Here is a 144,179-nt window from a genome sequence, read left to right on the forward strand (position 1 = left end):
CAAGCTCTTGACCAGATGAGATGTCATCTCAGCCCTGGGCCCTTTTTGATACAGCAGTCATTCTAGCTGAGTACATTAATGTTTGAAACTGGGACCTTTCCTTCCTCCATAAAACTATGCTCCCAAGATACTTGGAGAAATAACAACCCTCTAATTCTTTCTCATAGCTCAGATTTAATGTAAACATTTCCTCGTTTCTCTCCCCTACTAAACCCACAGCTTCAAACCAAGTATTGCATTTATGATTTAGCTTGTTGGTCCCAAGTCATGGAGTAACCTTTGTTCATTTTCAAATATTAGTATCACAACATGAAAGGATACAAGGAGCAGATGTTTAAGGAAACTAAGGTTGGGTTTACTAGTACTACTAATGTTGGAAAGAAACACCTGAGATCAGCGTGGGGCATCTCAGAAAGAACTTGAGCTGGGGAGGTAGCTGAGTTACTAAGGCATTTTCCATGAAAAACTGGGGACCTCTCATTGGATCCCCAGCATCCATAGAAGAAGCCTAATGATGCAAGTCCTGTAATCCCAGCACTAGGGAAGAGGGAGATCCTGGGGTTTGCTTGCCAGTAAGTCTAGCCACATTCATAAGCTCTTGGTGAAGAGAAAGACTCTGTCTCTGAAAACTATGTGGAGAATGAGAGAGGAAGACACTTGACATCAACATCTGGCTTCTACATATACACATGCACTGGTACACATGCATGCACAGACAAACACAAAACAATCCTTTTTTGTACTTTATTTTATATGTATTTTCTTTTTTATTAGATATTTTCTTTATTTACATTTCAAATGGTATCCCATTTCCTGGTTTCCCCTCTGAAAACCCCCTATCGCCTCCTGTCTCCTCTGCTCACCAACACACACTCCTGTTTCTTGTTCTTGGCATTTCCCTCCACTGGGGCACAGAGCCTTCCCAGGAACAAGGGCCTCTCCTCCCATTGGTGACTGACAAGACAATCCTCTGCTACAAATGGGGGCTGGAGTTCCATGTGTACTCTTTGGTTGTTGGTTTAGTCCCTGGGAGCCCCGGGGATACAGGTTGATTCATATTGTTGTTCCTCCTGTGAGGTTGCAAACCCCTTTAGCTCCTTCAGTCCTTTCTCTAACTCCTTGATTAGGAACCCTGTGCTCAGTCCAATGGTCACCTGAGAGCATGTACTTCTGTATTTGTCAGGTACTGTTAGAGCCTTTGTCAGCAAGCACTTGTTGGCATCCACAGTAGTGTCTGGTTTTGGTGACTGTATTTGGGATGGATGCCAGGAGGGGCAGTCTCTGAATGGCTTTTCCTTCAATCTCTGTTCTACACTTTGTCTCTGTAACTCCTCCTATGGGTATTTTGTTCCCCCTTCTAAGAACTTTTATATTACTTCTTCTTGAGCTTCATGTGGTCTGTGAATTGTATCTTGGTTATTTTGAGCTTCTGGGCTAATATCCACTTATCAGTGAGTGCATACTATGTGTGTTCGTTTGTGATTGAATTATCTCACTTAGGATGATATTTTCTAGTTCTAATCATTTTCCTTAGAATTTCATAAATTCATTGTTTTTAATAGCTGAGTAGTCCTCCACTGTGTTAATGTACCACTTTTTCTCTATCCATTCCTTTATTGAGGGACATCTGGGTTCTTTCCAGCTTCTGGCTATTATAATTAAGGCTGTTATGAAAATAGTGGAATATGTGTCCTAGTTATATGTTGGAGCATCTTTTGGGTATATGCCCAGTAGTGGTATAGCTGGGTCCTTACATAATACTATTTCCAGTTTTCTGAGAAACTTCCAGAGTGAGTTTCAGAGTGGTTGTACCAGTTTGAAATCCCACTAGCAATGGAGGAGTGTTCCTCTCTCTCTACATCCTCACCAGCATCTGCTGTCACCTGAATTTTGATCTTTGCTGTTCTGTGTGGTGTGAGAATCTCAGGGTTGTTTTGATTTGCATTTACCTGATGACTAAGGATGTTGAACTTTTCTCTAGGTGCTTCTCAGCCATTCGGTATTCCTCAGTTGAGAATTCTTTGTTTAGCTCTGTACCCCACTTTTAATAGGGTTATTTGGTTCTCTGACATATAACTTCTTGAGTTCTGTCTATATATTGAAGCCCTCTATCAGATGTAGAGTTGGTAAAGATCTTTTCCCAATCTATTGGTTGCTGTTTTGTCCTATTGACAGTGTCATTTGCCTTACAAAAGCTTCGCAATTGTATGAGGTCCCAATTGTCAATTTCTAATCTTAAAGCATAAGCTATGGATGTTCTGTTCAAAAATGTTCCCATGTTCCCATGTGCTCGAGGCTCTTCCCTACTTCTTTTCTATCTGTTTCAGTGTATCTAGTTTTATGAGGAGGTCCTTGATCCACTTGGAATTGAGCTTCGTAGCAGTAGATAAGAATGCATTGATTTTCTTTCTTCTACATGCTAACTGCCAGTTGAGCCAGCACCATTTGTTGAAAATGCTGTATTTTCCACGGGATGGTCTAGCTCCTTTTTCAAAAATCGTGTGACCATAGGTGTGTGGGTTCATTTCTGGGTCTTCAATTCTATTCTATTGATCTATCTTCCTGTCAATGTACCAATACCTTGCTGTTTTTTTTTTTTTATCACAATTGCTGTGTAGTGCAGCTTGAGGTCAGAGATGTTGATTCCCAAATAAGTTCTCTTATTGTTGAGAATAGTTTTTGCCATCCTAGGTTTTTGTTATTATAGATGAATTTGCAAATTGCTCTTTCTAACTTGATGAAGAATTGAGTTGGAATTTTGATGGGTATGCATTGAATTTATAGATTGCTTTTGGCAAGATGTTCATTTTTACTATATTAATCCTGACCATGATCCAGTTCATGATCATGGGAGAAATTTCCATCTCCTGAGATCTTTGATTTTTTTCTTCAGAGACTTGAAGTTCTTGTCATACAGATCTTTCACTTGCCTAGTTAGAGTCACACCAAGTTATTTTATATTTTGTGACTATTATGAAAGGGTGTTGTTTCTCAACTTTCTTTCTCAGCCTGTTTATCCTTGGAATAGAGAAAGGCCACTGATTTGTTTGAGCTAATTTTATATCCAGGCACTTTGCTGAAGTTTTATATCAGGTTTAGAAGCTCTGTGGTGGAATTCTTGGGGTTAATTAAGTACACTCTCATATCATCTGCAAATAGTGATAGTTTGACTTCTTCCTTTACAATTTGCATCACTTTGACCTCCTTTTGTTGTCTAATTGACCTGGCAAGGACTTCAAGTACTATATTGAATAGGTAAGGAGAGAGAGGGGACCCTTGTCTCATCTATGATTTCAGTAGGATTGCTTGAAGTCTCTCACCATTTAGTTTAATGTTGTCTACTGGTTTGCTGTATATTGCTTTTACTATGTTTAGATACGGGCCTTGAATTCCTGATCTTTCTAAGACTTTTATCATGAAGGGGTGTTGGAGTTTGTCAAATCCTTTCTTGGCATCTAATGAAATGATCATGTGTATTTTTTTCCTTTGAGTTTGTTTATATAGTGGATTACATTGATGGGTTTCCATAAATGAACCATCCCTGCATCCCTGTGATGAAGTCTACTTGATCCTGATGTTTGATGATTTTGAATTGTTTTTGGATTAGTTTTTTGAGAATTTTATTGGGTAGTTTTTGTGTCAATATTCCTAAGGAACATTGGCCTGAATTTCTATTTCTTTGTTGGTTCTTTGTGTGGTTTAAATATGAAAATAATTGTGGCTCTATGGAACAAATTGGGTAGTGTTCCTTCTGTTTCTATTTTTAGGACTACTTTAAGGAGTATTGGTATTAGGTCTTCTTTGAAGGTCTGATAGAACTCTGCACCAAATCCATCTCATCCTGGGCTTTTTTAAGGTGGAAGACAATTAATGGCTGCTTCTATTTCTTTAGGGAATTGAACTGTATAAGATCCTGATTTAACTTTGGTACTTGGTATCTGTCTAGAAAATTGTCCATTTCATCCAGATTTGCCAGTTTTGTTGAGTATAGGTTTTTATTTTTTTAAAGTAAGACATAATGGTTTTTTGTTTTGTTTTGTTTTGTTTTGTTTTGTTTTGTTTTGTTTTTTTAGGATTTCTTCAGTTTCAGTTGTTATGTCTCCCTTTTCATTTCTGATTTTGTTAATTAGGGTACTGTCTCTGTGCCCTCTAGTTAGTCTGGATAAGTGTTTATGTATCATCTTGTTTTCTCAAGGAACCAACTCTAGGTTTGGTTGACTCTTTGACTAGTTCTTTTTGTTTCTACTTGTTTGATTTTAGCCCTGAGTTTGATTATTTCCTGCTGTCTTCTCTCTTGTGTGTATTTGCTTCTTTTTGTTCTAGATCTTTCAGATGTACTGTCAAGCTGGAAGTGTATGCTCTCTCCAGTTTCTTTTTAGAGGCACTCAGAGCTATGAGTTTACCTCGTAGGGTAGGACTGCTTTCATTGTGTCCCATAAGTTTGGTTATGTTGTGGCTTCATTTTCATTAAACCTAAAAATCTCTAATTTCTTTCTTTGTTTCTTCCATGACCAAGTTATCATTGAATAGAGTGTTGGTCAGCTTCCATGTGTGTGTATGCTTTCCATTGTTGATGTTGGTATTTAAGACCAGCCTTAGTACATGGTGATCTGATAGGATGGATAGGATTATTTCAATCTTCTTGTAGATGTTGAGGCCTGTTATTTGACTGGTTATATGGTTAGATTTGGAGAAGGTACTGTGAGGTGTTGAGAAGAAGGTATAATCTTTAGCTTTAGGATAAAATGATCAACAGATATATGTTAAATCAATTTGTTTTATAACATCTGTTAGTTTTACTGTGTCACTGTCTAGTTTCTGTTTCCAGGATCTGTCCATGATGAGAGTGGGGTATTAAAGTCTCCCACTATTATTGTGTGAGTTGCAATGTGTGCTTTGAGCTTTAGTAAAGTTTCTTTTATGAATGTGGGTGGCCTTGCATTAGGATCATAAAAGTTCAGAATTGGGACTTTTCTTGGTAGATTTTTTTTCTTTGATGAATCTGAAGTGTCCTTCCTTATCTTTTTTGATAACTTTAGGATGAAAGTCAATTTTATTTGATATCAGAATGGCTACTCCAACTTGTTTTTTTTTTTGGGACCATTTGCTTGAAGAATTGTTTTCTAGCCTTTTACTCTGAGGAAGTGTCTGTGTTTGTCACTGATATGTGTTTTCTGTATGGTGCAAAATGTTTGGTCCTTTTTAAATATCCAGTCTGTTAGTCTATGTCTTTTTATTGGGGGAATTGAGTCCATTGATATTAAGATATATTAAGGAATAGTAACTGTTGCTTCATGTTATTTTTGTTGTTAGAGTTGGAATTATGTTAAGATGGCCTTCTAATTTTTGGTTTGTTAAAAGATTACTGTCTTGAGTTTTCTAGGGTTTAGTTTCACTCCTTTTGTTGCAGTTTTACATTTATTATCCTTTGGTGAGCTGGTTTTCTTGAAAGATACTGTGTAAATTTTTTTTTTTATATCATGGAATATATTGGTCTCTCTGAGGTAATTGAGTATTTTGCTGGGCATAGAAGCCTGGGCTGGCATTTGTGTTTTCTTAGGGTCTGTATGATATATTTCCAGGATCTTCTGGCTCTTATACTCTCTGGTGAGAAGTCTGGTGAAATGCTGAATGGTCTGACTTCATGTGGTACTTGACCTTTTTCCCTTACTGCTTTTAATATTCTTTCTTTGTTTTGTGCATTAGGTGTTTAGATTATTATATGACAGGAGGAATTTCTTTTCTGGTCTAATCTATTTGGTGTTCTCTCTGCTTCCTGTGTGTTCATGGGCCTCTTTTTTTTTTATTATTTTAGGTCAGGAATGTTTTCTTTTCTAATTTTGTTGAAAATACTTACTGGCCCTTTAAGTTGGGAATTTTTGCTCTTTTCTATACCTGTTATCCTTAGGTTTGTTCTTCTCATTGTGTTCTGGATTGCTTGGATGTTTTGAGTTAGGAAGTTTTTGCATTTTGCACTTTCTTTGACTGTTGTGTCAATGTTTTCTATGGTATCTTCTGTACATGAAAGTCTCTCTTCTATTTCTTGTATTCTTTTGGTGATGCTTGAATCTATGACTTCTGATCTCTTTCCTAGGATTTATATCTCTGAAGTTTTCTCCCATTGTGATTTCTTTATTCTTTCTACTTCCATTTTTAGATCCTGGATAGTTTTGTTCAATTCCTTCACCTGTTTGGTTGTGTTTTCTTGTAATTTTTTTAATGGATTTTTGTGTTTTCTCTTTAAAACTTTCTCCCTTTTAAATCTGTTCTCCTGTATTTTTTCAAGGGGGTTATTAATATCTTTCTTAAAATCTTCTATCAGCATCATGAGATGTGATTTTAAATCCAAAACTTGCTTTTCTAGGTGTTGGGGGTATCAAGGACTTGCGGTGGTGGGATAACTGGATTCTGATGATGCCAAGTATCATTGGTTACTGTATGTAAGGTTCTTGCCCCTGCCCTTTGCCATCTGGTTACCTCTGGTGTTAAATGGCCTTGTAGTCTCTGGCTCGAGCTTGTCCCTTCTGTGCCTCTGTAAGCCTGTGCCTATACCCCTTGGAGAACGCTCTATCCTGGCTGAACTTGTGTACAGAGGGCTGTGGAACAGCCCAAGCTCTGGGAGTAGATGGTGACTGAAGGGATCCTGTCCCAGCTGCTCCACTGTTTCTGTGCCCTGCACACCCTTGCTGGTCATTCCCTGGAGTGTTAATGGAGAGAAAGTGTCTACTTCACCTCCCAGCCCTTGAGTGAAAGCACTCCTGGGAGAACAGTTCTTTCCTGTGCTGGCCTTTGCACAGCTGATAATCTTTATAAAAGGAATGAAATAAGGAACTCCTATAGGGTTAAGGAATGTCTCAATAAGCTCTAGGTTGGGTGTAATTGGGAAATTACACTTCAGTGATTAAATAGCCCATTATATCCTATTTATAATAAGTGGACACAAACATAAAGCTAACTCTGCTATTGGTAAAGAAGTAGCTGTCACTGATTTTAGCCAGAGGACAGACACCATTTTAGATGGCACAATTATCTTGTGTTTCCAATCTCAGGAGGATGGTGCCTAATGTTGATATTTTGTGAGGTTATTTATTCCTGATAAGACATTTGGGCCAACCATGAGCATCAAGCCAGCTTTTGCAAGTTGAAACTCCTAGATCTAGCAGTCAGACCAGTCCTTAGGTGTCAACAGCTGCTTTGATATTTAGAATGGTTGGTCCTGTCACAGCAGCTACAGGTATTTGTGTTCTTTCTGTATGTCATGTAAGGTTGGGCATCTGTCTTCAAATTCACCCTGCTTCAGCCCTTGTTATCTGAGGGTACATGCTCATGTGGCATCCTTGGGCTTTTGTGACAGTTTTCCCCAACCCTCTATGTTCCCTTAGCTGTAATGTATTCCCAGATCACAAAGAATTGTACAGTTCTACTGTGTCAACCATCACTTCTTCCCTGTCTTCTTACTTTACAAAGGGATTGCTTGGTCTGAGATTTTGAATTCCTTCCTTGACTTTGAATGTTTTCACTATTTCAAATCTTATTTCTACAAAGTGTTTGGTGTTGAAAGCGAGAGGATTTAGCTTGAACATAACCTGCAGTGTTGGTATGGAATAACCAAAATTTTTTGTACCTTTCTCTGGGTTGTGTTCTTTTGAAGTATGGTAGCATGGTCAAGCTTGTTTTTGTCCTCTTCAGAGTCTTGGATTGGAACTGCTTCTTAACTATATAAGGATTCCCATTGATAGCTTATTTTGTGAACACTTTTTTTGTCGATTAATTTTTTGTCAATTCTAAAAATGAAAAGCTAGGCATGGAAGTCCATGGATGCAGCTGAAGCCACTTAGGAGGCTTTGATCAGAGCATGATTTGGACCCACAAATCAGGGCAATGGTGGGGCGGGAGGAATTTCATCATAATTGCTTAGGTTTCTCAATAGTGTTTTGCCATCTTTTAGCAAACTACAGGAAGAACTCCTTTCATGTGTCCTGAGTTGAACCAATTTAATCTATTGATCTAGGGTCCAGAGTATTCTATGGAAAGCTAGAAACCTTTTTCTTTTTATCCAATGTTACTCTAATTACCAAACCTCCCCCCTCACTATGTCCTGAAAGTTATTGAGCAGGCATAGCCTTAGAAATATGTGTCTCTCCTTTGCTGTGTTGAAAGAGAAACTATGGATGTAGGAGTCATACAGCAAGTGTCATGCTCCCGAGGTCCTCATAAATCACTAAATCAGGAGAGCTAAAGAGCAGGCAGTACACATCAGGGCTTGGGATTTCTGCAGGGGAGCCAAAATCCAGAAACTCAGGTTACATTTGGGATCCAAAGGAAGGATCTTGGTTACAGGACACAGGAGGTCCCCTCATTCACTCACTATCAGCCCCACATTTTTTCTGGACACAAAGACATATATTTAAGTGCAAGGGTAATCATTTATTGAACAGGAAGAGGAAGAAATTCATGAAAAATTTTCATGGGTGTATCAAAGAGAAATTTAAAGAAGTCTTTGATTCTTGATGAGGTATCCTAGGTAACATGTGGATAGACTGGAATTGGACTTCTCAGTGAGACAGGATGGAATGCAGATCACAGAATTTATACTGGGGATGCTGTATGGATAGGAAGGGATGATGGTGGAGTCCTGGTGAGAAGTCTCCACTCAACACTGTAAGCCAGGAAGAAAGAATACAGAAACTCATTAAACACTTCTTGGGTTGACTTCGGGACAGTGAGACATTCTATTATATAGAACAAAGGGGATGAAGAAATGGATCTTCCCTTGCAATCTAACTGGAATTATTGGCCAGAACACAGGGATGAAAGTCAGAATAAATGACCGTAATGGAAGATCTGAGGCTTGTTTCCACAACCTTTGCTATAAGAAGCTCTGAAGAATGTTAGGTAAATTGTAGAATAATGATAAAAGCCTTGGCTACTTTTAAAGACTTCACACATTATATGAGTGATGTCTTGTACTATGTGAGAAAGGAGGGCCATAGCAATTTGCTCTCCAACCTGGTTGAGAAGTAGTGATCAGGGACCTCCACTGCCAGGTAAGAAGCCAAGGTTGTACAGAGTTCAGATTAAGATGTTATTATCTCGAGTGGGATGGGGGGTTTCCACAGACACTAAAGAACAGTTATACCACAACCTGCCATTCTGTCTGTTAATGATATTGAACCCATCGCTGAGCCATTTTTATACAACCATACATCAACTATGTAAAACTCAAATCCTTATTTTCTTGGCTAAGTCTTGGGTCACATTACTTCCAAGCTCAAAGTAGGACTAGATCACAAATCCAGACAATTCAAAGCCAATTATCAAGCTTTCCTAGAAGATTCTTTATCGAACTATTTTTTAATGTAATTTGGGTGCACAACATTAATACATTGGGAAGGGCCTCTCCATGAACACCAACCCACTCCTTGCTCTCTTTGGATATTGCCCACCTGGAGGCTCAGGCCATTCTTCATTCTCGGGCCTGGAGGCAGCGATCTGTAGTGTGAGAACAAGAACATGTTCAGGTACCAGGTCCACTTTATTTCCCCAAGAATAAGGATAGGACTCTCCAGCATTCAAAAATGACTGGTAGCCAACTAGGTTTGTTTCCTCTATGATAAAATATTCAGGATGAGAAAAATAACTGAATCCTGACTTACTGGCATTGGATAGGTCAATGATATTTTCTCTAAGGATTCCATGCTTCTCACATAGTTGTGCAAACCTTTCCTTGATGTCTGAACTCAAATCTGGTTCTCGGCCTGTGAGAAGAGCAATAGTGAGTGTAGCAGCTATATTGTGTGCATTGACCACAGCCTGAGTGAGGGGACAGGGACTTCCCCATAAGGATGGGAATATTTTTTGCCAACACAATTGACAGGCATTGGTATGATCTATCCTGGATTTGGCATCCATAGAATATCTTTCAGTCACACTGAGAGATTTCAGTATGCTTCCATTACTATGCTCAAGGGTTGATGGGGAGAGCATCAATCTTCAGGAGGTTACAAAGAGGTAAGCCCAAGCTGGGAAGACCATATTAAAGCTAGAGGTTCTTCGTTCTTTTCCCATCCGAGGATCAGTTTCTGTGTGAAAATACTTTACCATAGAGCCCCATCAGCTGGAAGGTTTCCCCATCCTTTTCGTTAATGAGATGAGCCATAAGAAAGTTATCATAGTCTGTCTTAGGTATAGTAAATGTATTGAATCCATCATCTGTGGAAGAAATGGAACACAGCTCAGAAATTTTTTGTTCTGCAGGAAATTTTGGATACCCTTTTCTTGTTTTACCCCAACATAAAATCAGTAAAATACATATCGTGGAAGAGATGGGTGAAGTGTCTGAGCCTTTCTGTCTTTAGTTTTCTGAACTTCAAGAAGTAAATGCTAAGAAAAGGGACTCTGAGAGGTCCACACCACTAGTAAACAGTCAGCCACAGCAGCACCACTCTCTGATCATCTCCTAGGCTTACCTCCCTCCCTCAGCAGCTTCAAGCAACATGTTTCTATCTTTTATAAGTTTGTTGTATCAAACATCCACTGCTACACCCTAAGCGATTAACACCAGTGCTAGCCTCCAGGCAGTATCAGATAGATTCCATCTCTCCCTACTTATCCTACTTTCCTGCCACAGGGTGTTAGTTATAAGATGGCACCAATTTTACTAGTAGGTGCAAGTTCCTGAGTTCAAACTGCAGCAAAACTCACACAACAATAACAACAACAACAACAACAACAACAACAACAACAACAAAAACAACACACACACACACAAACACACACACTAAAGGTATTAAGGTTTACTAATCATCTTGTGGATAGATATATAGATTTTATATACTCACACGTCACAGAATATTCACCAGCCTTTTCTGTTTTGTCAGCAACCATAGATAATTCCGAGCACTCTTCATCTCTTCTGTAAAACAGAGTGAGCTGGTTCGTAAGGGATTTTGATCTGGATGGATTCTGGACCCTGTACTCTGTACCTATCTCCAGTTTCTGATTCCATTTAACTTTTGACTGTTTTTGTAAAATTAGCAAAAGGCGTTTATTTACATTAATTCCTTTATATTTCATGCTTTAGCAATCACAAATTTGCCTAGTATTTAAAAAAAAAGAAAACAACAATCACTTCTCATCCTTATTACAACTGCAACTACTTCCAAGTTTCACCAGTGCCGGGCTTCAGCCAGCGGTGTAGATTATCAGCCAGATTTCCACCATCTGCCTCAAATTAGCACTCTGTAATGTTGCCTGATGTGGTTCCCAGTACCACAGAGGAGAATTATTATTATCGCCTTTACTGCAGGAAAACGGAAGTACAAAGGGGTGGATTTATTTGGCTAACAACTAGAAAGAAAAATTTGATTCATGATCACATAATCTTAACTTGTGATAAACTGGCTCAATAATGTGGTTTCAGAAGTGTCTCTGACCTTTCCTTAAGGAACTCCTAGTGAATTAATTCCTGTCACCAACTCTTGTCTCTGACTTTTGAAAAATCCCTGGTTATGAGATCTTGGTTCAGTGTCAGATGGAGCGTTCTGGTTTAGGATACAGACTTAGTATGTGTGTACAAATGTACATACTGAGAGGCATCTCTTCCCCCAGTCCCGAGTGTTTGTAGGCGTGAGACCATACCAGGTTTCATTTCCTCTTTCTCAGCTAAGAGCATCTCACTTACACAGTATGGAATTTAAGAACTAAGGAATTCTCCAAGACATGGATTTGCTCCAGAAAAAGTCTAAAGTTGCCATTATCTTCTATCTTTTCTCTTTTGTCAGAGGCCAGGATAATAGTATGCCATTCCCCATTAATCTGTAATAGATAAGCAAATGGTTAAGGGAGAAGAAGCAGGGATACCACATGCACATGTGTCCACTTGAACTCCATCCTATGGGTTAGGGCCTGAGCATACACAAGGGTAGATCTCATGCCAGTTGTCACAATACTTAGCATACTGTCCCTGCCTCTCAGTGAGACTAGAGGTCCCCCAACATTTTCAGTTATGAAGAGCTGGTCTTACTTCAAGGTCTGGATCCATTCATTTGTCTAAGAGATTGGGGCACTATACCCATCCCCTCAAAGGACCTACTTGGCTTCAAGAGTTCCCCAAAGCACATTCTGAGTCAGAAGCTACTATTCAGTGATCATACCTTTTGTACATTAAAGTTCCTTCCCGTAGAACTAGCTTCTTCTGCATGGACACAGACTAGGGTCAGTCCCAAACACAGCAGCAACAGCATCTTCATTTTGGTAGGGAATAGGATTGTCTGTCTGTCAGGACCACGTCTTTCTTGTGATCGTGGCTACACTCCACTCCCCAGCCCCTTTGCTTGTCCTTATATACTCTCTGGGTTCAGCGGGTTTTTTTGTTGTTGTTGTTTGTTTTGTTTTTTTTTTTCCCTCTTCCCGTATGGGTCTCCTCTACCTCTGTCAGGCTTTGTGGAATGTTTTCTCATTTATTGATTAGAGGCCAAGAATTGTTCCTTGCCCTTTGCAAACTTGGCAATTTCATAACCTATGGATTGATTTAGTAATCTTATGTTACTCAAAACATATTCCCAATAAAACAGTGGGTGTTCAAGAGAACTGCCAACTGGAACCAGATGCAACTTTGGATCTGGTTTGGAATCAGAAAGCCAGTTTTGGAGGGAGTACAGACTGAACTGGAAGGACAAGTATGCATAGAATCTTTGCTTTAAGATGAGTATGGAAGAACTTGAGTTACCCAATTTTTGCAAAAGATTCATTTATATTTCATGTGTATGAGCACTGGTTTTTCATGTGTATCTGAGTACCATGTCCAGGCCTGGTGCAGCGGAGGTCAGATGAAGGAGTCAGATTCTTTGAAACTTGTTTTTACTGAGAACCCAGCTTCAATTACCAGCACTCCCATGGCATCCCAAAACACACTCTAACTTCAAGAACAGGAAATCACATACTTTCAACCCTTGTGACCTCCTCTACAAATGTGGTGCATACAAACTCATTCAGTCACATGCAAATAAAATAGTAAATCTTAATTTAAAAAATTATCAAGAAAAGTCTTCCAAGGCTAAGCTGATAGCTGCCTGAAAGGCTTCAACCTTTGTACAGATAGCACTGACCTCAGAATCCAAAGTGGTGTCAGTAGCCAGGTTTCATCAACTGTTTACTTTCGAGAACATTGGACTTCACCTGACAAGACATAATAAAATAAAAATAAAAGACTTCAAGAAGGAGGCAAGTATGTGATATGCTTTGTTTCAACTTTGCTTCAGCTTTATATGGTATGTACTATTTTATTCTTCGTACCATAGTATTAGTTAAGACTCACAAAGATGATGTAACTGTATAATGTCATTTAGTCAATTGACGTGAGAACTTAGATTTATTTCAAGACTCTCTAACTCAGGAGCCTTTTTTCTTATTGACTCTACTACACAGGTCACAATGATTTTACCATGAATGGGGAATGGTTAAACAGTCAAAGGAGGAATAAACAGTGTTGGAGAGTTATAAACAAGTCAGACTGGCAAGTAGTAGCAAAGAAAGTGCACATGTGTTTCTTTAAAATATGGAGGAGTTGGTGTGGACCGAGAATGAATGAGGTATGACAACTGACTCTCTCTAGGTCTACAAGTGTTTGGAGGAAACTCTTCTAGGGGATTATCACATTTTTCCTTCCTCCTCCTCCTCCTCCTCCCCACCCTCATCTACCTCCTCCTTCTATTCCCACATTCTTCTTTTTGGTTGATTATGGTGTCTGCACACATGTGCACATGCTTGTACCTTTGCTAGTATATGCAGAAGTCAGCACAGGACACCAGTCGTCTCCCTTTATGTCTTTTTACTTCATCCCCTTGAGACAGGGTCTCCCTCTGAATCTGCAATTAGTGTATTTCAGATAGGCTGGCTGGCCACTAAGTCCCAGCAATCCTCAATTCTCAGCCATCTACCCACTTCTGGGGTTAAAAGCAGCCATGACCAGCTTTTTAATGTGAGCTCTGTGCTGGACTTGAGCTTACACTGAGGGTCTGAATGGTCTTAGATCTTTGACTTTCCTCCTGCTCCAGCTTCCTGAACTCTGGGATTATGGGTTGTAGCACCTCATTTGGCTATGGACTATTGTTTTTCTAGTAATGAACTAGAAGTTGCTTCTACAGCAGAAAGCAACAATGAGTTCACCCAACTCCCGGCTTCATCTCAGGCACATTCCCTGTCACTAAGCATGTTAACACTCCTTAGCTTGTGTAGACTGTTTATGTGACTGAAAACCTGAAGTAGTCAAGAAATGACTAGACAAAGTATGTGGGTAAGGGGTTTAAGGACTTTACGTGAAACCAACTTACATCCCAGTTGTAACTAGCTAGCATTTCTGAAACTAATAGGAAAATGATTAATCACTTTGACCTTTGTTTCACCCTCAAGTAATTGAACAAATAACTCTTTCAGAAAGCTTGTGGACACATACAAGCCACTTATATGATGCCAGGGTATATTTGTGGCCAAAAATAACATCAATAAAAACAGGCTTATTTGATTCATGTCCCAGAGAGGAAATATTCTGTTGTCTCTCTAGCAGCCAAAGTGATAGTGCATACAGCTGACCCTGGCTCAACATCAGTTCTGGAACACCTGCTGTGTCAGTGTCAGAGTGATCCCCACTAACCCCCAGCCTTGAGCTGGCTGAACAAGTTTGCAATACTGGAGTCTCCTGTCTTGCTTTAATACAATTATATCATCTGTCAGACAACTGAGAACTGCCAAACCTCAGAGCTGCTGAAGAGCCTACTTTGCAACTCAATCCAAATGAAACAAGCAACAGAACTCAGCTGAAACAAAGGGATGGGACTTTGGGTTTTCCCATATATATCCAGTGCCATACATTAAAGATTGAGCCTTAATTAGAGAACTTTGTCTTGGCTTGTTATTTCTCTTGCTGTCCTTCCCATCCATCCCCAGTTTTCCTTTCAGGAACCCAGTAACCTGTGTCTGCTGTTGGCCACAGGTGACACTGGATTCAGAGACCTGAATATGGAAAAACCGACTGAGGGAAACTGCCGTGGTGGAGCACTACAAAAAATGGAAGATGGTATCCTGCATGGTAAGCAACATACAGCATTAATGTTAGTGCTATAAGTTTTATCTTTTGAAGGCTGTTGATTGCAAGGGTGTAAAAAGGATACAGGCTAGACTGAGTAAGATTGGACCCAACAGTGATATCAGTTAGGGGTTGACAGTGGAAAATGGGTCTGAAAAATTCTAAAAAGGCATTTTTCACAGTCAAGAACTGCATCAGAGAAGAGGAGTAGGCTAAAAATAATAAAATAACATAAAATAAAAGTTGAAAAAACTATACACACAAAAAAGAGAAATGCTAGATATGCAAATGACATGAGAGAGAGACAGAGAGAGAGAGAGAGAGAGAGAGAGAGAGAGAGAGAGAGAAGGAAAATGGATTTTAGAACTCTCCCAGGGACAGAAGGACATCAGGAGATGTCCTACAGGAGACATCCTTAGTTCTGGTTATACCAAGTTTTCTATCCTCTCTGTATTTTCTGTGTTTCTTCCAACAATCTCTCCACATGTCAACTCATGACTGCTTTTGTTTTGTTGTCTGAATGACTGTTGTTCTTTTGTTTTTTTTGTTTGTTTGTTTGTTTGTTTTTTCAAGACAGGGTTTTCTTGTATAGTCCTGGCTGTCCTGGAACTCACTTTGTAGACCAGAGTGGCCCCGAACTTAGAAATCTGCCTGCCTTGCCTCCCGAATGCATGACTGTTGTTCTATGTTTTCTGTTGGAAGGAAAAAAATGGTTTAAACTTTATCTGCTGGATCTCTATCTCTTGATTCAGTTTCAGTTTGCACAGTGGTGTCTGATTTAAGTTGCCAGGAGTCAAGTGCAGCAGGAGAAGCCCTGCTGGAAAGCTTTTTTTTAGAGGGGCCAGCAGCTTCTTAGTTCTAAGGCAAAGAAGCTGATAGGTTTTTTCCCCCAGAAAAATCTCTGCAATTATGATTACTTGGCTCAGCAGATGACAATGTGCTTTTTCTCTTGAAATTATTCCAAGAAATGTAAAAATTCTTTGATTGGTACAAATGTATAAGATTCAAGAAGCTGCTTCATTTGTTTTCTGATTGGTCTTAATGGTATAAATATACTCTGCATGTCTTGGTTATAGAGTATTGGCTTATAAGTTATTGGGTATGATTTAAAAAGTGTAACACTGGTAACAAGAAAGTTAGCTTAAAACTGGTAACTCAGGGTTGTAGTCATTTTAAACAACATGTGGCATGAACCAGCCCAGGAAATCAGGCCTCTTAAGATACTTCTAAATTGGGATAATATTTTATGTAACTCTTATCCAAGAAACTAGACTCATAAGAGATAAGATTTAAAACAATGTCTCTTCAAAGAAGTATTAAAAGTTGAAATGTCATGCATTCATATATAAGAATTGTTAGCCAAACTTTGTAACATGAAAGTAATCCTTTTGGTATTAATTTTAAGGAGAATGGATTGCTTCTAGTTGGGGTTTGCTTTCCAAAATTAATGGTTATGCTCTAATATTGAAAAGAACTTAAAAAATTATGGTATAATTGCCAGTGTTCTATTGGCTGCACTTTGCAGTTTGATTGGAAGCTGAGGATTCTTAACTCACCCATATTTTTTAATTAGGATTGATGCAAGAGTAATAAAAGTTAAAAACAGCTGTGGCCAGTATGAACCTGCTGCTCCTTTTACACAGCTTTATTGGATACAGTGGTAGAAGCAAAATTTAAGTCCCCAAGATTGGAAAGGAGATGTAAGTGATAATTTATTTGGTATCAAACAGGTTCCTGATTAACATTTTCATGATTTTGTGGATATGTTACTAAAAACAGCTAGCAGGATTTTTAGAGAGTCTCAATTCAAGCAGGGGTTCCTTTTTTTCTTCTTCTTCTCACAATTGTCTTATGAGAATGCTAATGCAGCTCTCTGTGGATATTCAGCCACATGAAACAAAGACAGACTTATCTGGATATATTTTTCCTTGTACAGAAAATTGGAGCTTCATATCATCAGTGTTTGCTTATTATTGTTGTCTTGCAGGGGATTATAGTACTTACAAGCAATGTTTTCACAACACTAAGATTATAAGGAATGTTTTAAGTATAAATCATCTTAGGAAAGACTGTCCAAAACTTTGAAGCACAAACAGACAGTAGAATTGCTCCCCTGGAATCTTTTGCTGCAGGAGGGGTAGTCATTGGGCCAGACCTCAGGAAAAAGGCTCAGATTAAGAAATATTTTCATTTGAGTTAATGAAAATCTCAGAGCAGCCTTAGTGAGGATTGTGTGGCCTTTCTTTTCCTTCTTTCTTTCTTTCTTTCTTTCTTTCTTTCTTTCTTTCTTTCTTTCTTTCTTTCTTTCTTTCTTTCTCTCTCTCTCTCTCTCTCTCTCTCTCTCTCTCTCTCTCTCTCTCTCTCTCTCTCTCTCTCTCTCTCTTTCTCTTTTTGCAAACCCTCCCCAGGGAAGTTGTTGGGGCCTCACCTCTCCTTGCCTTTAGGGAATGATTATTAAACCTAAAGGGCATCATTACAGGCCTATCCAGGTGTTATTCAAAATAAAGTTTAAACTTAAGATTTATAAAAGGTTAATGAGGCTGTGGAACTACTAAGGGCATTACAATCTGCATTGCCTACTCCATATAGTATTATTATGGTTTTGGAAGTTTGTGTTTTCCTTGCAACCTGATGATTTTAAAGGATTTGCTTCTAGTGAGCTTGTGATCATTGGAAAGTTTTGCCTCTAGGTATGCCTAATAGCCTTACATTATGTAAATTAAAAAATAATAAATTTTTTGTCTCTGGTTCAATACAAGAAGCTAGGACTTTAAATCTTTGAGTTTATATTGTTTATTATGTGGAGAGTATTATATTAACTATTCCATCTTAAGGGAAATTTACTGTAAACCTTTGCTATTACACAATGAGCTTGAAAAATTTTGGAGTAGTTGTCACTCCAGAAAAGATTCAAAAGGCAATATCTTTTTCAATATTTGGGCTCTCAGTTATATCCTAGAAAACTATGGTAGAGAAAATTCAAGAAAGAAAAGATGATTTGCTTCCTTCAAATTATTTTCAAAAGGTACCAGGAGATGTTAATTTGCTAAGACCTCACTTTAGGCTTACCACAGGAGGACTTAAGACTTTGTTGGATGTTATCAAGGGAGATGCAAATTAACTGGTGATAAAAAAAAAAAGCTATTCAGAAAATAGAGGAAGCTTTTGTAATCAATTGTAATTAACTGTAATCAATGGTAGTCGAATGATAACTGCTTATTTTAGTTATTGTTACTCAATGAGCCCACAGCAATTCTTTGGAAATGAAGTATTAATGTGAAATCATCTTTCTTCATCTCCAAGTATTGTTTTAACATCCTGTAATGAAGCTGTCATGGTATTAATAAAATATTGTAGGATAGAATCATGAAGGTAGTTTAGAAAAAAAAATCTTAAAAACCTGACAAGACATCTATAACTTGTTTCAAATAGCAATTAAATTGTTTTTGCAGAATATTGATATTTGGCCTATTGCATAGTAAACTTTTGCGTAAATTGATAAACATTATCCAAAGACAAGTTAAAATTTACTTCTATGCATGCCTTTGTATTTCCTGTAAATTGATGTATGCATCCCATAAAGAAAACACCTACTGTATTTATGAACTGTCCATCTATGGGAGAGAAGTATATGTGATTGGATCACATGTTTATTCTTTTGAAGTTCCTCCTGCTTCAGGACAGATAATTGAATGTGTGCTGTAGCCAGCGTTTTGAAATGTTGGAAAAAAAAACCCAAGCAGATAGTCTTTTCCTAAGAGGTCTTGAGTCCTCTCCTCAATAGGTATCTATCATAGGGACATTGCAATACAAAGTTATTTAACTTAGGGTAATCTGTCATCTGAGGTCAAGAACAATGTTTACACGAAAGGTCAGCACAGGGCAGGCACAGAGTTAGCAATCAGTCACTACACGTTGAACAAGGGAAAGCAGGATGACAACAGAGAGGGAGAGGCTGGAGAGATGACTCCTGGATAAGAGCACTTGCCTGTTCTTTCAGAGGTCCTGGGTTAAATATCAACCACTGACATGGTAGCTCACAGGAATCCATAACTCTACTATCAGGGGTTCTGACACCCTAGGTGTGCACTGCAGGCATGTGATGCACAGACAGATGTGCAAGCAAAACACTCACAAACATGAAATAATCTATTAAAATATGAAAGCATTAACCAGACCACCAGGAAGTAGGCAGAGGGCTATCTAGGGCATGGAGAGTGTCCACACATGCAAAGGCCATGACAAATAGGAGCACAAGTAGTTCAGAGAGCCAAAGGAAACCTTGCAGGAGCACAGCAAGCATAGAAGTTATGAAGTGAGTCAAGGCTAGAAAGGGGGTTGTGTCAGTTTGCAGGGTGTGACTTTACGAAATCATGCAGTATGGGTGACTTCAACAGCAAGAATTGAACTCTCTCATTTCTGGCAGCTAGAACTCTGAGAGCAAGGTGTTCAATGGGGCTAGACCCCTATCCCCAAACTTAGATTCTTCTACTGAAGTTATTTTATATAGTCTGAGCTCTTTCTCCATAGGAAGCTGTTCTTGGTCCTTTTGTGTTTGACAGTTGTTCTCAGCTTATATGGCATCACATATTTTTCCTATTTTAGTTCCTTTCTAAATGCCTTCATTACTTTTTACCCAATCCAAATCAAATGTAAATGCCTCTGTGGTATTGTGTTAGGTGGGGTTTTTTTAGAGGAATAAAACCTACAGCATGTATGTGATTTGTTTGTTAGAATGGCTTACAGACTGTGTAGTTCAGCTAACCTACTAACAGAAATTCCAGGGATTCCTTAATTGTTCATTCCTCAAGGTTGGATGTCTTAGCTTTTTTTCAGCCACCTCCATGAACAGCCAGGGCCACACAGACAGGCAGACAGACAGACAGGCCTGTGTAGCCAGGCCTGAAGCACAAGGAGCCACCTCCATGCACAGCCAGGGCCACAGAGACAGACAGCCAGACAGCCAGACACTGAGATCTTAAATAAAGACAGTTAAAGCTCCTAGGATGCTTTGCTGGCTGTGTGTGTGTGTGTGTGTGTGTGTGTGTGTGTGTGTGTGTGTGTGTGTGTGTCTGTGTGCAGAGACAGAGGCATAGAGATGTCTGAGTTCTAGCACAGCCTGGGTCACACAGTGAGCTCCAGGACAGACAGACAGACAGACAGACAGACAGACAGACAGACAGACAGACAGACAGCACTGTGTAGCCAGGCTTGGAGTTCAAGGAGCCACAGCCATGCACAACCAGGGCCATAAAGACAGCCAGCCAGCCAGCCAAACAGCCAGACAGCCAGACAGCCAGGCTCATGTAGCCAGGCCTGGAACATAAGGAGCCATCTCCATGCACAGCCAGGGCTACACAGACAGACAGATAGACACTGAGATCTGAAATAAATACATTTAAAGCTCCCAAGATGCTTTTCTGGCTCTGTGTTTGTGTGTGTGTGTGTGTCTGTGTGTGTGTGTGTGTGTGTGTGTGTCTGTGTGCAGAGGCAGAGGCAGAGGCAGAGGCAGAGGCAGAGGCAGAGGCAGAGGCAGAGGCAGAGGCAGGGGCAGGGGCAGGGGCAGGGGCAGGGGCAGAGGCAGAGGCAGAGGCAGAGGCAGAGGCAGAGGCAGAGGCAGAGGCAGAGGCAGAGGCAGAGGCAGAGGCAGAGGCAGAGGCAGAGGCAGAGGCAGAGGCAGAGGCAGAGGCAGAGGCAGAGGCAGAGGCAGAGGCAGAGGCAGAGGCAGGGCGATTTCTTAGTTCAGAGCCAGCATGGTGCACACAGTGAGGGTCACAGGAAGTGTTTATGGGGGGAGGGGTTTCATGGCTCTAGTGTGTTGTGTGAAACAGCTACACGAATCTTATAAATTTATACCAATTAAAGAATTTTTACTTTTCTAGGTATAATTTCAAGAGAAAAAGCAATTTGTCATTTGCTGAACCCAGTAATCATAATTGCAGAGTTTTTTTTGTTTTTTTTTTTTTTTTTTTTAGGAAAAAAAACCAAACCTATCAGCTTATTTGCCTTAGAACTAAGAAGCAGCTGGCCCCTCTAAAAAACAGCTTTCAGCAGGGCCTCTCCTGCTGCACTTGACTCCTGGCTAAGGGTGCTGGGCAACTTAAATCAGTCACCACTGTGCAACTGAGACTGAATCAAGGATGGATAGCCAGCATATAAAGTTTTAACCATGTTTTTCTTTTCAACATGAAACACAGAACGACAGTCATTCAGACAACAAAACAAAAACAGACATGAGTTGACATGTGGACAGATTGGTGCACCAAACACAGACAATACAGAGAGGGTAGAAAACTTGATGTAACCAGAACTAAGGATGTCTACTCTAGGGACCAGAAAGCAGAAGCAGGACATCTGTTGATGTCCTTCTATCCCTGGGAGAGCTTAAAATCCATTTTCCTTCTCTCTCTCTCTCTCTCTCTCTCTCTCTCTCTCTCTCTCTCTCTCTCTCTCTCTCTCTCTGTCTGTCTCTCTCATGTCATTTGTATATCTTGCATCTCCCTTTTGTTTGTATTCAGTATTTATTTTATTTTATTTGTTTTAATTAGGTTTTATTTTATTTTATTATTTTAAGCCCTACTCCTCTTCCCTGATGTAGGTTTTGACTGTGGACAAATGTCTGTTTAGACATTTCCAGTCACATTTTCCACTGTCAACCCCTAACTGATATCAGTGTTGGGACAACTCTTACTCAGTCTAGCCTATATCCTTTTTGCAACCTTGCAGTCAACAGCCTTCAAAAGATAATACTTATAGCACTAACATTAATGCTGTATGTTGCTTCCCATGCAGGATACCATCTTCCATTTTCTGTGCAGCCCCAACAAGTCTGTGTCCCTCAATCAGTCTTTCCATATTTAGGTCCCTTGTTCAGGCGCCAACTGCACTGACAACAGTCACAGGTTACTGGGTGCCTGAAAGGAAAACTTGTGGTAGATTGGAAGTTCAGTGAGAGAAATAACAAGCCAAGACAAAGTTCTCTGATCAAGGATCAATCTTTAATGTAGGGCACTGAATATATATGTGAAAACCCAAGGACCTATCCCTTTGTTTAGGCTGGGTTCTGTTGCTTGTTTCAGTCAGATTGAGTTGCAAAGTAGCTCTTCAGCAGCTCAGCGGTTGGGCAGTTTTCAGTTGTCTGACAGGAAGATATAATTGTAGCAAAGCAAGACATGTAGCTCCAGTGTCAGAGACTAGTTCAGCCAGCTCAATGCTGGGGGTAGGGGATGGCAGGGGTCAGACACTGACACTGACACAGCAGGTGTTTCAGAACTGTTGTTGAGCCAGGGTCAGCAGTATGAACTCTCACTCTGGCTGCTAGAGAGACTACAGAATATTATCTCTCTGGGACAGGAATCAAATAAGCCTGCTTTCATAGATGTTCTTTTTGGCCCCAAATATACCCTGGCATCATATAAGTGGCTTGAATGTGTCCATAGGCTTTCTGAATGAGCTATTTGTTCAATTAGTTGAGGGTAAGACACAGGTTAAAGTGATTAAATCATTTTCCTATTGGTCAGTTTCAGAAATGCTAGCTAGTTACAACTGGGATGTATGTTGGTTACATGTAAAGTCCTTAAACCCCTTACCCACACACTTTTTCTAGTCATTTCTTGACTACTTCAGGTTTTCAGTCAAGAGTGTTAACATGCTTAGTGACAGGGTAGGTGCCTGAGCTGAAATTGGGAGTGGAGGGAACTCATTGTTGCCTTCTGCTGTAGAAGCAAGTTCTAGTTCATTACTAGAAAAACAATAGTCCATAGCCAGATGAGGTGCTACAACCCATAATCCCAGAGTGCAGGAGGGTGGAGCAGAAGGATAGCCAGAGATAAAAGACCATTCAAATCTCAGTGTAAGCTCCAAGCCCACCTCAGCTCACATTAAAAAGCTGGTCATGTCTGCTTTTAACCCCAACACTAGGTAGATGGCAGAGACTGGAGCATTGCTGAGACCTAGTGGATAGGCAGCCTATCTGAAACACACTAATTCCCAGATTGAGAGGGAGACCCTGTCTCAAGGGGATGAAGTAAAAAGAGATAGAGGGATATATTGGTTTACTGTTCTGACTTCTGCATATACTAGCAAAGGCATAAGCATGTGAACAGGTGGGCAGACAACATAATCAACAACAACCAAAAAAAGAATGAGGGAAAGAAGAGAAGAAGGAGGAGAAAATGGTAAGGAAAAGAAGGAGGAGGAGAAGGAGGAGAAGTAAGAGGAGGGGAGATCCTGATATTCCCCTAGTATCCACCAAACACTTGTAGACCAAGAGAGAGACAGTTGTCATGCCTCATTCAGTCTTGGACCACACCAACGCCTCCATATTTTAAAGAAACACATGTGCAGTTTCTTTGCTAGTACCAGCCAGTCCAAAATGTCTGAAGCTGTACAGCAGTGTTTATTCTTTCTCCTATTAATCATCCCCCTTTCATGGTAAAAACATCCAGATCTGTATAGTGGCATCAATAAGAACAAAGGCTCCTGAGTTAGAGAGTCTTGGGTTTAAATCTAAGTTCTCACATTAACTGACTATATAACCTTATACAGTTACTTAATCTTTCTGAGTCTTAACTAATACTATGGTAAGAAAAATAAAATAGTACATACCATATAAAGCTGATGTAAAGTTGAAATGAAGCGTATCGAGTACTTGCCTCCTTCTTGAATTATTTATATTCCCACATCAAACATTAGTTTATGTTTCTAGTTCCAGGGTAAATGAAATGTCTACTGATACAAAATATGTTCCCATTGTAAGTGTATGTTTTTGGAAATATGATTTTTGGCATGATTTCTACTTGGACATCCATCAGCAAATATGACTTTGAACAATACTTGTATTTTTCATTAATGGTGAGATTATGTCTTGTCAGTTGAAGTCCAATGTTCTCAAAAGTAAACAGTTGATGAAACCTGGCTACTGATACCACTTTGGATTCTGAGGTCAGTGCTATCTGTACAAAGGTTGAAGCCTTTTTGGCAGCTATCCCCATAGCCTTGGAAGACTTTTCTTGATAAGTTTTTTAAGTTAACATTTACTGTTTTTATGTGTATGTGCCTGAATGAGTTTATATGCACCACTTGTGTACAGGAGGCAACAGGGATCAAAAGAAAGTGTATGGTTTCCTGTTACTGAAGATAGAGTCAGTTTTAGGATGCCAGGTAAGTGAGGTAACTGAACCTGTGTCCTCAGCAAAAACAAGTTTCAAAGAATCTGATTCCTTCTTTGACCTCCACTGCACCAGGCCTGTGCATGGTACTCAGGTACACATGCAAAACCAATGCTCATACACATGAAATATAAATGAATCTTTTGCAAAAGTTGAGTCACTCAACTTCTTCCATACTCACCTTAAAGCAAATATTCTATACATACTTGTCCTTCCAGTTCATTTCCCATCCCCTCCAAAACTGTCTTTCTGATTCCAAGCCAGATCCAAAGGTGCCTCTAGTTCCAGATCACAGTTCCCTTGAACACCCACTGTTTTCTTGGGAATATGTTTTGAGAAATGTAAGACTACTAAATCAATCCATAGGTGATGATATTGCCAAGTTTGAAAATGGCAGGAACAATCCTTGGCCTCTCATCAATAAATGAGAAAATATTCCACAAAGCCTGACAGAGGTAGAGTTGACCCATACAGGAAGAAAAAAAAAAAAAACCCCACTGAACCCAGAGAGTATATAAGGACAAGCAAGGGAGCTGGTGAGTAGAGTGTAGGCAACATCACCAGAAAGGCGTGGTCCTGACACACAGATAATTCTATTTCAGACCAAATGCAGCTGCTGCTGCTGCTGCTGCTGTGTTTGGGACTAACCCTAGTCTGTGTCCATGCAGAAGAAGCTAGGTCTATGTGAAGGAACTTTAATATAGAAAAAGTACGATCAGTGAATTGTATGTACGATCAGAATGTGCTTTGGGGAAATGTTTTAGCTTAGTGGGTCCTTTGAGGGAATGGTTATAGTTCCACAATCTATTAGACAAATGAATGGCTCCAGACCTTGAAGTAAGACCAGCTACTCAGATCTAACAATGTTTGGGGACCTCTGTTCTCACTGAGAGGTAGGGACAGTATGCTAAGCATTGTGGCAACTGGCATGAGATATACCCCTGTGTATGCTCAGACCCTAATGCATAGGCTGGAGTTCAAGTGGAAACATGCATGTGGTATCCCTGCTTCTTCTTCCTTAACCATTTGCTTATCTACTACAGATTAATGGGGTACATGGTACACTATTATCCTGGCTTCTGACAAAAGAGAAAAGATAGAAGAACATGGCAGCATGAGATTTTTGTGGAGCACATTCATGTCTTGGAGAATTCCTTAGCTTTTAAACTCCATACTGTGTAAGTGAGATGCTCCTAGCTGAGAAACATGAAAGGAAAACCTGGTATGGTCTCATGCCTACAAACACTTGGGATTGGGGGAAGAGATGCCTCTCAGTATGCACATGTGTACACACATACTAAGTCTGTATCCAAATCTAGAATGCTTCATGTGACACTGATCCAGGATCTCATAACAGGTTGTTTTTCAAAAGTCAGAGACAGGAGTTGGTGACAGGAATTAATTCACTAAGAGTTCTATAATGGGAGATCAGAGATACTTCTGAAGCCACATTAATGAGACAGTACATCACAAGTTAAGATTATGTGATTATGAATTAAGTTTTTATTAGTAGTTGTTAGCCAAATAAATCCACCCCTTTGTACTTCCATTTTCCTGCAGTAAAGGCTATAATAATAATTCTCCTGTGTGGTACTGGGAACCATATCAGGCTCCGTTACAGAGTGCTAATTTGAGGCAGATGGTGGAAATCTGGCTGGTAATCTAGACCACTGGCTGAAGTTCAGCATTGGTGAAACTTAGAAGTAGTTGCAGTTGTTCTAAGGATGAGAAGTGATTGTCGTTTTCTAGTTTTAAAATAATAGGCAATTTGTGATTGCTAAAGCATCAGATATAAAGGAAATAATGTAAATAAAATCCTTTAGCTAATTTTTCCAAAATAGTCAAAAGTTAAATGGGATCAGAAACTGGAGATATGTATAGTGTAGTGGGGCATGAAGCCAGCCAGTTCAAAATACCTTACTCACCAGTTCACTCTGTTTTATAGTATAGATTAAGAGTGCTCCAAAGTATTTTTAGTTGGTGACAATACAGAAAAGGCTGGTAATATTCTGTGACATGTGTGTATATAAAATGTCTATCCACAAGATGATTAGTAAACCTTAATACCTTTAGTGTGTGTGTGTGTTGCTTTAGTCTGAACTCAGGAACTTGAACCTACTAGTCAAATTAGCACCATCTAATAGCTAACACCCTGTGGCCTGCAAGTGGGATAAGTAGGGGGATATAGAATCTATTTGATACTGCCTGGTGGCTAGCACTGTTACGCATCGCTCAGGGTTTAGCAGCAGATAATTTGTTAAAACAAACTTACGAAAGATAGAAACATGTTGCTTGAAGCTGCTGAGGGAGGTAGGTAAGCCTAGGAGAGGATGAGAGAGTGGTGCTCCTGTGGCTTACTGTTCACTAGTGGTCTGGACTTCTCAGAGTCCCTTTTCTTAGATATTACTTCTTGAAGTTCAGAAAGCTAAACACAGAAAGGCACAGACAGTTTACCAATCTCTTCTAGGATATGTATTTTAATGATTTTGTGTTTGGGGTAGAACAAGAAGAGTGTATCCATTAATTCCTGCAGAACAAAGAATTTCTGAGCCATGTCCCATTTTCTCCACAGATGATGGATTCAATACATTTACTCTACTGAAGACAGAATATGATAATTATATTATGTTTCATCTCATTAATGAAATGAATGGGGAAACCTTCCAGCTGATGTTGCTTTATGGTAAAGTATTTTCACACAGACACTGATCTTGGAGTGGAAAAGAAGAAAGAACCTCTAGCTTTAATATGGTCTTCCCAGCTTGGTCCTGCCTCTTTCTCATGTCCTTAAGATTGATGCTCACCTCAATCATCCCTCAAGCATAGTGATGGAAGCACTCTGAAATCTCTCAGTGGGACAGAAGGATATTCTATGGATACCAAATACAGGATAGATCATACCAATGCCTGTCAATCATGTTGCCAACCATTTCCACATCCTTACGGAAAGTCCCTGTCCCCTCACTCAGGCTGTGGTCAATGCACAAAATACAGCTGCTACACTCACTATTGCTCTTTTCACAGACCTAGAACTGGATTTGAGTTCAGACATCAAGGAAGAGTTTGAAAAACTATGTGAGGAGCATGGAATCGTTAGAGAAAATAGCATTGACTTATCTAATGCCAGTAAGTCAGGATTCATTTATTTTTCTCATCGTGAATATTTTATCATAGAGGAAACAAACTCAGTTTGCTACCAGACATTTTTGAAAGCTGAAGAGTCCTATCCTTTCTCTTGGGGAAATAAAGTGGACCTGGTACCTGAACATGTTCTTGTTCTCACACTACAGATCACTGTCTCCAGGCCCTAGAATGAAGATTGGCCTGAGCCTCCAGGTGGGCAATATCCAATGAGAGCAAGGAGGGGGTTGGTGGTCATAGTGAGGCCCTTCCAAAAGTATTAGCATTGTGCACTCAAATTACAATAAAAATAGTTTGATAAGGAAACATTGAAGAAAGCTTGTAAATTGGCTTTGAATTGTCTGGATTTGTGTCCTAGTCCTCCTTTGAGCTTTGAAGTAAAGTGACTCTAGCACTTAGGCAAGAAAAGAAGGATTTGAGTTTTGCATGTTTGATGTATGCTTGTTTTAAACAGGCTCAGCAATGGGTTCAATATCATTAAAAGACAGAGTAGCCCGATGTGGTATAGCTGCTCTTCAGTGGTCCTCCTCCATCCCACTCGAGATAATAACATCTTAATCTGAACTCCATACAACCTTGGCTTCTTACCTGGGACTGGATGTACCTGATCACCACTTCTCAACCAGTCTGGAGAGCAGACTCCTCTGGCCCTCCCTTCTCATCTAGTCCAAGACTTCACTCATATAATGTGTGAAGTCTTTAATGTAGCTAAGGCTTTTATCATTATTCCACAATTTACCTAACCTTCTTCAGAGCTTCTTATGACAAAGGTTGTGGAAATAAGCCTCTGATTCCATTATGGTCATTTATTCTGACTTTCATCCCTGTGTTCTGGCAAATAATTCCAGTTAGATTGCAAGGGAAGATCCATTTCTTCATCCCCTTTTTCCTATATAATAGAATGTCTCTCTGTCCAGAGGTCAATCTAAAAAGTACTTAATGAGTTTCTGTATTATTTCTTCCTTGATTACACAGTGTTGAGTGGAGACTTCTCACCAGGACTCCAGCATCATCCCTTCCTATCCATACAGCATCCCGTGACAAGTTCTGTGATCTGCTTTCAATCATGTCTCACAGAGAATTGCAATCCCTGTCTCTCCAGCATGCTCCTAGGATTACTCATCAAGAATCAAAGTCTTTCTTTAAATTTCTCTTTGATACACCCATGACAATTATTCTTGAATTTCTTCTTCTTCCTGATCAAAAAATGATTACACTTGCATTTAAATATATGTCTCTGTGTCCAGAAAAAATGTATGGCTGACAATGAGTGAATATGTGGACCTCCTGAGTTCTGATCCTTCCTTCTGGTCCAGAATGTAACCTGAGTTTCAGGATTTTGCCTCCAGTGCAACAATTCCATGCCCTGATGAGTACTGCCTGCTTTTTAGTTCTCCTGCTTTAGTTCTGTCTGAGGACCACAGAAGCATGACACTTCCTGCATGATTCTTCCAAGCATAGTCTTTTTTCTAACAGAGCTTAGGAGAGACATGGATTTCTAAGGCTATGCCTGCTAAGTATGTTTCATGACATGGTGAGTGGGTGTGCTACAGTGGGAGAGGTTTGGTAATTACAGTCCCATTGGATTCAGAGAAAAAGCATACTCTGGCCCCTAGATCAAGAGATTAAATTGGTTCAACTCAGGACACATGAAAGGAGTTCTTGCTGTAGTTTGCTAAAAGATGGCAAAACACTATTGAGAAACCTAGGCTTTTATGATGAAATACCTCCCTTCCCCCAAATGCCCTGACTTTGGGTCCAAGTCATTCTTTGACCAAAGCCTCCTAAGTGGCTTCAAGTACATCTATGGACTACCATGCCCAGATTTCATTTTTAGTCTTGGTAAAAATTTGAGACAAAAAAAAATTGTTCGCAAACTAAGCTATCATTGGAAATCCTTATATAATTAAGTAACAGTTCCAAACAAAGACTCTGTTGAATACATAAAAGGCTTGACAATGCTACCATACCTCAAAAGACAACAACCCAGAGAAAGGTACAGAAACTATTTAGTTATTACCCGGTCAACATGAGAGCTTGAGGTCACCCTAAATCCTCTCCCTTTCAACACCCAACTCTTTGTAGAAATGAGACTTGAATTAGTGAAAACATTCAAAGCCAAGGAAGAAATTTGCAACCTCAGACAGAGCAATCCTATTGTAAAGGAAGAAGACAGGGAAGAGGTGAGGGTTGATACAGTAGAACTTTACAATGCTTTGTGATCTGGGAGTAGATTACAGCTAAGGGAACATAGAGGGTTGGGGACAACTGTTACAAAGGTAAAAGAATGCCACTTTAGCATGTACACTAAGAGGAACAAGGGCTGAAGCACAGTGATTATGTAAGGAAAGATCCCCACCGTTACATGACATCTACCAAGAAGACAACTATCTGTACCTGCAGAAGTGACACGACCAACCATTCTAAAGTTCAAAGAAGCTGGTGACATGTAAGGACTGGCCTGACTGGTAGATCTAGGAGTTTTCACTTGCAAAAGCTGGCTTGATGCTCATGGTTGGCCCTAATGTCTTATCAGGAATAAATAACCTCACAAAATATCAACATTAGTCACCATCCTCTTGAGATTGCAAACACAGGATCATTTTGCCATCTAACATGGTGTCTCTCTTCTGGCTAAAATCAGTGACAGGTACTTCTTTACAAATTTCAGAGTTAGGTTTATGTTTCTGTCCACATATTATAGATAGGATATAATGGGCTATTTAATCACTGAGGTGTAATTCCCCAGCTGCACCCAACTTAGAGCTTCCTGAGACATCCCTGAACCCTATAGGAGTTCCTTGCTTCATTCCTTTTATAAAGAGTGTCAGGTGTGCACAGGCCCAGACAGCAAAGAGCTGTTCTCTCAGAAGTGCTTTTACTCCTGGGCTGGGAGGTGAGAAGAGAGAATTTCAGGTACAGAGATACCATAGAAAACATTGACACAATAGTCAAAGGACATGCTAAATGCAAAAGATTCTAACTCAAAACATCCAGGAAATCCAAGACAGAATGAAAAGACCAAAACTATGAATAATAAGATTGGAAGAGAGCAAAAATTACCAACTTAAAGGGCCAGTAAATATTTTCAAGAAAATTATAAAAGAAGACTTCCCTAACCCAAAAAATAAAAAGATGCCCATGAATAAACAGGAAGCAGACAGAACACCTAATAGATTAGATCAGAAAAGAAATTCCTCCTGTCACATAATAATCAAAACAGCAAATGCACAAAACAAAGAAAGAATATTAAAATAGTAAGGGAAAAAGGTCAAGTACCACATGAAGGCAGACCTATCAGAATTACAGCAGGCTATGAGAATTACACCAGACTTCTCACCAGAGACTATAAAAGCCTGAAGATCCTGGTAAGACATAATACAGATCCTAAGAGAACACAAATGCCAACCCAGGCTACTATGCCCAGCAAAACTCCCAATTACCACAGATAGAGAGACCAAGATATTCCATGATAAAAACAAATTTACACAATATCTTTCAACAAATCCAGCTCTTCAAAGGATAAATAAGTGGAAAACTAAAACAAAAAAGCAAACGATACCCTAGAAACATCAAGAAAGGAATCTTTTAACAAACCAGAAGGAAGCTAGCCATCTTAACATAATTACACCTCTAACAACAAAAATAACAGTAATAATAGTCTTTATTACCTCTTAATATCAATGGACTAAATTTCTCAATAAAAAGATATAGACTAACAGACTGGATACTTATAAAGGACCCAACATTTTGCTGCATAGAGAAAAATCCCACATCAGTGACAAACACAGACACTATCTCAGAGTAAAAGGCTGGAAAACAATTCTCCAAGCAAATGGTCCCAAAAAGAAAAAGCTGGAGTAGCCATTCTAACATCAAATAGAATTGGCTTTCTTCCTAAAGTTATCAAAAAAGATAAGGAAGGACATTTCATATTCATCAAAGAAAAAATCTGCCAAGAAACGTCTCAATTCTGAACATCTATGCTCCTAATGCAACGCCACCCACATTCATAAAAGAAACTTTACTAAACCTCAAAGCACACATTGCAACTCACATAATAAGAGTGGGAGACTTTAACGCCCCACTCTCTTCAATGGACAGATCTTGGAAATAGATACTAAAGAGAGACACAGTGAAACTAACAGAAGTGATAAACCGAATTGATTTAACATATATCTGTTAAACATTTCATTCTAAAGCTAAAGAATATACCTTCTTCTCAGCACTTCATTGTACCTTCTCCAAAACTGACTATATAATGCATCAAATAACAGGCCTCAACAGCTACAAGAAAACTGAAATAATCCCATTCATCCTATCAGATCACCATGGACTAAGGCTGGTCAAAATACCAAGAAAAACGTTGGAAAGCATACATACACATGGAAGCTGAACAACACTCTACTCAATGATAACTTGGTCATGGAAGAAACAAAGAAAGAAATTAGAGAGTTTTTAGAGTTTAAAGAAAATGAAGCCACAACATAACCAAACTTATGGGATACAATGAAAGCAGTGCTAAGAGGAAAACTCATAGCTCTGAGTGCCTCAAAAATGAACCTGGAGAGAGCATACACTTCCAGTTTGACAATACACCTGAAATATCTAGAACAAAAAGAAGCAAATACACCCAAGAGGGTAGACAGCAGGAAATAATCAAAGTCAGGGTTAAAATCAACCAAGTAGAAACAAAAAGAACTATTCAAAAGTCAACCAAACCTAGAGTTGGTTCCTTGTGAAAAATCAACATCATAGATAAACCCTTAGCCAGACTAACTAGAGGGCACAGAGACAGTACCTTAATTAACAAAACCAGAAATCAAAACGGAGGCATAACAACTAAAACTGAAGTAATCCAAAAAAATCCTCAGATCCTACTTAAAAAAAAAAAGAAACAAAAAACAAAAAACCTATACTCAACAAAACTGGCAAATCTTGGTCAAATGGACAATTTTCTAGACAGATACCGTATACCAAAGTTAAATCGGGATCAGATAAATGATCTAAACAGTCCCATATGCCCTAAAGAAATAGAAGCAGTCATTAATTGTCTCCCAACCAAAAGAAGCCCAGGACCAGACTGGATTGGTGGAGAGTTCTATCAGACCTTCAAAGAAAACCTGATATCAATACTCCTTAAAGTATTCCAAAAAATAGAAACAGAATGAACGCTACTCAATTTGTTTCATAGAGCCACAATTACCTTGATATTTAAACCATACAATGATCCAACAAAGAGAGGGAAATTCAGGCCAATGTTCCTTATAAATATCGATGCAGAAAATACTCAATGAAATTCTCAAAAACCTAATCCAAGAACACATCAAAATCATCAACAATCAGGAGCAACTACACTTCATCCCAGGGATGCAGGGATGGTTCACTATATGGAAATCTATGACATATTCTATTATCTAAACAAAGTCAAAGGAAAAAAACTACACATGATCATTTCATTAGATGCTGAGAAAGCATTTGACAAAGTCTAACACCCCCTCATGATAAAAGTCTTAGAAAGATCAGGAATTCAAGGCCCATACCTTTTGTTTCATAGAGCCACAATTACCTTGATATTTAAACCATACAATGATCCAACAAAGAGAGGGAAATTCAGGCCAATGTTCCTTATAAATATCGATGCAGAAAATACTCAATGAAATTCTCAAAAACATAATCCAAGAACACATCAAAATCATCAACAATCAGGAGCAACTACACTTCAACCCAGGGATGCAGGGATGGTTCACTATATGGAAATCTATGACATATTCTATTATCTAAACAAAGTCAAAGGAAAAAAACTACACATGATCATTTCATTAGATGCTGAGAAAGCATTTGACAAAGTCTAACACCCCCTCATGATAAAAGTCTTAGAAAGATCAGGAATTCAAGGCCCATACCTAAACATATTAAAAGCAGTATACAGCAAACTAGTAGCCAAAATTTAATAAATGGAGAGAGACTTGATGTGATCCCACTGAACTCAGAGAGGAGACAAGTCTCCCCTCTCTCTCCCTACCTATTCAATATGGTGTTCCAAATTCCTAGAAAGGGAAATTAGACAACAAAAGGAGGTTAAAGGGATGCAAATTGGAAAGGAAGATGTCAATATATAAGTATTTACAGATAATAAAATAGTATGCTTAAGTGCCCCCCCCAAAACCCCACAAGAGTTCTCCTATAGCTGATAAACAACTTCAGCAAAGTTGGTGGATACAAAATTGACTCAAAGAAATCAGTGGCCTTTCTCTACTGAAAGGATAAACAGCCTGAGAAAGAAAGTAGAAAAACAACACCCTTAACAATAGTCACAAAATATAAAATACCTTGGTGTGACTCTTACTAAGCAAGTGAAAGACCTGTATGACAAGAACTTCAAGTCTCTGAAGAAAGAAATCAAAGATCTCTGAAGATGGAAAGATCTCCCATGCTCATGAATTAGCAGGATTAATATAGTAAAAATGGCCTTCTTGCAAAAAGCAATCTACAGATTCAATGCAATCCCATCCAAATTCCAACTCAATTCTTCATAGAGTTAGAAATTGTAAGTTTCAAATTCATCTGTAACAACCTGAGAAAACTTCTATGGGAATGAACATCTCTGACCTCAAGGTTTACAACAGAGCAATTGTGATTAAAACTGCATGATATTATTACAGTGACAAGCAGGTAGATGAATAGAATAGAATTGAAGACCCAGAAATGAATCCACACATCTATGGTCACTTGATCTAGACAAAGGAGCTAAACCACCCAGTGGAAAAGTCAGCATTTTCAACAAATTGTGCTGGTACAACTGGCAGTTAGCATGAAGAAGAATGCAATTCAATCCATTCTTATCTACTTCTACAAAGCTCAAGTCCAAGTGGATCCAGGACTTCCACAAAAACTAGATACACTGAAACTAATAGAAAAGAAGTGGGGAAGAGCTTCAAAGCACATGGTCACTCGGGAAAATTTCCTGAACAGTACACCAGTAGCTTATGCTTTAAGATCAAAAATTGACAAATAGACCTCATACACTTGCAAAGCTTTTGCAAGGCAAATGACATTGTCAATCGGACAAAACAGCAACCAATAGATTTGGGAAAGATCTTTATCAACCCTACATCTGATAGAGGGCTAATATTCAATATATACACAGAACTTAAGAAGTTAGATGCCAGAGAACCAAATAACCCTATTAAAAATGGGGTACAGAGCTAAACAAAGAATTCTCAAGTGAGGAATTCCTAATGACTGAGGAGCAACTAAAAAAATGTTCAACATCCTTAGTCATCAGGGAAATGCAAATCAAAACAACCCTGAGATTCTCACACCACTCAGAATAGTGAAGATCAAAATTTCAGGTGCCAGCAGATGCTGGTGAGGATGTAGAGAAAGAGCAACACTCCTCCACTGCTGGTGGGATTGCAAGCTGGTACAACCACTCTGGAACTCACTCTGGAAGTTTCTCAGAAAACTGGACATAGCATTACCTGAGGACCCAGCTAAACCACTACTGGGCACCTACCCAAAAGATTCTCCAACATAAAACTAGGACGCATGTTCCACTACATTCATAACAGTCTTTTTTTATAAAAGCCAGAAGCTGGAAAGAACCCAGTTGTCCCTCAACAGAGGAATGAATACAGAAAATATGGTACATTAACACAGTGGAGTACTACTCAGCTATTAAAAACAATGAATATATAATTCTTAGGAAAATGGTTGGAACTAGAAAATATCATCCTAAGTGAGGTAATTCAATCACAAAAGAACACACATAGTATGCACTCACTGATAAGTGGATATTAGCCCAGAAGCTCAAAATATCCAAGTTACAATTCACAGACCACATGAAGCTCAAGAAGAAGTAAGACTAAAGTGTGGATACTTTGGCCTTTCTTAGATGGAGGAACAAAATACCCATAGGAAGGGTTACAGAGACAAAGTGTAGAACAGAGATTGAAGGAAAGCCCATTCAGATACTGCCTCTCCCAGCATCCATCCCAAATACAGTCACCAAATCCAGACACTACTGTGGATGCCAACAAGTGTTTGCTGACAGAGGCTCTAACAGTGCCTGACAAATACAGAATTAGGTGCTCTCAGTCAACCATTGGACTGAGCACAGTGTCCCGAATGGAGGAGTTAGAGAAAGTACCAAGGGAGCTGAAGGGGTTTGCAACCTCACAGGAGGAACAACAATATGAAACAATGTGTACCCCAGAGGTCATAGGAACTAAACCACCAAACAAAGAGTACACATGGAGGGATCCATGGTTCCAGCTCATATGTAGCAGAGGATGGTCTCGCCAGTCACCAATGGGAGGAGAGGCCTTTGGTCCTGTGAAAGCTCTGTGTCCCATTGTAGGGGATTCTCAGGGAAAGAAACAGGAGTGTGTGGTTTGGTGAGCAGGCGTGAGGGGAGAGGATAGGGGGATTTCAGAATCGAAATCAGGAAATGGGATACCATTTGAAATATAAATAAAGAAAATATCTAATAAAAAAGAATATACATACAAAATAATGTACAGAAAAAGATTGTCATATGCTTGTGTGTGTGCACGCCTGTGTATGTAGGTTCATATGCACCTGTGCATGTGTATATGTAGAAGCCAGATGTTGATGTCAAGTGTCTTCCTCTCTCATTCTCCCCCTAGTTTTCTGAGACAGAGTCTTTCTGTTCACCAAGAGCTTATGAATGTGGCTAGACCTACTGGCAAGCAAACCCCAGGATCTCCATGTTCCCCAGTGCTGGGATTACAGGACTTGTGTCACTAGCCTTCTTCTGTGGATGCTGTGGATCCAAAGAGAAGACCCCAGGCTTTCATGGAAAACATGTTAGCAACTCAGTTACATTCCCAGCTCAGGTTCTTTCTGAGAGGTCCCAGACTGCCCTCAGGTAGTACTGGTTCCAACATCAGTAGTACTAGTAAACCCAACCTTACTTTACTTAAAAATCTGCTCCTCGTGGCCTTCCAAGGAGTGATAAGAAAATTTGAAGATAAACAAAGATTACTCCATGACTTGGGAGCAACAACCTAAGCCACAAATACTATACTTGGTTTGAGGCTGTAGGTTTAGTAGGGGAGAGAAACAAGGAAGTGTTTACATTAAATCTGAGCTATGAGAGCGAATAAAAGGGTTGTTATATCTCCAAGTCTCTTGGGAGCATAGGGAGGAAGGAAAGGTCCCAGTTTCAAACATTAAAGTATTCAGTTAGACTACTGCTATATAAAAAAAGGACCCAGGGCTGGGATGACAACTCAACTTGTCAAGACATTGCTGTGCAGTGTGAGTTTGATCCCCAGATCAAAAAAGGAGTTGAGCTTGGTGGATCCCAGTGGAACATAGTGTCTCATGATTGTAATAGCAGGACTGGGCAGATGGAGACAGGCAGAACCCTAGGGCTCAGCTTGCCAGCTGGACAGCCCAGCCTCTTGCTTATCCTCCTGGGTTCCAGGCAAAGGACACACCTGGTTTCCAAATACAGTGGACAGACTCTGGCAAAGAACATTAAAGGTTCATATCAGGCCTACACACACACACACACACACACACACACACACACACACACACACACAAGGACACACACACAGTCACAATCATAATCTAATATTGCTCAGTGAGGATGAAATTTATTACTCTTTTCCTATACACATTCAAACCCTGGTTCTTTTTCCAATGATCCTAGGAAATGTCCTCAACCACAATGAAAAGCATGAGAAGATACAATGAAAGATACAATGTTCTTTTTAGTTCACCCTTGGCTCTGAATCCAGGTTCTGCTTCATTTATTATCTCATTTATTATCTTCCATAGCTGATCCCCACTTCCTGTTTGCTCCTATTCAGGGTCACATGCTTAGTAAAGGGCAGACATGAATTTCTTTTGGCAACACAAATTCTTGTAACACTAACCCTAAGCCTAAACCTAAATTTAACCATACCCCCTAACTCTCACCCTAACCCAACCTAACTTTGTGGAAATTAGATGGGAAATAGTGAAAAAATTCAAAGCCAAGGAAGAAATTAGAAACCTCAGACAGAGCAATTCCTTTGTAAAGGAAGAAGACATGGAACAGGTGAGGGTTGATACCGTAAAACTGTACAATTCTTTGTGATCAGGGTGTAGATTACAGCTAAGGGAGCATAAAGGGTTGGTGACAACTGTCACAAAGACCCAAGGATGCCACATGAGCATGGACCCTCAGAGAAGCACGGGCTGAAGCAGAGTGATATTTAGGACAGATTCCCAACCTTACATGACATACAGAAAAAACACAACTGCCTGTGGGTTCAGAAGTGACAGGAACACCCATTCTAAATATCAAAGCAGCTGCTGACATCTTGGGGCTGGCCTGAGTGCTAGAACTAGCAGTTCCCACTTGCACAAACTGGCCTGATGCACATGGTTGGCCAGAATGCCTTATCTGGAATGAATGACCTCACAAAATATGAACATTAGACACCATCATCCTGAGATTGTCATCACAAGATCATTTTGCCATCTAAAATGGTGCCTGTCCTCTGGTTAAAACCAGTGACAGCTACTTCATTACCAGTTGCAGAGTTAGCTTTATGTTTGTGTCCACTTATTATCAATGGGATCTATTGGGCTATTTAATAATTGAGGGGTCATTTCCCCATTGCACCCAACATAGATCTTCCTGAGACCTCCCTAAATCCTAAAGAAGGTTCCTTTCTTCATTCCTTTTATAAAGATTGGCTTGTGTTTGTGTGTATGTGTGTGTGTGTGTGTGTGTGTGTGTGTGTGTATGTGAGTATGTATGTATGTGTGTGTGTGTGTGTGTGTGTGTGTGCATGAGTGTGCAGGTTCTTGTGCACCTGTGTGTGTGAATATGTAGAAGCCAGATGTTGATGTCAAGTGTCTTCCTCTCTCATTCTCCCCCTAGTTTTCTGAGACAGAGTCGTTCTCTTCACCAAGAGCTTATGAATGTGGCTAGACCTACTACTGGCAATCAAACCCCAGGATCTCCCACCCTCTGCCTCCCCAGAGCTGGAATTATCAGACATACATCACTAGGTCTCTTTTGTGGATCATGGCATCCAAAGAGAGCTTTTCATGTTTCATGGAAAATACCTTAGTAAGTCAGCTACCTTCATGGCTCAGGTTCTTTCTGAGATGCACCAGGCTGCCTTGAGAGGGTTCTTCCCAACTTCAGTAGTACTAGTAAACCCACAAATGCAGTGCTTGCTTTGGGGCTGTGTATTTGGTAGGGGACAGAACCAAGGCAATGTTTACATTTTAATCTGAGCTATGAGAGAGGATAAGAGAGTCGTTATTTCTCTAAGTCTCTTGGGACCTTAGTTTTAGGGAGGAAGGAATGGTCCCAGTTTCAAACATTAAAGTATTCAGCTAGACTGACTGCTGTATCAAAAAGGGCCCAGGGCTGGGCCTACAGCTCAACTGGTCAAGAGCTTGCTGTGCAGTGTGAGGTACTGAGTTTGATCTCCAGAATCCATATAAATCACAAGAGTTGAGCTTTTTGAAGCACAGTAGAGCATAGTCTAAATCCTTTATAAATCCTAATCTTGTTCTGGTGTGTTGGTGTATCTCGAACTTGCTGTGGTGGGATAACTGGATTAGATATTGAAACTTTATAACTTTAACTTCTTAAAAGACAAAGAAGAGGAAAATTGTATCCCCATACATATTATTTAGTGCATTCCTATGCACACTATTTAAATCATACCTTTATTTTCAAATTTTGAAATTTAAATGGCAAAGAATTTAATAAATGCTTCATAGTATCTTAAAAGGATCTTCTTATTGGCTTATAGTTTGATCCTAAACAGCTACCTTATTAGGGAAGGGAAAATCAGGTTCTCTCCACAGAAAGCCACAGAAGCATGATGGTTAATTTGTGTGACAAGCTGGCAGGTAAGTTGACTCAGTGCCCTGATTGAAATGACTAAGAAACTAAATTAGATTCATGTTTTAGATCACTCCTTGCTTACCATTTTTCCAGTTTAGACTAGCTTCAAGCCTTTTAACTTTATGGCAAAAGAACATCAGAGACTTGTTATTCTGACTTAGTAAGATTAGTCATTTAATAGAGTCATAATGATTTTTCTCTTTTCTTCAGTGTGACCAGTCATTCTAACTCAATCTTAGACTGGTCTAATATTTAGTCCAACATTATAGATTCCTATTGTAGATAACTATATTCTTAATTACCTAGCAAAGGTAATTCAGAGCACATCCCCCACTTCCAGAGAGTCTCTGGCCTTTTTACTATTCTAAAACCAGCCCAGAGACTGAGCTTGAGCCTTGCTAATTTGCAACTGAATAAAGTACCTGAACTTCCCCAAAAGAAGCTTTGTGATGTTACTCTTCTATGTTTAAGATTTTGTCTTTCAAGCAGGTAAATCAACACCTTCAGCCAGACTGCAGTGGGCATGCATCCCTGCCCCCTAGAGCATGCTAGAGGCAGCTGTTATTTTCATTCTAAAGAGGTATTGTGGCTTTAGGTCTGATTTGAGATTTAGGTTTACTACAAGGGCTAAAAAGGCAGAAATTTCAAATATTAGAAGAGATTGGTTTTTATTCTGATAGATGGGCTTAGTCCCTTAGCTGGTCTCTGGTTTTCCACCCTTGCAGTTTTTGCAAGGTCCCCTTAGTTCCTCAGGCTGTGGGAATAACAGAGATGAGGAGGGTGACCTCCAGCTCCTAATATAGCCTAAGAGCCACAAATTGTGGTATTACTAGTGACATAATTCTTGTCGAGGCCTTGCTAAATCTGAGGTTGACAATTCTTCTTTAGGAGCTGCACAGTACTCAGAACTGTGCATACTGATTCGTGATCATATGAATACAGTATGAGTACTGCTTGGGTGCAGAAATTTACTGTAGGTGAAGGACCAGCTTGACCATTTCTGGGTTCCCTGTGAGATACACCTGGTTTGGATGGAGGTTGGTATCTAGTTCCAGTTACAACCAAAATATCTTTCTAAGGTTCTGCCTCCCCTTCCCAAAAGATACCAAGAGCCACAAGTGTGGGTCATGACAGCACCCACGGGAGGAATCAGGTCAATTTCCCCCCAAGCCATGGTTAAAGTCCACTCATCTATGGATGAGAAAATAATTTGATCACCTCAGTTAAGCGTGACCTTATTAAACTTAATTAATAGGGTGGGGGGAGAGGTTGGAGATTTTACCGTCAGAATGGAAAGCCCTTCACAGCTTCCTACCCTAAAAAGGCAATTGGCCTTTTACTAGGGAGCTAGTTGATACCCCCTCCCCCCTGTTACCCAACTGTCATCCAAGAATGTGGAGGAAATATCTAAGAACTCTTCTTCAGCGTTATTCATAATAAAGTGCTTTTCAATTTTGTACAGTCAGCCTTCCCCTGGGTTCCAACGCCCTGCATCTGACTATATAAAATTCAACTAAGAAATTACCTATTCAGTATTAATTAGCATTATAAAGTCAGAGCCTACAGCTCAGGGCTAATCTGCTAGTTGTTTACTAGGGCAGAAAGGACAGTCTTATCCAGATATGGTTTACCAGAAGAAAAGTTAAGAAATCCCACTGAGAAAGGTTTCTTCATTAGGCCCTAAAATTCAGGCAGAACTATAGAGCATAAATAAATTTTATGCCTCAGCCCAGCCTTTTCTTTTTTATATTAACGACAGGGATGAGATGTAGCCTCCCCTACCCAGCCTGAAAACTCTTTGCTCAGGTTTTTAGTATTAGAGAGCTTTGGGGCAGAGCTTGCCACCCTATCATCCTGCCACTCCCACTGCCGCTGCCTGGCAACTAGCTGTTCTGGACCTATCACGTGTTCACCTGCAAGTTTACTCCAAGATGATTTAGTGGGATTCGGTTCCCTTCCCCTGCTTCATAACTGAGTGTCGGAAATAGTAAAATTGAACCTTGAACAGAGCCTTGTCTTGGTTCTGTCTTTCTCTCGTGCCGCCTAGTCCCCCCCCCCCCCCTTCTTCTCTTCCAGGTTTCTAAGATGCCTTTCCAGACTAAAACCCAGACATGTGAGCCGCTGGCCGGACACAACACCAAGTAGCTTTGGTTTCTGCTTTAAGGTGTTGCACTTGCCAAGAGCCATCTGGTTATCTCTGGTGTTAGCTGTTCTTGCTGTCTTTGACTGTTGCTTGTCTCTCCTGCATGTCTGTGTGTTAATACTCCTGGGAGACCAGTTCTCTCCAGGAGGAATTTGGGTATAGAAAACTGTGACACAGGTTCAGCTTGTGAGTGCAGACAGAAACCAGAAGGATCCTGTCCTCCACTTTTCCATGGTTCCTGTGTCCTGTTGGCTCTGGGTGGGTCCTTCTTGGACCAGGAATTTGAGCAAAACTGTTGGTCTTACCAACAGGTGTGTCAGTACTCCTGAGAGTCCAGCTTTCTCCTGGTAGGATTTGGGTATAGAGAGCAGTGGCACAGGGTGAACTCTGGAGCCTTGTTTTGTTTTGGATGGGAGACTTTTAACGACTGATTCTATTTCCTAGGGCTTATAGGGTTATTTAAATACTTTACCTAATCTTGATTTAACTTTGATAAGTGATATCTATCTAGAAATTTATACATTTCAGTTAGATTTTTCAATTTTATGGAGTACAGGCTTTGTAGGTCAGGCTGAGTGATTCATTGAATTTCTTCAGTGTATGTTGTTTTGTCTCCCTTTTTATTTCTGACTTTGTTAATGTGGATACTGTGTCTTTGTCTCTTAGGTGGTTAGGCTAAGAATTTGTTTATTTTGTTGAATTTTCCAAAGAACCAGCTTTTGTTTTCCTTGATTCTTTGTATTCTTTTCTTTGTTTCTAACTTATTGATTTCAGCCCTGTTTGATAATCTCTTACCAACTACTCACTTTGGGTATGCTTGCTTTTCCTTTTTCCATGGAACTTTCAGGTGTACTTTCAAATTGCTAATATGAGAATTCTTTTCTTTATTTCTTCCTTGACTCAAGGATCATTGAGTAGAGAATTGTTCAGTTTCCACGAGTTTGTGGGCTTTCTGTTGTTTCTGTGGTTGAAGTCTAGATTTAATGCATGATAGGCTGATAGGATACTAGGAGTTATTTCAATGTTCTTGTATCTGTTGAGATACAAGACCAACTGCTTTGTGATCAACTATGTGGTCAGTTTTGGGAAAGATTCAATGAGATGCTAAGAAGAAGGTTTTGTGTGTGTGTGTGTTTGGGTGAGATGTTCTCTAGATATGTGTTAGGTCCATTTGATTCATAGCTTCTGCTAGTTTCATTAATTCTCTGCTTACTTTCTATCTCAATGACCTATCCATTGTTGAGAGTGGGAACCTCTACCTGTTTGATTGTATCTTCCTGTATTTCTTTAAGGGATTTATTCATTTTTTTCTTTAAAGGCCTCTATCATCTTCATAAGATTGAGTGAATGTCATTTTCTTGTGCTTTACTTGTGTAAGGATATCCAGGGTTTCTGTAGTAAGATAGCTATGCTCTGAAGATGGCATATTTCATTTGGTCTTGTTGGTTATGTTCTTATGCTGGCCTTTAGTCATCTGGTTGTCCCTGGATTTTATAGGTGTAACAGGTATCAGGAGATTTGGCCTAACCTGGATATTCCTGGTGCAGCAGGCCTCTGGTGGGCAGCCTTGGGCTGGACAATGGATCTCATGTGGCAGGCTCAGAGCAGCTGGTTGTGCCCCAGGTGACATAGAGAGCAGGAGATTTGGGGCAGGAGATAGGGTCTATCCTGTATACTCCAAGTACATCAGGTCTGTGTGAGGCCAGTGGAGCAGTGGCTGGACAATGGAGCTGGGGTTGGGGGTGGGAGGCACACAGCTCAAGGCAACTGGGTATGCACCAGAGGAGTCCACCTTGTATTTTGTTAAGAATGTGTTTGTACAGATTTTCATGTTTTGTTTCATTGTCATATAATATCAGAACAATTAAAAGATTATCAGTGGTTGTCATATTTAAATTTTGAGACATCAAAGAATGTCCCTTGAGTGGACATATTAAAATTTATAATGCATTTATGGTTGTATGAGGGATATTTATATCATGTTGTGCACAATTATGACTCTGTTAAATATATAATGCTTTTGAGATTGTCCATGGGATAGGTATATAGGTAAAATTATGACCTGGCTATTACTTCCATTTGGAAGATAAGCATGAAAAAGGGATATATGAATGTGTGTCTAGATGACAAGGGGTGGGCTTGTAATGGCTATTCTTGTTGTTAACCTCATCTGGAATCAACTAAAACTTTAGCAGGTCAGTACACCTTTGAGAGATAATAAATCAATCTCTTTGAGAAATAAAATTCAATTGAAGATGGAAAGACACACCTTTAATCCAGATTTTTTGAGGATCAAAGATACACCTAAAACTGGGTCATACCTTGTTTTGCCAGCCTATATAAAAGACATGGAAGAAGGAAGTTCCCTCTAGAGAGCTTCCCCTTACTCTTGCTAGCAAGTCTATTCCTTCATGAGCATTAGGACCTACTTTTTTTCTTATTAGATATTTTCTTCATTTACATTTCAAATGCTTTCCCAAAAGTCACCTATACCCTCTTCATGCCCTGCTCCTCAAACTACCCACTTCTGCATGCTGGCACGGCATTCCCCTGTACTGGGACATCTGATCTTCACAAAACCAAGGGCCTCTCTTCTTATTGATGGCCAACTAGGTCATCCTCTGCTACATATGCAACTAGAGACATAGATCTGGGAGGTACTAGTTAGCTAATATTTTTGATCCTCCTACAGGGTTGCAGACCCCATTAGCCCCTTGGTTACTTTCTCTAGCTCCTGAATTAGGGGCCCCATGTTCCTTCCAATAGGGCCTACTTCTTTGGATTTCTGACATATACTGAAAAACATCTAAGACTTCCAACCTTGAGGACTGAAAAATTAATGAATTCTTGGTATTTCTGTTAGTAGATTAGCTGAACTATATAGTCTGTAAGCCATTCTAATAAACAATTCACATACATGCTGTAAGGTTTTCTCTTCTAGAGAACCCCACCTAACACAATACCACAGAGGAATTTACATTTAATTTGGAATGGGTAAGAAGTAATGAAGGCATTTGGAAAGGAACTGGAATAGGAAAAATGTGTGATGCCGCATAAGATGAGACAAAATGTCTAACCCAAAAGGACCAATAACAGTTTCCTATGGAGAAAGAGCTCAGACTATCTAAGGTAACTTCAGTAGAAGAATCTAAGCTTGGAGATAGGGGTTTAGCCTGCTGGCCGTGAGTGGTAACTTGGTTATCGTGACACCATAGGTTCAATCCTTAGCAGTTGAAGAACAAAAGAATATGACTCACAGATTAAAAGACTAGTAACCAAAGGTTTTCATTGTAAGGTTAGCTTGAAACATTTGTAATGAAAAATGAGATTAATCTTTTAAAGTAGATTAACAATGGGTCCTTTGTAGATGGAGTTACAGATGGTTGTAAGCCACCATGTGGGTGCGATAAACCAAACCTAAGTCCTCAGACGGAACAGCCTGTGCTTTTAACTGATGATGCATCTCTCCAGTCCCCTGATTTGTTATTTATATTTATTTGCTATTTGTATGTTTTTAGATTTATTTTATGTGTATAAGTGTTTTGGCTGCATGTATGTCTATCACATACATGACTCATCCCTGAGGAGTCAGAAAAAGGTCCCAGATCTTCTAGAACTGGAGGTTTAGATTGTTGTGAGCTATCACGTGTATGCTGGAAACTGAATTCAGGTCTTATGTGAGGGCATCAAGTGCTCTTAACACTGAGCTACCTCTCCAGACTCAATTTTTCTATTTTTAAAAGGGACTATAATGAGCACATGTTCTGTGCTATAACTCTCCAGCTACTCTCTTCAAATTATACATACAAATGTAATATACATACAAATGTAATATGTATACATAGAGCACAAACCTAACAGGCACAAACAGAGGACGCCCCTGCAGTGGGGCTGTAGGAGACAGTGCCACACTCAGCTTGGCCAGTAGACGGCAATCGTGCCCTAGCTGCACTTGCACTGTGAGTGCTCAACCAATTTCTTAAGCTTCATCATAGTCCAGGTGTCTACTATGGTTAAGTTCTTACTCTTTAAGACATAGATGAGCTTGACAGAGCTACACATGCATAGTTACAACAGCCATGGTGTGGTTGCTGGGTCTGTCCCATTATCTCCAGAGTTTCAGTCCTTATCTTGTCAGTTGTATTTGACAGGCACCCTTCATGTTTTTATATATCTAATTAAAATTTTACTGCCTAGTGGATGGATTAAACTGCATGAAAATAAGCTGAGTACCACAACCAGGTAGCATGGAATGTCAGACACATTGGTAATTCTCTGCACTACAGAGCTTATTTAGTCTTTCTGGTATATACAAACAAATGTCTGACACTAGATTTATAGTGTATTTGAATCTTGGATTTGTTTGATTCTTTTTAAATATCCATTTCAAGCAGGTCCATTCCCTGTAGTCATTACAAAACTATTTAAATTTTTTTTGCATCTAAATAAAATGAAAGTGATCATCTCTTAATAAAACCAATTGTCAAGCTTACAATGAAATTAATTCTGAATTGCTATTTATCAAGTTAATTACAAGGAACAAAGTCAGTGATTCCCTTATTATCCACATAGAAGCATATAATAAGTCCATTTTTAGCATTTATTTTGCTGTGTATTTAAACATTAATTTTAGTGTGTGTGTGTGTATGTGTGTGTGTGTGTGTGCATGTGTGTGTGTTTGTATGTGTGTTTGCAGGTGCATGCATAGTCATGACAGGGGTACTTGGCTGACAGCTGATAGCTGCTTGACATGGCTGCTGGAAACTTCTGTTCATCTGGTCCTCTGGAAGCATTGTCTGGAGATACAATTAGTGACTGAGGTGCCTCTCCAGCCCTAAGCACTTCTTTAGGCATTCAATTTTAAAGTTTTCACACCCGTGGCTAAAGCATTTTTAGGTTCTGTAATTTAAAACCACTAATCATGCTTCAGATAAAAAAGAATTTACCCCTATTATCCGTAGGTTTGATCTTCTCATTGTGTCCTGGATTTCCTGGATGTTTTGAGTTTGGATCTTTTTGCATTTTTCTATTTCTTTGATAGTTGTGTCCTATGGAATCTTCTGTAACTGAGATTCTCCCTTCCATCTCTTGTATTCTGTTGCTGATGCTCATATCTATGGTTCCTGATTTCTTTCCTAGGGTTTCCATCTCCAGAGTTGTCTCCCTTTGGGTTTTCTTCATTGTTTCTACTTCCATTTTTAGATCTTGGATGGTTTTGTTCAATTTCATCGCCTGTTTGGTGGTGTTTTCCTGTAATTCTTAAGGGATTTTTGTGTTTCTTCTACTTGTTTAGCAGTGGTGTTCTCCTGTAATTCCTTGAGGGACTTTTGTACTTCCTTTTTAAGGGCTTCTACCTCTTTAGCACTGTTCTCTTGTATTTCTTTAAGTGAGTTATTAATGCCCTTCTTTAAATCTTCTACCACCATTATGAGATATGATTTTAAATACATGTCTTGCTTTTTGGGTGTGCTGGGGTATCCAGGACTCGTTGTGGTGGGCGTACTGGGTTTTGATGATTCCCAGTGTTCTTGGTTTCTGTTAGTAAGATTCTTACCTTTGCCTTTTGCCATCTGGAAATCTCTGGTGTTAATGATCAAGCTGTTTCTGGTTGGAGCTTGATCCTCCTGTGATTCTGTTAGCCTCTGTCAGCACTCCTGGGAGTCCAACTCTCACCTGAGTTCCAGTGGTCAGAGCACTCTCTGTAGGCAAACTCTCCTCTTGCAGGGCAGGTGTCCAGCAGTCTGGAACGCTGATACTCCTCCTGAGTTCTGGGGTCAGAACCCTCCCTGTAGGCCAACTCTCCTCTGGCAAGGAATGTGCCCAGGGGTCTGGGTCTCAGCTCTGCCTCCTAGCTGAGGATGAAGGCCTGAGGGGACCCTTACCAAGAAGCTCTGTTGCCTCTATTGGCCATGTGCTCTCAGTTGGTCAGGAGTTCCTGGGTGTGCTAGGGGTCCTGTGGTGTGGAGTGTCCTCTGGTGTCCTAGATGCCCTTGGCTGGGTTCACTCTGTAGATGGCGGGGCTGGCCCTGACCTGAATGGATTCCAGCCTCTGGTCGGGCGGGGTTCTTTTGCCCCTGTTCCTGTAGGCACAAGACCCTCCACGATTATTTGGAGCTGATATTGTGTTCCACTCACCCATTTTCCCGAAGTGATCCTAATGTCCTGCAGCATGGAGAGCACTCTGGAGCCCTTAGCAGCCTCTGCTGGGCTTAGAAGGAATATTGCTGGGAGTGGCCTCAACCAGAACAGATCCCGCCTCTGGTCTGGCAGGGTTACTCCGTCCCTGTTCTTGCTGGTACAGACCCACTGCGATTCTTTTGAGCTGAGGTTGTGTTCCACTCACCTGTGATCGGGAGGTAATCCTGAGGTTCTGAGGTGTGGAGAGCACTCTGGAGCTCTTAGCAGCCTCTGCTGGGCTCAGAAGGAAGATGGCTGGAGTGGATAAGAATGGATTGATTTGCATTCTTCTACATGCTAACTGCCAGTTGAACCAGAACCATTTGTTGAAAATGCTGTCTTTTCCACTGGATGGTTTATCTCCTTTGTCAAAGATCATGTGACCATAGATGTGTGGGTGCATTTCAAACATAGTATGAAAGTGAACATCTCTTCCAAATAGAAAAAAACGTAGTGTACCAAATTGAGAATTTAAAGAGTCAGAGGAGACATTATAAAACTTTAAGAAACTAGAACCCACTTATAAGTTTCCTGACATATCTATGATATGATTTTCTTTCAATTTGGCTATATTTGATTTAATCATTTCTTCATATGGAAACCATGCAGATATATTATGGTTTTGTAAAGAAAATAAAGAAATAATTGATACAATTTATAGAATGTTTTATGAATAATTGGTTTCTCTGGCTTAAATAATTCCTTTCAGGGTTACAAATTATTTTGGTCAGACCTTAGAATGTTTAGGAATGTAGTTAGCAGGGGTAAGACACTCATAAGTTTCTTTCATGTGCACATTTTCTCGTACAAATCTAGCTTTAGGATATAGTCCTTCAAACATAAACAAAACATTCTGCTGGTTCATTTCTGTAAATATCCTCTAAAAATAATCTTCCTTACAATCACCATTATATATCTACTGTATTATCAGTTGCATAATTAACAGAAACAAATTTGTTCTGAAAGTAAAACTTTCCACGATGTTTCTATGTGCCTCATGTTAAGAGTACTACTAACGAGATGATCATGTGGTTTTTGTCTTTGAGTTTGTTTATATAATGGATTACATTGATGGATTTTCGTATATTAAACCATCCCTGCATCCCTGGAATAAAACCTACTTGGTCAGGATGGATGATTGCTTTAATGTGTTCTTGGATTCGGTTAGCGAGAATTTTATTAAGAATTTTTGCATCAATGTTCATAAGAGAAATTGGTCTGAAGTTCTCTATCTTTGTTGGATCTTTCTGTGGTTTAGGTATCAGAGTAATAGTGGCTTCATAAAATGAGTTGGGTAGAATACCTTCTACTTCTATCTTGTGAAAAAGTTTGTGCAGAACTGGAGTTAGATCTTCTTTGAAGGTCTGATAGAACTCTGCACTAAACCCGTCTGGTCCTGGGCTTTTTTTGGCTGGGAGACTATTAATAACTGCTTCTATTTCTTTAGGGGATATGGGACTGTTTAGAAGGTCAACTTGATCCTGATTCAACTTTGGTACCTGGTATCTGTCCAGAAATTTGTCCATTTCGTCCAGGTTTTCCAGTTTTGTTGAGTATAGCCTTTTGTAGAAGGATCTGATTGTGTTTTGGATTTCTTCAGGATCTGTTGTTATGTCTCCCTTTTCATTTCTGATTTTGTTAATTAGGATTTTGTCCCTGTGCCCTTTAGTGAGTCTAGCTAAGGGTTTATCTATCTTGTTGATTTTCTCAAAGAACCAACTCCTCGTTTGGTTAATTCTTTGAATAGTTCTTCTTGTTTCCACTTGGTTGATTTCACCCCTGAGTTTGATTATTTCCTGCCGTCTACTCCTCTTGGGTGAATTTGCTTCCTTTTTTTCTAGGGCTTTTAGATGTGTTGTCAAGCTGCTAGTATGTGCTGTCTCCCGTTTCTTCTTGGAGGCACTCAGCGCTATGAGTTTCCCTCTTAGAAATGCTTTCATTGTGTCCCATAGGTTTGGGTACGTTGTGGCTTCATTTTCATTAAACTCTAAAAAGTCTTTAATTTCTGAAAGGACCCAGATGTAGCTGTCTCTTGTGAGACTATGCCGGGGCCTAGCAAACACAGAAGTGGATGCTCACAGTCAGCTAATGGATGGATCACAGGGCTCCCAATGGAGGAGCTAGAGAAAGTACCCAAGGAGCTAAAGGGATCTTCAACCCTATAGGTGGAACAACATTATGAACTAACCAGTACCCCTGAGCTCTTGACTCTAGCTGCATATGTATCAAAAGATGGCCTAGTCGGCCATCACTGGAAAGAGAGGCCCATTGGACACGCAGACTTTGTGTGCCCCGGTACAGGGGAACGCCAGGGCCAAAGGGGGGGAGTGGGTGGGTAGGGGAGTGGGGGTGGGTGGGTAAGGGGGACTTTTGGTATAGCATTGGAAATGTAAATGAGCTAAATACCTAATAAAAAAAAATGAAAAAAAAAATAAATAAAAAAAAAATAAAAAAAAAAAAAAAAAAAATAAAAAAAAAAAAAAAAAGAGTACTACTAACTTCTGGCTTTGTGTACTTCAAATTGTACCAAGGTTGGAGTTGAGTGTTTAAAATACTATAAGGTACGCTGATGGTGAGAATGGGGCTGTGGGCTGCCATTGTGTAACTGTGTCCATGAGCTATAACACAGCATGCAGAAGTGCCTGTGTCCTTTCCTAAAGAAAACACCCCTAGAACAAAACTATGTGTGTTTGTGTGTCTGTGTGTCTGTGTGAGTAAATGTGTTGGTGGTGTGTGTGTTTTTGAGTGATATGGAGTGTGTTTGTGTGTGACATGGTGTGTGTGTATGTGTGATGTGATATGTGAGTGATGCTGTATGTGTGTAATGTGTATGTATATGTGGTGTGTGTTTGTGTGTGTATGTGCATGTGTGTTGTGGTATGTGTGTGAAGTGGTGTGAATGTGTGTGTTGTATACACTATCTAAATCTAAATGAATTTGAGATTCAACTTGTGTGTTTATTTTGTGGTATGCATATGTGTGTGTGTTTGTGGTGTATGTGTTTACATGTGTTATGTGATGAGTGTACAATGTGATGTGTGTGTGGTGTGTGTGTAATGTGTATGTGTATGGTCTGTGTATGTGTGTGAGTGTGTGGGTGTGTGTTTGTGTGTGTGTGGTATGTACATATCATCTAAATCTAAATGAATCTGTCTCCAACAAGTCCAAAATGCCTTAAATGACCCTCTAGTGATTCAGCAGATAGGGTAAATATATCTGAGGGGGAGATGTTTGTGCTGGAAATAAATTTTATAAAAATTAGTTTAAATATATTTCATATGTTTGATTTAAAAATGGCTATACAAAAAATACCTATGCCTATCTTGAGGCTTAGTCACATGATAGGCAAAAAGCCACACAATTGGTAACCACACCACTTAAAGTTCTGCAGGAACATGCTAAGTCTACTGCTCTATGTTGTTGTATGGATGTTAGTCTGCCATCTCATTAGGAAAATTAAAATGTGGCTTATGTAAATTAAAAAAAAAAGGAAATGCAAATCAAAACCACCCTGAGATTCCACCTCACACCAGTCAGAATGGCTAAGATCAAAAATTTTGTTGACAGCAGATGCTGGCAAGGATGTGGAGAGAGAGGAACACTCCTCCATTGATGATAGGATTGCAAGCTGGTACAACCACTATGGAAATCTGTCTGGCAGTTCCTCAGAAAATTGGACATAGTATTACCAGAGGATCCTGCAATACCTCTCCTGGGCATATATCCAGAAGATGTTTTAAGTGGTAAGAAGGACAGATGCTCCACTATGTTCATAGCAGCCTTATTTATAATAGCCAGAAGCTGGAAAGTACCCAGATGCCCCTCTACCCCCCCAACAGAGGAATGGATACAGAAAATGTGGTATATTTACACAATGGTGTACTACTTAGCTATTAAAAAGAATGAATCTATGAAATTTCTAGGCAAATGGATGGACCTGGAGGTTATCATTCTGAGTGAGGTAACCGAATTACAAAAGAACTCACATTATATGTATTCACTGATAAGGGAACATTAGCCCAGGAACTTAAAATACCCAAGATACAAGTTGCAAAACAGATGAAACTCATGAAGAATGATGATCAAAGTGTGGTCACGTTGCCCCTTCTTAGAATTGGGAACAAAACACCCATGGAAGGAGTTACAAGTTTGGAACTGAGAGGAAAGAATGGACCATCTAGAGACTGCTACACCCAGGGATCTATCCCATAATCTGCCTCCAAACACTGACACCATTGCATATGCCAGCAAGATTTTGCTGAAAGAACCCTGATATAGCTGTCTCTTGTGAGGCTATGCAGGTGCCTGGGAAACACAGAAGTCGATGCTCACATTCACTATTGGATGGAACACAGGGCCCCCAATGGAGGAGCTAGAGAAAGTACCCAAGGAGCTAAAGGGGTCTGCAACCCTATAGGTGAAACAACAATATGAACTAACCAGTACCCCCAGAGCTCCTGTCTCTAGCTGTATATGTAGCAGAAGAAGGCCTAGTCGGCCATCATTGGGAAGAGAGGTCCCTTGGTCTTGCAAACTTTATATGCCTCAGTACAGGGGAACACCAGGGCCAAGAAGTGGGAGTTGGTGGGTAGTGCAGTGGGAGAGGGTAATGGGGGGACTTTTGGGATAGCATTTGAAATATACAATAGAAAATACCTAATTAAAAAAAATTCAGGTGACAGCAGATGCTGGTGAGGATGTGGAGAAAGAGGAACACTCCTTCACTGCTGGTGGGATTGCAAACTTGTACAACCACTCTGGAAATCAGTCTGGTGGCTTCTCAGAAAACTGGACATAGTACTACCAGTAGATCCAGCAATTCCTCTCCTGGGCATATACCCAGAAGATGTTCCAACTGGTAATAAGGACACATGCTCCACTATGTTCAAAGCAGCCCTATTTATAATAGCCAGAAGCTGAAAAGAACCCAGATGTCCCTCAACAGAGAAATGGATACAGAAAATGTGGTACATTTACAAATGGAGTACTACTCAGCTATTAAAAACAATGAATTTATGAAATTCTTGAGAAAATGAAAGTATCTGGAGGATATCATTCTGAGAGAGGTAACCCAATCATAAAAGAAGGCACTAGATATGCACTCACTGATAAGTGGATATTAGCCCAGAATCATAGACAACCCAAGATACAACTTCTAAAACACAAGAAAATCAAGAAGGAAGACCAACTCGTGGATACTTCATACCTCCCTAGAATAGGGAATAAAATATCCATGGAAGGAGTTGCAGAGACAAAGTTTAGAGCTAAGATGAAAGGATGGACCATCCAGAGACTGCCTCACCTGTGGGTCCATATCCCATACTCAGGCACCAAACGCAGCCATTATTGCATATGCCTGCAAGATTTGCTGAAAGGACCCTGGATATATTTGTCTCCTATGAGGCTTTGCCAGTGCCTGGCAAATACAGAAGTGGATGCTCACAGTCATCTATAGGATGGAACACAGGGCCCCCATTGTAGGAGCTAGAGAAAGTACCCAAGAGCTGAAGGTGTTTGCAACATTATAGGCCTAACAACAATATGAACTAATCAGTACCCCCCAGAACTTGTGTCTCTATCTGCATATGTAGCAGAAGATGGCCTACTTGGCCATCATTGGGAAGAGAGGCCTCTTGGTATTGCAAACTTTATATACCCCAATGTGAGGAGCAGGTGTGGCAGCAGTCCCAAGAAGGTGCCAGGGACTGCAGCTAAGTCTTATGATTTGCACCTGACTTCCTCATACACCTGAAAAAAAGCCACAGCCATCATGAGAGCTGCGCAGGTGCACCAGGATACTGGTGAATTCATTTTGGTGCAGACATGCCCCTGCTGCCCTGATTAGCTGAAGCTGCATGCCTGGTGAGATGACATGGCCTGTCATGAGTGGATGAGGGCTGAGAGTATATAAGAGTGAGAGGCCCGGGTCAGAGAGAGAGAAAGAAGGAAGAAAGAAAAAGATGAGAGAGAAAGTTGAAGCGAGAGAGATTAAGACTGAAGTTTGCTGAATAAAGTGGTATTAGAAGGATTGGTGGTCGTGTTGTTCTTGCTGGTCAAGAGCAGATGCTACAATTGGTGGCTCGTATGGGAAATCTACTCCTCCACCAACGAGTTCAGAACTTTCAGCAGTCAGTGTTTGCCGGCAGGGTAAGTTCACGGTAAGTGAAACTTAAGACCCCAGGAGTTTTGGAAGGACCTCGGATAAAAATAGAGGTAAAAATAAAGTTGCCAGGAAGCAAGCACAAAGTAACGATAAGGTTCCCGGTTTTGGGACAAGTTAAGGTTCCCGGTTTTGGGACAAGTTAAGGTTCTCGGCTTTGGGATAAGTTAAGGTTCCTGGCTTTGGGACAAGTTAAGGTTCTTGGCTTTGGGATAAGTTAAGGTTCCTGGCTTTGGGACAAGTTAAGGTTCCCGGTTTTGGGACAAGTTAAGGTTCTCGGCTTTGGGATAAGTTAAGGTTCCTGGCTTTGGGACAAGTTAAGGTTCCCGGCTTTGGAACAAGTTAAGGTTCACGGGTTTGGAACAAGTTGCACCAAGCACCATTGGGAATTGAGGTTTGCAGAGGAACAGAGGGTTTTACCAAAAGGGGCTTTGCCAGTCTGGAAGTTAGTGAGAAATTGCATAGAAGATAGAAAAAGATGTGGCGCAGAACTCCAGAGAGGTAATGAGGTGCTGAATCAGGTGAGAGAGGAGCGCTCTCAATTGGTTTGGGAGAGAGGGTCTGTTTGTGTTTCCCCAGGATCACTGACAACCGCTGTGGGTCCCAGAACGGCTGATCAGAGCAATTCAGGGCAAGCAGAACGATGAGGACGTGGATGTTCCTGTGGCTGAGAATGCTCCTGCTAGTGAGAACTGAAGAGCTACGTTGGGGAATTATGTCTGTGTTCCTGAGGCCCATGCCATTGACGCATTCAAGTGTTTTCTCAATTCTTTACATCTAATGCTTCGCTACTACAATTGCCTTTTTTCTATGCTGCTTTAGCTAAAGGGATTGTTGCATTTTCAGATGATTCAAAATATTTCACAGATGAGTGATTGTGTTCAGCTGTATCTACTAAAGCTAATGCTACCTGGATTCGAGGTGTGGCCTGCCAGTATATCCAAGGGCAATGGCACTATACCCTCCAACCTAGATGGGCCCCCCTTCCTTTTTGTCCCTTCCACCTTGGGCAGTGCCCCTTATATGTATGGTTGTTATGTGGGGTGAATGGTAGTTGCACTGATCTTTCCCCCTTAAGCCAGGTGGCGGGAGGGGCCTGGGATAATGCAAATTTTATTGGAATGGTTCTAATGTGTTTGAAACTTCTGTATTTCAATTTGCTGGAGGAAGGAACGTTTCTTTTCAGGCCACACCTTTTTGTATGTGGCCTCCTTTTGTGTTTATTGTTTATAAGAATAACGTTAATTGTAGTAGTGATATTCGTTATATCATATGGCTGTTGTGACTAGGATGCCTTGCTTTGTACCTTTGCCTGTTCAAGTTACTTTGTTTACAAACTGCCTATCCCTTGCCTCAGGGCTGATGGGAGCCCTGGGATGTATGCTTGTAATAGTGTGTGTGTTGTGTGTTTGGTGCATGTGTCAGGTCCAGCGTGTGCAGGCCCGCACTTTCGCCACGGTAGCACAGGCTTTTGCCACAGTGGAGGCGGGACAATCTCCTCAGATTCGGTTTGCCACTGTAAGGAAATAATGCTGCGTTATGCCATAGGTTGCGAGGCTAAGCACTGCACAGAGGATAGCTTGCTGTTGGCATCCTGTGGAAGGCACATCTGATTGCATGAAGGTTCAGTGTCCTAGTTCCCTTCCCCCAAGAAAAACGACACGGGAGCTGGCCAAGACTTCTCTGGGTGATGAGCCCAAGCAATGGTTTTGTGTAGGGCCCCCATGCATGCACACTGGGGATCAGACCTCTACCTTCACCCATGAGGCTTGCTTGCAGCAATCAAGATCTGGCCATAGATTAATCAGCATCCTGGCCTTCTGATGCACTTGCCGCATGCAAACAGGACAATCTCCCCAAGTGTGGCTTGGCATGATAGAGAAGTAGTCAGTGACGGATAAGACTCCCTGGGCATGTCACCAACCTAAGACAGGGATCAAACCAATGCTGTTTGTCTCCCAAGGACGGGTAAGGGGCATTGCTGCAGGGGGCAATATAAGACAGACATTCTCTCTGCCAAAAAAGAAAAAAAGGGGGAAATGTGAGGAGTGGGTGTGGCAGCAGTCCCAAGAAGGCACCAGGGACTGCAGCTAAGTCTTATGACTTGCACCTGACTTCCTCATACACCTGAAAGTAAGCTACAACCATCGTGAGACCTGTGCAGGTACACCAGGATACTGGCGAATCTATTTTTGTGGAGACATGCCCCTGCTTCCCTGATTAGTTGAAGCTGCGTGCCTGGTGAGGTGATGTGGCCTGCCATGAGTGGATGAGGGCTGAGAGTATATAAGAGTGAGAGGCCCGGGTCAGAGAGAGAGAAAGAAGGAAGAATGAAAAAGATGAGAGAGAAAGTTGAAGCGAGAGAGATTAAGACTGAAGTGGTCCTGTCGTTCTTGGTGGTCGAGAGCAGACTCAACACCTCAGTACAGGGGAAACCAGGGCCAAGAAGTGGGAGTGAGGGTGGGGGGAGGGTATAGGGGACTTTTGGGATAGCATTTGAAATGTAAATAAAGAAAATATCCATTAAAAACAAGAAGTATGGGGCTGGTGAGATGGCTCAGCAGGTAAGAGCACCCGACTGCTCTTCCAAAGGTCCAGAGTTCAAATCCCAGCAACCACATGGTGGCTCACAACCATCCGTAACGAGATCTGACTCCCCCTTCTGGAGTGTCTGAAGACAGCTACAGTGTACTTACATATAATAAATAATAAAAATAAAATCTTAAAAAAAAACAAGAATTATAAAAAAAGAAACTAAAAACGAGTTTACATCCATGAAGAATCCCCAACATTGAGTTGAACTTTATAAACTGCCAGCACAGTCATTTTACACCTATAAAATGGCAGTTATATATGGTTCCATTCAATGCATGTCACGGGGGAAGTCCTGAGCCTAATATATTAAGCTATTTGCAGCATGACACACAGAAAATTATGAGTAATGAAGAAAGAGGAAGGAAAGAAAGACAGAAGCCAGATGTGCCTACATCACAAAAGTTCAAAACAGCATCTTTATGTGTGTATCATAGGGCAACTCTCATGCATCCAGCATCTGTATATATCAGTCAACAGCAGTTCAGATGCCTTCATACCCACTTGTACGGAGAGATACAGACATCAGGTTCCAAAGCATTGCCCAGAGGCGTTATTTTTATTGTTTCTCATGTAGAGTTTTTTTTCCTTTTGTCTCCCCCCGAGTATTTGTAACTTTCCTGGGCCATTTTTATTTTTGTTTCAACTTGACACAGGCTAGAGTTATTTGGAAAGAGGGACCCTCAAGTGTGAAAATGCCTCTATGAAACTGATTCACGAGGGCCCAGCAAACAGTAAAGAATATCCCTCCATGGCCTCTGCATCAGCTCCTGCTTCCTGACCTGCCTGAGTTCCAGTCCTGACTTCCTTCAGTGATGAACAACAGTATGGAAGTGTAAGCTGAATAAACCCTCTCCTCCACAACTTGCTTCTTGTTCATGATGTTTGTACAGGAATAGAAACCCTGACTAAGACAATATGTATGTTAGAAACTGAATATAGGTCGTCTCTGAGGGCATTAAGTGCTCTTATCACTGAGTTATCTCTCCAGACTCAACTTTACTATTTTTAAAAGGAATATAATGAACACATGTTCTGTGCTGTAACTCTCCAGCTACTGGCTTCAAATAATACATACAAATGTAATATGTATACACAGAGCACAAACCTAAGGAGACCTAACAAGGCACAAAGGAAAAGAAGCCCCAGGAGTGTGGCTGTAGGAGACAGAGCAAAACTAAGCTTGGCCAGTAGGGGGCAACTGTGCCCCTAGCTGCACTTGCACTGTGAATGCTCAACACCAATTTCTTGAGCTTCATCAGAGTCCAGGTGTTTACTGTGGTGAAGTTCTTCCTCTTCCAGGCATAGATGAGCTTAACAGAGCTACGCATGCGTATTTACAACGGCCATGGCGTGGTTGCTGTGTCTGTCCTATTATCTCCAGAGTTTCAGTCCTTATTTTGTCAGTTGTATTTGACAGGCACCCTTCATGTTTTTATATATCTAATTAAATTTTCCTGCCTACTGTATGGATTAAACTGCATGAAACTAAGCTGAGCACCATAACTAATTAGCATGGAATGTCAGACACATTGGAACTTCTCTGCACTACAAAGCTTATTTAGTTATTTTGTAATTTATAAACAAATATCTGATACTGGATTTATAGTTTATTTGAATATTGTATTTGTTTGAATTTTTAAAAATATCTATGTCAAGCAGGTCCATTCCCTATAGTCATTCAAAAACTATTTAAATTTTCTTTGCATCTAAATAAAATCAAAGTGGTCATCTCTTCAGAAAACCAATTGTCAAACTTACAAAGAAATTAATTTTGAATTGCTGTTTACCAAATTAATTACAAGGGATAAAGCAAGTGATTGCCGTATCATCCACATAGAAGCATACAATAAGACCATTTTTAGCTTTTCTTATCTGTTTTTTGAAAAGATTAATTTTAATGTATGTGTGTGGGTGTTTGTGTACAGGTGCACACTGACAGGGGCACTTGGCTGACAGGCACTTGTGAGCTTCTTTACATGGCTGCTGGAAACTTCCATTCATCTGGAAGCATTGTCTAGAATTAGTATTAATGACTGAGGCGCCTCTCCAGCCTTAAGCACATCTTTGGGCATTCAGTTTTAAGGTTTTCACATCTCTGTCTACAGTATTTTTACCTTCTGAAAATTAAAACCACTAGTCATGTTTCAGATAAAAAAGATTTACATCCACAGAAGGATCACAACCATTGAGGCGAACTGTATCAACTGCCAGCACAGTCATTTTATACCTATAAAATGGCAGTTATATATGGTTCCATTCAATGCATGTCAAGGGGGAAGTCCTGAACATAATTTATAAAGCTATTTGCAACATGACACACCTGGGAAATTATGAGTAATGAAGAAAGAAGAAGAAAAGAAAGACAGAAGCCAGAAGTACCTACATCACAAAAGTTCAAAACAGCATCTTTATGTGTGTATCATAGGGCAACTCTCATGTATCCAGCATCTGTATCTATCAATCAACAGTACATCATATGTTTCATACCAAATTGGACATACGGATACAGACATCAGGCTTCAAAACATTGGCCAGAGGCATTAATTTCATTGTTTCTCATGTAGAATTGGTTTTTGTTTGGTTAAGTATTTTTGTTTTGTCTTTTTCTTATCTCATTAGCTTTCCTGGTCATTGTTTCTATTTTTGTTTATGTTTCAACTTAACACATGCTAGAGTTGTATGGAAAGAGGCACCTTCAAGTGAGAAAATACCTCTATAAAACTGATTCAGGAGGGCCCAACTACATATGGAATTTCCACCCTGGGCAGGGGGTAATAAGTTATATAAGAAGGTAGGATCACAATCCACAGGGAATGAGTCAGGAAGCAACATTCCCCTAGGGACTCTGCTTCAGTAATTGCCTCTGAGTTCTCACATAAGAGTTACCCCCCTCCTTTTGCCCCGCACACCCAGCTCCCCTCATAATGGACTGTAAGCGAAAATAAACCCTTTCCTCCTCAGGTTGCTTTTGGTCATGATAGCAATCACAATAACTCTAACATTTATCTATCTAAAGGTACAGAAAATACCAATTTGTTCTTGGAAGTTCGCATTTGCAAAGCACCATGTAGTTTCTCTATAAATGTCTCTCTTTTTCCAGCTATTTTGAGAGTAAGCTTAGAAGATCTCTTGCCAGTGCGTTCCAGTCACTTTCCTCATGATCTACTAGCCTGGAGGTTCTCATCCTTCCCAATGCTATGATCCTTTAATACAGCTTCTTCAGGTTGTGGTGACCTCCAACCATATAATAATTTCCTAGGTAGTTCATAATGGTTATTTTCCTTCTGTTATGAATTTTTTAATTAGGTATTTTCTTCATTTACATTTCAAATGCTATCCCAAAAGTCCCCCCTCCCTCATCCCCCCATTTCCCCTTCCATTCCCACTTCTTGGCCCTGACGTTCCCCTGTACTGAGCCATATAAAGTTTGCAAGACCAATGGGCCTCTCTTCCTAATGATGGCCAACTAGGACATCTTATGCTACATATGCAGCTAGAGACACAAGCTCCAGGAGGTACTGGTTAGTTCATGCTGTTGTTCCACCTATAGGGTTGCAGACCCCTTTAGCTCCTTGGGTACTTTCTCTGCTCCTCCATTGGGGGCCCTGTGTTCCATCCAATAGCTGACTGTGAGCATCGACTTCTGTTTTTGCTAGGCCCCGGCACAGCCTCATAAGAGACAGCTATATCAGGGTCCTTTCAGCAAAATCTTGCTGGTGTATACAATGGTGCCAGTGTTTGGAGGCTGATCATGGGATGGATGCCCAGGTGTGGCAGTCTCTAGATGGTCCATCCTTTCATCTCAGCTCCAAACTTTGTCTCTATAACTCCTTCCATGGCGTTTTGTTCCCAATTCTAAGAAGCGGCAAAGTGTCCACACTTTTTTGGTCTTTCTTCTTCTTGAGATTCATGTGTTTTACAAATTGTATCTTGTATCTTGGGTATTCTAAGTTTCTGGGCTAATATCCACTTATCAGTGAGTACATATCATGTGTGTTCTTTTGTGATTGCGTTACCTCACTCAGGATGATACCCTCCAGGTCCATCCATTTGCCTAGGAATGTCATTCTTTTTAATAGCTGAGTAGTACCCCATTGTGTAAATGTACCACATTTCCTGTATCCATTTCTCTGTTGAGGGACATCTGGGTTCTTTCCAGGTTTTGGCTATTATAAATAAGGCTGCTAAGAACATAGTGGAGCATGTGTCCTTCTTACCAGTTGGAACATCTTCTGGATATATGCCCAGGAGAGGTATTGAGGAATCCTCTGGTAGTACTATGTCCAATTTTCTGAGGAATCTCCAGACTGACTTTCAGAGTGGTTGTACAAGCTTGCAATCCCACCAACAATGGAGGAGTGTTCCTCTTTCTCCACATCTTTGCCAGCATCTGCTGTCACCTGAATTTTTGATCTTAGCCATTCTGAATGGTGTGAGGTGGAATCTCAGGGTTGTTTTGATTTGCATTTCCCTGATGATTAAGTATGTTGAACATTTTTTTCTAGTGCTTCTCAGCCATTCAGTATTCCTCAGATGAGAATTCTTTGCTTATCTCTGAATCCCATTTTTATTTATTTTTTATTATTATTAAATTTTAAAATTTTTATTACGTATTTTCCTCAATTACATTTCCAATGCTATCCCAAAAGTCCCCCATACCCTCCCCCCCCCACCCCCCTACCCACCCATTCCCACTTTTTTGTCCTGGCATTCCCCTGTACTGGGGCATACAAATTTTGCATGTCCAATGGGCCTCTCTTTCCAGTGATGGCCGACTAGGTCATCTTTTGATACATATGGAGCTAGAGTCAAGAGCTCTTGGGTACTGGTTAGTTCATAATGTTGTTGCACCTACAGGGTTGCAGATCTCTTTAGCTCCTTGGGTACTTTCTCTAGCTCCTCCATTGGGGGCTCTGTGATCCATCCAATATCTGACTGTGAGCATCCACTTATGTGTTTGCTAGGTCCAGGCGTAGTCTCACAAGAGACAGCTATATCAGGGTAGTTTCAGCAAACTCCTGATAGTGTATGCAATGGTTGTGGAGAGCCGCAATACATTTACCATCATAAGATGGTGCCAGCTTCCGCAGTGCCTTATGCCACCTAAACAAAGATCAAGCTATGTGCGCATGTGCAAGGAGTGAAAGCACACCAAGTCACAAGCCCACCCCCGGGGCATATGAGATCGTGGGTAAAGCAACCATTCAGGCATGGACATGCCACACCAGGGGGTATTTAAGCAGCGCCTTTCTGAGGCTTCTTTGTCTTCCTCATCAATATGTAATAAAGTTTGGCTGCAGAAAGATTCTTGTGTCCCGTGTGCGTTCTTGCTAGCGAGAACAATAGCTCGGGACATAATGGCGCCGAAACCCGGGAACGCCTCACCATCGCTGGGTGCCAAGGGGGCCCCCCCACTCGTGGGGAGGGATCCAGAACTGCAGGACTTGAAGGTAAGCTCTGAGAGACATGTGAAGCATGTCAGAAACAGAGCGGGGTAAAAGATTAAGAGCTCAGAGAAAATAATTAAGAAATAAGGCCCTTCCAAAGACCTTGGATCCGAGGAAGTGAGAGAATTGGGGAAAGGACGACCCTGAGAGAGGATAAGGAAAAGAAGGAGAAAGCCCCCCAAAAAGACAAGAGTAGCTGGACACAAAAGTCAGCTCGCTGCGCAGTCTCCTGACCCTCGACTTCTGGGTCCTAGTGCACCTCTGCCCTATGCGGATAGGTACCATTCAGAGCCCCTCGAGCGAGCTGCCACTCCTGCGGACGTGGGGGAAGAGTGCTGAAAAGAGGGTGGACGGACCTGGGTCCCCCAGCCCCTCCTCGACCTCGCAATGGCTAACAGCCCCACCGGACCCTTGAGGGTGGTGGGGACAAAAGAAGAAATAGCTGTAATGTGGGGGAGGGAGCGGCAAAAGCTTCACACATCCTTTATTGCATTTTACTCTAACAGCGAGTGCGAGCGGACTCTGAGACAGGACTGGCGGGAGGGAAGTGCCCGCCTGGCTTCCTAGAGCAGCCACACTTCATTTGGCTCCTCTCAGAGTCTGTGCACACTGCCGCCTCCAAGGGCTCAAGACGAGCCAGGCAGGCGGGTAGTGCAGCAAGCACCGGGGGTCTGTCAAGTGGTTAAGTCGCAGCCTCTGCCACCTTCCCCCTTCCCTGCCAGTGTTTGTGGTTATTAACTGCTTTCACTGTGGGGCGCGTGGGCTGGGCGCGCGGGTGGGTCCGGCAGCAGCCTGGGCGCACTTTAAGATATCTGTGTTCCTTTGAGACACCAAATTATATTCTCTGTCTGTCTATTGTCTATTTGTTGGTGCACCAAACTGTCCTTAGGTCTGTCAATTCATGTTTGTCTTTGTTTTGTTGTATGAATGATGATTGTCCTGTGTTTCATGTTGAAAAATAAAGCTTTATCTGCTGCCACTCTCAATTTACACAGCAAAAAGCCCTGTGGCTGGGAGTCAGCTACAGCTCTTAAAGGGGCAGGCAGCCTTTTGCTTGTAACAGAAAGTTAGCTTAAAATTGGGAACTCGGGTTGGAGTCATTCTAAACAACAAGAAACAGGTCATGTGCATTAACAGTGTACAAAGGTTAGAAAGAATAGGTTTAAAAAGAAATTACCAGACATTTGCTCAAAATGTGGGAAATGAAGACATTGGGTAAATAAATGCATACCAACCAGAGTGGTAACAGGAAGGCCAATACCTCAGTTTAAAGTGCAACAGCCAAAAAACCCAAATGTATGGAGCACTTCAGACCACAGTGTCCATGAGGCCACCCAAAGACCTAGGAGAGAAGTCCCTTACAGTGGGCCTACTAGTAGTTGGGTAGGTCCTCTTCTGCCTTGAAATACATCCCAGAGTTATAGACTCAGATTATGAGGAACAAGTTAAGATTATGTGTTCTGCACCCCGAGGTATTGTGGAGATTTGGATAATCGTCCCACTTTACAATTACAAATAAAAAGAAAAACCTTTCAAGGTATATAGATACAGGAGCTAATAAAAGCATTGTATCCAGTAAGTGGTGACCTGTTAATCAATCATCACATAGCTTACAAGGATTAGGATATGAGGCTACCCCAACTATAAGTGCAACATCCTTACAATGAAAAGATATAGAAGAAAGGACAGGGCTTTTTCAATTTTATACTGACTAATGATTACTCTCAGAAAAGCAAGGAAATGATGAAAGAAATGGGATATATACCTGGACTAGGTCTTAGAAACAACTTACAAGGTAGAGTTTCTCCAGTTAAAGCCACAGAAAAAGCAGATAAAAAAGGGCTGGGTTTTTTCTAGGGGCCACTGAAAAGCCTTTGTCCATTCCGTGGCATGCCTAAGTGACTTTTACCCTCTGAGAAGTTAAAAGCAGCTAAAAATTAGTACAAAAACAATTAGACCTGGGACATGTGGAACCCACGCAATCAACCTGGAATACCCCTATTTTGTTGTAAAAAAGAAGTCAGGTAAATAGAGATTGTTACTTGACCTAAGAGCTATTAATGCACAAATGTAAGTTATGGGTCCTGTACAAAGAGGATTCCCCCTACTCTCAGGTCTACCTAAGGATTGGAGAATTATAGTGGTGGATGTTGAGGATTGTTTCTTTTCCATTCCATTAAGTGGAAAAGATGAACCTAAATTTGCATTTACCTTGACTTCTATTAATCATATGAAGCCTAATTAAAGGTATCAATGGTGAGTATTTCCCCAAGGAATGGCGGGTGGCGCTGCCATATGTCAGTTATATGTGGGAAAGGCTTTGCAGCCAGTTGGAGATGGTTTCCCCTCTTTAAAGATATGAATGATATTGTAATTTGTGGACCTAAAGAAGAAAGTATACAGCAAGCTTATGGTTTGCTTAATGTAACTTTAAAAAATAATGGCTTGATTATTGCACCAGAAAAGTACAGCAGTCTAATGTTAGTCATTTTTTTAGGAGCCACCATTACTTTAAGGTGTGTCAACCCACAAAAGATTAGTATAAGAAAAGATCATCTAAAGACATTAAATGATTTTCAAAAATTATTAGGAGATATAAATTGGATTAGACCTTATTTAAAGATCCCTACTTCAGAATTAAAATCAATATTTCAAATTTTAGAAGAATCACATATTACCTCATTGAGACAATTAACACCTGAGGCTTCTGATGTTCTTAGGAAGGTAGAAAAAGCGATCCAAACAGCACAGTTACATCGTATAAATGAGCAAGAACCTTTGTGCCTATGCATATTACGCACCATCAATTTGCCAACTGCTGTGTTATGGCAAGATGGTCCTTTAGTATGGATACATCCACATATATCCCCTAATAAGACTATAGAGCATTATCACACCATGGTAGCAAATATGGCTTACAAAGGTATAAAAACTTCAATTACTCACTTTGGAAAAAATGCCTGATAGCATAATTGTTCCTTATACTGTCGCACAAATGCAATTGTGTGCTACTATAGATGAATGGGCCATTCTTAGATGCAGTTACTCTGGTTTAATTAATAGTCATTATCCTAAACATCCTTTATTAAATTTTATGCTATTGCATCCAGTGATTTTTCCAAAGGTGACAGATAATACCCCTATAAAGAGAGCTATTGATATTTATACAGATAGATCCAAAACAGGAATTAGAAGTTATGTGATTAATGGAAAAGCTGTAAGGTCGCAATTTCCATCAAGAGCCCCTCAATTGATGGAATGTTTGCTAGTTTTAGAAGTTTTTAAAAGGTTCCTTATGCCCATAAATATTATCTCTGATTCTGTTTGTGTAGTTAGTGCTGTATTAGCATTAGAGACTGCCAGAAATTTTAAGCAGTCTAGTTCAGTATCTGAAATTTTTATGAAAATAAAAGATTGTATTTTAATGCGTGAGCATCCCTTTTATGTTCAACATATTAGAGCACATACATCTTTACCTAAACCTATGGTTAAGAGAAATACAATTGCTGATTCAGCCACCAGAGATATGGATTTCCTATCACAAAGTTCTATAAAAGGTGCTAAGAATTTTCATCAACTTTATCACGTCCATGCTTCTACTCTGCGACAGAAGTTTAAGCTCACATGAACAGAAGCTCGAGATATTGTCCTACAGTGTGGTAAATGTGTAGAATTTATTAATGCACCTTCCGTGGATGTTAATCCTCGCAGATTGCCACCCCTAGATGTTTGACAGATAGATGTGATGCATATCCCAGGTTTTGGTAAATTACAGTATGTACATGTGTCCATCGATACCAGCTCTGGTGTCCTATATGCCTCTCCCTTGACAGGGAAAAAAGCAGTTCATGTCATATCTCACTGCTTAGAGGCTTGGGTTACATGGGACAAGCCCCTAGTTCTGAAGACAGACAATGGTCCTGCATATACTTCTTCTAAATGTAGTCAATTTTGCAAACAAATGCAAGTAAAACATATTACTGGATTGCCCTATAATCCACAGGGCCAAAGAGCTCATCCTACTTTGAAACAATATTTGCAAAAACAAAGAGGGGGAATAAAGGTTATGATACCAAAGATGGCTCTATCCCTTGCAATATTTACTCTTAATTTCTTAAAATTGGATGATGCTGGGAGATCACCAGCTGAAAGGCACGGACAATGGCTTCAATCGCCCAATGAAATGGTCAAATGGAAAAATGTCCTTGGTAATAAATGGTATGGCCCGGATCCTATCTTAATCAGATCCTCGGGAGCTATTTGTGTTTTTTCCACAGGGTGAAGAAAATCTACTTTGGGTCCTGACCAGACTGACAAGGACCGTGAGAGAGCAAGATGAACCCCAAGATGATCCTGTTTCTCCCAATGATTGACACCAGGATAAGTATACCCTTGTGGGCCATAGTAAGATCATGGCCAGTACCTGTACCGGTACATCCCAATTCTTTTACCTTGCCTTTATTTTTTGCAAAGGAATGTTTTTTGGATGTGCCTTATGCATGACAAATTCCTCAAGAGCCACGGGTGTATAAGAGTACTAGTTTATAAACCTTTTACACCCTGTATATTTTTAAAGAAAAAGATTATCTCTATTTGGGCAGATCCCATTATCCAAAATAAAGTGAGCTCTCTAGTGTTATTTAATGCTTTAACACAAATTGCTCAAGGAGCACAACCAAGATCAGGTGATATTGGAAATAATGTAACTTCACCTATAAACATCACCACTATTATGATAAAGGGAAATGTGATTATTCCCAAAAGATCATGATAGCCTGTTGGCACTGCTGCTGCTATACACAGCATGCCTTAGTGCCATCCAGACCTTGCATTTCCTATAGTTTTTTCACCTTGTCAATCAAATGTTTTTCCTCAGAAAGAATTAGCAAAGGGTTTTGTTTTGTCACCACCATTAGATTATGCTGTAATGTATGATAAAGGAGATGCTACAGGGAAAGAAAATATTTGGCCATATTACCAATGGATTTTAAGTAATGAGGCAGGTGCTAATACCAGTTTGTCAGCCTTTGCACTGCTGACTGGAACCTTTCATGAGATATTGAATGTTTCTGCCACACTTTTCAATATCTCTACTCATGTAGATAACATGACATCTAATAGAGTTATCAGAAATATGACTACTCCTTCAGTAGAAGTCTGTGTCAATCCTCCATTTTTCTTTATTTTGGCTGAATTTCAAAATAATACAGAATGGTTAGATTGTACAAATGTCACTTGTTTTTTGACACAATCCTGGAATGGAACTAATTTCTTAGCCTTAGTGGTACATTTATCAACCTTTGTCCCTGTGTCTGTTGAGGCAGATCCAGAGAAGTTCCCAATCATGAGTCTTGTCTGGTGGAAGAGAGATTTTGGAATCACAGCCGCCATTGTTACTGCCATTCTAGTGTCTGCAACATCAGCGCAGAAATTGCTATGGCCTATCAAGTCAATAGTGCTGATACCATAAGTCAGATAACAGAAAATACGTCTGAGGCATTGCTTACCCTGCAAAGGGTGGATTCTCATATTGCCTCAGGACTAACGTTAGTGAATCAAAGAGTAGGTATTTTACAACATAACGTGGAACAGATGATGGATGTCATACAAATGAGTTGTGTGGCATCAACTCTGCATATGTGCATTATTCCTGTTAGGTATATTATTAATTCTTTTATTAAAAGTACAGATTTATCGAATTATCTGAAGGGGAACTGGTCGCAGGAGCTGAAAAGGTTGTAGACGAAGCTGCAGATACAGATCCTGAACCTTAACGGAACCAGAGTGGAACCAGTGACTCTTGGAGACTTCACCTCTTGGCTTACCTCTGCATTTTTCTTACTTCAAAGAATGGGTGGGGGTGGCTCTGTTTGGCACAGCCCTGTGTTGTGGATTAGTGTTCATGCTATGATTGGTGTGCAAACTCAGATCTCAACATAAACATGAAAAGGTCGCGATCACTCAAGCACTTGTGGCCATTGAACAAAGGGCCTCCCCTGAAATTTGGTTATCTATTCTAAATCATTTTTTGGCTGGCCTCTTTTGTAGAGTTCGCCCTAGGTCATTTAGCAGTTATTGTCACATGGTACTGTGGTATCCAGAGACGGGCAACTTTCCTCATGCACAGACCAACCTAAGACATGGGGCCCAGTGGCCCAGTGGTGATAGGGTTACCCTATGACGGGTAAGGCTGTGACATTAGAGGAACGACCTAAAACAGGAGCCACAGCAGATGGACATAACTGCAGAGGCCTAGACCAGCCTTGTTTTAATAAAATAAAAAGGGGGAGATGTGGAGAGCCGCAATAACATTTACCATCATAAGATGGCACCAGCTTTGCAGTGCCTTATACCACCTAAACAAAGATCAAGCTATGTGCGCATGTGCAAGGAGTGAAAGCACGCCAAGTCATAAGCCCACCCCCGGGGCGTATGAGATCGTGGGTAAAGCAACCATTCAGGCGTGGACACGCCACACCAGGGGGAATTTAAGCAGTGCCTTTCTAAGGCTTCTTTGTCTTCTTCATCAATATGTAATAAAGTTTGGCTGCAGAAAGATTCTTGTGTCCCGTGTGCATTCTTGCTAGCGAGAACAATATCTCGGGACAAATGGTGTCATCGTTTGGAGATTGATTATGGGATGGATCCCTGGATATGGCAGTCTCTAGATGGACCATTCTTTTGTCTCAGCTCCAAACTTTGTCTCTGTAACTCCTTCCATGTGTGATTGTTCCCAATTCTAAGAAGGGGCAAAGTGTCCACACTTTGGTCTTCTGAACAACATTTTGAATTGGGCTATTTATATTCCTGGATCCAGCTTCTTGAGCTCTTTGTAGATATTGCATATTATTCCCCTATCAGATTTAGGATTGGTAAAAATCCTTCCCCAATCTGTTGGTGGCCTTTTTGTCTTATTGACAGTGTCTTTTGCCTTACAGAAGCTTTGCAATTTTATGAGGTCTCATTTGTCAATTATCGATTTTACAGCACAAGCCATTGCTGTTCTGTTTAGGAATTTTCCCCCCTGTGCCCCTATCTTCGGGACTTTTCCCTACCTCCTTCTCTGTTAATTTCAGTGACTCTGGTCTTATGGGGAGGTCTTTGATCCACTTAGACTTGAGCTTTGTACAAGGAGATAAGAATGGATCAGTTCGCATTCTTCTACATGATAACCACCAGTTATGCCAGCACCATTTGTTGTAAATGCTGTCTTTTTTCCACTGGATGGTTTTAGCTCCCTTGTCAAAGATCAAGTGACAATAGGTGTGTAGATTCATTTCTGGGTCTTCAATTCTCATCCATTGATCTACCTGTCTGTCACTGTACCAGTACCATGACTTTTTATCACAATTGCTCTGTAGTACAGCTTAATGCCACACATGTTGATTCTACCAGAGTTTCTTTCATTGTTGAGAATAGTTTTTGCTATCCTAGGTTTTTTATTTTTCCAGAATAATTTGCAAATTGCCCTTTCTATATCAGTTAAGAATTCAGTTGGAAGTTTGATGGGGATTAAATTGAATCTGTAGATTGCTTTCGGCAGTATAGACATTTTTGCTATATTAATCCTTCCAATCCGTGAGCATGGGAGATCTTTCCATCTTCTGACATCTTCTTCAATTTCTTTCTTCAGAGACTTGAAGTTCTTATCATACAGGTGTTTCACTTTCTCAGTTAAAGTCACACCAAGGTTTTCTATATTATTTGTGAATGTTGTGAAGGATGTTGTTTCCCTAATTTCTTTCTCACTCGGTTTATTATTTGTGTAGAGAAAGGCCATTGATTTTTTTTTGAGTTAAATTTATATCCAGCTACATCACTGAAGCTGTTTATCAGGTTTAGGAGTTCTCTGGTGGAATTTTTAGGGTCACTTATATATACTATCATATCATCTGCAAATAGTGATATTTTGACTTCTTCCTTTCCAATTTGTATCCCCTTGATGTCCTTTTTTTGTCGAATTGCTCTGGCTAGAACTTCAAGTACTATATTGAATAGGTAGGGAGAAATTGGGCAGCTGTGTCTTCTGTTCTGTTGTTATGTTTCCTTTTTCATTTTTGATTTTGTTACTTAGGATACTGTCCCTGTGCCCTCTAGTTAGTCTTGCTAAGGGTTTATCTATCTTGTTGATTTTCTTAAAGAACCAGCTCCTGGTTTGGTTGATTCTTTGAATAGTTCTTTTTGTTTCCACTTGGTTGATTTCAGTCCTGAGTTTGATTATTTCCTGCTTTCTACTCCTCTTGGGTGAATTTGCTTCCTTTAGTTCTAGAGCTTCTAGGTGTGTTGTCAGGCTGCTAGTGTATGCTCTCTCTAGATTCTTTTTGGAGGCACTCAAGGTTATGAGTTTTCCTCTTAGGACTACCTTCCTTTTGTCCCATAAGTTTGTGTATGTTGTGGCTTCATTTTCATTAAACTCTAAAAAGTCTTTAGTTTCTTTATTTCATCCTTGACCAAGGAATCATTGAGTAGAGTGTTGTTCAGTTTCCACGTGAATGTTGGCTTTCTATTATTTATGTTGTTATTGAAGATTAGCCTTAGCCCGTGGCGATCAGATAGGATGAATGGGATAATTTCAATATTTTTGTATCTGTTGAGGCCTGTTTTGTGACCAATTGTATGCTCAATTTTGGAGGAGGTACCATGTGGTGCTGAGAACATTTTATCCTTTTGTTTTAGGATAAAATGTTCTGTAGATATCAATTAAATCCATTTGTTTCATAACTTCTGTTAGTGTCCATGTGTCTCTGCTTAGTTTCTGTTTCCAGGATCTGTCCATTGGTGAGAGTGGGGTGTTGAAGTCTCCCACTATTATTGTGTGAGGTGCAATGTGTGCTTTGAGCTTTACTAAAGTTTATTCAACGAATGTGGCTACCCTTGTATTTGGAGCATAGATATTTAGAATTGAGAGTTCATCTTGGTAGATTTTACCTTTGAGGAGTATGAAGTGCCTCTTCTTGTCTTTTTTGATAACTTTGGGCTGGAAATCAATTTTATTCGATATTAGAATAGACATTTGGTCCAACTTGTTTCTTCAGACCATTTGCTTGGAATATTGTTTTACAGCTTTTCACTCTCAGATAGTGTCTGCCCTTTTCCTGAGGTGGGTTTCCTGTAGGCAACAAAATGTTGGGTCCTGTTTGTGTAGTGGCCGCAGACCCTCTGGGTCCCTTTGTTTGCTTAGAACAGGTCTCTAGTTGCAGATGGGCAAGGAATCAATGAATGACAGACAGAAGCAACACAAGAGGTTGTATAGAATCTGAATGTGATTTTTCAAATTGAGCATCAAACTTTTTATACAGAAGAAAATAGGGAAGTTAGGTGACACATCAGAAAGGTACAAATGAGGTTACTGGATGCTTAATGACTCTTACAGTAAACAGAGGAATGTAAACACAAAGACTGGCAGGAACTTGGCAATAAAACAACTGAGACAAAGTCAGCTCTATCTCAGGTTATCCATAGTCTTACAAGCCAGGTGTGAGATCTTTACACTCCTAGGGCAAGGGCTTTCATACCCAAGTCATGGTTCTAATTAGGGAGTTCCGCTCTAGCTAACCATCTCATGAAAAATGCAATAGTCTAAAACCATACTCTGCTCTACTTCCTGAACCATTGTAAATTCCTGTATATGGGAGTGACTTGGCTTTATTCTACATGATAGTGTAATACTAGAGGCAATTATGAATGTCACTGAATAGGCAACATTCTTACTGAATTCCAAGCCCATGGTCAGCTCAAGGACTTTCTAGGATGTTGGAACAGTGGCGAAGGCTTGGCTATGTCAGAATTCAATCTTAAAGTCATATATATTAAAATAATACTAAAAGAGAGCATGTGGATCCATACACCAGACTAATTCGACGATGGGGTATGAGTATACAGGTTATGAGAATGCCAAAGTTCCAGGAGCTGAGTTTCTGTTAAACTCTCTGCCTCGTGAGTGCTCCCAGGCCTCTCGTTCTGCCAAGCAAACTTCACTGGATTGTGCTTAGCATGTAGTCTGTCTATTAGTCTATGTCTTTTTATTGGGGAATTGAGTCCATTGATGTTAAGAGAAATTGAAAAGTAATTTTTGCTTCCTTTTATTTTTGTTGTTAAATTTGGGGTTTTGTTCTTCTGGCTGTCTTAGGTTTGTTGAAGGATTACTTTCTTGCTTTTCTAGGGTATAGTTTCCATCTTTTGTTGATGTTTTTCCTTTATTATTCTTTGAAGGTCTGGATTCATGGAAAGATATTGTGTGAATTTAGTTTTATCATGGAATACTTTGGTTTTTCCATCTACGGTAATTGAGAGTTTTGCTGGGTACCGTAGCCTGGGCTGGCATTTGTGTTCTCTTAGGTTCTGCATAACATCTGTCCAGGCTCTTCTGGCTTTCATAGTCTCTGGTGAGAAGTCTGGTGAAATTCTAATAGGCCTACCTTTATATGTTACTTGACTGCTTCCCCTTACTGCTTTTAATATTCTATCTTTATTTAGTGCATTTGTTGTTCTGATTAAAATATTTCGGGAGGAATTTCTTTACTGGTTCTGTCTATTTGGAGTTCTGTAGGCTTCTTGTATGGTTATGGGCACCTCTTTCTTTAGGTTTGGGAAGTTTTCTTCTATAATTTTGTTGAAGATATTTGCTGGCCTTTTAAGTTGAATATCTTCATTCTCATCTACTCCTATTATCTGTAGGTTTGGTCTTCTCATTGTGTCTTTGATTTCCTGGATGTTTTGAGTTAGGACCTTTTTCATTTTCCATTTTCTTTTGTTGCTGTGCCCATATTCTCTATGAAATCTTCTGTACCTGAGATTCTCTCTTCCATCTCTTATATTCTGTTGCTGATGCTCACATCAATGGTTTCAATTTTTTTTCCTAGGGTTTCTATCTCCAGCATTGTCTCTCTTTGGGTTTTCTTTATTGTTTCTACTTTTCTTTTTAGGTCTTGTATGATTTTGTTCAATTCCATCACCTGTTGGGTTGTATTTTCCTGTATTTCTTTAAGGACTTCTACTTTTTTAGCAGTGTTCTCCTGTATTTCCTTAAGTGAGTTATTAAAGACCTTCTTGATGTCCTCTACCAGCATCATGAGATATGATTTTAAATCTCAGTCATGCTTTTCGGGTGTTTTGGGGTATCCAGGACTGGCTGAGGTGGGAGTGCTGGGTTCTGATGATGATGAGTGGTCTTGGTTCCTGTTAGTAAGATTCTTACCTTTGCCTTTCACCATCTGGTAATATCTGAGTTAGTTGTTATAGTTGTTTCTGGTTGGAGCTTGTTCCTCCTGTGATTCTGTTAGCCTCTGTCAGTAAACCTGGGCGTCTAGTTCTCTCCTGAGTTTCAGTGTTCAGAGTACTCTCTGCAGGCAAGCTCTCCTCTTGAAGGGAAGGTGTAGAGATATCTGACATTCGGACCTGCCTCTTGGCTGAAGATGAAGGCCCGAAACAGGACCTGTCCCAGAAGCTATGTACACTCTCACTTGTGCAGACTGGTCTCTGAGGGATGGTTTCCCCACCTGCTCTAGCAGAGCATTTCCTGGTGGACACCTCTCCTCTGGCAGGGATGTAGCCCAGATGTCTGGAGCCCAAAACGGGGTCTGTCCCAGAAACTCTGTTGCTTCTGCCTGTCCCAGAAACTTTGTCACTTCTGTAGTCCTCACTTTCACCTGCGCCGACTAGTCTCTGAGGGATCCGGGATACAAGATGGCTCCCCAACCTGCTCAGGCAGAGCCCTCCCAGGTGAAAACCTCTCCTCTGGCAAGAATGGTGCCTGGAGGTCTGGGGACCAAAATGGGGTCTGTCCCAGAAGCAATGTTGCTTCTGTAGTCTGCACTCTCACCTGTGCTGACTAGTCTCTCCAAATTGTTCCTTTTTAAGATACTGCTAATTCTCAAAAATTTGCAACTGTTTATGCACATACAACTCAAGTTAAGAGAAAATACTGTTTCTTTAAAGGAGTGTCCTTGGGGTGGACTCCAAGCTATACTGACTCTTGATGTCTGGCATTCCAATATGCTATTGAACACAGATAGTCTTTTCCTAAGAGGTCTTGATTCCTCTCTTCAATAGGTATCTGTCTTAGAAACATTTCAACATAATGATATTTACCTCAGGGGAACATGTAATCTGAGGTCAACACTATTTGTACACACTACAAATCCTCAGCACTGTCAGCACCTTGGCAGTCACAGAGTTAGCATTCAGTCACTAAATATTGAATAAGGGAAAGCAGGATGACACGGGAGAGGGAGAGGCTGGAGCGATGACTTCTGGTTAAGAGCAGTTTCCTGTTCTTTTAGAGGACCTGGTTAAATACCCACCACTAACATAGTGGCTCACAGGAATCTATAACTGTAGTTCCAGGGATCTGACACCCTAGGTGTGCACTGCATACATGGGGCACACAGACATATGCATAAACAAAATACTCACACACATAAATAATCTATTAAAATAGGAAAGAATTAACCAGACCAACAGGAAGTGGGCAGAGGGCTATCTAGGGCATGGAGAGTGTACACACATGCAAAAGACATGGCAAATAGGAACATAAGTAGTTCAGAGAGCCAAAGGAAACCTTGTAAGAACACATCAAGCACAGGAGTTATAAGGTGAGTGGAGGCTACAAAGGGGTGTGTGTCAGTTTGCTGGGGCTGCCCTTAGGAAGTCATGCAGTATGGGTGACTTCAACAGCAAAAATTGAACTTTCTCATTTCTAGCAGCTAGATAGAACTCTGAGAGCAAGGTGTTCAACGTGCCTTGCTTCTTCTGAGATCTTTTTCATTCGTTGAATCATAATGGAAGGCCCTTGGTCTTGGGAAGATAATATGACCCAGTTCAGGGGAATGCTGTGGCCAGCATGCAGAAGTGGGTGGGTTGGGGAGCAGGGCACGAAGAGAGTATAGGGGACTTTTGGGAAAGCATTTCAAATGTAAATGAAGAAAATATTTAATAAAAAAAAAGAAGTAGGCCCTAATGTTCATGAGGGAATAGACTTGCTAGCAAGAATGAGGGGAAGCTCTCTATAGGGAGCTTCCTTCTTCCATGTCTTTTATATAGGCTGCCAACATAAGGTGTGGCCCACTTTAAATGTGTTTCTTTGATCCTCAACAATATCTGGATTAAAAGTGTGTCTTTCCATCTTCAATTGACTTTTATTTCTCAAAGAGATCGGTTTATTATCTCTCAAAGGTGTACTGACCTGCTATGGTTTTTGTCAATTCCAGATGTAGTTAACAACAAGAATAGTCATTACAAGCCCACCCCTTGTCACCTTGACACGAAATCACATATCCCTTGTTATGCTTATCTTCCAAATAGAAGAAATAGCCAGGTCATAATTATACCTGTATAACTATCCCATGGACAATCTCAAAATCATTGTATATTTAGCAGAGTCATAATTGTGCACAACATGATATAAATATCCCTCATACAACCATGAATGCATTATAAATTTTATAATGTCACCTCAAGGGACATTCTTTGATATCTCAAAATTTAAATATGACAACCACTGATATTCTTTTTATTGTTCTGATAATATATGACAAAGAAAGAAAACATAAAAATCTGTACAAACTCATTCTTAACAAACTACAAGGTTGTGCATATCCAGTTGCCTTGAGCTATGTGCTGCCCACCCCCTACCACAGCTTCATTGTCCAGCCACTTCTCCCTGGCCTCCACCAGAAATGCTGTACCTGGAATATACAGGTAATAACCTACTTCCTGTCCCCAAATCCCCTGCCTCTATGTCACCCGGAGCACAACCAGCTCCACTGAGACTTGTCCAGCTCAAGGCTTCCCATAGGAGGCCTGCTGCACCAGGAATATCCAGGTTAGGCCCAATTTCCTGATACCTGTTACATCTATAAAATCCAGGGACAACCAGGTGAGTATAAGAACATAACCAATAAGAGCCACTGAAATATGCCATCTTGAGAGCATAGCTATCTCAGTACAGCAACCCTGGTTATCCTAACACAATTAAAGAACAAGAAAATGACATTAAATTCAATCTTCTAAAGATGATAGAAGTCTTTAAAGAATAAATGAATAAATTCCTTAAAGAAATACAGGAAAATACAATAAAACAGGTAGAGGTCTTCATCTCCCCACTCTCACCAATAGATAGATCATTGAGATAGAAAGTAAGCAAAGAAAATTTGAAACTAACAAAAGTTATGAATTAAATATACCTAACACATATCTAGAGAACATCTCACCCAAACACAAAAGAATATACCTTCTTCTTAGCATCTCATCGAATCTTTTCTAAAACTGACCACATAGTTGGTCACAAAGCAGCTGGTCTTGTTATCTCAACAGATAGAAGAACATTGAAATAACTCCTAGTATCCTCTCATACTATCATGCATTAAATCTAGAGTTCAACAATAGAAACAACCTAAAGGCCACAAACTCATGGAAAATGAACAGTTCTCTACTCAATGATCCTTGAGTCAAGGAAGAAATAAAGAAAATAATTCTCATACTACTAATTTAAAAGTACACCTGAAAGCTCCAGGGAAAAAAGGAGAAGAAAGCATACCCAAGGGGAGTAGTTGGTAGGAGATTATCAAACAAGGCAGGAATCAATAAGTTAGAAACAAAGAATAGAATACAGAGAATCAAGGAAACCAAGAGCTGGTTCCTTGAAAAATTCAACAAAATAAACAAATTTTTAGCCTAACCACCTAAGAGGCAAAGACACAGTATCTACATAAACAAAATCAGAAATGAGAAGTGAGACATAACCATATACACTTTGGAAATTCAAAGAATCATTTGGCCCAACCTACAAAGCCTGTACTCCATCCATAAAACTGAAAAATCTATCTGAAATGGATGACTTTCTAGATAGATTCCACTTATCAAAGTTAAATCAAGATCAGGGAAAGTATTTAAATAACCCTATAATCCCTAAGGAAATAGAAGCAGTCATTAAAAGTCTCCCATCCCAAACAAAAGAAGGCTCCAGAGCTCACCCTGTGCCACTGCTCTCCATACCCAAATTCTGCTATGAGAGAGCTGGTCTCTCAGGAGTGCTGACACACCTGTGAACACTGGTAAGGACCACCAGTTTTGGTCAAATTCCTGGCCCAAGAAGGACCCACCCAGAACCATCAGGACAGAGGAACCAAGGAATGGTGGAGGACAGGGTCCTTCTGGTTTCGGTCTGCACCCCTAATCTGAACCTGTGCCACAGTTCTCCATACCCAAATTCTTCCTGGAGAGAACTGGTCTCCCAGGAGTACTGACACACAGACTTGCAGTTGGGACAGGCAACAGTCAAAGACAGCAAGTCCAGCTAACACCACAGATTACCAGATGTCTATTGGGCCTCCCTGCTTTATAAGCACAGTCTCTTAGTAGACTCTCGGGCCTTGATCAGAGAAAAATTTATCTTGCCTCATTCTTTTCTTGCTGTCTAGTCTTTTTCAGCCCCAGCCTGCCTTTCAGGAGTACCTGGTTCATGTAAGCCACGGGCGGCTTAGAGTTACAGCTATAAGCAAGTTCAAGAATCTTAAAACAGAAACCAAAGTTATTTGGCAACATCAGAACCCAGCTCTCCCACCACAGCAAGTTCTAGATACACCAACACAACAAAAAAGTAAGATTAGGATTCAAATAGGATTTAGATTATGGTCTACTGTGCTTCACTAAGCTCAACTCTTTTATTTGCATTCTGGGGATCAAACTCAGGACCTCACACTGCACAGCAAGCTCTTGACCAGTTGAGTTGTTGTCCCAGCCCTTGACCCTTTTTGATACAGCAGTTAGTCTAGCTGAATACTTTAATGTTTGAAATTGGGACCTTTCCTTCCTCCGTAAAAGTATGCTCCAAAAAGACTTGGAGAAATGACAACCCTCTTATTCTCTCTAATAGCTAAGTTTAACATGTAAGCACTTCCTTGGCTCTATCCCCTACCAAATACAGATCCCCAAACCAAGTATTGGCTTAGGTTGTTGCTCCCAACAACCTAACATGGAGCATCCTCTCTTTGTCTTCAAATTTTAGTATCACCCCATGAAAGGCCACTAGGAGCAGATTTGTAAGTAAAATAAAGTTGGGTTTACTAGTACTACTGATGTTGTGAAGAAATACCTGAGGGCAGCCTGGGGCATCTCAGAAAGAACCTGAGCTGGGGAGGTAGCTGGGTTACTAAGGTGTTTTCCATGAAAGCCTGAGGACCTCTCTTGGATCCCCAGCAACCACAGAAGATGCCTAGTGATGCAAGTCCTGTAATCCCAGCACTGGGGAAACAGAGGCAAGGAGATCCTGGGGTTTGCTTGCCAGTAGGTCTAGCCACATTCATAAGCTCTAGTTGAAGAGAAAGACTCTGCCTCAGAAAACTACGTGGAGAATGAGAGAGGAAGACATTTGACACCAACATCTGGCTTCTACATATACACATGCACAGGTGCATATGAACCTTCACACACATGCACACACACACACACACACACACACACACACACACACACACACACAAGACAATCTTTATAAAAGGAATGAAGAAAGGAACCTGCTGTAGGATTTAGGGATGTTTCAGGAAGCTCTAGGTTGGGTGCAATGGGGAAATGACCCCTCAATTGTTAAATAGCTCAATAGATCCCATTTATAATAAGTGGACAGAAACATAAAGCTAACTCTGCAATTGATAAAGAAGTAGCTGTCACTGGTTTTAACCAGAGGACAGACACCAATTTAGATGGCAAAATGATCTTGTGATGACAATCTCAGGATGATGGTGCCTAATGTTCATATTTTGTGAAGTCATTCATTCCAGATAAGGCATTCTGGCCAACCATGAGCAACAGGCCAGTTTGTTAAAGTGGGAACTGCTAGTTCTAGCATTCAAGCCAGTCCTAAGGTGTCAGCAGCTGCTTTGATCTTTAGAATGGATGTTCCTCTCACTTCTGCAGCTACAGGCAGTTGTGTTCTTTCTGTATGTCATGTGAGGTTGGGTATCTGTCCTCAAAATCTCTCTGCTTCAGCCCTTGCTCCTCTGAGGATGCTTGCTTATGTGGAATGCTTGGGCTTTTGTGACAGTTGTCCCCAACTCTCTATGCACCCTTAGCTGTAATCTACAACCGGATCACAAAAAATTGTACAGTTCTACTGCATCAACCCTCACTTCTTCCCTGTCTTCTTTCTTTACAAAGTGATTGCTCAGTCTGGGGTTTGAATTTCTTCCTTGGCTTTCAATGTTTCTACTATTTACCATCTAATTTGCACAAAGTTAGGTTGAATTAGGGTTAGAGTTAGGGGTTAGGGTTAGATTTAGGTTTAGGCTTAGGGTTAGTGTTAGAAGATTTTGTGTTGCCAAAAGAAATTTATGTTTGCAATTTACTAAGCATGTGACCCTGAATCAGAACAAACAGGAAGTGGGGATCAGCAATGGAAGATAATAAATGAGGCAGAACCTGGGTTCAGAGCTAAGGGTAAACTGAAAAGAATACTGTATTTCTCATTGTATCTTTTCTTCTTGTTAACTGTGGCTGAGGTCATGTCCCGGGAGTCATTGGAAAAGAGCCAGGGTTTGAATGCGTATAGGAAAAGAGAAATTAATTCCATCCTTACTGAAACATATTATATTATGATGGGGACTGTGTGCTTTTGTATGTGTGTGTTTGTATGTACACACATGTGTGGGTGTTCATATGTTTGTGTGTATTCTTGCAGGTGTGTATATTTACGTGTGTGTGTGTGTGTGTGTGTGTGTGTGTGTGTGTGTGTATGTGTGTGTGTGTGTGTGTGTGTGTGTGTGTGTGTGTGTGTGTGTGTGTGTGTGTAGGCCTGATATCAACCTTGCGTATTCTTTGCCAGAGTCTGTCCACTTTATTTGGAAACCAGGCGTGTTCTTTTCTTGAAACCCAGTAGGATAAGCTATAGGCTGGGCTGGCCGCTGACAAGCTGAGCCCTAGGGATCTGACTGTCTCCATCTGCCCAGGGCTGCTATTAATGCTCCACCAAGCTCATCTCCTTTATTGATCTGGGCATCAAACTCAGGACCTCACACTGCACAGCAAGCTCTTGACCAGATGAGATGTAATCTCAGCCCTGGGCCCTTTTTGATACAGCAGTCATTCTAGCTGAGTACTTTAATGTTTGAAACTGGGACCTTTCCTTCCTCCATAAAACTATGCTCCCAAGATACTTGGAGAAATAACAACCCTCTAATTCTTTCTCATAGCTCAGATTTAATGTAAACATTTCCCTGTTTCTCTCCCCTACTAAGCCCACAGCTTTAAACCAAGTATTGCATTTATGATTTAGCTTGTTGGTCCCAAGTCATGGAGTAACCTTTGTTCATTTTCAAATATTAGTATCACAACATGAAAGGATACAAGGAGCAGATTTTTAAGGAAACTAAGGTTGGGTTTACTAGTACTACTAATGTTGGAAAGAAACACCTGAGGGCAGCGTGGGGCATCTCAGAAAGAACTTGAGCTGGGGAGGTAGCTGAGTTACTAAGGCATTTTCCATGAAAAACTGGGGACCACTCATTGGATCCCCAGCATCCATAGAAGAAGCCTAATGATGCAAGTCCTGTAATCCCAGCACTGGGGAAGAGGGAGATCCTGGGGTTTGCTTGCCAGTAAGTCTAGCCACATTCATAAGCTCTTGGTGAAGAGAAAGACTCTGTCTCTGAAAAATATGTGGAGAATGAGAGAGGAAGACACTTGACATCAACATCTGGCTTCTACATATACACATGCACTGGTACACATGCATGCACAGACAAACACAAAACAATCCTTTTTTTGTACTTTATTTTATATGTATTTTCTTTTTTATTAGATATTTTCTTTATTTACATTTCAAATGGTATCCCACTTCCTGGTTTCCCCTCTGAAAACCCCCTATCGCCTCCTGTCTCCTCTGCTCACCAACACACACTCCTGTTTCTTGTTCTTGGCATTCCCCTCCACTGGGGCACAGAGCCTTCCCAGGAACAAGGGCCTCTCCTCCCATTGGTGACTGACAAGACCATCCTCTGCTACAAATGGGGGCTGGAGTTCCGTGTGTACTCTTTGGTTGTTGGTTTAGTCCCTGGGAGCCCCGGGTATACAGGTTGATTCATATTGTTGTTCCTCCTGTGAGGTTGCAAACCCCTTTAGCTCCTTCAGTCCTTTCTCTAACGCCTTGATTAGGAACCCTGTGCTCAGTCCAATGGTCACCTGAGAGCATGTACTTCTGTATTTGTCAGGCCCTGTTAGAGCCTCTGTCAGCAAGCACTTGTTGGCATCCACAGTAGTGTCTGGTTTTGGTGACTGTATTTGGGATGGATGCCAGGAGGGGCAGACTCTGAATGGCTTTTCCTTCAATCTCTGTTCTACACTTTGTCTCTGTAACTCCTCCTATGGGTATTTTGTTCCCCCTTCTAAGAACTTTTTTATTACTTCTTCTTGAGCTTCATGTGGTCTGTGAATTGTATCTTGGTTATTTTGAGCTTCTGGGCTAATATCCACTTATCAGTGAGTGTATACTATGTGTGTTCTTTTGTGATTGAATTATCTCACTTAGGATGATATTTTCTAGTTCTAATCATTTTCCTAAGAATTTCATAAATTCATTGTTTTTAATAGCTGAGTAGTACTCCACTGTGTTAATGTACCACTTTTTCTCTATCCATTCCTCCATTGAGGGACATCTGGGTTCTTTCCAGCTTCTGGCTATTATAATTAAGGCTGTTATGAAAATAGTGGAATATGTGTCCGAGTTATATGTTGGAGCATCTTTTGGGTATATGCCCAGTAGTGGTGTAGCTGGGTCCTTACATAATACTATTTCCAGTTTTCTGAGAAACTTCCAGAGTGAGTTTCAGAGTGGTTGTACCAGTTTGAAATCCCACTAGCAATGGAGGAGTGTTCCTCTCTCTCTACATCCTCACCAGCATCTGCTGTCACCTGAATTTTGATCTTTGCTGTTCTGTGTGGTGTGAGAATCTCAGGGTTGTTTTGATTTGCATTTACCTGATGACTAAGGATGTTGAACTTTTCTCCAGGTGCTTCTCAGCCATTCGGTATTCCTCAGTTGAGAATTCTTTGTTTAGCTCTGTACCCCACTTTTAATAGGGTTATTTGGTTCTCTGACATATAACTTCTTGAGTTCTGTCTATATATTGAAGCCCACTATCAGATGTAGAGTTGGTAAAGATCTTTTCCCAATCTATTGGTTGCTGTTTTGTCCTATTGACAGTGTCATTTGCCTTACAAAAGCTTTGCAATTGTATGAGGTCCCAATTGTCAATTTCTAATCTTAAAGCATAAGCTATGGATGTTCTGTTCAAAAATGTTCCCATGTTCCCATGTGCTCGAGGCTCTTCCCTACTTCTTTTCTATCAGTTTCAGTGTATCTAGTTTTATGAGGAGGTCCTTGATCCACTTGGAATTGAGCTTCGTAGCAGTAGATAAGAATGCATTGATTTTCTTTCTTCTACATGCTAACTGCCAGTTGAGCCAGCACCATTTGTTGAAAATGCTGTATTTTCCACGGGATGGTCTAGCTCCTTTTTCAAAAATCATGTGACCATAGGTGTGTGGGTTCATTTCTGGGTCTTCAATTCTATTCTATTGATCTATCTTCCTGTCAATGTACCAATACCTTGCTGTTTTTTTTTTTAATCACAATTGCTGTGTAGTGCAGCTTGAGGTCAGAGATGTTGATTCCCACATAAGTTCTCTTATTGTTGAGAATAGTTTTTGCCATCCTAGGTTTTTGTTATTATAGATGAATTTTCAAATTGCTCATTCTAACTCGATGAAGAATTGAGTTGGAATTTTGATGGGTGTGCATTGAATTTATAGATTGCTTTTGGCAAGACGTTCATTTTTACTATATTAATCCTGATCATGATCCAGTTCATGATCATGGGAGAACTTTCCATCTTCTGAGATCTTTGGTTTCTTTCTTCAGAGACTTGAAGTTCTTCTCATACAGATCTTTCACTTGCTTAGTTAGAGTCACACCAAGTTATTTTATATTTTGTGACTATTATGAAAGGGTGTTGTTTCTCAACTTTCTTTCTCAGCCTATTTATTCTTGGAATAGAGAAAGGCCACTGATTTGTTTGAGTTAATTTTATATCCAGCCACTTTGCTGAAGTTGTATATCAGGTTTAGAAGCTCTGTGGTGGAATTCTTGGGGTTAATTAAGTACACTCTCATATCATCTGCAAATAGTGATAGTTTGACTTCTTCCTTTACAATTTGCATCACTTTGACCTCCTTTTGTTGTCTAATTGACCTGGCAAGGACTTCAAGTACTATATTGAATAGGTAAGGAGAGAGAGGGGACCCTTGTCTCATCTCTGATTTCAGTAGGTTTGCTTGAAGTCTCTCTCCACTTAGTTTAATGTTGTCTACTGGTTTGCTGTATATTGCTTTTACTATGTTTAGATATGGGCCTTGAATTCCTGATCTTTCTAAGACTTTTATCATGAAGGGTTGTTGGACTTTGTCAAATCCTTTCTTGGCATCTAATGAAATGATCATGTGTATTTTTTTCCTTTGAGTTTGTTTATATAGTGGATTACATTGATGGGTTTCCATAAATGAACCATCCCTGCATCCCTGTGATGAAGTCTACTTGATCCTGATGTTTGATGATTTTGAATTGTTTTTGGATTAGTTTTTTGAGAATTTTATTGGGTAGTTTTTGTATCGATATTCCTAAGGAACATTGGCCTGAATTTCTATTTCTTTGTTGGTTCTTTGTGTGGTTTAAATATGAAAATAATTGTGGCTCTATGGAACAAATTGGGTAGTGTTCCTTCTGTTTCTATTTTTAGGACTACTTTAAGGAGTATTGGTATTAGGTCTTCTTTGAAGGTCTGATAGAACTCTGCACCAAATCCATCTCATCCTGGGCTTTTTTAAGGTGGAAGACAATTAGTGGCTGCTTCTATTTCTTTAGGGAATTGAACTGTATAAGATCCTGATTTAACTTTGGTACTTGGTATCTGCCTAGAAAATTGTCCATTTCATTCAGATTTGCCAGTTTTGTTGAGTATAGGTTTTCATTTTTTTTAAAGTAAGACATAATGGTTTTTTGTTTTGTTTTGTTTTGTTTTTTTGGATTTCTTCAGTTTCAGTTGTTATGTCTCCCTTTTCATTTCTGATTTTGTTAATTAGAATACTGTCTCTGTGCCGCCTAGTTAGTCTAGATAAGTGTTTATCTATCATCTTGTTTTCTCAAGGAACCAACTCTAGGTTTGGTTGACTATTTTACTAGTTCTTTTTGTTTCTACTTATTTGATTTTAGCCCTGAGTTTGATTATTTCCTGCTGTCTTCTCTCTTGGTTGTATTTGCTTCTTTTTGTTCTAGAGCTTTCAGATGTACTGTCAAGCTGGAAGTGTATGCTCTCTCCAGTTTCTTTTTGGAGGCACTCAGAGCTATGAGTTTACCTCGTAGGGTAGGACTGCTTTCATCCTGTCCCATAAGTTTGGTTATGTTGTGGCGTCATTTTCATTAAACCTAAAAATCTCTAATTTCTTTCTTTGTTTCTTCCATGACCAAGTTATCATTGAATAGAGTGTTGGTCAGCTTCCATGTGTATGTATGCTTTCCATTGTTGATGTTGGTATTTAAGACCAGGCTTAGTACATGGTGATCTGATAGGATGGATAGGATTATTTCAATCTTCTTGTAGATGTTGAGGCCTGTTATTTGACTGGTTATATGGTTAGTTTTGGAGAAGGTACTGTGAGGTGTTGAGAAGAAGGTATATTCTTTAGCTTTAGGATAAAATGATCAACAGATATATGTTAAATCAAATTGTTTTATAACATCTGTTAGTTTTAGTGTGTCACTGTCTAGTTTCTGTTTCCAGGATCTGTCCATGATAAGAGTGGGGTATTAAAGTCTCCCACTATTATTGTGTGAGCTGCAATGTGTGCTTTGATCTTTAGTAAAGTTTCTTTTATGAATGTGGGTGGCCTTGCATTAGGAGCATAAAAGTTCAGAATTGGGACTTTTCTTGGTAGATTTTTTTTCTTTGATGAATATGAAGTGCCCTTCCTTATCTTTTTTGATAACTTTAGGATGAAAGTCAATTTTATTTGATATTAGAATGGATACTCCACCTTGTTTTTTTTGGGGGGGGGACCATTTGCTTGAGGAATTGTTTTCCAGCCTTTTACTCTGAGGAAGTGTCTGTGTTTTTCACTGATGTGTGTTTTCTGTATGGAGCAAAAGGTTTGGTCCTTTTTAAATATCCAATCTGTTAGTCTATGTCTTTTTATTGGGGGAATTGAGTCCATTGATATTAAGATGTATTAAGGAATATTAACTGTTGCTTCATGTTATTTTTGTTGTTAGAGTTGGAATTATGTTAAGATGGCCTTCTAATTTTTTGGTTTGTTAAAAGATTACTGTCTTGAGTTTTCTAGGGTTTAGTTTCACTCCTTTTGTTGCAGTTTTACATTTTTTATCCTTTGGTGAGCTGGTTTTCTTGAAAGATATTTTGTAAATTTTTTTTATATCATGGAATATATTGGTCTCTCTAAGGTAATTGAGTGTTTTGCTGGGCATAGAAGCCTGGGCTGGCATTTGTGTTTTCTTAGGGTCTGTATGATATATTTCCAGGATCTTCTGGCTCTTATACTCTCTGGTGAGAAGTCTGGTGAAATGCTGAATGGTCTGACTTCATGTGGTACTTGACCTTTTTCCCTTACTGCTTTTAATATTCTTTCTTTGTTTTGTGCATTAGGTGTTTAGATTATTATATGACAGGAGGAATTTCTTTTCTGGTCTAATCTATTTGGTGTTCTCTCTGCTTCCTGTGTGTTCATGGGCCTCTTTTTTTTTTATTTTAGGTCAGGAATGTTTTCTTTTCTAATTTTGTTGAAAATATTTACTGGCCCTTTAAGTTGGGAATTTTTGCTCTTTTCTATACCTGTTATCCTTAGGTTTGTTCTTCTCATTGTGTTCTGGATTGCTTGGATGTTTTGAGTTAGAAAGTTTTTGCATTTTGCACTTTCTTTGACTGTTGTGTCAATGTTTTCTATGGTATCTTCTGTACCTGAAATTCTCTCTTCAATTTATTGTATTCTTTTGCTGATGCTTGAATCTATGACTTCTGATCTCTTTCCTAGGATTTATATCTCTGAAGTTTTGTCCCATTGTGATTTCTTTATTGTTTCTACTTCCATTTTTAGATCCTGGATAGTTTTGTTCAATTCCTTCACCTGTTTGGTTGTGTTTTCTTGTAATTTTTTAATGGATTTTTGTGTTTTCTCTTTAAAACCTTCTCCCTTTTAAATCTGTTCTCCTGTATTTTTTCAAGGGAGTTATTAATATCTTTCTTAAAATCTTCTATCAGCATCATGAGATGTGATTTTATATCCAAAACTTGCTTTTCCAGTTGTTGGGGGTATCAAGGACTTGCAGTGGTGGGATAACTGGATTCTGATGATGCCAAGTATCATTGGTTACTGTATGTAAGGTTCTTGCCCCTGCCTTTTGCCATCTGGTTACCTCTGGTGTTAAATGGCCTTGTAGTCTCTGGCTCGAGCTTGTCCCTTCTGTGCATCTGTAAGCCTGTGCCTATACTCCTTGGAGAACGCTCTATCCTGGCTGAACTTGTGTACAGAGGGCTGTGGAACAGCCCAAGCTCCGGGAGTAGATGGTGACTGAAGGGATCCTGTCCCAGCTGCTCCACTGTTTCTGTGCCCTGCACACCCTTGCTGGTCATTCCCTGGAGTGTTAATGGAGAGAAAGTGTCTACTTCACCTCCCAGCCCTCGAGTGAAAGCACTTCTGGGAGAACAGTTCTTTCCTGTCCTGGCCTTTGCACAGCTGATAATCTTTATAAAAGGAATGAAATAAGGAACTCCTATAGGGTTAAGGAATGTCTCAATAAGCTCTAGGTTGGGTGTAATTGGGAAATTACACTTCAGTGATTAAATAGCCCATTATATCCTATTTCTAATAAGTGGACACAAACATAAAGCTAACTCTGCTATTGGTAAAGAAGTAGCTGTCACTGATTTTAGCCAGAGGACAGACACCATTTTAGATGGCACAATTATCTTGTGTTTCCAATCTCAGGAGGATGGTGCCTAATGTTGATATTTTGTGAGGTTATTTATTCCTGATAAGACATTTGGGCCAACCATGAGCATCAAGCCAGCTTTTGCAAGTTGAAACTCCTAGATCTAGCAGTCAGACCAGTCCTTAGGTGTCAACAGCTGCTTTGATATTTAGAATGGTTGGTCCTGTCACAGCAGCTACAGGTATTTGTGTTCTTTCTGTATGTCATGTAAGGTTGGGCATCTGTCTTCAAATTCACCCTGCTTCAGCCCTTGTTATCTGAGGGTACATGCTCATGTGGCATCCTTGGGCTTTTGTGACAGTTTTCCCCAACCCTCTATGTTCCCTTAGCTGTAATGTATTCCCAGATCACAAAGAATTGTACAGTTCTACTGTGTCAACCATCACTTCTTCCCTGTCTTCTTACTTTACAAAGGGATTGCTTGGTCTGAGATTTTGAATTCCTTCCTTGACTTTGAATGTTTTCACTATTTCAAATCTTATTTCTACAAAGTGTTTGGTGTTGAAAGCGAGAGGATTTAGCTTGAACATAACCTGCAGTGTTGGTATGGAATAACCAAAATTTTTTGTACCTTTCTCTGGGTTGTGTTCTTTTGAGGTATGGTAGCATGGTCAAGCCTTTTTTTGTCCTCTTCAGAGTCTTGGCTTGGAACTGCTTCTTAACTATATAAGGATTCCCATTGATAGCTTATTTTGTGAACACTTTTTTTTGTCAATTAATTTTTTGTCAATTCTAAAAATGAAAAGCTAGGCATGGTAGTACATGGATGTAGTTGAAGCCACTTAGGAGGCTTTGGTCAGAGAATGATTTGGACCCACAAATCAGGGCAATTGTGGGGAGGGAGCTATTTCATCATAATTGCTTAGGTTTCTCAATAGTGTTTTGCCATTTTTTAGCAAACTACAGGAAGAACTCCTTTCATGTGTCCTGAGTTGAACCAATTTAATCTATTGATCTAGGGTCCAGAGTATTCTATGGAAAGCTAGAAACCTTTTTCTTTTTATCCAATGTTACTCTAATTACCAAACCTCCCCCCTCACTATGTCCTGAAAGTTATTGAGCAGGCATAGCCTTAGAAATATGTGTCTCTCCTTTGCTGTGTTGAAAGAGAAAGTATGGATGTAGGAGTCATACAGCAAGTGTCATGCTCCCGAGGTCCTCATAAATCACTAAATCAGGAGAGCTAAAGAGCAGGCAGTACACATCAGGGCTTGGGATTTCTGCAGGGGAGCCAAAATCCAGAAACTCAGGTTACATTTGGGATCCAAAGGAAGGATCTTGGTTACAGGACACAGGAGGTCCCCTCATTCACTCACTATCAGCCCCACATTTTTTCTGGACATAGAGACATATATTTAAGTGCAAGGGTAATCATTTATTGAACAGGAAGAGGAAGAAATTCATGAAAAATTGTCAAGGGTGTATCAAAGAGAAATTTAAAGAAGTCTTTGATTCTTGATGAGGTATCCTAGGTAACATGTGGATATACTGGTATTGGACTTCTCAGTGAGACAGGATGGAATGCAGATCACAGAATTTATACTGGGGATGCTGTATGGATAGGAAGGGATGATGGTGGAGTCCTGGTGAGAAGTCTCCACTCAACACTGTAAGCCAGGAAGAAAGAATATAGAAACTCATTAAACACTTCTTGGATTGACTTTGGGACAGTGAGACATTCTATTATATAGAACAAAGGGGATGAAGAAATGGATCTTCCCTTGCAATCTAACTGGAATTATTTGCCAGAACACAGGGATGAAAGTCAGAATAAATGACCGTAATGGAAGATCTGAGGCTTGTTTCCACAACCTTTGTTATAAGAAGCTCTGAAGAATGTTAGGTAAATTGTAGAATAATGATAAAAGCCTTGGCTACTTTTAAAGACTTCACACATTATATGAGTGATGTCTTGTACTACATGAGAAAGGAGGGCCATAGCAATTTGCTCTCCAACCTGGTCGAGAAGTAGTGATCAGGGACCTCCACTCCCAGGTAAGAAGCCAAGGTTGTACAGAGTTCAGATTAAGATGTTATTATCTCGAGTGGGATGGGGGGGTCCACAGACACTAAAGAACAGTTATACCACAACCTTCCATTTTGTCTCTTAATGATATTGAACCCATCGCTGAGCCATTTTGATACAACCATACATCAAATATGTAAAACTCAAATCCTTGTTTCATTGCCTAAGTCTTGGGTCACATTACTTCCAAGCTCAAAGTAGGACTAGATCACAAATCCAGACAATTCAAAGCCAATCTTCAAGCTTTCCTAGAAGATTCTTTATCGAACTATTTTTTAATGTAATTTGGGTGCACAACATTAATACTTTGGGAAGGGCCTCTCCATGTCGACCAACCCCCTCCTTGCTCTCTTTGGATATTGCCCACCTGGAGGCTCAGGCCATTCTTCATTCTCGGGCCTGGAGGCAGCGATCTGTAGTGTGAGAACAAGAACATGTTCAGGTACCAGGTCCACTTTATTTCCCCAAGAATAAGGATAGGACTCTCCAGCATTCAAAAATGACTGGTAGCCAACTAGGTTTGTTTCCTCTATGATAAATATTCAGGATGAGAAAAATAACTGAATCCTGACTTACTGGCATTGGATAGGTCAATGATATTTTCTCTAAGGATTCCATGCTCCTCACATAGTTGTGCAAACCTTTCCTTGATGTCTGAACTCAAATCTGGTTCTCGGCCTGTGAGAAGAGCAATAGTGAGTGTAGCAGCTATATTGTTTGCATTGACCACAGCCTGAGTGAGGGGACAGGGACTTCCCCATAAGGATGGGAGTATGTTTGCCAACACAATTGACAGGCATTGGTATGATCTATCCTGGATTTGGCATCCATAGAATATCCTTCAGTCACAGTGAGAGATTTCAGAATGCTTCCATTACTATGCTCAAGGGTTGATGGGGAGAGCATTAATCATCAGGAGGTTACAAAGAGGTAGGCCCAAGCTGGGAAGACCATATTAAAGCTAGAGGTTTTCGTTCTTTTCCCATCCGAGGATCAGTTTCTGTGTGAAAATACTTTACCATAGAGCCCCATCAGCTGGAAGGTTTCCCCATCCTTTTCGTTAATGAGATGAGCCATAAGAAAGTTATCATAGTCTGTCTTAGGTATAGTAAATGTATTGAATCCATCATCTGTGGAAGAAATGGAACACAGCTCAGAAATTTTTTGCTCTGCAGGAAATTTTGGATACCCTTTTCTTGTTCTACCCCAACATGAAATCAGTAAAATACATATCGTGGAAGAGATGGGTGAAGTGTCTGAGCCTTTCTGTCTTTAGTTTTCTGAACTTCAAGAAGTAACTCCTAAGAAAAGGGACTCTGAGAGGTCCACACCACTAGTGAACAGTCAGCCATAGCAGCACCACTCTCTCATCATCTCCTAGGCTTACCTCCCTCCCTCAGCAGCTTCAAGCAACATGTTTCTATCTTTTATAAGTTTGTTGTATCAAACATCCACTGCTACACCCTAAGCGATTAACACCAGTGCTAGCCTCCAGGCAGTATCAGATAGATTCCATCTCCCCCTACTTATCCTACTTTCCTGCCACAGGGTGTTAGCTATAAGATGGCACCAGTTTTACTAGTAGGTGCAAGTTCCTGAGTTCAAACTCCAGCAAAACACACACAACAATAACAACAACAACAACAACAAAAACAAAAACAACACACACACACACAGACACACACACTAAAGGTATTAAGGTTTACTAATCATCTTGTGAATAGATATATAGATTTTATGTACTCACACGTCACAGAATATTCACCAGCCTTTTCTGTTTTGTCAGCAACCATAGATAATTCGGAGCACTCTTCATCTCTTCTGTAAAACAGAGTGAGCTGGTTCGTAAGGGATTTTGATCTGGATGGATTCTGGACCCTGTACTCTGTACCTATCTCCAGTTTCTGATTCCATTTAACTTTTGACTGTTTTTGTAAAATTAGCAAAAGGTGTTTATTTACATTAATTCCTTAATATTTCATGCTTTAGCAATCACAAATTTGCCTAGTATTTAAAAAAAAAGAAAACAACAATCACTTCTCATCCTTATTACAACTGCAACTACTTCCAAGTTTCACCAGTGCCGGGCTTCAGCCAGCGGTGTAGATTATCAGCCAGATTTCCACCATCTGCCTCAAATTAGCACTCTGTAATGTTGCCTGATGTGGTTCCCAGTACCACAGAGGAGAATTATTATTATCGCCTTTACTGCAGGAAAACGGAAGTACAAAGGGGTGGATTTATTTGGCTAACAACTAGAAAGAAAAATTTGATTCATGATCACATAATCTTAACTTGTGATAAACTGGCTCAATAATGTGGTTTCAGAAGTGTCTCTGACCTTTCCTTAAGGAACTCCTAGTGAATTAATTCCTGTCACCAACTCTTGTCTCTGACTTTTGAAAAATCCCTGGTTATGAGATCTTGGTTCAGTGTCAGATGGAGCGTTCTGGTTTAGGATACAGACTTAGTATGTGTGTACAAATGTACATACTGAGAGGCATCTCTTCCCCCAGTCCCGAGTGTTTGTAGGCGTGAGACCATACCAGGTTTCATTTCCTCTTTCTCAGCTAAGAGCATCTCACTTACACAGTATGGAATTTAAGAACTAAGGAATTCTCCAAGACATGGATTTGCTCCAGAAAAAGTCTAAAGTTGCCATTATCTTCTATCTTTTCTCTTTTGTCAGAAGCCAGGATAATAGTATGCCATTCCCCATTAATCTGTAATAGATAAGCAAATGGTTAAGGGAGAAGAAGCAGGGATACCACATGCACATGTGTCCACTTGAACTCCATCCTATGGGTTAGGGCCTGAGCATACACAAGGGTAGATCTCATGCCAGTTGTCACAATACTTAGCATACTGCCCCTGCCTCTCAGTGAGACTAGAGGTCCCCCAACATTTTCAGTTATGAAGAGCTGGTCTTACTTCAAGGTCTGGATCCATTCATTTGTCTAAGAGATTGGGGCACTATACCCATCCCCTCAAAGGATCTACTTGGCTTCAAGAGTTCCCCAAAGCACATTCTGAGTCAGAAGCTACTATTCAGTGATCATACCTTTTCTACATTAAAGTTCCTTCCCGTAGAACTAGCTTCTTCTGCATGGACACAGACTAGGGTCAGTCCCAAACACAGCAGCAACAGCATCTTCATTTTGGTAGGGAATAGGATTGTCTGTCTGTCAGGACCACGTCTTTCTTGTGATCGTGGCTACACTCCACTCCCCAGCCCCTTTGCTTGTCCTTATATACTCTCTGGGTTCAGCGGGTTTTTTTTGTTGTTGTTGTTGTTTGTTTTGTTTTGTTTTTCCCTCTTCCCGTATGGGTCTCCTCTACCTCTGTCAGGCTTTGTGGAATGTTTTCTCATTTATTGATTAGAGGCCAAGAATTGTTCCTTGCCCTTTGCAAACTTGGCAATTTCATAACCTATGGATTGATTTAGTAATCTTATGTTTCTCAAAACATATTCCCAATAAAACAGTGGGTGTTCAAGAGAACTGCCAACTGGAACCAGATGCAACTTTGGATCTGGTTTGGAATCAGAAAGCCAGTTTTGGAGGGAGTACAGACTGAACTGGAAGGACAAGTATGCATAGAATCTTTGCTTTAATATGAGTATGGAAGAACTTGTGTTACCCAATTTTTGCAAAAGATTCATTTATATTTCATGTGTATGAGCACTGGTTTTTCATGTGTACCTGAGTACCATGTCCAGGCCTGGTGCAGCGGAGGTCAGATGAAGGAGTCAGATTCTTTGAAACTTGTTTTTACTGAGAACCCAGGTTCAATTACCAGCACTCCCATGTCATCCCAAAACACACTCTAACTTCAGGAACAGGAAATCACATACTTTCAACCCTTGTGACCTCCTCTACAAATGTGGTGCATACAAACTCATTCAGTCACATGCAAATAAAATAGTAAATCTTAATTTAAAAAATTATCAAGAAAAGTCTTCCAAGGCTAAGCTGATAGCTGCCTGAAAGGCTTCAACCTTTGAACAGATAGCACTGACCTCAGAATCCAAAGTGGTGTCAGTAGCCAGGTTTCATCAACTGTTTACTTTCGAGAACATTGGACTTCACCTGACAAGACATAATAAAATAAAAATAAAAGACTCCAAGAAGGAGGCAAGTACGTGATATGCTTTGTTTCAACTTTGCTTCAGCTTTATATGGTATGTACTATTTTATTCTTCGTACCATAGTATTAGTTAAGACTCACAAAGATGATGTAACCGTATAATTTCATTTAGTCAATTAACGTGAGAACTTAGATTTATTCCAAGACTCTCTAACTCAGGAGCCTTTTTTCTTATTGACTCTACTACACAAGTCACAATATTTTTACCATGAATGGGGAATGGTTAAACAGGCAAAGGAGGAATAAACAGTGTTGGAGAGTTATAAACAAGTCAGACTGGCAGGTAGTAGCAAAGAAAGTGCACATGTGTTTCTTTAAAATATGGAGGAGTTGGTGTGGACCGAGAATGAATGAGGTATGACAACTGACTCTCTCTAGGTCTACAAGTGTTTGGAGGAAGCTCTTCTAGGGGATTATCACAGTTTTCCTTCCTCCTCGTCCTCCTCCTCGTCCTCCTCCTCCTCCTCCTCCCCATCCTCATCTACCTCCTCCTTCTCCTCTTCCCACATTCTTCTTTTTGGTTGATTATGGTGTCTGCACACATGTGCACATGCTTGTACCTTTGCTAGTATATGCAGAAGTCAGCACAGGACACCAGTCGTCTCCCTTTATGTCTTTTTACTTCATCCCCTTGAGACAGGGTCTCCCTCTGAATCTGGCAATTAGTGTATTTCATATAGGCTGGCTGGCCACTAAGTCCCAGCAATCCTCCATTCTCCACCATCTACCCAGTGCTAGGGTTAAAAGCAGCCATGACCAGCTTTTTAATGTGAGCTCTGAGCTGGACTTGAGCTTACACTGAGGGTCTGAATGGTCTTAGATCTGTATCTATCCTCCTGCTCCAGCCTCCTGAACGCTGGGATTATGGGTTGTGGCACCTCATCTGCTATGGATTATTGTTTTTCTAGTAATAAACTAGAAGTTGCTTCTACAGCAGAAAGCAACAATGAGTTCCCCCCACTCCCGGCTTCAACTCAGGCACCTTCCCTGTCACTAAGCATGTTAACACTCCTTAGCATGTGTAGACTGTTTATGTGACTGAAAACCTGAAGTAGTCAAGAAATGACTAGACAAAGTGTGTGGGTAAGGGGTTTAAGGACTTTACGTGAAACCAACTTACATTCCAGTTGTAACTAGCTAGCATTTCTGAAACTAATAGGAAAATGATTTAATCACTTTGATCTTTGTTTCACCCTCAAGTAACTGAACAAATAACTCTTTCAGAAAGCTTGTGGACACATACAAGCCACTTATATGATGCCAGGGTATATTTGGGGCCGAGAAGAACATCAATAAAAACAGGCTTATTTGATTCATGTCCCAGAGAGGAAATATTCTGTTGTGTCTCTAGCAGCCAAAGTGATAGTGCATACAGCTGACCCTGGCTCAACATCAGTTCTGAAACACCTGCTGTGTCAGTGTCAGAGTGATCCCCACCAACCCCCAGCCTTGAGCTGGCTGAACAAGTTTGCAATACTGGAGGTCCTGTCTTGCTTTAATACAATTATATCATCTGTCAGACAACTGAGAACTGCCAAACCTCAGAGCTGCTGAAGAGCCTACTTTGCAACTCAATCCAAATGAAACAAGCAACAGAACTCAGCTGAAACAAAGGGATGGGACTTTGGGTTTTCCCATATATATCCAGTGCCATACATTAAAGATTGAGCCTTAATTAGAAAACTTTGTCTTGGCTTGTTATTTCTCTTGCTGTCCTTCCCATCCATCCCCAGTTTTCCTTTCAGGAACCCAGTAACCTGTGTCTGCTGTTGGCTACAGGTGGCACTGGATTCAGAGACCTGATATGGAAAAACCGACTGAGGGACACTGTCATGATGGGGCGCTACAAAAAACGGAAGATGGTATCCTGCATGGTAAGCAACATACAGCTTTAATGTTAGTGCTATAAGTTTTATCTTTTGAAGGCTGTTGATTGCAAGGGTGTAAAAAGGATACAGGCTAGACTGAGTAAGATTGGACCCAACAGTAATATCAGTTAGGGGTTGACAGTGGAAAATGGGTCTGGAAAATTCTAAAAAGTCATTTGTCCACAGTCAAGAACTGCATCAGAGAAGAGGAGTAGGCTAAAAATAATAAAATAAAATAAAATAAAATAAAAAGTTTAAAAAACTATACACACAAAAAGAGAAATGCTAGATATGCAAATGACATGAGAGAGAGACAGAGAGAGAGAGAGAGAGAGAGAGAGAGAGAGAGAGAGAGAGAGAGAGAAGGAAAATGGATTTTAGAACTCTCCCAGGGACAGAAGGACATCAGGAGATGTCCTACAGGAGACATCCTTAGTTCTGGTCACACCAAGTTTTCTATTCTCTCTGTATTTTCTGTGTTTCTTGCAACAATCTGTCCACATGTCAACTCATGACTGCTTCTGTTTCTTTGTCTGAATGACTGTTGTTCTTTTGTTTTTTTGTTTGTCTTTTCAAGACAGGGTTTTCTTGTATAGTCCTGGCTGTCCTGGAACTCACTTTGTAGACCAGACTGGCCTTGAACTTAGAAATCTGCATGCCTTGCCTCCCCAATACATGACTGTTGTTCTATGTTTTGTGTTGGGAGGAAAAAAATGGTTTAAACTTTATCTGCTGGATCTCCATCTCTTGATTCAGTTTCAGTTTGCACAGTGGTGGCTGATTTAAGTTGCCCTGCACCCTTAGCCAGGAGTCAAGTACAGCAGGAGAAGCCCTGCTGGAAAGCTGTATTTTAGAGGGGCCCGCAGCTTCTTAGTTCTAAGGCAAAGAAGCTGATAGGTTTTTTCCCCCAGAAAAAATCTCTGCAATTATGATTACTTGGTTCAGCATATGACAATGTGCTTTTTCTCTTGAAATTATTCCAAGAAAAGTAAAAATTCTTTGATTGGTACAAATGTATAAGATTCAAGAAGCTGCTTCATTTGTTTTCTGATTGGTCTTAATGGTATAAATATACTCTGCATGTCTTGGTCATAGAGTATTGGCTTATAAGTTATTGGGTATGATTTAAAAAGTGTAACACTGGTAACAAGAAAGTTAGCTTAAAACTGGTAACTCAGGGTTGTAGTCATTTTAAACAACATGTGGCATGAACCAGCCCAGGAAATCAGGCCTCTTAAGATACTTCTAAATCGGGATAATATTTTATGTAACTCTTATCCAAGAAACTAGACTCATAAGAGATAAGATTTAAAACAATGTCTCTTCAAAGAAGTATTAAAAGTTGAAATGTCATGCATTCATATATAAGAATTGTTAGCCAAACTTTGTAACATGAAAGTAATCCGTTTGGTATTAATTTTAAAGAGAATGGATTGCTTCTAGTTGGGGTTTGCTTTCCAAAATTTATGGTTATGCTCTAATATTGAAAAGAACTTAAAAATTATGGTTATAATTGCCAGTGTTCTATTGGCTGCACTTTGCAGTTTGATTGGAAGCTGAGGATTCTTAACTCACCCATATTTTGTAATTAGGATGGATGCAAGACCAGACCTCAGGAAAAAGGCTCAGATTAAGAAATATTTTCATTTGAGTTAATGAAAATCTCAGAGCAGCCTTAGTGAGGATTGTGTGGCCTTTCTTTCTTTCTTTCTTTCTTTCTTTCTTTCTTTCTTTCTTTCTTTCTTTCTTTCTTTCTTTCTTTCTTTCTCTCTCGCTCTCTCTCTCTCTCTCTCTCTCTCTCTCTCTCTCTCTCTCTCTCTCTCTCGCTCTCTCTCTTTTTGCAAACCCTCCCCAGGGAAGTTGTTGGGGCCTCACCTCTCCTTGCCTTTAGGGAATGATTTTTAAGCCTAAAGGGCATCATTACAGGCCTATCCAGGTGTTATTCAAAATAAAGTTTAAACTTAAGATTTATAAAAGTTTAATGAGGCTGTGGAACTACTAAGGGCATTACAATCTGCATTGCCTACTCCATATAGTATTATTATGGTTTTGGAAGTTTGTGTTTTCCTTGCAACCTGATGATTTTAAAGGATTTGCTTCTAGTGAGCTTGTGATCATTGGAAAGTTTTGCCTCTAGGTATGCCTAATAGCCTTACATTATGTAAATTAAAAAATAATAAATTTTTTGTCTCTGGTTCAATACAAGAAGCTAGGACTTTAAATCTTTGAGTTTATATTGTTTATTATGTGGAGAGTATTATATTAACTATTCCATCTTAAGGGAAATTTACTGTAAACCTTTGCTATTACACAATGAGCTTGAAAAATTTTGGAGTAGTTGTCACTCCAGAAAAGATTCAAAAGGCAATATCTTTTTCAATATTTGGGCTCTCAGTTATATCCTAGAAAACTATGGTAGAGAAAATTCAAGAAAGAAAAGATGATTTGCTTCCTTCAAATTATTTTCAAAAGGTACCAGGAGATGTTAATTTGCTAAGACCTCACTTTAGGCTTACCACAGGAGGACTTAAGCCTTTGTTGGATGTTATCAAGGGAGATGCAAATTAACTGGTGATAAAAAAAAAGCTATTCAGAAAATAGAGGAAGCTTTTGTAATCAATTGTAATTAACTGTAATCAATGGTAGTCGAATGATAACTGCTTATTTTAGTTATTGTTACTCAATGAGCCCACAGCAATTCTTTGGAAATGAAGTATTAATGTGAAATCATCTTTCTTCATCTCCAAGTATTGTTTTAACATCCTGTAATGAAGCTGTCATGGTGTTAATAAAATATTGTAGGATAGAATCATGAAGGTAGTTTAGAAAAAAAATCTTAAAAACCTGACAAGACATCTATAACTTGTTTCAAATAGCAATTAAATTGTTTTTGCAGAATATTGATATTTGGCCTATTGCATAGTAAAGTTTTGGGTAAATTGATAATCATTATCCAAAGACAAGTTAAAATTTACTTCTATGCATGCCTTTGTATTTCCTGTAAATTGATGTATGCATCCCATAAGAAAACACCTACTGTATTTATGAACTGTCCGTCTATGGGAGAGAAATATATGTGATTGGATCACATGTTTATTCTTTTGAGATTCCTCCTGCTTCAGGACAGATAATTGAATGTGTGCTGTAGCCAGTGTTTTGAAATGTTGGAAAAAAAACCCAAGCTTTAATTTGTATACTGATACCCAATATATATATAGTTGCTTGAAAGAGTTTCTTTTTTAGATACTGCTAATTCTCAAATTTTGCAACTGTTTCTGCACATACATTGCAAGGGAAAATATTGCTCCTTTAAAGGACTCATTGCACCTTTAAGAACTCATTGAGGACTGCCTGGAACAGACCCCTTAAGGCAATGGCACAGCAGATTTTTATCCCAGGAAGATTATAGACCTTAAACAAGAACAGTTGGCCATATTATCTCGTTTTTTTGTTTTTTGTTTTGTTTACATCCTCAAAGTAGTAATGGCTTGATATAATAATTTGGTATTTTTGGAGAATGCACATGTCAAATTGTAAAGACTTGTTCTCAGAAACCTCAATTTTTATCAGTTCCACCGAATGGTATTAAAATCTCAATGACTTTTACTTAATCAATTATTGCAAACTGATACTCATATTTCTGATCTTAGAAAAATAAAATATTTACATGTGACTATTGACAACTGTTCAGGCTTTATGGTTGCAATTTCTTTAACAAGAGAAGCAAATATTAATATAATTAGTCATTGCCTATATTAACTTTTTTTAATGCTTGGTGTTCCAAATCAGATTAAAACAGAAAATGGAACTGGCTATTACATTCAAGCATTTGAGATGTTTTGTTAACAATTTAGTATTACCCTTGATACTGGGATTTTATATAATTCTCAAAGACAAGGCATTGTTGAACTTTCAAACAATATGTTCTTAAAAAACAAAAAACGGGAATTGTGGCTGGGTGTGGTGGCACATGCCCTTAATCCCAGCGCTCAGGAGGCAGAGAGGCAGGCAGATTTCTGAGTTCGAGTTCAGTCTGGACTACAAAGTGAGTTCCAGGACAGCCAGGGCTAAACAGAGAAACCCTGTCTCAAAAAACAAACAGACAAACAAACAAACAAATAAACAAACAAACAAGAGAGGGGGAATTATATCCCCGTGCACATTATTTAAATTATGCATTTTATTTTAAAAATTTTATATTTTGGATGCCAAGGAACTTTTTGCTGAGTGTCTACAGCATCCTACGGCTAGGCATACTTATGCCTAGGTGAGATGGAAAGATCTACTTATCAGTATAAGGCATGATCCTGATCAGATATTTAATATGAGCAAGAGGGCATGTTTGTATTTATTCTGCCAAATGCTTCATGATCATGCTTGCTGCCAGAGTGATTGGTGTGGCATGAGGACACAAAAGGATAATGCTGACCTGTGAGCTTGCTGAGTGCCCTGACAATGTAACAGGAAAGCTGTAGTGGGTGTATATTCTTGACCAACCTTAGTTTGAGTATGTTTCAGAATACACAATCTGCCTGGCATCAAGTTTTTACACCTGGTGGGACAAAGAACATAGAGACTGTGGAAACTGACTTAGAAAAATTAATCGAAATGAGGAGTTATGATTTTTCTCTTTCCTTTAATGTGACCAGTTATTCTGATGCAATGAAAGACTGGCCTAGAAATAAATCCAATTTTGGATAGTCTAATTATGAAGATTGCTAAAAAAATCTTTATCATCCAGCTTACCTGACTCTTACAACAATTTACCTGAGGAGGAACAGTTTTTTTTATTTTTTATTTTTTTTTTTCTGTTGCTTCTCAAAGCCACCTCCCTCACACTAGGAGGCCAGACCCTGGGAAGGATCTTTGCTAATTTGAACTGAATTGAGAGCCTGGGACATCCCCACAGAGAACTTTAGTTCTGTTCCTTTTAATTTTTCCTTTGTATTTTAAGCAGGTTGGTTATTTGCATACATTCTCAACTTCAGCAAAGCTCACATATGGCAGTTATTCATCGCTATGAAGAGATGCATTGAGAGCATATTGTGGCTTTGGTCTGAATGGGAAAAAGGTGTGCTATGAGGTCCAGTAGCCAAAGACGGGCCACTGATGAGTCTATGACTCTTATCAACCTAAGGCAGAGGCATGTGCCAAAAGGCCATGTTTGTTCATTATAAACACTGAAAAGCCATGCTTGTGTAAATAAACACAAATTGCACGTGTACTCCAGGGAGGGTCAAAAGGAGTCTAGACATTCAGAATCAAGGCAGGCACAGCCACCAGCCACCATTTTTCCCACACAGGGCCATGGAGCATAAGTAAATTCTATGCTCCAGTTCAGCTAATTTTTAATCAAGAAAAATGGAGGAAGTGGACCCCCTAAGTCTATGCCACTGGAGCCAGGCATCTGGCTCTATACATTTACATGTTTCTGCTAGAGAACTGAGATCTGCTTGACCACTGAGCAGCTGAAGAGCCTACTTTGCAACTCAATCCAGCTGAAAGAAACAACAGAACTTAGCCAAAACCAAGGGACAGGTATTGGGTTTTCCCATATATATTCAGGGACTTACATTAAAGACTGAGTCTTGATCTGAGAACTTTGTCTTGGCTCATTATTTCTCTAGCCATCCTTCCCATCCATCCACAGCTTTCCTTTCAGGAACCAAGGAACCTGTGGCCACTTGTGGCTACATCAGAGGATGCTTGGAGTAACTGGAATCTACCTGCTTAGCTCCCCAAACCTATCATGGTCCCCGGGAAACCAGAGGTAGAGACAGAATTAGGGGGCAAACAGATTATTGGCCAGTAACTCATGAAGGATGAAGGGAGCTAGAGGGCAGTAGAATCAACAAAGGGAAGTGGTCCTGTGTTAGTCAGAAATGCTATGACATAGTTTTGTTCATTCATGGGGGAAGGGGGGGCATACCCCAAATAGGCCAGCATCTCACCTCAAAGACCAAATTGTCTACTGAAGAGGTTAACAGCTGGGACTGCTAGCTGTTCCCACCCCTCACAACCAAGCAGTCTTTTCTTCAAGGTTGGGGGTGGACTCCAAACTATACTGACTCTTGATTCTGGCATTCCAATCTGCTATTGAACACAGATAGCCTTTTCCTATGAGGTCTTGAGTCCTCTCCTCAATAGGTATCTGTCATAGGGACATTGCAATACAAAGTTATTTAACTTAGGGGAATCTGTCATCTGAGGTCAAGAACAATGTTTACAGGAAAGGTCAGCACATGGCAGGCACAGAGTTAGCAATCAGTCACTAAATGTTGAACAAGGGAAAGCAGGATGACAACAGAGAGGGAGAGGCTGGAGAGATGACTCCTGGATAAGAGCACTTGCCTGTTCTTTCAGAGGTCCTGGGTTAAATATCAACCACTGACATGGTAGCTCACAGTAATCCATAACTGTAGTATCAGGGGTTCTGACACACTAGGTGTGCACTGCAGGCATGTGATGCACAGACATATGTGCAAGCAAAACACTCACAAGCATGAAATAATCTATTAAAATATGAAAGCATTAACCAGACCACCAGGAAGTAGGCAGAGGGCTATCTAGGGCATGGAGAGTGTCCACACATGCAAAGGCCATGACAAATAGGAGCACAAGTAGTTCAGAGAGCCAAAGGAAACCTTGCAGGAGCACAGCAAGCATAGAAGTTATGAAGTGAGTCAAGGCTAGAAAGGGGGTTGTTTCAGTTTGCAGGGTGTGACTTTACGAAATCATGCAGTATGGGTGACTTCAACAGCAAGAATTGAACTCTCTCATTTCTGGCAGCTAGAACTCTGAGAGCAAGGTGTTCAATGGGGCTAGACCCCTATCTCCAAACTTAGATTCTTCTACTGAAGTTATTTTATATAGTCTGAGCTCTTTCTCCATAGGAAGCTGTTCTTGGTCCTTTTGTGTTAGACAGTTGTTCTCAGCTTATATGGCATCACATATTTTTCCTATTCCAGTTCCTTTCTAAATGCCTTCATTACTTTTTACCCATTCCAAATCAAATGTAAATGCCTCTGTGGTATTGTGTTAGGTGGGGTTCTCTAGAGGAATCAAACCTACAGCATGTATGTGATTTGTTTGTTAGAATGGCTTACAGACTGTGTAGTTCAGCTAATCTACTAACAGAAATTCCAGGGATTCCTTAATTGTTCATTCCTCAAGGTTGGATGTCTTAGCTTTTTTTCAGCCACCTCCATGAACAACCAGGGCCACACAGACAGGCCGACAGACAGACAGGCCTGTGTGGCCAGGCCTGGAGCACAAGGAGCCACCTCCATGCACAGCCAGGGCCACATAGACAGACAGACAGACAGACAGACCCTGAGATCTTAAATAAAGACAGTTAAAGCTTCTAGGATGCTTTGCTGGCTCTGTGTGTGTGTGTGTGTGTGTGTGTGTGTGTGTGTGTGTGTGTGTGTTTGTGTGCAGAGGCAGAGGCAGAGGCATGGAGATGTCTGAGTTCTAGCACAGCCTGGGGCACACAGTGAGCTCCAGGACAGACAGACAGACAGACAGACAGCACTGTGTAGCCAGGCTTGGAGTTCAAGGAGCCACAGCCATGCACAACCAGGGCCATAAAGACAGACAACCAGACAGCCAGGCTCATGTAGCCAGGCCTGGAACATAAGGAGCCATCTCCATGCACAGCCAGGGCTACACAGACAGACAGATAGACACTGAGATCTGAAATAAATACATTTAAAGCTCCCAAGATGCTTTTCTGGCTCTGTGTTTGTATGTGTGTGTGTGTGTGTGTGTGTCTGTGTGTGTGTGTGTGTGTGTGTGTGTGTGTGTGTGTGTCTGTGTGTGTGTGTGTGTCTGTGTGCAGAGGCAGAGGCAGAGGCAGAGGCAGAGGCAGAGGCAGAGGCAGAGGCAGAGGCAGAGGCAGAGGCAGAGGCAGAGGCAGAGGCAGAGGCAGAGGCAGAGGCAGAGGCAGGGCGATTTCTTAGTTCAGAGCCAGCATGGTGCACACAGTGAGGGTCACAGGAAGTGTTTATTGGGGGAGGGGTTTCATGGCAATAGTGTGTTGTGTGAAACAGCTACATGAATCTTATACATTTATACCAATTAAAGAATTTTTACTTTTCTAGGTATAATTTCAAGAGAAAAAGCAATTTGTCATTTGCTGAACCCAGTAATCATAATTGCAGAGTTTTTATTTTTTTAGGAAAAAAACCAAACCTATCAGCTTATTTGCCTTAGAACTAAGAAGCAGCTGGCCCCTCTAAAAAACAGCTTTCAGCAGGGCCTCTCCTGCTGCACTTGACTCCTGGCTAAGGGTGATGGGCAACTTAAATCAGCCACCACTGTGCAACTGAGACTGAATCAAGGATGGATAGCCAGCAGATAAAGTTTTAACCATGTTTTTCTTTTCAACATGAAACACAGAACGAGAGTCATTTAGACAACAAAACAAAAACAGACATGAGTTGACATGTGGACAGATTGGTGCACCAAACACAGACAATACAGAGATGTTAGAAAACTTGATGTAACCAGAACTAAGGATGTCTACTGTAGGGACCAGAAAGCAGAAGCAGGACATCTCTTGATGTCCTTCTATCCCTGGGAGAACTTAAAATCCATTTTCCTTCTCTCTCTCTCTCTCTCTCTCTCTCTCTCTCTGTCTGTCTGTCTCTCTCATGTCATTTGTATCTTGCATCTCCCTTTTGTGTGTATTCAGTATTTATTTTATTTTATTTGTTTTAATTAGGTTTTATTTTATTTTATTATTTTAAGCCCTACTCCTCTTCCCTGATGTAGGTTTTGACTGTGGACAAATGTCTGTTTAGACATTTCCAGTCACATTTTCCACTGTCATCCCCTAACTGATATCAGTGTTGGGACAACTCTTACTCAGTCTAGCCTATATCCTTTTTGCAACCTTGCAGTCAACAGCCTTCAAAAGATAATACTTATAGCACTAACATTAATGCTGTATGTTGCTTCCCATGCAGGATACCATCTTCCATTTTCTGTGCAGCCCCACCAAGACTGTGTCCGTCAATCAGTCTTTCCATATTTAGGTCCCTTGTTCAGGCGCCAACTGTACTGACAACAGTCACAGGTTACTGGGTGCCTGAAAGGAAAACTTGTGGTGGATTGGAAGTTCAGTGAGAGAAATAACAAGCCAAGACAAAGTTCTCTGATCAAGGATCAATCTTTAATGTAGGGCACTGAATATATATGTGAAAACCCAAGGACCTATCCCTTTGTTTAGGCTGGGTTCTGTTGCTTGTTTCAGTTAGATTGAGTTGCAAAGTAGCTCTTCAGCAGCTCAGCGGGTGGGCAGTTTTCAGGTGTCTGACAGGAAGATATAATTGTAGCAAAGCAAGACATGTAGCTCCAGTGTCAGAGACTAGTTCAGCCAGCTCAATGCTGGGGGTGGGGGATGTCAGGGGTCAGACACTGACACTGACACAGCAGGTGTTTCAGAACTGATGTTGAGCCAGGGTCAGCAGTATGAACTCTCACTCTGGCTGCTAGAGAGACTACAGAATATTATCTCTCTGGGACAGGAATCAAATAAGCCTGCTTTCATAGATGTTCTTCTTGGACCCAAATATACCCTGGCATCATATAAGTGGCTTGAATGTGTCCATAGGCTTTCTGAATGAGCTATTTGTTCAATTAGTTGAGGGTAAGACACAGGTTAAAGTGATTAAATCATTTTCCTATTGGTCAGTTTCAGAAATGCTAGCTAGTTACAACTGGGATGTATGTTGGTTACATGTAAAGTCCTTAAACTCCTTCCCCACACACTTTTTCTAGTCATTTCTTGTCTACTTCAGGTTTTCAGTCAAGAGTGTTAACATGCTTAGTGACAGGGAAGGTGCCTGAGCTGAAGTTGGGAGTGTGGGGAACTCATTGTTGCTTTCTGCTGTAGAAGCAAGTTCTAGTTCATTACTAGAAAAACAATAGTCCATAGCCAGATGAGGTGCTACAACCCACAATCCAAGAGTTCAGGAGGGTGGAGCAGGAGGATAGCCAGAGATAGAAGACCATTCAAATCTCAGTGTAAGCTCAAGGCAACCTCAGCTCACATTAAAAAGCTGGTCATGTCTACTTTTAACCCCAACACTAGGTAGATGGCAGAGACTGGAGGATTGCTGAGACCTAGTAGATAGGCAGCCTATCTGAAACACACTAATTCCCAGATTCAGAGGGAGACCCTGACTCAAGGGGATGAAGTAAAAAGAGATAGAGGGATATATTGGTTTCCTGTTCTGACTTCTGCATATACTAGCAAAGGCATAAGCATGTGAACAGGTGGGCAAACACCATAATCAACAACAACCAAAAAAAAAGAATGAGGGAAAGAAGAGAAGAAGGAGGAGAAAATGGTAAGGAAAAGAAGGAGGAGGAGAAGGAGGAGAAGTAAGAGGAGGGGAGATCCTGATATTCCCCTAGTATCCACCAAACACTTGTAGACCAAGAGAGAGACAGTTGTCATGCCTCATTCAGTCTTAGACCACACCAACGCCTCCACATTTTAAAGAAACACATGTGCAGTTTCTTTGCTAGTACAGGCCATTCCAAAATGTCTGAAGCTGTACAGCAGTGTTTATTCTTCTTTCTCCTATTAATCATCCCCCTTTCATGGTAAAAATATCCAGACCTTTATAGTGGCATCAATAAGAACAAAGGCTCCTAGTTAGAGAGTCTTGGGTTTAAATCTAAGTTCTCACATTGACTGACTATATAATCTTATATAGTTACTTAATCTTTCTGAGTCTTAACTAATACTATGGTAAGAAAAATAAAATAGTACATACCATATAAAGCTGATGTAAAGTTGAAATGAAGCATATCGAGTACTTGCCTCCTTCTTGAATTCTTTATATCCCCACATCAAACACTAGTTTATGTTTCTAGTTCCAGGGTAAATGAAATGTCTACTGATACAAAATATGTTCCCATTGTAAGTGTATGTTTTTGGAAATATGATTTTTGGCATGATTTCTACTTGGACCTCCATCAGCAAATATGACTTTGAACAATACTTGTATTTTTCATTAATGATGAGATTATGTCTTGTCAGGTGAAGTCCAATGTTCTCAAAAGTAAACAGTTGATGAAACCTGGCTACTGACACCACTTTGGTTCTGAGGTCAGTGCTATCTGTACAAAGGTTGAAGCCTTTTTGGCAGCTATCCCCATAGCCTTGGAAGACTTTTCTTGATAAGTTTTTAAAGTTAACATTTACTGTTTTTATGTGTATGTGCCTGAATGAGTTTATATGCACCACTTGTGTATAGGAGGCAACAGGGATCAAAAGAAAGTGTATGGTTTCCTGTTACTGAAGATAGAGTCAGTTTTAGGATGCCAGGTAAGTGAGGTAATTGAACCTGTGTCCTCAGCAAAAGCAAGTTTCAAAGAATCTGATTCCTTCTTTGACCTCCACTGCACCAGACCTGTGCATGGTACTCAGGTACACATGCAAAACCAATGCTCATACACATGAAATATGAATGAATCTTTTGCAAAAATTGAGTAACTCAACTTCTTCCATACTCACCTTAAAGCAAAGATTCTATGCATACTTGTCCTTCCAGTTCATTCCCCACCCACTCCAAAACTGTCTTTCTGATTCCAAGCCAGATCCAAAGGTGCCTCTAGTTCCAGATCACAGTTCCCTTGAACACCCACTGTTTTCTTGGGAATATGTTTTGAGAAATGTAAGACTACTAAATCAATCCATAGGTGATGATATTGCCAAGTTTGAAAATGGCAGGAACAATCCTTGGCCTCTCATCAATAAATGAGAAAATATTCCACAAAGCCTGACAGAGGTAGAGTCGACCCATACAGGAAGAAAAAAAAAAACCTACTGAACCCAGAGAGTATATAAGGACAAGCAAAGGAGCTAGGGAGTGGAGTGTAGGCAACATCACCAGAAAGACGTGGTCCTGACACACAGATAATTCTATTTCAGACCAAATGAAGCTGCTGCTGCTGCTGCTGTGTTTGGGACTAACTCTAGTCTGTGTCCATGCAGAAGAAGTTAGGTCTATGTGAAGGAACTTTAATATAGAAAAAGTACGATCAGTGAATTGTATGTATGATCAGAATGTGCTTTGGGGAAATGTTTTAGCCAAGTGGATCCTTTGAGGGAATGGTTATAGTTCCACAATCTATTAGACAAATGAATGGCTCCAGACCTTGAAGTAAGACCAGCTACTCAGATCTAACAATGTTTTGGGACCTCTGTTCTCACTGAGAGGTAGGGACAGTATGCTAAGTATTGTGGCAACTGGCATGAGATATACCCCTGTGTATGCTCAGGCCCTAATGCATAGGCTGGAGTTCAAGTGGACACATGTGCATGTGGTATCCCTGCTTCTTCTCCCTTAACCATTTGCTTATCTACTAAAGATTAATGGGGAATGGTATACTATTATCCTGGCCTCTGACAAAAGAGAAAAGATAGAAGAACGTGGCAGCATGTGACTTTTTGTGGAGCACATTCATGTCTTGGAGAATTCCTTAGCTTTTAAACTCCATACTGTGTAAGTGAGAGGCTCCTAGCTGAGAAACATGAAAGGAAAACCTGGTATGGTATCATGCCTACAAACACTTGGGATTGGGGGAAGAGATGCCTCTCAGTATGCACACGTGTACACACATACTGAGTCTGTATCCAAATCTAGAATGCTTCGTTTGACACTGATCCAAGATCTCATAACAGGTTGTTTTTCAAAAGTCAGAGACAGGAGTTGGTGACAGGAATTAATTCACTCTGAGTTCTATAAGGGAAGATCAGAGATACCTCTGAAGCCACATTAATGAGACAGTATATCACAAGTTAAGATTATGTGATCATGAATCAAATTTTTCTTTCTAGTTGTTAGCCAAATAAATCCACCCCTTTGTACTTCCGTTTTCCTGCAGTAAAGGCGATAATAAAAATTCTCCTGTGTGGTACTGGGAACCACATCAGGCAACATTACAGAGTGCTAATTTGAGGCAGATGGTGGAAATCTGGCTGATAATCTACACCGCTGGCTGAAGTCCAGCATTGGTGAAACTTAGAAGTAGTTGCAGTTGTTCTAAGGATGAGAAGTGATTGTCGTTTTCTAGTTTTAAAATAATAGGCAATTTGTGATTGCTAAAGCATCAGATATAAAGGAAATAATGTAAATAAAATCATTTAGCTAATTTTTCCAAAATAGTCAAAAGTTAAATGGGATCAGAACCTGGAGATATTTATAGTGTAGTAGGGCAAGAAGCCAGCCAGTTCAAAATACCTTACTCATCAGTTTACTCTGTGTTACAGTATAGATTAAGAGTGCTCCAAAGTATTTTTGGTTGGTGACAATACAGAAAAGGCTGGTAATATTATGTGACATGTGTGTATATAAAATGTCTATATATCTATCCACAAGATGATGAGTAACCTTAATACCTTTGTGTGTGTGTGTGTGTGTGTGTGTGTGTGTGTGTGTGTGTGTGTTGCTTTAGTCTGAACTCAGGAACTTGAACCTACTAGTCAAATGAGCACCATCGAATAGCTAACACCCTGTGGCCTGCAAGTAGGATAAAAAGGGGGATATAGAATCTATTTGATGCTGTCTGGTGGCTAGCACTGTTGCACATCGCTCAGGGTGTAGCAGCAGATAATTTGATAAAACAAACTTATGAAAGATATAAACATGTTGCTTGAAGCTGCTGAGGGAGGTAGGTAAGCCTAGGAGAGGATGAGAGAGTGGTGCTCCTGTGGCTTACTGTTCACTAGTGGTCTGGACCTCTCAGAGTCCCTTTTCTTAGATATTACTTCTTGAAGTTCAGAAAGCTAAACACAGAAAGGAACAGACAGTTTACCAATCTCTTCTAGGATATGTATTTTAATGATTTTGTGTTTGGGGTAGAACAAGAAGAGTGTATCCATCATTTCCTGCAGAACAAAGAATTTCTGAGCCATGTCCCACTTCCTCCACAGATGATGGATTCAATTCATTTACTATACTGAAGACAGAATATGATAATTATATTATGTTTCATCTCATTAACGAAATGAATAGGGAACCCTTCCAGCTGATGTTGCTTTATGGTAAAGTATTTTCACACAGACACTGATCTTGGAGTGGGAAAAGAAGAAAGAACCTCTAGCTTTAATATGGTCTTCCCAGCTTGGTCCTGCCTCTTTCTCATGTCCTTAAGATTGATGCTCACCTCAATCATCCCTCAAGCATAGTGATGGAAGCACTCTGAAATCTCTCAGTGGGACAGAAGGATATTCTATGGATACCAAATACAGGATAGATCATACCAATGCCTGTCAATCATGTTGCCAACCATTTCCACATCCTTACGGAAAGTCCCTGTCCCCTCACTCAGGCTGTGGTCAATGCACAAAATACAGCTGCTACACTCACTATTGCTCTTCTCACAGACCTAGAACCAGATTTGAGTTCAGACATCAAGGAAGAGTTTGCAAAACTATTTGAGGAGCATGGAATCGTTAGAGAAAATAGCATTGACCTATCTAATGCCAGTAAGTCAGGATTCATTTACTTATCTCATCCTGAATATTTTATCATAGAGGAAACAAACTCAGTTTGCTACCAGACATTTTTGAAAGCTGGAGAGTCCTATCCTTTCTCTTGGGGAAATAAAGTGGACCTGGTACCTGAACATGTTCTTGTTCTCACACTACAGATCACTGTCTCCAGGCCCTAGAATGAAGATTGGCCTGAGCCTCCATGTGGGCAATATCCAATGAGAGCAAAGAGGGGGTTGGTGGTCATAGAGAGGCCCTTCCAAAAGTATTAGCATTGTGCACTCAAATTACAATAAAAATAGTTTGATAAGGAAACATTGAAGAAAGCTTGTAAATTGGCTTTGAATTGTCTGGATTTGTGTCCTAGTCCTCCTTTGAGCTTTGAAGTAAAGTGACTCAAGCACTTAAGCAAGAAAAAAAGGATTTGAGTTTTGCATGGTTGATGTATGCTTGTGTTAAACAGGCTCAGCAATGGGTTCAATATCATTAACAGACAGAGTAGCCCAATGTGGTATAGCTGCTCTTCAGTGGTCCTCCTCCATCCCACTCGAGATAATAACATCTTAATCTGAACTCCCTACAACCTTGGCTTCTTACCTGGGACTGGATGAACCTGATCACCACTTCTCAACCAGTCTGGAGAGCAGACTCCTCTGGCCCTCCCTTCTCATCTAGTCCAAGACTTCACTCACATAATGTGTGAAGTCTTTAATGTAGCTAAGGCTTTTATCATTATTCCACAATTTACCTAACCTTCTTCAGAGCTTCTTATGACAAAGGTTGTGGAAATAAGCCTCTGATTCCATTATGGTCATTTATTCTGACTTTCATCCCTGTGTTCTGGCAAATAATTCCAGTTAGATTGCAAGGGAAGATCCATTTCTTCATCCCCTTTTTCCTATATAATAGAATGTCTCTCTGTCCAGAGGTCAATCTAAAAAGTACTTAATGAGTTTCTGTATTATTTCTTCCTTGATTACACAGTGTTGAGTGGAGACTTCTCACCAGGACTCCAGCATCATCCCTTCCTATCCATACAGCATCCCGTGACAAGTTCTGTGATCTGCTTTCAATCATGTCTCACAGAGAATTGCAATCCCTGTCTCTCCAGCATGCTACTAGGATAACTCATCAAGAATCAAAGTCTTTCTTTAAATTTCTCTTTGATACACCCATGACAATTATCCTTGAATTTCTTCTTCTTCCTGATCAAAAAATGATTATACTTGCATTTAAATATATGTCTCTGTGTCCAGAAAAAATGTGGGGCTGACAATGAGTGAATATGTGGACCTCCTGAGTTCTGATCCTTCCTTCTGGTCCAGAATGTAACCTGAGTTTCAGGATTTTGCCTCCAGTGCAACAATTCCATGCCCTGATGAGTACTGCCTGCTTTTTAGTTCTCCTGCTTTAGTTCTGTCTGAGGACCACAGAAGCATGACACTTCCTGCATGATTCTTCCAAGCATAGTCTTTTTTCTAACAGAGCTTAGGAGAGACATGGATTTCTAAGGCTATGCCTGCTAAGTATGTTTCATGACATGGTGAGTGGGTGTGCTACAGTGGGAGAGGTTTGGTAATTACAGTCCCATTGGATTCAGAGAAAAAGCATACTCTGGCCCCTAGATCAAGAGATTAAATTGGTTCAACTCAGGACACATGAAAGGAGTTCTTGCTGTAGTTTGCTAAAAGATGGCAAAACACTATTGAGAAACCTAGGCTTTTACGATGAAATACCTCCCTTCCCCCAAATGCCCTGACTTTGGGTCCAAGTCATTCTTTGACCAAAGCCTCCTAAGTGGCTTCAAGTACATCTATGGACTACCATGCCCAGATTTCATTTTTAGTCTTGGTAAAAATTTGAGACAAAAAAAAAATGTTCGCAAACTAAGCTATCATTGGAAATCCTTATATAATTAAGTAACAGTTCCAAACAAAGACTCTGTTGAATACATAAAAGGCTTGACAATGCTACCATACCTCAAAAGACAACAACCCAGAGAAAGGTACAGAAACTATTTAGTTATTCCCCAGTCAACATGAGTGCTTGAGGTCACCCTAAATCCTCTCCCTTTCAACACCCAACTCTTTGTAGAAATGAGACGTGAATTAGTGAAAACATTCAAAGCCAAGGAAGAAATTTGCAACCTCAGACAGAGCAATCCTATTGTAAAGGAAGAAGACAGGGAAGAGGTGAGGGTTGATACAGTAGAACTTTACAATGCTTTGTGATCTGGGAGTAGATTACAGCTAAGGGAACATAGAGGGTTGGGGACAACTGTTACAAAGGTAAAAGAATGCCACTTTAGCATGTACACTAAGAGGAACAAGGGCTGAAGCACAGTGATTATGTAAGGAAAGATCACCACCGTTACATGACATCTACCAAGAAGACAACTATCTGTACCTGCAGAAGTGACACGACCAACCATTCTAAAGTTCAAAGAAGCTGGTGACATGTAAGGACTGGCCTGACTGGTAGATCTAGGAGTTTTCACTTGCAAAAGCTGGCTTGATGCTCATGGTTGGCCCTAATGTCTTATCAGGAATAAATAACCTCACAAAATATCAACATTAGTCACCATCCTCTTGAGATTGCAAACACAGGATCATTTTGCCATCTAACATGGTGTCTCTCTTCTGGCTAAAATCAGTGACAGGTACTTCTTTACAAATTGCAGAGTTAGGTTTATGTTTCTGTCCACATATTATAAATAGGATATAATGGGCTATTTAATCACTGAGGTGTAATTCCCCAGCTGCACCCAACTTAGAGCTTCCTGAGACATCCCTGAACCCTATAGGAGTTCCTTGCTTCATTCCTTTTATAAAGAGTGTCAGGTGTGCACAGGCCCAGACAGCAAAGAGCTGTTCTCTCAGAAGTGCTTTTACTCCTGGGCTGGGAGGTGAGAAGAGAGAATTTCAGGTACAGAGATACCATAGAAAACATTGACACAATAGTCAAAGGACATGCTAAATGCAAAAGATTCTAACTCAAAACATCCAGGAAATCCAAGACAGAATGAAAAGACCAAAACTATGAATAATAAGATTGGAAGAGAGCAAAAATTACCAACTTAAAGGGCCAGTAAATATTTTCAAGAAAATTATAAAAGAAGACTTCCCTAACCCAAAAAATAAAAAGATGCCCATGAATAAACAGGAAGCAGACAGAACACCTAATAGATTAGATCAGAAAAGAAATTCCTCCTGTCACATAATAATCAAAACAGCAAATGCACAAAACAAAGAAAGAATATTAAAATAGTAAGGGAAAAAGGTCAAGTACCACATGAAGGCAGACCTATCAGAATTACAGCAGGCTATGAGAATTACACCAGACTTCTCACCAGAGACTATAAAAGCCTGAAGATCCTGGTAAGACATAATACAGATCCTAAGAGAACACAAATGCCAACCCAGGCTACTAGGCCCAGCAAAACTCCCAATTACCACAGATAGAGAGACCAAGATATTCCATGATAAAAACAAATTTACACAATATCTTTCAACAAATCCAGCTCTTCAAAGGATAAATAAGTGGAAAACTAAAACAAAAAAGCAAACGATACCCTAGAAACATCAAGAAAGGAATCTTTTAACAAACCAGAAGGAAGCTAGCCATCTTAACATAATTACACCTCTAACAACAAAAATAACAGTAATAATAGTCTTTATTACCTCTTAATATCAATGGACTAAATTTCTCAATAAAAAGATATAGACTAACAGACTGGATACTTATAAAGGACCCAACATTTTGCTGCATAGAGAAAAATCCCACATCAGTGACAAACACAGACACTATCTCAGAGTAAAAGGCTGGAAAACAATTCTCCAAGCAAATGGTCCCAAAAAGAAAAAGCTGGAGTAGCCATTCTAACATCAAATAGAATTGGCTTTCTTCCTAAAGTTATCAAAAAAGATAAGGAAGGACATTTCATATTCATCAAAGAAAAAATCTGCCAAGAAACGTCTCAATTCTGAACATCTATGCTCCTAATGCAACGCCACCCACATTCATAAAAGAAACTTTACTAAACCTCAAAGCACACATTGCAACTCACATAATAAGAGTGGGAGACTTTAACGCCCCACTCTCTTCAATGGACAGATCTTGGAAATAGATACTAAAGAGAGACACAGTGAAACTAACAGAAGTGATAAACCGAATTGATTTAACATATATCTGTTAAACATTTCATTCTAAAGCTAAAGAATATACCTTCTTCTCAGCACTTCATTGTACCTTCTCCAAAACTGACTATATAATGCATCAAATAACAGGCCTCAACAGCTACAAGAAAACTGAAATAATCCCATTCATCCTATCAGATCACCATGGACTAAGGCTGGTCAAAATACCAAGAAAAACGTTGGAAAGCATACATACACATGGAAGCTGAACAACACTCTACTCAATGATAACTTGGTCATGGAAGAAACAAAGAAAGAAATTAGAGAGTTTTTAGAGTTTAAAGAAAATGAAGCCACAACATAACCAAACTTATGGGATACAATGAAAGCAGTGCTAAGAGGAAAACTCATAGCTCTGAGTGCCTCAAAAATGAACCTGGAGAGAGCATACACTTCCAGTTTGACAATACACCTGAAATATCTAGAACAAAAAGAAGCAAATACACCCAAGAGGGTAGACAGCAGGAAATAATCAAAGTCAGGGTTAAAATCAACCAAGTAGAAACAAAAAGAACTATTCAAAAGTCAACCAAACCTAGAGTTGGTTCCTTGTGAAAAATCAACATCATAGATAAACCCTTAGCCAGACTAACTAGAGGGCACAGAGACAGTACCTTAATTAACAAAACCAGAAATCAAAACGGAGGCATAACAACTAAAACTGAAGTAATCCAAAAAAATCCTCAGATCCTACTTAAAAAAAAAAAGAAACAAAAAACAAAAAACCTATACTCAACAAAACTGGCAAATCTTGGTCAAATGGACAATTTTCTAGACAGATACCGTATACCAAAGTTAAATCGGGATCAGATAAATGATCTAAACAGTCCCATATGCCCTAAAGAAATAGAAGCAGTCATTAATTGTCTCCCAACCAAAAGAAGCCCAGGACCAGACTGGATTGGTGGAGAGTTCTATCAGACCTTCAAAGAAAACCTGATATCAATACTCCTTAAAGTATTCCAAAAAATAGAAACAGAATGAACGCTACTCAATTTGTTTCATAGAGCCACAATTACCTTGATATTTAAACCATACAATGATCCAACAAAGAGAGGGAAATTCAGGCCAATGTTCCTTATAAATATCGATGCAGAAAATACTCAATGAAATTCTCAAAAACCTAATCCAAGAACACATCAAAATCATCAACAATCAGGAGCAACTACACTTCATCCCAGGGATGCAGGGATGGTTCACTATATGGAAATCTATGACATATTCTATTATCTAAACAAAGTCAAAGGAAAAAAACTACACATGATCATTTCATTAGATGCTGAGAAAGCATTTGACAAAGTCTAACACCCCCTCATGATAAAAGTCTTAGAAAGATCAGGAATTCAAGGCCCATACCTTTTGTTTCATAGAGCCACAATTACCTTGATATTTAAACCATACAATGATCCAACAAAGAGAGGGAAATTCAGGCCAATGTTCCTTATAAATATCGATGCAGAAAATACTCAATGAAATTCTCAAAAACATAATCCAAGAACACATCAAAATCATCAACAATCAGGAGCAACTACACTTCAACCCAGGGATGCAGGGATGGTTCACTATATGGAAATCTATGACATATTCTATTATCTAAACAAAGTCAAAGGAAAAAAACTACACATGATCATTTCATTAGATGCTGAGAAAGCATTTGACAAAGTCTAACACCCCCTCATGATAAAAGTCTTAGAAAGATCAGGAATTCAAGGCCCATACCTAAACATATTAAAAGCAGTATACAGCAAACTAGTAGCCAAAATTTAATAAATGGAGAGAGACTTGATGTGATCCCACTGAACTCAGAGAGGAGACAAGTCTCCCCTCTCTCTCCCTACCTATTCAATATGGTGTTCCAAATTCCTAGAAAGGGAAATTAGACAACAAAAGGAGGTTAAAGGGATGCAAATTGGAAAGGAAGATGTCAATATATAAGTATTTACAGATAATAAAATAGTATGCTTAAGTGCCCCCCCCAAAACCCCACAAGAGTTCTCCTATAGCTGATAAACAACTTCAGCAAAGTTGGTGGATACAAAATTGACTCAAAGAAATCAGTGGCCTTTCTCTACTGAAAGGATAAACAGCCTGAGAAAGAAAGTAGAAAAACAACACCCTTAACAATAGTCACAAAATATAAAATACCTTGGTGTGACTCTTACTAAGCAAGTGAAAGACCTGTATGACAAGAACTTCAAGTCTCTGAAGAAAGAAATCAAAGATCTCTGAAGATGGAAAGATCTCCCATGCTCATGAATTAGCAGGATTAATATAGTAAAAATGGCCTTCTTGCAAAAAGCAATCTACAGATTCAATGCAATCCCATCCAAATTCCAACTCAATTCTTCATAGAGTTAGAAATTGTAAGTTTCAAATTCATCTGTAACAACCTGAGAAAACTTCTATGGGAATGAACATCTCTGACCTCAAGGTTTACAACAGAGCAATTGTGATTAAAACTGCATGATATTATTACAGTGACAAGCAGGTAGATGAATAGAATAGAATTGAAGACCCAGAAATGAATCCACACATCTATGGTCACTTGATCTAGACAAAGGAGCTAAACCACCCAGTGGAAAAGTCAGCATTTTCAACAAATTGTGCTGGTACAACTGGCAGTTAGCATGAAGAAGAATGCAATTCAATCCATTCTTATCTACTTCTACAAAGCTCAAGTCCAAGTGGATCCAGGACTTCCACAAAAACTAGATACACTGAAACTAATAGAAAAGAAGTGGGGAAGAGCTTCAAAGCACATGGTCACTCGGGAAAATTTCCTGAACAGTACACCAGTAGCTTATGCTTTAAGATCAAAAATTGACAAATAGACCTCATACACTTGCAAAGCTTTTGCAAGGCAAATGACATTGTCAATCGGACAAAACAGCAACCAATAGATTTGGGAAAGATCTTTATCAACCCTACATCTGATAGAGGGCTAATATTCAATATATACACAGAACTTAAGAAGTTAGATGCCAGAGAACCAAATAACCCTATTAAAAATGGGGTACAGAGCTAAACAAAGAATTCTCAAGTGAGGAATTCCTAATGACTGAGGAGCAACTAAAAAAATGTTCAACATCCTTAGTCATCAGGGAAATGCAAATCAAAACAACCCTGAGATTCTCACACCACTCAGAATAGTGAAGATCAAAATTTCAGGTGCCAGCAGATGCTGGTGAGGATGTAGAGAAAGAGCAACACTCCTCCACTGCTGGTGGGATTGCAAGCTGGTACAACCACTCTGGAACTCACTCTGGAAGTTTCTCAGAAAACTGGACATAGCATTACCTGAGGACCCAGCTAAACCACTACTGGGCACCTACCCAAAAGATTCTCCAACATAAAACTAGGACGCATGTTCCACTACATTCATAACAGTCTTTTTTTATAAAAGCCAGAAGCTGGAAAGAACCCAGTTGTCCCTCAACAGAGGAATGAATACAGAAAATATGGTACATTAACACAGTGGAGTACTACTCAGCTATTAAAAACAATGAATATATAATTCTTAGGAAAATGGTTGGAACTAGAAAATATCATCCTAAGTGAGGTAATTCAATCACAAAAGAACACACATAGTATGCACTCACTGATAAGTGGATATTAGCCCAGAAGCTCAAAATATCCAAGTTACAATTCACAGACCACATGAAGCTCAAGAAGAAGTAAGACTAAAGTGTGGATACTTTGGCCTTTCTTAGATGGAGGAACAAAATACCCATAGGAAGGGTTACAGAGACAAAGTGTAGAACAGAGATTGAAGGAAAGCCCATTCAGATACTGCCTCTCCCAGCATCCATCCCAAATACAGTCACCAAATCCAGACACTACTGTGGATGCCAACAAGTGTTTGCTGACAGAGGCTCTAACAGTGCCTGACAAATACAGAATTAGGTGCTCTCAGTCAACCATTGGACTGAGCACAGTGTCCCGAATGGAGGAGTTAGAGAAAGTACCAAGGGAGCTGAAGGGGTTTGCAACCTCACAGGAGGAACAACAATATGAAACAATGTGTACCCCAGAGGTCATAGGAACTAAACCACCAAACAAAGAGTACACATGGAGGGATCCATGGTTCCAGCTCATATGTAGCAGAGGATGGTCTCGCCAGTCACCAATGGGAGGAGAGGCCTTTGGTCCTGTGAAAGCTCTGTGTCCCATTGTAGGGGATTCTCAGGGAAAGAAACAGGAGTGTGGTTTGGTGAGCAGGCGTGAGGGGAGAGGATAGGGGGATTTCAGAATCGAAATCAGGAAATGGGATACCATTTGAAATATAAATAAAGAAAATATCTAATAAAAAAGAATATACATACAAAATAATGTACAGAAAAAGATTGTCATATGCTTGTGTGTGTGCACGCCTGTGTATGTAGGTTCATATGCACCTGTGCATGTGTATATGTAGAAGCCAGATGTTGATGTCAAGTGTCTTCCTCTCTCATTCTCCCCCTAGTTTTCTGAGACAGAGTCTTTCTCTTCACCAAGAGCTTATGAATGTGGCTAGACCTACTGGCAAGCAAACCCCAGGATCTCCCTGTTCCCCAGTGCTGGGATTACAGGACTTGTGTCACTAGCCTTCTTCTGTGGATGCTGTGGATCCAAAGAGAAGACCCCAGGCTTTCATGGAAAACATGTTAGCAACTCAGTTACATTCCCAGCTCAGGTTCTTTCTGAGAGGTCCCAGACTGCCCTCAGGTAGTACTGGTTCCAACATCAGTAGTACTAGTAAACCCAACCTTACTTTACTTAAAAATCTGCTCCTCGTGGCCTTCCAAGGAGTGATAAGAAAATTTGAAGATAAACAAAGATTACTCCATGACTTGGGAGCAACAACCTAAGCCACAAATACTATACTTGGTTTGAGGCTGTAGGTTTAGTAGGGGAGAGAAACAAGGAAGTGTTTACATTAAATCTGAGCTATGAGAGCGAATAAAAGGGTTGTTATATCTCCAAGTCTCTTGGGAGCATAGGGAGGAAGGAAAGGTCCCAGTTTCAAACATTAAAGTATTCAGTTAGACTACTGCTATATAAAAAAAGGACCCAGGGCTGGGATGACAACTCAACTTGTCAAGACATTGCTGTGCAGTGTGAGTTTGATCCCCAGATCAAAAAAGGAGTTGAGCTTGGTGGATCCCAGTGGAACATAGTGTCTCATGATTGTAATAGCAGGACTGGGCAGATGGAGACAGGCAGAACCCTAGGGCTCAGCTTGCCAGCTGGACAGCCCAGCCTCTTGCTTATCCTCCTGGGTTCCAGGCAAAGGACACACCTGGTTTCCAAATACAGTGGACAGACTCTGGCAAAGAACATTAAAGGTTCATATCAGGCCTACACACACACACACACACACACACACACACACACACACACACACACACAAGGACACACACACAGTCACAATCATAATCTAATATTGCTCAGTGAGGATGAAATTTATTACTCTTTTCCTATACACATTCAAACCCTGGTTCTTTTTCCAATGATCCTAGGAAATGTCCTCAACCACAATGAAAAGCATGAGAAGATACAATGAAAGATACAATGTTCTTTTTAGTTCACCCTTGGCTCTGAATCCAGGTTCTGCTTCATTTATTATCTCATTTATTATCTTCCATAGCTGATCCCCACTTCCTGTTTGCTCCTATTCAGGGTCACATGCTTAGTAAAGGGCAGACATGAATTTCTTTTGGCAACACAAATTCTTGTAACACTAACCCTAAGCCTAAACCTAAATTTAACCATACCCCCTAACTCTCACCCTAACCCAACCTAACTTTGTGGAAATTAGATGGGAAATAGTGAAAAAATTCAAAGCCAAGGAAGAAATTAGAAACCTCAGACAGAGCAATTCCTTTGTAAAGGAAGAAGACATGGAACAGGTGAGGGTTGATACCGTAAAACTGTACAATTCTTTGTGATCAGGGTGTAGATTACAGCTAAGGGAGCATAAAGGGTTGGTGACAACTGTCACAAAGACCCAAGGATGCCACATGAGCATGGACCCTCAGAGAAGCACGGGCTGAAGCAGAGTGATATTTAGGACAGATTCCCAACCTTACATGACATACAGAAAAAACACAACTGCCTGTGGGTTCAGAAGTGACAGGAACACCCATTCTAAATATCAAAGCAGCTGCTGACATCTTGGGGCTGGCCTGAGTGCTAGAACTAGCAGTTCCCACTTGCACAAACTGGCCTGATGCACATGGTTGGCCAGAATGCCTTATCTGGAATGAATGACCTCACAAAATATGAACATTAGACACCATCATCCTGAGATTGTCATCACAAGATCATTTTGCCATCTAAAATGGTGCCTGTCCTCTGGTTAAAACCAGTGACAGCTACTTCATTACCAGTTGCAGAGTTAGCTTTATGTTTGTGTCCACTTATTATCAATGGGATCTATTGGGCTATTTAATAATTGAGGGGTCATTTCCCCATTGCACCCAACATAGATCTTCCTGAGACCTCCCTAAATCCTAAAGAAGGTTCCTTTCTTCATTCCTTTTATAAAGATTGGCTTGTGTTTGTGTGTATGTGTGTGTGTGTGTGTGTGTGTGTGTGTGTGTGTGTGTGTGTGTGTGTGTATGTGAGTGTGTATGTATGTGTGTGTGTGTGTGTGTGTGTGTGCATGAGTGTGCAGGTTCTTGTGCACCTGTGTGTGTGAATATGTAGAAGCCAGATGTTGATGTCAAGTGTCTTCCTCTCTCATTCTCCCCCTAGTTTTCTGAGACAGAGTCGTTCTCTTCACCAAGAGCTTATGAATGTGGCTAGACCTACTACTGGCAATTAAACCCCAGGATCTCCCACCCTCTGCCTCCCCAGAGCTGGAATTATCAGACATACATCACTAGGTCTCTTTTGTGGATCATGGCATCCAAAGAGAGCTTTTCATGTTTCATGGAAAATACCTTAGTAAGTCAGCTACCTTCATGGCTCAGGTTCTTTCTGAGATGCACCAGGCTGCCTTGAGAGGGTTCTTCCCAACTTCAGTAGTACTAGTACACCCACAAATGCAGTGCTTGCTTTGGGGCTGTGTATTTGGTAGGGGACAGAACCAAGGCAATGTTTACATTTTAATCTGAGCTATGAGAGAGGATAAGAGAGTCGTTATTTCTCTAAGTCTCTTGGGACCTTAGTTTTAGGGAGGAAGGAATGGTCCCAGTTTCAAACATTAAAGTATTCAGCTAGACTGACTGCTGTATCAAAAAGGGCCCAGGGCTGGGCCTACAGCTCAACTGGTCAAGAGCTTGCTGTGCAGTGTGAGGTACTGAGTTTGATCTCCAGAATCCATATAAATCACAAGAGTTGAGCTTTTTGAAGCACAGTAGAGCATAGTCTAAATCCTTTATAAATCCTAATCTTGTTCTGGTGTGTTGGTGTATCTCGAACTTGCTGTGGTGGGATAACTGGATTAGATATTGAAACTTTATAACTTTAACTTCTTAAAAGACAAAGAAGAGGAAAATTGTATCCCCATACATATTATTTAGTGCATTCTTATGCACACTATTTAAATCATACCTTTATTTTCAAATTTTGAAATTTAAATGGCAAAGAATTTAATAAATGCTTTATAGTATCTTAAAAGGATCTTCTTATTGGCTTATAGTTTGATCCTAAACAGCTACCTTATTAGGGAAGGGAAAATCAGGTTCTCTCCACAGAAAGCCACAGAAGCATGATGGTTAATTTGTGTGACAAGCTGGCAGGTAAGTTGACTCAGTGCCCTGATTGAAATGACTAAGAAACTAAATTAGATTCATGTTTTAGATCACTCCTTGCTTACCATTTTTCCAGTTTAGACTAGCTTCAAGCCTTTTAACTTTATGGCAAAAGAACATCAGAGACTTGTTATTCTGACTTAGTAAGATTAGTCATTTAATAGAGTCATAATGATTTTTCTCTTTTCTTCAGTGTGACCAGTCATTCTAACTCAATCTTAGACTGGTCTAATATTTAGTCCAACATTATAGATTCCTATTGTAGATAACTATATTCTTAATTACCTAGCAAAGGTAATTCAGAGCACATCCCCCACTTCCAGAGAGTCTCTGGCCTTTTTACTATTCTAAAACCAGCCCAGAGACTGAGCTTGAGCCTTGCTAATTTGCAACTGAATAAAGTACCTGAACTTCCCCAAAAGAAGCTTTGTGATGTTACTCTTCTATGTTTAAGATTTTGTCTTTCAAGCAGGTAAATCAACACCTTCAGCCAGACTGCAGTGGGCATGCATCCCTGCCCCCTAGAGCATGCTAGAGGCAGCTGTTATTTTCATTCTAAAGAGGTATTGTGGCTTTAGGTCTGATTTGAGATTTAGGTTTACTACAAGGGCTAAAAAGGCAGAAATTTCAAATATTAGAAGAGATTGGTTTTTATTCTGATAGATGGGCTTAGTCCCTTAGCTGGTCTCTGGTTTTCCACCCTTGCAGTTTTTGCAAGGTCCCCTTAGTTCCTCAGGCTGTGGGAATAACAGAGATGAGGAGGGTGACCTCCAGCTCCTAATATAGCCTAAGAGCCACAAATTGTGGTATTACTAGTGACATAATTCTTGTCAAGGCCTTGCTAAATCTGAGGTTGACAATTCTTCTTTAGGAGCTGCACAGTACTCAGAACTGTGCATACTGATTCGTGATCATATGAATACAGTATGAGTACTGCTTGGGTGCAGAAATTTACTGTAGGTGAAGGACCAGCTTGACCATTTCTGGGTTCCCTGTGAGATACACCTGGTTTGGATGGAGGTTGGTATCTAGTTCCAGTTACAACCAAAATATCTTTCTAAGGTTCTGCCTCCCCTTCCCAAAAGATACCAAGAGCCACAAGTGTGGGTCATGACAGCACCCACGGGAGGAATCAGGTCAATTTCCCCCCAAGCCATGGTTAAAGTCCACTCATCTATGGATGAGAAAATAATTTGATCACCTCAGTTAAGCGTGACCTTATTAAACTTAATTAATAGGGTGGGGGGAGAGGTTGGAGATTTTACCGTCAGAATGGAAAGCCCTTCACAGCTTCCTACCCTAAAAAGGCAATTGGCATTTTACTAGGGAGCCAGTTGATACCCCCTCCCCCCTGTTACCCAACTGTCATCCAAGAATGTGGAGGAAATATCTAAGAACTCTTCTTCAGCGTTATTCATAATAAAGTGCTTTTCAATTTTGTACAGTCAGCCTTCCCCTGGGTTCCAACGCCCTGCATCTGACTATATAAAATTCAACTAAGAAATTACCTATTCAGTATTAATTAGCATTATAAAGTCAGAGCCTACAGCTCAGGGCTAATCTGCTAGTTGTTTACTAGGGCAGAAAGGACAGTCTTATCCAGATATGGTTTACCAGAAGAAAAGTTAAGAAATCCCACTGAGAAAGGTTTCTTCATTAGGCCCTAAAATTCAGGCAGAACTATAGAGCATAAATAAATTTTATGCCTCAGCCCAGCCTTTTCTTTTTTACATTAACGACAGGGATGAGATGTAGCCTCCCCTACCCAGCCTGAAAACTCTTTGCTCAGGTTTTTAGTATTAGAGAGCTTTGGGGCAGAGCTTGCCACCCTATCATCCTGCCACTCCCACTGCCGCTGCCTGGCAACTAGCTGTTCTGGACCTATCACGTGTTCACCTGCAAGTTTACTCCAAGATGATTTAGTGGGATTCGGTTCCCTTCCCCTGCTTCATAACTGAGTGTCGGAAATAGTAAAATTGAACCTTGAACAGAGCCTTGTCTTGGTTCTGTCTTTCTCTCGTGCCGCCTAGTTCCCCCCCCCCCCTCCTTCTTCTCTTCCAGGTTTCTAAGATGCCTTTCCAGACTAAAACCCAGACATGTGAGCCGCTGGCCGGACACAACACCAAGTAGCTTTGGTTTCTGCTTTAAGGTGTTGCACTTGCCAAGAGCCATCTGGTTATCTCTGGTGTTAGCTGTTCTTGCTGTCTTTGACTGTTGCTTGTCTCTCCTGCATGTCTGTGTGTTAATACTCCTGGGAGACCAGTTCTCTCCAGGAGGAATTTGGGTATAGAAAACTGTGACACAGGTTCAGCTTGTGAGTGCAGACAGAAACCAGAAGGATCCTGTCCTCCACTTTTCCATGGTTCCTGTGTCCTGTTGGCTCTGGGTGGGTCCTTCTTGGACCAGGAATTTGAGCAAAACTGTTGGTCTTACCAACAGGTGTGTCAGTACTCCTGAGAGTCCAGCTTTCTCCTGGTAGGATTTGGGTATAGAGAGCAGTGGCACAGGGTGAACTCTGGAGCCTTGTTTTCTTTTGGATGGGAGACTTTTAACGACTGATTCTATTTCCTAGGGCTTATAGGGTTATTTAAATACTTTACCTAATCTTGATTTAACTTTGATAAGTGATATCTATCTAGAAATTTATACATTTCAGTTAGATTTTTCAATTTTATGGAGTACAGGCTTTGTAGGTCAGGCTGAGTGATTCATTGAATTTCTTCAGTGTATGTTGTTTTGTCTCCCTTTTTATTTCTGACTTTGTTAATGTGGATACTGTGTCTTTGTCTCTTAGGTGGTTAGGCTAAGAATTTGTTTATTTTGTTGAATTTTCCAAAGAACCAGCTTTTGTTTTCCTTGATTCTTTGTATTCTTTTCTTTGTTTCTATCTTATTGATTTCAGCCCTGTTTGATAATCTCTTACCAACTACTCACTTTGGGTATGCTTGCTTTTCCTTTTTCCATGGAACTTTCAGGTGTACTTTCAAATTGCTAATATGAGAATTCTTTTCTTTATTTCTTCCTTGACTCAAGGATCATTGAGTAGAGAATTGTTCAGTTTCCACGAGTTTGTGGGCTTTCTGTTGTTTCTGTGGTTGAAGTCTAGATTTAATGCATGATAGGCTGATAGGATACTAGGAGTTATTTCAATGTTCTTGTATCTGTTGAGATACAAGACCAACTGCTTTGTGATCAACTATGTGGTCAGTTTTGGGAAAGATTCAATGAGATGCTAAGAAGAAGGTTTTGTGTGTGTGTGTGTTTGGGTGAGATGTTCTCTAGATATGTGTTAGGTCCATTTGATTCATAGCTTCTGCTAGTTTCATTAATTCTCTGCTTACTTTCTATCTCAATGACCTATCCATTGTTGAGAGTGGGAACCTCTACCTGTTTGATTGTATCTTCCTGTATTTCTTTAAGGGATTTATTCATTTTTTTCTTTAAAGGCCTCTATCATCTTCATAAGATTGAGTGAATGTCATTTTCTTGTGCTTTACTTGTGTTAGGATATCCAGGGTTTCTGTAGTAAGATAGCTATGCTCTGAAGATGGCATATTTCATTTGGTCTTGTTGGTTATGTTCTTATGCTGGCCTTTAGTCATCTGGTTGTCCCTGGATTTTATAGGTGTAACAGGTATCAGGAGATTTGGCCTAACCTGGATATTCCTGGTGCAGCAGGCCTCTGGTGGGCAGCCTTGGGCTGGACAATGGATCTCATGTGGCAGGCTCAGAGCAGCTGGTTGTGCCCCAGGTGACATAGAGGGCAGGAGATTTGGGGCAGGAGATAGGGTCTATCCTGTATACTCCAAGTACATCAGGTCTGTGTGAGGCCAGTGGAGCAGTGGCTGGACAATGGAGCTGGGGTTGGGGGTGGGAGGCACACAGCTCAAGGCAACTGGGTATGCACCAGAGCAGTCCACCTTGTATTTTGTTAAGAATGTGTTTGTACAGATTTTCATGTTTTGTTTCATTGTCATATAATATCAGAACAATTAAAAGATTATCAGTGGTTGTCATATTTAAATTTTGAGACATCAAAGAATGTCCCTTGAGTGGACATATTAAAATTTATAATGCATTTATGGTTGTATGAGGGATATTTATATCATGTTGTGCACAATTATGACTCTGTTAAATATATAATGCTTTTGAGATTGTCCATGGGATAGGTATATAGGTAAAATTATGACCTGGCTATTACTTCCATTTGGAAGATAAGCATGAAAAAGGGATATATGAATGTGTGTCTAGATGACAAGGGGTGGGCTTGTAATGGCTATTCTTGTTGTTAACCTCATCTGGAATCAACTAAAACTTTAGCAGGTCAGTACACCTTTGAGAGATAATAAATCAATCTCTTTGAGAAATAAAATTCAATTGAAGATGGAAAGACACACCTTTAATCCAGATTTTTTGAGGATCAAAGATACACCTAAAACTGGGTCATACCTTGTTTTGCCAGCCTATATAAAAGACATGGAAGAAGGAAGTTCCCTCTAGAGAGCTTCCCCTTACCTTTGCTAGCAAGTCTCTTCCTTCATGAGCATTAGGACCTACTTTTTTTCTTATTAGATATTTTCTTCATTTACATTTCAAATGCTTTCCCAAAAGTCCCCTATACCCTCTTCATGCCCTGCTCCTCAATCTACCCACTTCTGCATGCTGGCACGGCATTCCCCTGTACTGGGACATCTGATCTTCACAAAACCAAGGGCCTCTCTTCTTATTGATGGCCAACTAGGTCATCCTCTGCTACATATGCAACTAGAGACATAGATCTGGGAGGTACTAGTTAGCTAATATTTTTGATCCTCCTACAGGGTTGCAGACCCCATTAGCCCCTTGGTTACTTTCTCTAGCTCCTTAATTAGGGGCCCCATGTTCCTTCCAATAGGGCCTACTTCTTTGGAATTCAGACATATACTGAAAAACATCTAAGACATCCAACCTTGAGGACTGAAAAATTAATGAATTCTTGGTATTTCTGTTAGTAGATTAGCTGAACTATATAGTCTGTAAGCCATTCTAATAAACAATTCACATACATGCTGTAAGGTTTTCTCTTCTAGAGAACCCCACCTAACACAATATTACAAAGGCATTAACATTTGATTTGGAATGGGTAAGAAGTAATGAAGGCATTTGGAAAGGAACTGGATATTCCTCAGGTGAGAATTCTTTGTTCAGTTCTGAGCCCCATTTTTTAATGGGGTTATTTGATTTTCTGAAGTCCACCTTCTTGAGTTCTTTATATATGTTGGATATTAGTCCCCTATCTGATTTAGGATAGGTGAAGATCCTTTCCCAATCTGTTGGTGGTCTTTTTGTCTTATTGACGGTGTCTTTTGCCTTGCAGAAACTTTGGAGTTTCATTAGGTCCCATTTGTCAATTCTCGATCTTACAGCACAAGCCATTGCTGTTCTGTTCAGGAATTTTTCCCCTGTGCCCATGTCTTCAAGGCTTTTCCCCACTTTCTCCTCTATAAGTTTCAGTGTCTCTGGTTTTATGTGAAGTTCCTTGATCCACTTAGATTTGACCTTAGCACAAGGAGATAAGTATGGATCGATTTGCATTCTTCTACATGATAACAACCAGTTGTGCCAGCACCAATTGTTGAAAATGCTGTCTTTCTTCCACTGGATGGTTTTGGCTCCCTTGTCAAAGATCAAGTGACCATAGGTGTGTGGGTTCATTTCTGGGTCTTCAATTCTATTCCATTGGTCCACTTGTCTATCTCTATACCAGTACCATGCAGTTTTTATCACAATTCCTCTGTAGTAAAGCTTTAGGTCAGGCATGGTGATTCCACCAGAGGTTCTTTTATCCTTGAGAAGAGTTTTTGCTATCCTAGGTTTTTTGTTATTCCAGATGAATTTGTAAATTGCTCCTTCTAATTCGTTGAAGAATTGAGTTGGAATTTTGATGGGGATTGCATTGAATCTGTAGATTGCTTTTGGCAAGATAGCCATTTTGACAATGTTGATCCTGCCAATCCATGAGCATGGGAGATCTCTCCATCTTCTGAGATCTTCTTTAATTTCTTTCTTCAGGGACTTGAAGTTTTTATCATACAGATCTTTCACTTCCTTCGTTAGAGTCACGCCAAGATATTTTATATTATTTGTGACTATTGAGAAGGGTGTTGTTTCCCTAATTTCTTTCTCAGCCTGTTTATTCTTTGTGTAGAGAAAGGCCATTGACTTGTTTGAGTTAATTTTATATCCAGCTACTTCACCGAAGCTGTTTATCAGGTTTAGGAGTTCTCTGGTGGAATTTTTAGGGTCACTTATATATACTATCATATCATCTGCAAAAAGTGATATTTTGACTTCCTCTTTTCCAATTTTATCCCCTTGATCTCCTTTTGTTGTCGAATTGCTCTGGCTAATACTTCAAGTACTATGTTGAAAAGGTAGGGAGAAAGTGGGCAGCCTTGTCTAGTCCCTGGAAAGGAACTGGAATAGGAAAAATGTGTGATGCCACATAAAATGAGACAAAATGTCTAACCCAAAAGGACCAATAACAGTTTCCTATGGAGAAAGAGCTCAGACTATCTAAGGTAACTTCAGTAGAAGAATCTAAGCTTGGAGATAGGGGTTTAGCCTGCTGGCCGTGAGTTGTAACTTGGTTATCGTGACACCATAGGTTCAATCCTTAGCAGTTGAAGAACAAAAGAATATGACTCACAGATTAAAAGACTAGTAACCAAAGCTTTTCATTGTAAGGTTAGCTTGAAACATTTGTAATGAAAAATGAGATTAATCTTTTAAAGTAGATTAACCATGGATCCTTTGGAGCTGGAGTTACAGATGGTTGTGGGCTACCATGTGGGTGCCATAAACCAAACCTAAGTCCTCGGAAGGAACAGCCTGTGCTTTTAACTGATGATGCATCTCTCCAGTCCCCTGATTTGTTATTTATATTTATTTGCTATTTATACGTTTTTAGATTTATTTTATGTGTATAAGTGTTTTGGCTGCATGTATGTCTATCACATACATGACTCATCCCTGAGGAGTCAGAAAAAGGTGCCAGATCTTGTAGAACTGGAGGTGTAGATGGTTGTGAGCTATCAAGTGTATGCTGGAAACTGAATTCAGGTCGTATGTGAGGGCATCAAGTGCTCTTAACACTGAGCTACCTCTCCAGACTCAATTTTTCTATTTTTAAAAGGGACTATAATGAGCACATGTTCTGTGCTATAACTCTCCAGCTACTCTCTTCAAATTATACATACAAATGTAATATACATACAAATGTAATATGTATACATAGAGCACAAACCTAACAGGCACAAACAGAGGACACCCCTGCAGTGGGGCTGTAGGAGACAGCGCAACACTCAGCTTGGCCAGTAGAGGGCAACCGTGCCTTTGCTACACTTGCACTGTGAGTACTCAACCAATTTCTTAAGCTTCATCATAGTCCAGGTGTCTACTGTGGTTAAGTTCTTACTCTTTCAGACATAGATGAGTTTGACAGAGCTACACATGCATAGTTACAACAGCCATGGTGTGGTTGCTGGGTCTGTCCCATTATCTCCAGAGTTTCAGTCCTTATCTTGTCAGTTGTATTTGACAGGCACCCTTCATGTTTTTATATATCTAATTAAAATTTTACTGCCTAGTGGATGGATTAAACTGCATGAAACTAAGCTGAGTACCACAACCAGGTAGCATGGAATGTCAGACACATTGGTAATTCTCTGCACTACAGAGCTTATTTAGTCTTTCTGTTATTTACAAACAAATGTCTGACACTAGATTTATAGTGTATTTGAATCTTGGATTTGTTTGATTCTTTTTAAATATCCATTTCAAGCAGGTCCATTCCCTGTAGTCATCACAAAACTATTTAAATTTTCTTTGCATCTAAATAAAATGAAAGTGATCATCTCTTAAGAAAACCAATTGTCAAGCTTACAATGAAATTAATTCTGAATTGCTATTTATCAAGTTAATTACAAGGAACAAAGTCAGTGATTCCCTTATTATCCACATAGAAGCATATAATAAGTCCATTTTTAGCATTTATTTTGCTGTGTATTTAAATATTAATTTTAGTGTGTGTGTGTGTGTGTGTGTGTGTGTGTGTGCATGTGTGTATGTTTGTATGTGTGTTTGCAGGTGCATGCATAGTCATGACAGGGGTACTTGGCTGACAGCTGATAGCTGCTTGACATGGCTGCTGGAAACTTCTGTTCATCTGGTCCTCTGGAAGCATTGTCTGGAGATACAATTAGTGACAGAGGTGCCTCTCCAGCCCTAAGCACTTTTTAGGCATTCACTTTTAAAGTTTTCACATCCGTGGCTAAAGCATTTTTAGGTTCTGTAATTTAAAACCACTAATCATGCTTCAGATAAAAAAGAATTTACTCCTATTATCCGTAGGTTTGATCTTCTCATTGTGTCCTGGATTTCCTGGATGTTTTGAGTTTCGATCTTTTTGCATTTTTCTATTTCTTTGATAGTTGTGTCCTATGGAATCTTCTGTACCTGAGATTCTCCCTTCCATCTCTTGTATTCTGTTGCTGATGCTCACATCTATGGTTCCTGATTTCTTTCCTAGGGTTTCCATCTCCAGAGTTGTCTCCCTTTGGGTTTTCTTCATTGTTTCTACTTCCATTTTTAGATCTTGGATGGTTTTGTTCAATTTCATCGCCTGTTTGTTGGTGTTTTCCTGTAATTCTTAAGGGATTTTTGTGTTTCTTCTACTTGTTTAGCAGTGGTGTTCTCCTGTAATTCCTTGAGGGACTTTTGTACTTCCTTTTTAAGGGCTTCTACCTCTTTAGCACTGTTCTCCTGTATTTCTTTAAGTGAGTTATTAATGCCCTTCTTTAAATCTTCTACCACCATTATGAGATATGATTTTAAATACATGTCTTGCTTTTTGGGTGTGCTGGGGTATCCAGGACTCGTTGTGGTGGGCGTACTGGGTTTTGATGATTCCCAGTGTTCTTGGTTTCTGTTAGTAAGATTCTTACCTTTGCCTTTTGCCATCTGGAAATCTCTGGTGTTAATGATCAAGCTGTCTCTGGTTGGAGCTTGATCCTCCTGTGATTCTGTTAGCCTCTGTCAGCACTCCTGGGAGTCCAACTCTCACCTGATTTCCAGTGGTCAGAGCACTCTCTGTAGGCAAACTCTCCTCTTGCAGGGCAGGTGTCCAGCAGTCTGGAACGCTGATACTCCTCCTGAGTTCTGGGGTCAGAACCCTCCCTGTAGGCCAACTCTCCTCTGGCAAGGAATGTGCCCAGGGGTCTGGGTCTCAGCTCTGCCTCCTAGCTGAGGATGAAGGCCTGAGGGGACCCTTACCAAGAAGCTCTGTTGCCTCTATTGGCCATGTGCTCTCAGTTGATCAGGAGTTCCTGGGTGTGCTAGGGGTCCTGTGGTGTGGAGTGTCCTCTGGTGTCCTAGATACCCTTGGTTGGGTTCACTCTGTAGATGGCGGGGCTGGCCCTGACCTGAATGGATCCCAGCCTCTGGTCGGGCAGGGTTCTTTTGCCCCTGTTCCTGTAGGCACAAGACCCTCCACGATTCTTTGGAGCTGATATTGTGTTCCACTCACCCGTTTTCCCGAAGTGATCCCGATGTCCTGCAGCATGGAGAGCACTCTGGAGCCCTTAGCAGCCTCTGCTGGGCTTAGAAGGAATATTGCTGGGAGTGGCCTCAACCAGAACAGATCCCCGCCTCTGGTCTGGCAGGGTTACTCTGTCCCTGTTCTTGCTGGTACAGACCCACTGCGATTCTTTGGAGCTGAGGTTGTGTTCCACTCACCCGTGATCGGGAGGTGATCCTGAGGTTCTGAGGTGTGGAGAGCACTCTGGAGCCCTTAGCAGCCTCTGCTGGGCTCAGAAGGAAGATGGCTGGAGTGGATAAGAATGGATTGATTTGCATTCTTCTACATGCTAACTGCCAGTTGAACCAGAACCATTTGTTGAAAATGCTGTCTTTTCCACTGGATGGTTTATCTCCTTTGTCAAAGATCACGTGACCATAGATGTGTGGGTGCATTTCTGGAATGATAAACGTAATCCACTACATAAACAAACTCAAAGACAAAAATCACATGAACATCTCGTTAGATGCTGAGAAAGCATTTGACAAAATCCAACACTCTTTCATGATAAAAGTCTTAGAAAGATCAGGAATTCAAGGCCCATGCCTAAACATGATAAAAGCAATCTAAAGCAAACCAATAGTCAACATCAAAGTCAATGGTGAGAAGCTGGAAGCAATCCCACTAAAACCAGGGACTAGACAAGTCTGCCCACTTTCTCCCTACCTATTCAACATTGTACTTGACGTCCTAGCCAGAGCAATTCGTCAACAAAAGGCAATCAAGGGGATACAAATTTGAAAGGAAGAAGTGAAAATATCACTTTTTGCAGATGATATGATAGTATATATAAGTGAACCTAAAACTTCCACCAGAGAACTCCTAAACCTGATAAACATCTTCAGTGCAGTGGCTGGATATAAAATTAACTCAAACAAGTCAGTGACCTTTCTGTACACAAAGGATAAACAGGCTGAGAAATAAATTATGAAAACAACACCCTTCACAATAGTCACAAATAATATAAAATTGAAGATGTCAGAAGATGGAAAGATCTCCCATGCTCATAGATTGACAGGATAAATACAGTAAAAATGGCTATCCTGCCGAAAGCAATGTACAGATTCAATGCAATCCCCATGAAAATTCCAACTCAATTCTTCAATGAATTAGAAAGGGCAATTTGCAAATTCATCTGGAATAACAAAAAGCGTAGGATAGCAAAAACTATTCTTATCAATAAAAGAATCTCTGGGGGGAATCACCATGCCTGACTTCAAGCTGTACTACAGAGCTATTGTGATAAAAACTGCATGATACTGGTACAGAGATAAATAGGTAGATCAATGGATGAGATCTGAAGACCCAGAAATGAACCCACACACCTATGGTCACCTGATCTTTGACAAGGGAGCTAAAACCATCCCGTGGAAAAACGACATCATTTTCAACAAATAGTGCTGGCACAACTAGCAGTTATCATGTAGAAGAATTCAAATTGATCCATTCTTATCACCTTGTACAGAGCTCAAGTCTAAGTGGATCAAAGACCTCCACATACAACCAGAGACACTGAAATTTATAGAGGAGAAAGTGGGGAAATGCCTCAAAGATATGGGCACAGGAGAAAAATTCCTAAACAGAACAGCAATGGCTTTCGCTGTAAGATCAAGAATTGACAAATGGGACCTCATAAAATTGCAAAGTTTCTGTAGGGCAATAGATACTGTCAATAAGACAAAAAGGCCACCAACAAATTGGGTAAAGATCTTTACTCATCCTAAATCTGATAGGGGACTAATATCCAATATATACAAAGAGCATAAGAAGCTGAACTCCAGAAATTCAAATAACCATATTAAAATGGGGTACAGAGCTAAACAAAGCATTCTCAACCGAGGAATACCAAAGGACTGAGAAGCACTAGAAAAAATGTTTAACATCCTCAATCATCAGAGAAATGCAAATCAAAACCACCCTGAGATTCCACCTCACACCAGTCAGAATGGCTAAGATAAAAAATTTTGGTGACAGCAGATGCTGGCGAGGATGTGGAGAGAGAGGAATACTCCTCCATTGATGGTGGGATTGCAAGCTGGTACAACCACTCTGGAAATCAGTCTGGCGGTTCCTCAGAAAATTGGACATAGTATTACTGGAGGATCCCACAATACCTCTCCTGGGCATATATCCAGAAGATGTTTTAACTGGTAAGAAGGACACATGCTCCAATATGTTCATAGCAGCCTTATTTGTAATAGCCAAAACCTGGAAAGAACCCAGATGCCCCTCAACAGAGGAATGGATACAGGAAATGTGGTATATTTACTCAATGGTGTACTACTCAGCTATTAAAAAGAATGAATCTATGAAATTTGTAGGCAAATGGATGGACCTGGAGGTTATCATCCTGAGTGAGGTAACCGAATTACAAAAGAACTCACATGATATGTATTCACTGATAAGGGAACATTAGCCCAGGAACTTACAATACCCAAGATACAAGTTGCAAAACAGATGAAACTCATGAAGAATGATGATCAAAGTGTGGTCACGTTGCCCCTTCTTAGAATTGGGAACAAAACACCCATGGAAGGAGTTACAGAGACAAAGTTTGGAGCTGAGAGGAAAGAATGGACCATCTAGAGACTGCCGCACCCAGGGATCTATCCCATAATCTGCCTCCAAACACTGACACCATTGCATATGCCAGCAAGATTTTGCTGAAAGAACCCTGATATAGCTGTCTCTTGTGAGGCTATGCAGGTGCCTGGGAAACACAGAAGTCGATGCTCACATTCACTCTTGGATGGAACACAGGGCCCCCAATGGAGGAGCTAGAGAAAGTACCCAAGGAGCTAAAGGGGTCTGCAACCCTATAGGTGAAACAACAATATGAACTAACCAGTACCCCCAGAGCTCCTGTCTCTAGCTGTATATGTAGCAGAAGAAGGCCTAGTCGGCCATCATTGGGAAGAGAGGCCCCTTGGTCTTGCAAACTTTATATGCCTCAGTACAGGGGAACACCAGGGCCAAGAAGTGGGAGTTGGTGGGTAGTGCAGTGTGAAAGGGTAATGGGGGGACTTTTGGGATAGCATTTGAAATATAAAATAGAGAATACCTAATTAAAAAAAATTCAGGTGACAGCAGTTGCTGGCGAGGATGTGGAGAAAGAGGAACACTCCTTCACTGCTGGTGGGATTGCAAGCTTGTACAACCACTCTGGAAATCAGTCTGGTGGCTTCTCAGAAAACTGGACATAGTACTACCAGTAGATCCAGCAATTCCTCTCCTGGGCATATACCCAGAAGATGTTCCAACTTGTAATAAGGACACATGCTCCACTATGTTCAAAGCAGCCCTATTTATAATAGCCAGAAGCTGGAAAGAACCCAGATGTCCCTCAACAGAGAAATGGATACAGAAAATGTGGTACATTTACACAATGGAGTACTACTCAGCTATTAAAAACAATGAATTTATGAAATTCTTGAGAAAATGAAAGTATCTGGAGGATATCATTCTGAGAGATGTAACCCAATCATAAAAGAAGGCACTAGATATGCACTCACTGATAAGTGGATATTAGCCCAGAATCATAGAACACCCAAGATACAACTTCTAAAACACAAGAAAATCAAGAAGGAAGATCAACTCGTGGATACTTCATACCTCCCTAGAATAGGGAATAAAATATCCATGGAAGGAGTTGCAGAGACAAAGTTTAGAGCTAAGATGAAAGGATGGACCATCCAGAGACTGCCCCACCTGTGGGTCCATATCCCATACTCAGGCACCAAACGCAGCCATTATTGCATACGCCTGCAAGATTTGCTGAAAGGACCCTGGATATATTTGTCTCCTATGAGGCTTTGCCAGTGCCTGGCAAATTCAGAGGTGGATGCTCACAGTCATCTATAGGATGGAACACAGGGCCCCCATTGTAGGAGCTAGAGAAAGTACCCAAGAGCCGAAGGTGTTTGCAACATTATAGGCCTAACAACAATATGAACTAATCAGCACCCCCAGAACTAGTGTCTCTATCTGCATATGTAGCAGAAGATGGCCTAGTTGGCCATCATTGGGAAGAGAGGCCTCTTGGTATTGCAAACTTTATATGCCCCAATGTTAGGAGCAGGTGTGGCAGCAGTCCCAAGAAGGTGCCAGGGACTGCAACTAAGTCTTATGACTTGCACCTGACTTCCTCATACACCTGAAAAAAAGCCACAGCCATCATGAGAGCTGCGCAGGTGCACCAGGATACTGGCGAATTCATTTTGGTGCAGACATGCCCCTGCTGCCCTGATTAGCTGAAGCTGCATACCTAGTGAGGTGACATGGCCTGCCATGAGTGGATGAGGGCTGAGAGTATATAAGAGTGAGAGGCCCGGGTCAGAGAGAGAGAAAGAAGGAAGAAAGAAAAAGATGAGAGAGAAAGTTGAAGCGAGAGAGATTAAGACTGAAGTTTGCTGAATAAAGTGCTATTAGAAGGACTGGTGGTCGTGTTGTTCTTGCTGGTCGAGAGCAGATGCTACAATTGGTGGCCCGTACGGGAAATCGACTCCTCCACCAACGAGTTCAGAACTTTCAGCAGTCAGTGTTTGCCGGCAGGGTAAGTTCACGGTAAGTGAAACTTAAGACCCCAGGAGTTTTGGAAGGACCTCGGATAAAAATAGAGGTAAAAATAAAGTTGCCAGGAAGCAAGCACAAAGTAACGATAAGGTTCCCGGTTTTGGGACAAGTTAAGGTTCCCGGTTTTGGGACAAGTTAAGGTTCCCGGTTTTGGGACAAGTTAAGGTTCTCTGCTTTGGGATAAGTTAAGTTTCCTGGCTTTGGGACAAGTTAAGGTTCCCGGCTTTGGAACAAGTTAAGGTTCACGGGTTTGGAACAAGTTGCACCAAGCACCATTGGGAATTGAGGTTTGCAGAGGAACAGAGGGTTTTACCAAAAGGGGCTTTGCCAGTCTGGAAGTTAGTGAGAAATTGCATAGAAGATAGAAAAAGATGTGGCGCAGAACTCCAGAGAGGTAATGAGGTGCTGAATCAGGTGAGAGAGGAGCGCTCTCAATTGGTTTGGGAGAGAGGGTCTGTTTGTGTTTCCCCAGGATCACTGACAACCGCTGTGGGTCCCAGAACGGCTGATCAGAGCAATTCAGGGCAAGCAGAATGATGAGGACGTGGATGTTCCTGTGGCTGAGAATGCTCCTGCTAGTGAGAACTGAAGAGCTACGTTGGGGAATTATGTCTGTGTTCCTGAGGCCCATGCCATTGACGCATTCAAGTGTTTTCTCAATTCTTTACATCTAATGCTTCGCTACTACAATTGCCTTTTTTCTATGCTGCTTTAGCTAAAGGGATTGTTGCGTTTTCAGATGATTCAAAATATTTCACAGATGAGTGATTGTGTTCAGCTGTATCTACTAAAGCTAATGCTACCTGGATTCGAGGTGTGGCCTGCCAGTATATCCAAGGGCAATGGCACTATACCCTCCAACCTAGATGGGCCCCCCTTCCTTTTTGTCCCTTCCACCTTGGGCAGTGCCCCTTATATGTATGGTTGTTATGTGGGGTGAATGGTAGTTGCACTGATCTTTCCCCCTTAAGCCAGGGGGCGGGAGGGGCCTGGGATAATGCAAATTTTATTGGAATGGTTCTAATGTGTTTGAAACTTCTGTATTTCAATTTGCTGGAGGAAGGAATGTTTCTTTTCAGTCCACACCTGTTTGTATGTGGCCTCCTTTTGTGTTTATTGTTTATAAGAATAATGTTAATTGTAGTAGTGATATTCGTTATATCATATGGCTGTTGTGACTAGGATGCCTTGCTTTGTACCTTTGACTGTTCAAGTTACTTTGTTTACAAACTGCCTATCCCTTGCCTCAGGGCTGATGGGAGCCCTGGGATGTATGCTTGTAATAGTGTGTGTGTTGTGTGTTTGGTGCATGTGTCAGGTGCAGCGTGTGCAGGCCCGCACTTTCGCCACCGTAGCGCAGGCTTTTGCCGCAGTGGAGGAGGGACAATCTCCTCAGATTCGGTTTGCCTCTCTAATGAAATAATGCTGCGTTATGCCATAGGTTGCGAGGCTAAGCACTGTACAGAGGATAGCTTGCTGTTGGCATCCTGTGGAAGGCACATCTGATTGCATGAAGGTTCAGTGTCCTAGTTCCCTTCCCCCAGGAAAAACGACACGGGAGCTGGCCAAGACCTCTCTGGGTGATGAGCCCAAGCAATGGTTTTGTGTAGGGCCCCCATGCTTGCACACTGGGGATCAGACCTCTACCTTCACTCATGAGGCTTGCTTGCAGCAATCAAGATCTGGCCATAGGTTAATCAGCATCCTGGCCTTCTGATGCACCTGCAAACGGGACAATCTCCCCAAGTGTGGCTTGGCATGATAGAGAAGTAGTCAGTGACGGATAAGACTCCCTGGGCATGTCACCAACCTAAGACAGGGATCAAACCAATGCTGTTTGTCTCCCAAGGACGGGTAAGGGGCATTGCTGCAGGGGGCAATATAAGACAGACATTCTCTTTGCCAAAAAAGAAAAAAGGGGGAAATGTGAGGAGTGGGTGTGGCAGCAGTCCCAAGAAGGCACCAGGGACTGCAGCTAAGTCTTATGACTTGCACCTGACTTCCTCATACACCTGAAAGTAAGCTACAACCATCGTGAGACCTGTGCAGGTACACCAGGATACTGGCGAATCTATTTTTGTGGAGACATGCCCCTGCTTCCCTGATTAGTTGAAGCTGCATGCCTGGTGAGGTGATGTGGCCTGCAATGAGTGGATGAGGGCTGAGAGTATATAAGAGTGAGAGGCCCGGGTCAGAGAGAGAGAAAGAAGGAAGAATGAAAAAGATGAGAAAGTTGAAGCGAGAGAGATTAAGACTGAAGTGGTCCTGTCGTTCTTGGTGGTCGAGAGCAGACTCAACACCTCAGTACAGGGGAAACCAGGGCCAAGAAGTGGGAGTGAGGGTGGGGGGGAGGGTATAGGGGACTTTTGGGATAGCATTTGAAATGTAAATAAAGAAAATATCCATTAAAAACAAGAAGTATGGTCTTGCGTGCGCCCAACTGGCCAGGAAGAAGGACGCTGCAACAGGATCTTTCTGCACACGTTTATTCAGTCCTGTTTCTTCTTGTTTATATCTCCCTTGTTTATATCTCCCTTGTTTATATATCTCCCTTGTTTTTATATCTCCCCCGAACCCTGGGCCTCTCACTCTTTTATACTCTCAGTTCCCATCCACGTACAGCAGGCCACGCCACCTCACCAGGCACGAAGCTTCAGCTAATCAGGGCAGCAGGGGCAAATCTCCACCAAATTGGATTCACCTGTATCCTGGTACACCTGCGCAGCACTCAAGATGTTTGTGTCTTGTATGAGGAAGTCAGGTGCAAGTCATATATCTTAGCTGCAGTCCCTGGCGCCTTTGGGACTGCCGCCACACCCGCTCCCCACAGTATGGGGCTGGTGAGATGGCTCAGCAGGTAAGAGCACCCGACTGCTCTTCCAAAGGTCCAGAGTTCAAATCCCAGCAACCACATGGTGGCTCACAACCATCCGTAACGAGATCTGACTCCCCCTTCTGGAGTGTCTGAAGACAGCTACAGTGTACTTACATATAATAAATAATAAAAATAAAATCTTAAAAAAAAAACAAGAAGTATAAAAAAAGAAACAAAAAAGAGTTTACATCCATAGAAGAATTCCCAACATTGAGGTGAACTTTATAAACTGCCAGCACAGTCATTTTACACCTATAAAATGGCAGTTATATATGGTTCCATTCAATGCATGTCAAGGGGGAAGTCCTGAGCCTAATATATTAAGCTATTTGCAGCATGACACACAGAAAATTATGAGTAATGAAGAAAGAGGAAGGAAAGAAAGACAGAAGCCAGATGTGCCTACATCACAAAAGTTCAAAACAGCATCTTTATGTGTGTATCATAGGGCAACTCTCATGCATCCAGCATCTGTATATATCAGTCAACAGCATTTCAGATGCCTTCATACCCACTTGTACATAGGGATACAGACATCAGGTTCCAAAGCATTGCCCAGAGGCGTTATTTTTATTGTTTCTCATGTAGAGTTTTTTTTTCCTTTTGTCTCCCCCCGAGTATTTGTAACTTTCCTGGGCCATTTTTATTTTTGTTTTTGTTTCAACTTGACACAGGCTAGAGTTATTTGGAAAGAGGGACCCTCAAGTGTGAAAATGCCTCTATGAAACTGATTCACGAGGGCCCAGCAAACAGTAAAGAATATCCCTCCATGGCCTCTGCATCAGCTCCTGCTTCCTGACCTGCCTGAGTTCCAGTCCTGACTTCCTTCAGTGATGAACAACAGTATGGAAGTGTAAGCCGAATAAACCCTCTCCTCCACAACTTGCTTCTTGGTCATGATGTTTGTACAGGAATAGAAACCCTGACTAAGACAATGTGTATGTTAGAAACTGAATATAGGTCGTCTCTGAGGGCATTAAGTGCTCTTATCACTGAGTTATCTCTCCAAACTCATCTTTACTATTTTTAAAAGGAATATAATGAACACATGTTCTGTGCTGTAACTCTCCAGCTACTGGCTTCAAATAATACATACAAATGTAATATGTATACACAGAGCACAAACCTAAGGAGACCTAACAAGGCACAAAGGAAAAGAAGCCCCAGGAGTGTGGCTGTAGGAGACAGAGCAAAACTAAGCTTGGCCAGTAGGGGGCAACTGTGCCCCTAGCTGCACTTGCACTGTGAATGCTCAACACCAATTTCTTGAGCTTCATCAGAGTCCAGGTGTTTACTGTGGTAAAGTTCTTCCTCTTCCAGGCATAGATGAGCTTAACAGAGCTACGCATGCGTATTTACAACGGCCATGGCGTGGTTGCTGTGTCTGTCCTATTATTTCCAGAGTTTCAGTCCTTATTTTGTCAGTTGTATTTGACAGGCACCCTTCATGTTTTTATATATCTAATTAAATTTTCCTGCCTACTGTATGGATTAAACTGCATGAAACTAAGCTGAGCACCATAACCAATTAGCATGGAATGTCAGACACATTGGAACTTCTCTGCACTACAAAGCTTATTTAGTTATTTTGTAATTTATAAACAAATATCTGATACTGGATTTATAGTTTATTTGAATATTGGATTTGTTTGAATTTTTAAAAATATCTATGTCAAGCAGGTCCATTCCCTATAGTCATTCAAAAACTATTTAAATTTTCTTTGCATCTAAATAAAATCAAAGTGGTCATCTCTTCAGAAAACCAATTGTCAAACTTACAAAGAAATTAATTCTGAATTGCTGTTTACCAAATTAATTACAAGGGATAAAGCAAGTGATTGCCGTATCATCCACATAGAAGCATACAATAAGACCATTTTTAGCTTTTCTTATCTGTTTTTTGAAAAGAAAAATTTTAATGTGTGTGTGGGTGTTTGTGTACAGGTACACACTGACAGGGGCACTTGGCTGACAGGCACTTGTGAGCTTCTTTACATGGCTGCTGGAAACTTCCATTCATCTGGAAGCATTGTCTAGAATTAGTATTAATGACTGAGGCGCCTCTCCAGCCTTAAGCATATCTTTGGGCATTCAGTTTTAAGGTTTTCACATCTCTGTCTACAGTATTTTTACCTTCTGAAAATTAAAACCACTAGTCATGTTTCAGATAAAAAAGAATTTACATCCACAGAAGGATCACCACCATTGAGGTGAACTGTATCAACTGCCAGCACAGTCATTTTACACCTATAAAGTGGCAGTTTTATATAGTTCCATTCAATGCATGTCAAGGGGGAAGTCCTGAGCATAATTTATAAAGCTATTTGCAACATGACACACCTGGGAAATTATGAGTAATGAAGAAAGAAGAAGAAAAGAAAGACAGAAGCCAGATGTGCCTACATCACAAAAGTTCAAAACAGCATCTTTATGTGTGTATCATAGGGCAACTCTCATGTATCCAGCATCTATATCTATCAGTCAACAGTACATCATATGTCTTCATACCAACTTGGACATACGGATACAGACATCAGGCTTCAAAACATTGGCCAGAGGCATTAATTTCATTTTTTCTCATGTAGAATTGGTTTTTGTTTGGTTAAGTATTTTTGTTTTGTCTTTTTCTTATCTCATTAGCTTTCCTGGTCATTGTTTTTATTTTTGTTTATGTTTCAACTTAACACATGCTAGAGCTGTATGGAAAGAGGCACCTTCAAGTGAGAAAATGCCTCTATAAAACTGATTCAGGAGGGCCCAACTACGTATGGAATTTCCTGGGCAGGGGGTAATAAGTTATATAAGAAGGTAGGATCACAATCCACAGGGAATGAGTGAGGAAGCAACATTCCCCTAGGGACTCTGCTTCAGTAATTGCCTCTGAGTTCTCACATAGAGTTACCCCCCTCCTTTTGCCCCGCACATCCAGCTCCCATCATAATGGACTGTAAGCGAAAATAAACCCTTTCCTCCTCAGGTTGCTTTTGGTCATGATAGCAATCACAATAACTCTAACATTTATCTATCTAAAGGTACAGAAAATACCAATTTGTTCTTGGAAGTTCGCATTTGCAAAGCACCATGTAGTTTCTCTATAAATGTCTCTCTTATTCCAGCTATCTTGAGAGTAAGCTTAGAAGATCTCTTGCCAGTGCGTTCCAGTCACTTTCCTCATGATCTACTAGCCTGGAGGTTCTCATCCTTCCCAATGCTATGATCCTTTAATACAGCTTCTTCAGGTTGTGGTGACCTCCAACCATATAATAATTTCCTAGGTAGTTCATAATGGTTATTTTCCTTCTGTTATGAATTTTTTAATTAGGTATTTTCTTCATTTACATTTCAAATGCTATCCCAAAAGTCCCCCCTCCCTCACCCTCCCATTTCCCCTTCCACTCCCACTTCTTGGCCCTGACATTCCCCTGTACTGAGCCATATAAAGTTTGCAAGACCAATGGGCCTCTCTTCCTAATGATGGCCAACTAGGACATCTTCTGCTACATATGCAGCTAGAGACACAAGCTCCAGGAGGTACTGGTTAGTTCATGCTGTTGTTCCACCTATAGGGTTGCAGACCCCTTTAGCTCCTTGGGTACTTTCTCTGCTCCTCCATTGGGGGCCCTGTGTTCCATCCAATAGCTGACTGTGAGCATCGACTTCTGTTTTTGCTAGGACCCGGCACAGCCTCATAAGAGACAGCTATATCAGGGTCCTTTCAGCAAAATCTTGCTGGTGTATACAATGGTGCCAGTGTTTGGAGGCTGATCATGGGATGGATGCCCAGGTGTGGCAGTCTCTAGATGGTCCATCCTTTCATCTCAGCTCCAAACTTTGTCTCTATAACTCCTTCCATGGCATTTTGTTCCCAATTCTAAGAAGCGGCAAAGTGTCCACACTTTTTTGGTCTTTCTTCTTCTTGAGATTCATGTGTTTTACAAATTGTATCTTGTATCTTGGGTATTCTAAGTTTCTGGGCTAATATCCACTTATCAGTGAGTACATATCATGTGTGTTCTTTTGTGATTGCGTTACCTCACTCAGGATGATACCCTCCAGGTCCATCCATTTGCCTAGGAATGTCATTCTTTTTAATAGCTGAGTAGTACCCCATTGTGTAAATGTACCACATTTCCTGTATCCATTTCTCTGTTGAGGGACATCTGGGTTCTTTCCAGGTTTTGGCTATTATAAATAAGGCTGCTAAGAACATAGTGGAGCATGTGTCCTTCTTACCAGTTGGAACATCTTCTGGATATATGCCCAGGAGAGGTATTGAGGAATCCTCTGGTAGTACTATGTCCAATTTTCTGAGGAATCTCCAGACTGACTTTCAGAGTGGTTGTACAAGCTTGCAATCCCACCAACAATGGAGGAGTGTTCCTCTTTCTCCACATCTTTGCCAGCATCTGCTGTCACCTGAATTTTTGATCTTAGCCATTCTGAATGGTGTGAGGTGGAATCTCAGGGTTGTTTTGATTTGCATTTCCCTGATGATTAAGTATGTTGAACATTTTTTTCTAGTGCTTCTCAGCCATTCAGTATTCCTCAGATGAGAATTCTTTGCTTATCTCTGAATCCCATTTTTATTTATTTTTTATTATTATTAAATTTTAAAATTTTTATTACGTATTTTCCTCAATTACATTTTCAATGCTATCCCAAAAGTCCCCCATACCCTCCCCCCCCCCCCACCCCCCTACCCACCCATTCCCACTTTTTTGTCCTGGCATTCCCCTGTACTGGGGCATACAAATTTTGCATGTCCAATGGGCCTCTCTTTCCAGTGATGGCCGACTAGGTCATCTTTTGATACATATGGAGCTAGAGTCAAGAGCTCTTGGGTACTGGTTAGTTCATAATGTTGTTGCACCTACAGGGTTGCAGATCTCTTTAGCTCCTTGGGTACTTTCTCTAGCTCCTCCATTGGGGGCTCTGTGATCCATCCAATATCTGACTGTGAGCATCCACTTATGTGTTTGCTAGGTCCAGGCGTAGTCTCACAAGAGACAGCTATATCAGGGTAGTTTCAGCAAACTCCTGATAGTGTATGCAATGGTTGTGGAGAGCCGCAATACATTTACCATCATAAGATGGTGCCAGCTTCCGCAGTGCCTTATGCCACCTAAACAAAGATCAAGCTATGTGCGCATGTGCAAGGAGTGAAAGCACACCAAGTCACAAGCCCACCCCCGGGGCATATGAGATCGTGGGTAAAGCAACCATTCAGGCATGGACATGCCACACCAGGGGGTATTTAAGCAGCGCCTTTCTGAGGCTTCTTTGTCTTCCTCATCAATATGTAATAAAGTTTGGCTGCAGAAAGATTCTTGTGTCCCGTGTGCGTTCTTGCTAGCGAGAACAATAGCTCGGGACATAATGGCGCCGAAACCCGGGAACGCCTCACCATCGCTGGGTGCCAAGGGGGCTCCCCACTCGTGGGGAGGTATCCAGAACTGCAGGACTTGAAGGTAAGCTCTGAGAGACATGTGAAGCATGTCAGAAACAGAGCGGGGTAAAAGATTAAGAGCTCAGAGAAAATAATTAAGAAATAAGGCCCTTCCAAAGACCTTGGATTCAAGGAAGTGAGAGAATTGGGGAAAGGACGCCCCTGAGAGAGGATAAGGAAAAGAAGGAGAAAGCCCCAAAAAAGACAAGAGTAGCTGGACACAAAAGTCAGCTCGCTGTGCGGTCTCCTGACCCTCGACTTCTGGGTCCTAGTGCACCTCTGCCCTATGTGGATAGGTACCATTCAGAGCCCCTTGAGCGAGCTGCCACT

The 144,179-nt window shown here is 40.5% G+C and overlaps 3 protein-coding genes across 21 annotated transcripts; 1 reads left to right on the plus strand and 2 right to left on the minus strand.

Moving 5' to 3' along the window:
• Nucleotides 1-8,405: 8,405 nt before the first annotated feature.
• Nucleotides 8,406-12,452, minus strand: Mup15 (major urinary protein 15). 2 transcript variants are annotated; one of them, NM_001200004.1, is made up of 7 exons: nt 12,156-12,323; nt 11,684-11,817; nt 10,842-10,915; nt 10,102-10,212; nt 9,657-9,758; nt 9,447-9,492; nt 8,406-8,659 (listed from the first exon to the last, which is right to left on the minus strand). In NM_001200004.1, the coding sequence occupies exons 1-6, from the start codon at nt 12,249-12,251 to the stop codon at nt 9,467-9,469; spliced, it is 543 nt and encodes a 180-aa protein (NP_001186933.1). In that variant the 5' UTR covers nt 12,252-12,323; the 3' UTR covers nt 8,406-8,659; nt 9,447-9,466. The 2 variants fall into 2 exon arrangements, with proteins under 2 accessions (NP_001186933.1, XP_006537550.1); XM_006537487.4 differs by having other exon boundaries at nt 8,407-8,659; nt 9,447-9,533; nt 12,156-12,452.
• A 755-nt stretch (nt 12,453-13,207) lies between these two features.
• On the plus strand, nt 13,208-111,100 carry Mup-ps12. Of its 17 annotated transcripts, none has more exons than XR_003955225.1 (7): nt 13,208-13,228; nt 23,793-23,838; nt 23,959-25,433; nt 26,828-26,938; nt 27,280-27,381; nt 27,546-27,591; nt 28,372-28,621. XR_003955225.1 is itself a non-coding variant. In XM_006538405.1 (5 exons), the coding sequence occupies exons 2-5, from the start codon at nt 94,833-94,835 to the stop codon at nt 110,533-110,535; spliced, it is 426 nt and encodes a 141-aa protein (XP_006538468.1). In that variant the 5' UTR covers nt 92,984-93,062; nt 94,808-94,832; the 3' UTR covers nt 110,536-111,100. The 17 variants fall into 17 exon arrangements, 2 of the variants coding, with proteins under 2 accessions (XP_006538468.1, XP_006538469.1); XR_390615.2 differs by lacking the exon at nt 13,208-13,228 and adding an exon at nt 13,257-13,271 and having other exon boundaries at nt 23,793-24,028; nt 25,299-25,433; XR_390620.2 differs by lacking the exons at nt 13,208-13,228; nt 23,793-23,838; nt 23,959-25,433; ... (2 more) ...; nt 27,546-27,591; nt 28,372-28,621 and adding exons at nt 92,982-93,062; nt 94,808-94,902; nt 105,950-106,018; ... (2 more) ...; nt 109,567-109,612; nt 110,393-111,100.
• Mup16 (major urinary protein 16) lies at nt 88,211-92,246 on the minus strand. Of its 2 annotated transcripts, none has more exons than XM_006537489.4 (7): nt 91,944-92,246; nt 91,472-91,605; nt 90,630-90,703; nt 89,902-90,012; nt 89,459-89,560; nt 89,250-89,336; nt 88,211-88,463 (listed from the first exon to the last, which is right to left on the minus strand). In XM_006537489.4, the coding sequence occupies exons 1-7, from the start codon at nt 92,037-92,039 to the stop codon at nt 88,360-88,362; spliced, it is 708 nt and encodes a 235-aa protein (XP_006537552.1). In that variant the 5' UTR covers nt 92,040-92,246; the 3' UTR covers nt 88,211-88,359. The 2 variants fall into 2 exon arrangements, with proteins under 2 accessions (XP_006537552.1, NP_001186865.1); NM_001199936.1 differs by having other exon boundaries at nt 89,250-89,295; nt 91,944-92,105.
• Nucleotides 111,101-144,179: the final 33,079 nt, after the last annotated feature.

This window comes from Mus musculus, chromosome 4 (genome assembly GCF_000001635.26).
Source record: "Mus musculus strain C57BL/6J chromosome 4, GRCm38.p6 C57BL/6J".
Taxonomy (NCBI): domain Eukaryota; kingdom Metazoa; phylum Chordata; class Mammalia; order Rodentia; family Muridae; genus Mus; species Mus musculus.

Excerpts from the sequence above, each read along its gene's own strand:
- Mup15 (XM_006537487.4), bottom strand. The coding sequence starts at position 12,251 with ATGAAGATGCTGTTGCTGCTGTGTTTGGGACTGACCCTAGTCTGTGTC. Across the intron at positions 10,916-11,683 it reads GTTCTTAAATTCCATACTGT|AAGAGATGAAGAGTGCTCGG; the intron begins GTAAGTGAGATG and ends TCTGTTTTACAG. Across the intron at positions 9,759-10,101 it reads CCAGCTGATGGGGCTCTATG|GCCGAGAACCAGATTTGAGT; the intron begins GTAAAGTATTTT and ends CTCTTCTCACAG.
- Mup16 (XM_006537489.4), bottom strand. The coding sequence starts at position 92,039 with ATGAAGATGCTGTTGCTGCTGTGTTTGGGACTGACCCTAGTCTGTGTC. Across the intron at positions 89,561-89,901 it reads CCAGCTGATGGGGCTCTATG|GCCGAGAACCAGATTTGAGT; the intron begins GTAAAGTATTTT and ends CTCTTCTCACAG. Across the intron at positions 88,464-89,249 it reads AGAATGGCCTGAGCCTCCAG|TGTTGAGTGGAGACTTCTCA; the intron begins GTGGGCAATATC and ends CCTGGCTTACAG.
- Mup-ps12 (XM_006538405.1), top strand. The coding sequence starts at position 94,833 with ATGGAAAAACCGACTGAGGGACACTGTCATGATGGGGCGCTACAAAAA. Across the intron at positions 108,959-109,300 it reads CCAGCTGATGTTGCTTTATG|ACCTAGAACCAGATTTGAGT; the intron begins GTAAAGTATTTT and ends CTCTTCTCACAG. Across the intron at positions 109,403-110,392 it reads CATTGACCTATCTAATGCCA|TGTTGAGTGGAGACTTCTCA; the intron begins GTAAGTCAGGAT and ends TTGATTACACAG.